At 36.8% G+C, this 144,179-nt stretch overlaps 3 protein-coding genes across 6 annotated transcripts; all 3 read left to right on the plus strand.

Annotated features, from left to right (window-relative positions):
• Positions 1–965: 965 nt before the first annotated feature.
• LOC124638754 (potassium voltage-gated channel protein Shaw-like) lies at positions 966–85,209 on the plus strand. 4 transcript variants are annotated; one of them, XR_006985402.1, is made up of 13 exons: positions 966–1,188; positions 38,561–38,608; positions 54,673–54,736; positions 64,637–64,787; positions 66,161–66,212; positions 66,867–67,077; positions 72,396–72,513; positions 76,189–76,383; positions 80,411–81,091; positions 81,232–81,367; positions 81,553–81,672; positions 82,514–82,790; positions 83,001–83,083. XR_006985402.1 is itself a non-coding variant. In XM_047175829.1 (13 exons), the coding sequence occupies exons 5-13, from the start codon at positions 66,185–66,187 to the stop codon at positions 83,417–83,419; spliced, it is 1,584 nt and encodes a 527-aa protein (XP_047031785.1). In that variant the 5' UTR covers positions 966–1,188; positions 38,561–38,608; positions 54,673–54,736; positions 64,637–64,787; positions 66,161–66,184; the 3' UTR covers positions 83,420–83,558. The 4 variants fall into 4 exon arrangements, 3 of the variants coding, with proteins under 3 accessions (XP_047031785.1, XP_047031783.1, XP_047031784.1); XM_047175829.1 differs by lacking the exon at positions 82,514–82,790 and adding an exon at positions 83,408–83,558; XM_047175827.1 differs by lacking the exons at positions 82,514–82,790; positions 83,001–83,083 and adding an exon at positions 83,408–85,209.
• On the plus strand, positions 11,633–12,247 carry LOC124638755 (the record flags this gene model as incomplete). Its single annotated transcript, XM_047175831.1, has 1 exon — positions 11,633–12,247. A coding segment is annotated over exon 1 (570 nt), but the record flags the coding sequence as incomplete, so codon positions are not given.
• Positions 85,210–120,715: 35,506 nt separating the features above from the next.
• LOC124639041 (insulin-related peptide 1-like) lies at positions 120,716–120,979 on the plus strand. The gene has a single exon (XM_047176255.1). The coding sequence runs from the start codon at positions 120,716–120,718 to the stop codon at positions 120,977–120,979; it is 264 nt and encodes an 87-aa protein (XP_047032211.1).
• The last annotated feature ends 23,200 nt before the right edge of the window (positions 120,980–144,179 follow it).

The following is a 144,179-nucleotide window of genomic DNA, read 5'->3' on the forward strand; positions in this document are numbered from 1 at the left end:
CAGAATGGAAATTTAAAATTGTCCTTTAATTTAATTTTCTTAGTAAAGAAAAAACTTCTTTAGTCTTGTGATTTCTTAAAACCAAAAATATTAAACAATAGTTTTTACCCTAACCTGCGTCGGAACGTGCGTAAACCATTCTTTTAGGAAAGTTTAACTGGGGCAATGGGTTGCCTTGCTTATTACACTGAACACGACACTGCCTTACGTGAAAACCACCCTACCTACAACACCCCCAAAAATAAAAGGGAAAACGCTATTATTTAAAATACGGCTGAAAGGTCGGTAAAAGAAAAAGTTTTTAAAGAAAAGAGTTTTTTTTTCTTCTTATAGCTTTTTGTTATATTTGGCTTTTGGTGAAATTGCTTGTATTGTGAGCTTATTTTATGAAATTGTCTGAATAGGCAATGTGGTAAAATTTTAATTAATTGTTAATGTTAAAAGTGTGGCTTAAGTTTACTCAATTTTTGATGTGACAGTTTATAATTACTCTACCAAAAACACAGATATAATCTGGCATCACAATATGAGTACAAATCACATGAATTTTCATATATTTGTACTACAACTATTATTCAGACTCATTTTCTTATCATTTAAAATATATATTTATTTTATTAACTTTCAGAAGCTTTATTGTCACTAATCACTGGTGTGTCACAGCAATTTCACTCTCGCCATTAACATAAACACTTGAAAACTGTTTCATATACAAACACATAGATATACTCAATTAAAATTCAAATGCATGTGGACATCGTTAGTGGAAGTGAGAAAGAAGACGTGCGAAGTCAGATCGCACCCTTTAATTTTGACAAAATTGATTTTGAACTCTAAGTTGTTTAGTAATAGGGTCTGTTTTTGGGTGTGATGTACAAAAGTTCAGTTCATTACAAAATGAAATGTAGGTATCGGGTGTAGGAACAACGACGCATGCGCGAATCAGACAGTCAGACGTTAGTGTGTAGACAGCCGCGGTGAGAAGCGCACGCCAGCGCCGCCTGCCGGCCGCATAGAAAACTAAATATGAAATTCGAAATTAAAGTGTACATAACATTGTGACAGCCTAGTGATAGTGTGGTGTGATTTTTTTCTTTTTAAGTGATTTTTTTACTGTATAAAAATATATGAATTTTTGATGTGCGTTTGGCAGTGCCGCATAGAGCCCACAGAACCTCCTAAACACAGGTTCGTAAATTAAATTACTTTGTTGCGTGTTCAAACTCAGAAATTGTAATGTAATATTTTTAAGTAATACTTTGTTCTGACTGTGGAGTCACACTGAGCTACTATATTTACTAATAATACAATTTTGTCGCGTTTTTGTCACGATACAGTTAAATGTACCTATAATTTATTTTTATTGCTCTTTCATTGTAGATTGTTAAGAGAAAATAATTGGGTTCATTGAAATTTTATGCTTGTAATTATTTTTATTTCATTATTATAGAAAAGTTCATTAGACCTGTAGAATAAGTGACTTCAGTTTCGGATAATGATGACTTGTTTTTTCAAGGACTTTTGAATGTGTGGAATTTATAATCTTCATAAATTTTCGAATATATTTATTAACTGGTTCTACTTACACATGCAGTAAAGCAGGAGCAAAGAGCTTTTCTCTTCAAGTTATAAACTACGTGAAAATCGATGAAAACCCATACTAGGAAAATCTTGGTCATCATTTCATAGCCGACTAAATCTCATAAAGCCGAAAAAGAAAAATATTATATTTCAAATATTTAAACTACGCTCAATACAAACTGTTATAAGTACATTCGTACCCAAATGTATTGATATGTATCAACGGACTATCAGCCTAAGAGTCTTATTGAGCACCTGTGTCAGACCTACATAATACTTTAAAAATAAATAATTTTTCATTTTTAACAGTAGGTACCAGTGTAGACTAAGCACTATACACATACATACATATAGCAGTATAAATTCTAAAGGGATGCTATATAAAGCTTGGGTCAGAATTAGATTCCAAATATAGATTACAATATTCACTGAGTTGATTGACAAGTTCAAAGGAAACGATACCTTGACTAATTATGTCTCAACTATCATGACAGCTTGATACACCTTCTGTAACCAACTTTCTAAAAAGAAGGAGCTAAGAGGTATATACCTATATTTTTCCTTTTGGGACAATATTCTCGCTGATTCCTTTTTCAATGACGAAACTGTAGCTCTGGGGTGGCAAATTTTGTAGAGCTTGGAAAGTCAGAAGCCGAAAAATCTGACAAACAGACTGAGTCTTTCTCATTTCTGTAAGAAGTTACCTTTGGAGTTACACCTACTCCCGTATTGATTCAAAATCTATCTAACATAATTTAGAAAGAAAACGACAAATGATCTGTGATTCATTTTTGGTGCTATTACTTTACAAAAGAGCGTACAAGTAAATATAAATGTACCAATACTTATTTTAGTATCCTTAAAATCAACTTACAACCAATACTTCACTATTAACAACTTTAGGCTTTCTTCGCGCACTTTAAGATTCTCTGCAATATCCTACATAAAATGTACAACACACGCTGACACATCTGTCCCAAAGAACATAGTAACACCATTTCACTCACAGTCATCCCTTTCTGTTTCAGAGTAGTGTTTGAAAGCCTTTGTGCCGCTTTTACAGTTGGTTTCATGATGTCATCAGAGAGATCTAGTCTTAAATGGACTTTCTGAGACTAACAGACAGAACCATTTGTAATGGTCATTTGTGAAGGCAGATAATGAATCTCTGAGCAATTTTGTAGTTTTAATTACTATTGTTAAGGTACGGATGATAGATTTGGTGAAGTAATTGGTTTGTTTTGGGAGTATATATTGCAAATTTAGTGGTTGTCAGTTAATATTGGTATAAAATAATCAAAAGGAGAGAAAAAGAAAATAAGACAGCTATAAGGCTAGAAACGATACGTATACGATATCAAAAGTTTTTACCATTAGTCTCCTTGCCACAACATAATACATATGGTTATCAACTGCATCTCATGCATAGAGAAATAACATTATTGATAGGAGTGCAGTAGCAGTAGTCACTAAAAATACGCATAATGTACAAGTAAAATGTGTAAAAGAAAAACTGAGAATAAAAACAGAAAACTTTCTAACAATTCCTTGAAATATCGAAATACTTTCCAAGAATTCAACAAGCGTACTTCGCGCAAGAGGAAAAAGAAGCACTTACATTACCAACTTTAAAAGCACGCTGATAAAAAAGTAGTTATTCTAATTCTAAATATATTAAAATAAGTTAAACCTGCATAAGTATAAGCGATGGCGTCAAAATATTGATGTCAAAAACGCTGCCAAGTTTCAGTTTACCGGAGCCAACAAAAGCTGAATACGAAATGCAGGTTCCAAATTTTAAACTTTAGCTGGTTCGGACAAGACAATTTTTATGATTTAAATCGACTGGAAAATCTGAGGTTCCGTTGCCAAGTCAAATATGAGGAATCATAAAACGGCTCTGATTTATTTTTAAAATAAATCAATGCTGATTTTAGATTCCACGTTCAATTTATGGAATTGTGGCGGCTGGATTGAGTCAATTGATTTAATGATGGCGTAAAGTGGTTTACGTTCTATTGGAGCATAACGAGCATAACAATGAAGAAACATAAAGACATAATAATAACAACGAGAATATTATATAAATAGTAGATGGAAGCATAAATATGCCATAAATATGCCATTAATCTCAAAACATTTGGTAAGCAAACATTACGGAAAATGCTTTGTCATGCCATACGTATACCTTGCTTAACAAAATTATAGTAGTAGTTGGATATAAAAAAGTGAATTGGATCAAGGATTTAAACAGTATTTAATTTAAAGAGAGTGGGAAGATATACAATTATGTAACAATTCTGTCAATTGATCCTTCATCACTCTATGGCGTGCCACAAGGAGTAATCCTGGGCCCTGTATTCATCTTCTATAACGACGGTAAATATTCTCATACAGCTTTAATTAATAGAATAATTTGGTCTTACAGCCGCTTTCTGATGCTGACAGCCCATTAATCAACAAGTTACCTTCTGTGAAAATATTTTGTATGTTCCTTTGTCAAAAATAAGGTACAATTTGATATTGATTGTTCCATTCGCTCTCATCAATCATTTATTTTGTGCTTTGTTTGTATTAATAGTATATTTTATATTTAATTTACTTTTACTAAAGTAACAAATATCTATCATGCATTTCAGCTATCAATTAATTAACGAACATTCATACATAGATACAGTGAAAAATAAGTTGTATAATATCTTTTAACTAAACACCTAAACATAAAGCGTAGATTTATACCGTCTTACCACAAAAACTTTTAAACGTCAGTTTATGCCTTGTCTAAAAAAATGTCAAATTCTGACGTTGACATATGGTTCATTTTGCAGCCAAAATTTTATTAGACAAGCGTAAAACAGGGTTTAAAGTTTTTGTAGTAAGGCCCTTAATGTTTAAAAATAAATATATTCATCCAGAATATACTCATCACACATTTCTGTTTATCAAAAAGTAATTAAAACGTCATCAGAAGATGAAGACCTGACACTAGACTAAACTTCAGTAATAACTGAAAATATATGCCAAGGTGCAAAATGCTATATTTTGAGATGCGTCTGTTTAGGCTAGCGCCAATCATAATAATTATAAGCGAAGAAAAGTTTTGGAATGAAGATGTTGACACAAATGTATATAGTCCACCTTTATTTGACCTTAAATACCCACAGATAATTTTGATATTTATATTTAATATCTTCTAATTTTGATATTTACCGATGTTAATTTATATTTTTGTATGCACTAATTTGCAGCTAGTCTGATTTTGATGAAAATAGGGTTGCTTGGGTAGGTACTTGCAAATAGGCAATCACTCCATCTAAAACACTGGTACTCTGCTGGGCTGGAAGCCGACTTCAAGATAGTTGGGAAAAGCCTAGGCAGATGAGATGATAAGATGGGTACATGATCTTTAACTAAAATGTTTTATATGGAAACCATACCGTTGATGGAATAATGAAATAGGCAGAAAGGAATGGAAGAGTTTGGCATGTAATGGTCTCCCAACAATTCAAAATTGAAAATTCAAAAATAGGGGTGTTCTAGCCAATCAGAATTTCATCAACCATAACGTGGTAACCTGAATGCCAGATATCTAGCTACGTCACAGCACACAATGGGTTTCCATTCAACGTGATAGCTTTTATATTCTTGTTTGTTGGGTGTGCCGGGCTGTGTAAACTGTAGTGTAGCTAGATTGTGGCAAGTTTGCAAAACGAATAAATTAATGTGGACTAAATATGTTTTGTTGGTGGGTTACGAAAATATGGGTGTAAGAATTTGGCACCTTTCTATGGTCTTGCAAAGGAGTTATGCTAGAGAACTATTGATTTTGCCATAGTTAATAGGTGCTAAAAAATTTTGGTAGAATTATTGGAAATTAAAGACAACGAAGAAAGCATTATAGAAAAAAATAAAATGCTTAATGGGCTGTAAATAATTGTTGTTTTGTTTATGACGTTTAATATTTTGGAAATAATGTGTAAAGGCTTTTATCTTCTGAAAAGTATTTTACCTTATGTTGTGGTCGACTTTCAATCTAGCTTGAAGCCGACTGCCTACCAGACCTCCTCAAAGCAGTTACAACGAGCATATTATCAACAAACATACCAAACCAAAAAAATATTGCCAAAAACTTGAACTTCACATACAACACTACATTCATACTTCATGCTTGACTTCAGTAGTTTGGGTATAAAGTAATAAATAACTATGCAACTAACGGGCAGTAGGCAACAAATTGCAGTTTTCATCTGTATGTTAGTTTATTAATTCGTAATGTCCAACTCGGTGTTTTTCTTTTCTTTTTTACTTTGGTGTTGCTCTATGTAAATCTGGATCGTTGCTTTTTATATATTCCTTATTTTTGGTATAATCTGTAAAAAGTATGAAAAGGTTTTCATTTTCAAAATGGTTGGCTATGATATAGGTTGCGTCGCTTAAAAATATTTTTAATTTGTTAATAAATTATAAAATTCTTTTTCATTGTTTTTTATTTCATTTTATTAGTACTTAGATTTATGAGAAAAAACAGAGAACTTAGAGAAACATGAAGCGATTTTTGTGCTCACGCTCTTAACCAATTATAAAAAAAACACAAAATAATACTATTATACATTATTTTCCTTTCACATTTACCGAACTAATTAATTAATTCAACCAAAAACCATACCACAAAGAGCAAACAAGATTTTAATTGGCTGTACCGCTATATAAACATTAATGATTCGATTCAAAACTGCATTTACTATATTTCCGTAACCTGATTTAAAATCGATCAATTTAACACGCGCGGGAATTCAAAGCTATGGTTAAAATTAAACTGTTCCTACTAAATATGAAACATCAAGCTAATTTTATAACCGATTACTTTGATTTATTGGTTTATTTTGGCAGTTAACGAGGTACAGTCAATGTTATAAGTGTTTGTTTTGAATTGAAGGGGATTTTACAAATAGAACAATACGTATAAATAGATTTATTGAACTTTACATGTTACAATTTGAGCAGCCTAATAAATCTTGCAAGAAGTACCGGTTTGCCCCTTTAACTGGTTGCTCTATAAGAAAGGTGTTCAGCTGCATTCATAAGACTGAAAGCCCACCCTAACATCGTTGGAAAAAGACTATGCAGATGATGATCAACAACAAATTACTAAAGTTTATATTGATGGATCCGCTATATGGAACCAAATTTTACTTCATGCAATGACAAAACTTCCCTTATAACCTTTATTTTTGGGGGGGGGCTTATTCTAAGTGACACTTAGTTAGGAAAACGTTAAGAGATTGTTGGTGAAAACGGGCATTAATGTCACATTCAAAATTTCTTAAAGATTACTAACACTGTTACCCCCAAGTTGCTTCTACATACACATACAGGCACCTATCTATTCACAAAGCTCATCGTGCTCAATACCAACATAGGCTGATCTCCATAGATTTATATTACGGCATATTGGGTCCCACATAAAACCTATGTGTTCGCTATGTGGGATATGGTTATATGGGGTTGTCACGCGACCCTCTTATATACCCACCTATTGATTCGCTTTTGTTTTTCTTTTATCACGATTTTACGTGGAACTAGTGATGCCTATCAGGGTCTATATAGGTTGAAAGTACTATATATTGTGTACTGGAATTTAGTAGGAATAATTAACCCATAATTAAATGCGCTATCGAGTATGCTTATGATAGTGTTTCAACGTTTTTATTGCATTTAATCGTTTTTGTAATTACAGTTGTGAAGAGTAATAATTGTGAACGGTTTTAAAATTATTGTTTTTTTTTTTAATAATAAAGCCATCAGAAAGTAATTTCTGAATCACACAGCACGTTAGATAGATGCGTCAAAACCATCTTACACGCAGAAAGCTAAAAAAAAGATCGATACATATCTCAACAATCACAAAAACAGTAAACAAATACACTGAAGCGTTAACAGTACAACCCATTACTAAAATAGAAAAAAGCCAACATTAAAAGAAATAAGTTTTCAATCTAAAGGGCGGGTACAAACGGAGCGGTCTCACGCAAGCAAATGTAGGTTGCGTACAAACGATAAGCATGCGACATTCAATCGGCATTCGAGGAAGACATACTTCAGGCGACTTAAAAATTCTAAACTCTTTAGACACGCGTCTGCGCGCGCAGTCTAAACTCGACACACATTTCTGAACGAGATAGTCGATGCATGGGACATGTATCTTACTTATAGATGTGAAAGAAGTCTTTATTATAACTTTGACTGGTTGTTTTCCGTGATTTCACTTGCATTTTAGGGGAGTTACTAAAGCATTCAGTCGTGGTGGGTTCTAAGATTGTACGTACTTTCTAAGTATATCTTAGACACGAATGGCTGATAAAAAAATGAAGGAAAACATCTTGAAGGAAACCTGGACTATAAAGTCTGAAATCGCCAACCTGCATTGAGCAAGCGTGGGGATTAATGCTCAAACATTCTCCGTGTGAGAGGAGGCCTGTGCCCAGCAGTGGGAGGATAAAAAGGCTGTACAGAACACTACTCTACAAAAAAACAGCATCAAATCTTAAACCCAACAGTAGAAAATTTACCTAATTTTACTTATGAAAATTGCGGAGATTTTTGTATATCTTTATAGAGCAGTAAACTGTGGCTCAGGGTCGTTCGTATGCGGCTAAATAATTAGTTATTTACGGTCCGTGCTTTTAAAAATAGATTAAGGCTGGTGGCACACTGGTGGCGAGGCGGAGTTTTTGCTACAAGCTTACTGAACGTCATTTGCACTTTGTTAAGTGCCTATTTTGAAAAAATTTTAATGGACTGTAGGCTTTTTTAACACGCTTGTATTAGCTTCACTTGTAACTATATATGATGAACCGATCTCTGAGTTCTGATGACAATACATGACTAGCTAAGAAACGTTACAAAAAGATTGTCTTTTCGTTTTTTTCAATATTCCTTTTTTTTTAAATTTGTTAATGGGCAGTTACCTTTTTAATGTAAGAATTTGGTTGTGAAAAGTGTGCTATTGTTTTTAAGGATTTTCCAAGCAAATAGCAGTTCAACGAAATAGTTTCATCAAGTTCAGGTAATTAAACTAAACAACGTTTAACAACATTAATTAAAAATTCAAATATAAGACGCAAAAATAAATAGTGTTATCAAAACTGATTTGGAATTCAACTAATTCTGTTTACACATGAATTATCAGAGGCCCTTCGAAATATCTCTGAAGCTCACCTGTTAAAACTGTACCTAGTCTGTCCGTCAGTCAATCAATCAGTCAGTCAGTCACTCGTATAACTTCACAGCTGTAAAGATGAACGCTTCGTTCCAGTGTATTTTGATCTTTATAAAGTGCAAATGTTTTTTCTTTTCAAAATTGTTGATTTCTGGATAGTGTTATTGCAGTAGAAATAATGTTTCTTTTATGTTTTTTATTAATGTTTACTTTAGAGTTTGTTTCTTGAAGATTTTGAACGCGATCTGATATTATGAGATAGGAAGTGTTATACGATCGAAGCGAAGAGAAGTCTTTGATACTCAAACGTTATTTACATTAAAAAATAAATACAAAGAAGTCTTAGGAAATTGAAAAAAAAAACATACAAACAAACACAAACGCAATGTACCTCTTTCTTTTTGGTTAATTAAAATACCATTAAAGAGTTTATTGAAAGTTTACAGTAACAATTACGTCTTTTGTAGTTTAAGTTGAAAGTCTACCCCAATTTTAAAGAAAGCTTTTTGGTATCATTTCGTTCAACTTATTAAATTGTCAAACACTGTGGTTACGCAAATCGAATGGCACTCGATTTACTTAAATCGTTCTGAACTTTTATTCAGATAACATAACGATGGTGAAACTTTGAAAAACTTCGTAATTCAAAGTATGGTTCTCAAGGGGAGATGGTCAGACTTTTTATGACGATATATTTTGTTTTTTCTATACATCACTTCTTGTGACTACTTAACAAGAAAGAGTAAATTTTGAGTAGAAAACAATAATTTATTACTAGTTTTCATTCACAAAGTTTTAGCCTTATCATCACCAAAAAAATTATCAGTAGCTCAAAATTCATATCACTGTACCCAAAAACTAATAAACCCAAGCCAGAAAGATTGATCCACGTATTCTTTCAGACATGCATCAGTTTTCATTCACCTTTGACATTCGAAAGCTTTTAGCTGTACATTTTAGTAGACAAAGGAGATTGTGTTTTATTTTGAGCTGGTTTTAGTCTCAAATTGTTTGTCATCCTGAGTTTGAAAACTCATTCAAGGTAGGGAAGGTACTCCACCGAGGGGGTCCCCACGTTGTCGTCGTGGTGGGGCTTGCGTGCCTCAATGATCCTGAAGCTCTGCCGGTAGAGATACTCATGCCGGAAAGGTTCAGGGGAGAGGCCAGACAAAGAGGGACCCAGGGAGGGGCCGCTCCTGACCAGTCGACGTTTGTGGACATGGCAAGGATGCGGCCATACCCGCGGAGGTGCAGGCGCACTAAAGCGGTGCTCGTTTGCTCTTCGTTCAACGAAGAGCAAACCTTTCGGCGGGTTTGCTGAGCCGGGATGGCTGGACAGCAGACGGAGGCATGTATAATGCCGCCGCCGAGGGCTTGGCTTGATCGCCCGGCCCAGAGGAAGGACACCTCTTAGATAAAAAACCACCCAATCCTAAGTTTTGGGAGCGCGGCGAGGGGATGAATGGCCGTGGGGGACACGGTCGTTAGCGCTCCCCCCTGTTGGGGCCAGCCGCCCCCAACAGTATGTAGGCTTGCCCCGGTATGAGGCCACTGCCGGGGTGGACGAACAGTTGCTCTCATGATCGTGGGAACTATATGGATTCTAACACAAATACAAACAAAAACAACAACGACGAACTAAGGGAGTGGGATGAGGACTCGGACTCCGAGTCCGCATCCAGCGATGGAGCGGCGGGAGACCTCAGGGTCCCCCAAAGTAAGAAGGACCACCGAGTCGATGCCTTCCTAAAGAGGAAGAAGGACGACTTGGGGTCTTCCTCCGGTGGCCGTGGGGCACCGGCCAAAAAGGCCGACCGGAGACCGGAGAAGGGGAGGGTCGCTGAGGCGCCCAAGGACAAGGGAGGAGCAGCTCAACAGAGCTCCTCCGAGGAGGACTCGGCGGCCGTCGGCTCTGACCAGGAGCGGAGGGCCAATTTCGCTAAGACGGTGGCGGCCGCGTTCAAGGGCGTGTCCCAAAAGCGCCTCAAGGCCAACAAACAAAGGGCGATCGACTCGGCCTCGGCCACAATCATTGCGGCAGCCGAAGCAAGCTTCGGCCAGGCTCCAAAGAGCGATCTGGCCAAGCTGAAAGAGGAAGTGGCTCGTCTCACGGCCGCCCTGAACTCGCTCCTGGAGGAAAACAGGAGTCTACGGGCGGACCTGAGAAAGATGAGAGAGCAGGAGGCCGAACGCAGCGGGACCACTTCGCAGCGGCCGCAGTCCTCCCCGGTGGAGAGCCAGGTCCTGGCCCTGGTTCGGCAGGAGATGGCGGCCTTCCAGGCCCGCTTCTCCGTCCTAGAGGGCAGGGTCCTACGGCCTCCCCTCGCGGCGCCGAAGCCCCCAGCGGCCCAAAGGGCCTCTTATGCGGCTGCGGCTGCAGCGGCACCCCCGCCCAGAAGGGGACCGCCGAGCAAGCCACCTGTGGCGGCGCCGAGCGGGCCGCCCAGGAAGGCGGCCGCCCAGCCAAAGACCAAGGCCGCAACAGCGGTCCAGGCGCAGAGGGCCCCGGTGCCGACATCAACACCGGTTCCGTCGTCGGCACCAGTGGCGAAACGCCCTCCGAAGCCGACACCGTCTGCGGCCCCTACCACTGCCACTGAGTCTGAGTGGCAGGTGGTGGGGGAAAAGAAAAAGAGACGGAGGGCGGCCAAAGCGGCCAAAAAAAAGGCCCAAAAACAGCGGCGCAGACAGCGAGCCGCCGCGGCGCAACTCCGCGCCCCCAAGACCGCGGCTGTAGTAGTCACACTACAGCCGGACGCGGTCAAAAGGGGCGTGTCGTACCGCGACGTGCTCGCCCAAGCAAAGGAGGCGGTGAACCTGCAGGAGCTGGGTATCACCTCCGGCCTCCGGCTCAGGGTGACCGCAACGGGCGCCCGAATGCTGGAGGTCCCAGGGGCGGCCAGTGGGCCCGCCGCGGACGCCCTAGCCGAGAGGCTTAGGGCGTCCATAAATGCGGATGATGCCCGAGTCTCCAGGCCCCACAAGTGCGCGGATCTGCGCATCATGGGCCTGGACGACTCAGTTACTGCGGAGGAGGTGGTGGCCGCCGTCGCTAGGACGGGTGGGTGTTCCGCCGACGAAGTTAAGGCGGGCACCATACGTCCCGACTTCAGGGGCACGTGCACCGTCACGGTGAGCTGCCCCGTGGCGGCGGCCAAGACCATAGTCGACGGCCGTAGGTTGCTGGTTGGTTGGGTGTCGGCACAGGTCAAGTTGCTGGACCCTAGACCCCTGAGGTGCTTCCGATGCCACGTCGGGCATCATGTAGGTGTTCGTTGCACCTCGGAGGTCGACCGCAGCGCCCTCTGCTTCCGCTGCGGTCAGCCCGGACACAAGGCCGTGGCTTGTAATGCCGCGCCGCACTGCATTGCATGCGCGGCTGCTGGCAAGCCGGCTGAACACCGGGCAGGGAGCAAATCCTGTGCCCCACCCGCCAAGACCAAGGGTAAGGGCAAGGGCCGGCCGTCCGTCGCCGCCACCGCCACCACCTCCGCAGTGGCCACCACTACAGCTCCTGCGGCCGCCGCCGCCTCCAACGCTGCCGCCGCTGTCGACGCCGCCATCGCCACTGCTGCTGTCGTCTCTGCGTCTGAAGAGGAGGAAGACGTGATGGAGTGCTAGCCTGGCTCCATTACGCTTCCTCCAGGCGAACATCAACCACTGCGCCCGTGCCCAGGATCTGTTGCTCCAAAGCATGGCGCAGTGGTCGATCAACATCGCCGTGGTCGCTGAGCCGTACTTTGTCCTTCCCAGGGATGACTGGGTTAAGGACCTTAGCGGCTCAGTGACCATCATATCGTCGGCCGCCGCTGGTACTCCTTCCCTCGAAGGGGTGAAGAGTGGAAGGGGTTGCGTCGCAGCACGGTTCGGGGAGATAGTCGTCGTGGGGGTGTACTTCTCCCCGAGCCGAACTCTCGCCGAGTTCCACAACTCCCTCCTGGAGTTGTCCGTCGTCGTCGGAAGTTATTCCCTCTCTGTGCTAGTGTTAGGGGACTTCAACGCCAAGAATTTGGCCTGGGGTTCCCGACGCACAGATGCACGGGGTAGGATGGTGGAGGACTGGGCGCTGGAAGCAGGCCTGGTCGTCCTCAATCGGGGTTCTGTCCCCACGTGTGTACGGATGCGGGGCGAGTCAGTGGTGGATATCTCGTTCGCCAGCCCCGCTCTGCTACCGCGTGTCTTTGACTGGCGCGTGGAGGAGGGGGTGGAGACCTACTCCGATCACCGGTACATCCGGTTTGACGTCTCCGCCCAGAACCCTAGCGCGCCGGTCCTGCAGACCCCGAGTGGTCCACGTTGGGCGCTGAGGCACCTTGACCGGGAGCTTCTCCTGGAAGCCTCAGTCGTGCAGGCCTGGGTGTCATCACCGGACAGGCCCGCCGACATCAACGACGAGGCGGAGTGGTTCCGGGAGACCATGTCCGAGATTTGTGACGTGGCCATGCCCCGAGTCCCGCCAGGACGCGCCCGACGCCAGGTGTACTGGTGGTCTTGCGAGATCGCGGCCCTTCGAGAGGCGTGCGTCGCTGCGAGGCACCTGTACACCAGACACCGCAGGCTGCGCATCCGCCCTCCGGATGCAGAAGCCAGGGAAGCAGAGCTGTACGAGGGTTACAGAGCTGCGAAGACCGCCCTCCAATTGGCCATCGTCCAGGCCAAGGAGGTGGCCAATGCGGAGCTGCTGGGGTCTCTGGACAGGGACCCGTGGGGGCGCCCGTACAAAATGGTGCGGGGCAAGCTCCGCCCATGGGCCCCCCCGCTGACCCAGAGTCTTCGGCCTCAGCTGGTGGAGGAGGTGGTGAGCGCTCTGTTCCCTTCGCGCGGGGAACACTCTCCCCCGCCCATGTCTCTGCAACCCGCGGTGTCAAGTACGGACCACACTTCCGACGACGACGATGTCCCCGAGGTGACTGGGGTGGACCTGAGAGTGGCGGTGGCTAGGCTGAAAGCCAAAAACACCGCCCCAGGGCCTGATGGCCTGCCTGGCAAGGCCTGGGTCCTGGCCCTTGAGGCTCTCGGGCCTCGACTTAGGGGGCTTCTCAGCGCATGTTTGGAGAGGGGCCAGTTCCCACTTCGTTGGAAGACAGGGAAACTGGTCCTCATACGGAAGCCGGGGCGCCCTGCGGACTCTCCGTCCGCATACCGGCCTATCGTGTTGCTCGACGAGGTGGGCAAGCTCTTTGAGCGAGTTGTCGCACACCGCCTCGTCGCGCACCTTGGGGGGATAGGGCCGGACCTTGCGGACCACCAGTTCGGTTTCCGCAAGGGGCGCTCAACGGTGGACGCCATCATGCGCGTGAGAGCTCTCACGACGGGGGATGCTGTGTCCCGGGGGGGGGTCGTCTTGGCGGTGTCTCTTGACATCGCCAACGCCTTCAACACCCTTCCCTGGAGTTGCATCAGGGAGGCACTCCGGTATCACCGGGTGCCGACCTACCTTCGTCGCGTGGTCGAGGCCTATCTGTCGGATAGGTCCATCATTTACCCTGGTCACAACGGGGAATGGAACCGGCGAGAGATGTCGTGCGGTGTTCCGCAGGGGTCGGTACTGGGGCCGCTCTTGTGGAACATCGGCTACGACTGGGTGCTGCGCGCCGACCTCCCTAGCGGCGTCAGCATGGTCTGCTACGCTGACGACACGCTGGTTCTGGCACAAGGGAGGTCGCACCAGGAGGCGGCCGACATAATGACGCGCGGGGTTGCGATAGTCATCGAGAGGATCCAGCTGCTGGGACTGGAGGTGGCCTTGCACAAATCCGAGGCCATGTGCTTTCATGGGCTTCGGAACGCGCCACCTTCAGGCTCCCAAGTCACGGTGGGGGGGGCTACCATCGGCGTCGAGAGGGCGATGAAGTACCTGGGACTCGTCCTCGACGGCCGGTGGAGCTTCGTCGAGCACTTCCGACGTTTGGGCCCCAAACTGGAGAAGGCAGGTGCTGCATTCAAGCGGCTCCTGCCCAACCTGGGAGGCCCAAACGCCCCCTGCCGTAAACTCTACGCGGGGGTCATGCGGTCCATGGCCCTTTACGGGGCCCCGGTATGGGCACGTTCGGCACGGCCGCGGGCTGTGCACTACCTGAACGTGCCCCAAAGGGTGATAGCCATTAGGCTAATCCGGGGGTACCGCACGATCTCCCGCGAAGCAGCTGGCCTACTCGCTGGACTGCCACCGTGGGATCTGGAGGCGAGGGTCTTCTTGCGCCTGTACGACTGGCGCGAGGAGGCTCAGCGCCGGGGAGAAACCCCGTTGCCGCGGCAAGTTGTCGCGCAGCGGGCGGAACTCCGGCGCGATCTCATGGTGGCCTGGAGGGAACGACTATCGCAACCCAGTGCAGGGCACGCCACCATCGTGGCGGTAAGTCCCCTCTTTGAGGAGTGGCTCGGGAGGAGTCACGGCGCCCTCACGTACCGCATGACGCAGGTCCTCACCGGACACGGTTGTTTCGGGAGGTACCTGCACCGCATCGGTCGTGAGGAGGCGCCCGGGTGTCACCATTGTGCGGACAGCCCCGAGGACACGGTGGACCACACAGTCCAGGTGTGCCCCGCATGGGAAGGGCACCGCCGGGTCCTCGTCGAGGCTTTGGGCGGCGGCGACCTCTCGCGTCCGGCCCTGGTTCAGGCCATGGTCCGGGGCGAGAGGGAATGGGATGCCGTCGCCTCCTTCTGCGAAGCGGTCATGCTCGAGAAGGAGGAGGCGGAACGCCAGAGAGTTCGCACCTCTCATCCCGGCCGCCGCGCTGGACCAGGTAGACACCATGGGCGCCGGGTGTCGCGAGATGACTCCCGGCCACCGTAGGCGTGGGTCTGTGGGCGGTGAGTTCGGGTGGCTCATCGTCCCTCTGTCTTCCTAGACGACAGACCCGTGTCGACGGCGCGCGTTGTTCCACGCGCTCCTCAAAGAGACGTCAGCAACCCCAGCGGGGCCCAGCAGGGCCAAGGCCTGCCGGGGCTGCGGGTTGTTCGAAAGAGATACCGCGGCCCTGGTACATAAAAGGCCTATGACGGAACACGACGATTTTAGTCAGTAAGAGTCTGACACTCCCTCACCGCTGCTAACCCACAGCGGGAGGGGTCATTTGATGATTTTACGTCGCTAAAAAAAAAAAAAAAAGGTAGGGAAGGTACATATAGATATAAAATTTTGACATAATGTTAACGATGCTGATAAAAAGAGCATAAGATTGAAACTAAAGATTGGGTTGGGGTAAGGTTGAAAAAGTTACATCTAGCACATCAAATTCTACCAAAAAATACAAATTGAAATTCCCTAACCTTAAATTCCGGTAAATATATATAAAACAAAAAAAAAACTGTAATAAAACTAAACTAACACTCTTCCCTACCAACCACGTTGGTTTACACAGAGCGGGTAAATATTTGTGTAACGGTATTATAAGATTACATGTGTAGGCCAGCCGCAAATTACAGCTAAGATTTTTTATGACCTTGGTTAGATATGTAAGCACGCGTAATTCAATTTGATTTTTCAATTTCAATATTTTATTGCACTCCATAAGTTTCATGAAGGTGTTACATTAGATATTTTAGTACATTATGGATTATGTTAGGGAAACCAGAAATCAGTAATCCTAATTGTAGATATAGTAGTCAAAATGTACCGTGGACTGATGGTATGGATTTTGACTACTATACAATTAGGATTACTGATTTTTCAAATTCAAATTTAGTCAAAAGTCCATGGTGCATTTTGACTAACTTCTGCGAAAGGTTTCAGTCGCGTCCCTTGGGGACTCTCCAAATAAAAAAATAGGCTAATGGCCTTTCTGAAAAAGTGGGCTATTTGACACTGCATTTTTCAAATCAGTCCAATAGTTCCTGACACAAACTCACACAAACTCTTCTGTTGTATAAGATTGGTTTACATTTTATAATACGCTTCTCCTCTTTTCACTTAACTGTAAAAAAATGCTCTGACAATTTACTCAACCACAAAAATGACCAGAAAATGAAAAACCAGCCATTCCGACGCAAGTTCACAGTAAAAGGAACTCGTTTTAATGAGAAACATCTCATGTTACCACCATGTTTGAATTAATTCCAGCTAGGACTTTTATTAAAACGCACTCCGTTCGCTAACTGTTAATCTGACCGTAGTTGTAATATTGCACTGTTGTAGTATTTTACACATATATACATATACTGGCTCTATTTATCTACTAGCTCTTGGCTAAGTAATAGCCACATGGTTCGATCAATCATAAGGTTAAGCAACGTTTGGTGCTATCGCTACACGGATGGGTGACCATCGAGTCATTACGAGTTCCTCCATGTTTCGGAACGCACCTTAAACCTATCATTTGTTGTGAGGAAGGTGATGAGCATGAATGTGGATGGATATAGTGCAAGGGAAAGACCAAAAAAACGATGGATGGATTGTCTGAAAGAAGACATAGCTAGAAAGAATGTTACTTATGAGATGTAGGCTGTCAGAAGAGTATGAAAGAAGAAGACTTACTGTGCCGACCCCAAAAAAGTGGAATAAGGGCAGGAGGATAATGATGCGGTCTTTGGTCGTAGTCAGAAGCCAGAAAGACTTACCTACCGTTTCTACAAATACTGAGTATTTTATTCAGTGACTTCTAAACTATTTTCTTACTACTATATCACCTTAAAGAGATAGGCAACAGACACTGTCTGTGCGGGCCATTAAATATTCGTTAGTACCACACTATTCGCTTACAAATACAAGATATTTTGAGATACCTAGGCGTTTGATGTTCACCTAGGTTTGGTATACTAATGGCAGTTACTTCATGTATTCTCGTGTGTCCTCTTTGACGTTGTTGAGAGGACGAACGAAAAAAAACAATTTGTTAGTTACCATATTTTTATTAATCTTTTTAACCTCGTCTCTCTTGACAATTAAACTGTTAATTGTTTAATATTAATTCTTTACGAATATACTTTTTATTTTTTTTAATAACTATGATAACTTTTTGTTTAATTTGCGACAAAGTTAAGTTCTACGCTAAAGCCAATCTTCAGTCATCTTCACAATACTACAAAGCCTTCTGCTGTCCATTGCCAAGGAGTCCTACTCCTCCAATGACCCATCCCGGTTTTAGGAAGTAATTTTAAAATAGCACTCAGCATCAAATTTCTTAGACGTGTTTACTTGAATAGCAACATCATCAAAAAATCAAAAAAGATAGGTAAGAGAAAAAATAAGTATCTACCTAAGCATTTTTTATTTTTCACTTTTTCCTTAGCTAATAGCCCTCGCCAGTGAAGCATTAAAATATTATATAATATATCCCCTAATTTTAACTCTGTATTTACGCAGACAATCCCTACGGGGATGGGGGATTGGGGATGAAAAACGCCGCTCAAATTATACACACTTCTTAGGCATTATCCCCCGAGTCTCAGGGGGATTAGAGGAACGCCGACGTGTACAGATTTACACACAGTTTTCATATTATTGACTCCTGTATTTTTTCAGTGGTTTCATATATTATGTTATGATGGCTTATGCGACTGGTTTATCTTGAAAACTGCAACTGTTTTAAATATCTACTAGATTCTACAAATATGTGTACCTATGTGATCGATTTTATTTTCTGTGGTGAAAAACATAGTTTTGTGCATAGGTACTATTAATTATCCCAAGTCAAAAGTAGCTATTAGCTACCTATAAGTAGAGTAAAATAAGTAATGTTCCCACATTTACAAGAAGCATAAACTCCTTGATTCATCTCAACTTTAATACCTAAAGACAATAATAACAGATTACCTCACCTTCTAGAATAAATCGTCCAATAAAGATTTAACAACTTTAATTAACTTAAGATAGACAAAATAGTTTCCTTTTCTAATAAATCGTACGAGAGGTAACTCACTCCAACGAATTTTGAACTTTACAAGCTTAGCTTAGAGTTGATATTTCGTAGTGATCACTCGAGTTGTCTAGAAAAGATGGATGGTCTAACAAAAAAGATTTTTTCTCGTTTAGTGTAGTTTCGGAGTAATATCGCCAAACAATATTGGCTTGATATTGTTTTATGAAGTTACGGCTTGACGTGAAATTCGATATTGTTTTGTTTCAGTTTTCTCCAAATCTTTTCTAGGCTTTTGGGTTTTATGGCGAAATTGTTTTGATTTGGATAAGGTTCATTGTAAGTCGTAAATTGAAGGGATCTTCAACGCTTTTATTATTGGCCTTTTTAGGGTTCCGTACCCAAAGGGTAAAACGGGACCCTATTGTTTTCGCTCCTCTGTCCGTCCGTCCGTCCGTCCGTCTGTCACCAGGCTGTATCTCATGAACCGTGATAGTTAGAGAGTTTAAATTTTCACAGATGATGTATTTCTGTTGCCACTTTAACAACAAATTAATACTGAAAACTAGAATAAAATAAATATTTCATACAAAAAACGTGATTTTTTGCTCAATTTTGGATGGTACGGAACGCTACGTGCGCGAGTCCGACTCGCACTTGGCCGGTTTTTTATCAATAACGCATGAAACGAGGCTAACTTTTGTTTCATAATGAAAGGACCATTATACCAAAAGTATGTATGTTAATTTGATCATTGAGAAGACGATAGCATATCTTTAAACTAATTAGATAGATTTTCTGTTTAATTTCAAACCGATCAAAAATCCCGACGTATACTGATGAAAATTACATAATGCTCAGTTCAGCCTAAAAGCTTGTAAAAACAAGGAAAACTTAACTAAATTGCCTACCATTACAGTCAATTTTATTCGCAAGAACATCACATCGTACTAAAATCATAATTTCATTGGTAAAATGAGAAAATGTTTTCATAGAAAAGTGCTCAACGTTCAAGTAAAATCAGGAAGAAAAGGAGTGTATTTTCTGGAAATTACATTTTCTTCAGATTTCTGAGAAAGTGTTACTCTTTTTTTCAGCAATGTAATTTTCGGAAACATTTTTCATATTTTTTTCTTGAAGGTGCTTAAAGAGCTGTGAAAGTAAAAATCAGCTTTAACGTTTGCTGTTTTACTTTCTTATAAGACTTATTCGCATCGATAGCTATTCCGTGAAATGAATTCACCTAAGTTCTCCAGTTATGTACCAGCTATTCCGTGAAGTGAGAATTCACCTAAGTTCTCCAGTTATGTACCATACTTACAAATAACTTGAGCTACTGATGGATTAATATAATACATTTTCATATCAGCCCAGAAATGAAAAAGATTCGCTCTGTGAGTTGTGATAAATCTGCATCTGTTAACTCTTTCCTTAGCTTCTTAATAAGTTCAACCATACCAAAACAAATTAGCCAAACAACCAAGACTATTTACAACATTATTATCCAGAGAAGCTTTTATAATGGATGTCCAGAATAGATCACTTCAGCATAATTTGCTGGCCCGAAGCGCCATCTATCAGCACTATTGTAATTAACATACAATGGCTTGCCCCGGCTTCGCATGACAGATTTGCCTTAATGTATCAGACAACGTAAACATATTACTCAATCAATTAGAACACTGAATAAACAATTGGATAGTAGACTACTGGTTTCTGGAGGACTAATTAGCAACTAGTTTGAGAAGGCAGTGATTTGGCAGCTATTTCGATATTTTAATAAGACATTAGAATATTACAGTATTTGAGACTTCCTACAAATCAATCTACCTATACACGACTTCTGCTTATAGATCATTTAGTTTTAAATGCTTATTGAATGTATTTATTAATGCAAAAGTAATCCTGTTTGTCTGTTTGTCGCATTTTGACGCCGAAACTCTTAAACGAATCTCAGATAGCCTAGCGCCTAAGAAAAGACAAGGCACTTTTTGACCGGGTGCGGAAAGTATGCAGCGCGCAACAGCCAGTTATGTAAGACTCATAATCAAAGAAAACAACAGTAAAAATAACACAAATTCCAACCCCAACACAAAACACAAGCACTCATAAAAAGCAATGAATATAACTACAAAAGATAACGCACATATCCTCAAAACAAAAGCTATGGATCACCTTCCTTAAGTTTATCTGATGGTGAACGTTCAAACATTAATAACGCGATATGAGGCCATATTGAGGGTAATACGAAAAAGATTATCGCTTCACGCCAGACCGTCTGATACTTACATCTAGTGGCCCAAGAGCCAGCGACCGCCAAACCTACGTTATTTTATAAAGGCTGAAACTTTGTATGTTCATCTACCTTACAGTGGGCGTGAACGATAGACTACTACGAAGTTTGACTGACGGTGGCTTTGGAAAATATTAAAAAAAGCTTTACCTAACTCAATGTTCTTTTTTGACAGGCGTAGTAGATTATATCAATATGGAGCACTTTTTCTATGACAGCCATTATTCGTTTCATACGAGAGAAAAGATATGAGCTAACCAGCAAACATACTTTGATGTTCTATTGTCTCCTGTACGAAATCAACGATTGTTGTCATATAAAAAGTCCGTATTGTTATTATCTTTAATATAGAATAAAACTTAACATAGATGAACACACAAAGTTTCAGCCTTTATAAAATAACCTAGGTCTGGCATTCGCTGGCTCTTTGCCTATAATGCTATTGACGATGAGAGCAACTTGGATAGATTCGACGATAATAGTATGATCCCCTTTGCTGCGAAAGTATTCAAGGATTGAGATCATGTTTACAAGATTTTGTAGTTAACATACTAATAGAAGGGTGGCGTTGAACATTTTCTTCTTTCAGCTCATGGGAACAAAATGCTGATTTTGTAGTGTTAGTTTCAGTATGTGCAAAATGGTTTCGAAGTCTGTATCACTTTCCATTTTGAATTTTCTTATTTATTTGGAAGTTTTAATCTTATACCGTTTGTTATGAACTTTACTGATCTACAACAACATACCTATCTATTATATTTTTTTGTCTGTAGAAAGTTTAGTTAGAATATTATCAGTAATTATTCAAGCACCATTTACTTCACATTTATATCTTTCCTATTTAGGACTCTATTCCATTTCAGATCTTTCACCGTATAAGATAAGCATACTTAAAGGTGGTTCTTTGTAAGCATACGATAGCTACTTACGCAGAACCTCAGGATATGTTAGAGAAACCTTGTCGTCTCTTTGCAGCTAAAATTCCAGCGACCGAAACCAGCAAAGATTGGAATACTAATGGTTTAGCTACGTTTTGGCTTCCAGACGAACCGAGATGCATAATGCATTCAAGCAAGGAACCAAGTGCTAAAATTTCCGATATCGATTTTTGAACATTTTCTTCCAGTTAACTTCCAAATAAAACATCGGATTTGTTGACTAACGATCAAATGGTTTCACAATGATTCCAAGCAGCAGTAAAACTGAAATATTAAAATGACAGCGAAAAATAACAAGGAATAAGCGAATTGAATATTAAATTTCCAATTACGGATTCGCACAACAGCCAACAAAGAAATTCTTATATCGGATGCCGTTTCAGGACATAATGGAGTATTTTAAAAGAGAATCAATTAAGGGATGTTAAAATGTACTTACGGATCTCTTTGATGGTATTTTATGGTTTTCCTGATAGATTAAAAGGTTCAATGTTAACGATTTAAAAGAGGAGTTTACGAGAAGATAAGCGAGATTTTGAAAAAATAATTGCACTTTATGTTTAGCTAACCTGAGTTATGAACGAGACAAAAAGGAAGGTTGACATGTATAAAATTATAAAACTTATACATATTGGATGTAATGAAGTACTGACTCAAAAAGGCTAGGCAGATGACGTCTTGCTGGGTGAAAAATATCAGAGAAATACAATAAAAAATACATAAACATATTGTTTATACAGTGTTGACCAATACCAATGTTGTAAATGATTTACAACTATGAATATTGTTCTCTCCAGGGAACAAAATTTATGACAGATCCTTATTTATATGATGACATTTAGGTTATCACCAACTCAGATAGTGCGTAACAATGAAAGGATAGATTAGATATAGCTCTGTAAGTGTTTTGACCTATACAACATTCCTTAATTGATTTTATAAATATCAATGGAGCATAAGCTCTGCACTTGTATTTTATGCTCTGATAAGAATAACTATTGCCTTGCGGAACTTTGATGGCACTTATAAAGAACAAAGTTACACATAATTTAATACTTTTTAAAGGTATTTTGTATTTTAAATGAAATTTTAGATTAAATAGGGGTATTTATTTCAAACTTGAAAACCAAACAAATACATAATACCTATTGAACACAGAAAGTATACCAAACCAAAGCTCTACTACCGGCAATTTCTCAATCAGCAGAAAGGTTAGATGCAATTTAATTATCTATGTTACAGATAGAACGAATGATATTAATAATGGTAACAATGACTTACATACTGACGAACATATGAACATCAATGATTTCGATAACCTGTCTGCACCAGACAGTCTGATTATTGACAGTATTAACTAACACATTGTTAATTCATGTTCTATTGAGCCAACAGTTGTCGAAGGCTTGGTAAACGCCCAAACCCACTTAAGATTCCCATGGGATACTTGGGCAGATCCGACTCGTAATTAGAAACCGCAGGAGAGATATATCCAATATATTGTGTAATTAATCTTACGAAGGTTTACGCAAACAAAATGAGATTTACTGTGGCTCTTGGGAAGGAAACGTTTTAGGAAGGATTATTGACCAATATTTGTATTGAATACAATATTTTACTGATAGGAAAAGGCTCGGGAGATGATGATGAGTTATCAATAATTTTTCCAACATATATTTGCAAGCTATAGTGTCTTGTCTGTCTGTATGACAAATCAGTGAGGATGATATGTGTTTTAAATATAAAAAGCCAACCGTGTTTCTTCTGGAACTTTCTGTAGCTAGTAGCCTCAGCAATGATTCCAGTAAATGTGATGAAGGCAAAAAAAAATTTCGACACAGATATGAACAAAAACTTTTCATAACATTAAAGGCTACAAAAGCAGAAAATACTAAAACGTTACAAAAGCAAAAACAGACACTGAAAACTTGTTTAATATCCTTCACAAAACTAAAATTCAAAAAGCAGTCACGCATAAAGAAACTAAAATTTTAACCGACGGTAATGTAGTAGTGTTCATTAATACAGTCAGACAGACAGTCGGACATGATCAAAGGGAAGCTGAAGGATAAGTTGAACATATTTACAAGTTGAAAGGGAACAGTAAGCTACCTGTCACGGAGAAGTATGTTGAGCAAGAGTTACCCGCATTTGAGGAGGATTAAGGATTTATACAAAGCGTAGGGTTGAAAATGTGGATTTTGAATTGTGATACTTTGTTGTTTTCTCTTAGAGGTAAAGGTTTTTTGGGAAAAAGGATTGGTGATGAAAAGATTATTGTCATGTTTTAGGGATGCTTTTTGTATCTTCGATTTCATACTTACTTTCCTCTGTACAGATTGATTCTTAGGTTTCGTATATTTTTATTGTTTACAACGGTTCCTTATTAGCCTTCATGTTGCCTATTGTTTTTCATATCAGTAGCTTCAGCATTAGTTACTTAGTCAATTTTCTTTTTCCTTCCTTTTTACCTAACCTAACCTAACATTTACGACCTAGATCCAATAAACGTGTTACCCACAATTCAACAACAAAAGGTTATAATGAATTAGCCGTTACTTTGTCACTGTCAGACGCAGATTGTGTTGACGGAGTACACATTAAGCCGGTTCACACTGCGAGTGCGTCTAAAACAACGCTCTAAATTAAACCACATGTTGTAGACATGGGTTTGTTGGGCCATGAGAAGAGCGGTGTGGAGCTTGCACTGCTGATTTATGTCTAAGAGTACCCGCACTCTAGAAACTTTTAGTCAGCCGATAGTTTGTTTGGGCTCATAAATCTGTGTGAAGATGAATGGTAGTACGCAAATTATAAAGAAGCTAGCACTTAGCCGGAATCAGACCGACTCAAAAGTTTGATTGAAATCACGATTTCAAAAAAAAAACTGTTTAGTCTGCCATAAGCATGTAGGCAAAAAGTGAGTGAAGGATTTTTTGCATAGATACCAATTCTTAGGACTGTCATGGTTATTTACGACGTGCGATCTTAAAAATGGAAACACGGATGGATTTTTTTCGTCAATCCGTCAATTTCGTCAATTCGTCGTCCTCGGCGCCGACTCTTAAACGGACGAATAATTTAGAAAGGACAAAAACGCGCTTAAAAAGCCACTAACACCAAGCCAGCGAACACGCATTACCAGTTAATTAAATTTACACTAAAATAGCAGCAATTTCCGTTTGCCGAGTAAACTAATGCAAAACCAATTAGGTAGCCAAATCAACTGCGTCCGAATACACTTACCTAATTAAACCGCATGTGACCACCACTGTCATAGTCTATAGTTGTATGCTAAAATATAGTACTGTTCGTCTGTCTGTCTTGTTGAAATTGAAGTAAATGAGACTGCTGCAGATTGTTACCATCATATTTTTGTCATATTTGGAAATGTTATATTTTAAGCCTTAGTTGCTTACAACATTACAACAACGCCAGCTAGAAGGATTAGAAAAAAATCTGGCACTGAAGCTTGTTAGGACTATATGCCTGTAAATGGAAGGTGCATTGCAGATTGCTTGTTGCTTGCATCTTCCCTAGCAATTATCAAAACTGTGTCTTCGTATCGGCAGCATCACATAAGGACAGCGTGAAGACTTATTTATTAGTTCTTTAATTTGTGGTGTTTTTATCCACATGGATACTTAAGAACCCATCAGCTTAGGCACCATTTTGTTTGCTTTATCTATAACGAGCACAAAAAGTAAAATATAAGGAGGTCAGCAAATCCCCAGGTCTTAATTAAAAAGAAGAAGAGTTTAACCAAACCTTTAAGACTTGGCCACACTACTGGCGGTTGTCCGTAGTATGAAGTGTTGTCACCCTACTCTAGGTGCATAGATTAAACCACACGGACAATGAACTAGCTTTGTGTTGGCCTTTATTGGTAGCCATACTAGAACGCTTCAAGCTTGATTTAAAGGCTAAGAGAGAATTGGTGGAACACGGCACGTGTAAGACAGGACTGCGTATAAACTATATCATAATAATTTATAGGAAAACATTAATTATTAACTAGACTATAAGAAGTAAGTATTCTTTTTCAAAAAGTGAACATTCAAAGAGTATATCTTGTGCAAGGTACTGATTGCTTGCCGATTTAAGCCTAAAAAAGGTTCAATTCAAACCCAATAAGAGTTGTGTTTTACTTCTAGATTATATTCTATTCCAAAACATAAAAATCTACTAGACTACAAAAGACATCGCCGAACCATTCTATAAATTTTCCGAGGCGTGTCCTAAATTATCTTTTAAAATTCCAAGGAACCTTAGAAAATCGTATCTTTTAGTGCTTTATAAAAAGGTCTGCTATCTTTTCTTTATAGAGGCCTGTTAGTCAAATGTTTTTCTTTTCTCTAGAGAAATACCTAATCTGAAAAATACACTCATTTTAATAATGTTTGTGAATAAGCTTCTAAGTACCTAGAAAGTGTTTGATCTGAAAAAAGGTTCTTTGTTATTCATATTTTTGAGAATGTTGAAAATAAGTTGAAAATAACTTAGTATTTACAATACATATAAAAAAAACTATCCTAATAAAACAAACAAACAAAAAAAATCACTACACTAAAACGCGTCAAAAAATTCGTCCCCATCGCTGTCGACTGGGAGCGTGCCCAAGGGGCTGGCAGCATTACCTCGTTGGATCGCCATGCTGATTCATTGTCCGAGGTAATAGCCAGCCTTTTGGTCACGAGAAGCGTTAACCAGCCGCCTAGAGAGATCTTTAAATAGAATGTGGGCATTCGCACTTAGAAATATGTGTCCTTACGTATAACATATTTTAATTGGTACACATTAGTTAGTGTAACTTTTTGGTCTAATGCTTACAAACATGAGATTTTAGTCCCTGGTCGGATTCCGCTTTTTTATTTATTTGTTTAATTTCCCAAGAGCATCACCTCTCTAGTTTGGGTGTTTAGAAGGACTACATTGGACTAAAAACCAAATGTGGTTTTAAGTAAAAGTTCTAAAGACTAAAATAAGTGGACTATTAATTATTTTATCATCAACCTTTTTTATTGACCCTTTGAAGGGCACAGGCCTTACCTTACACAGAAAATTAATGAGCTTTTATCTTACGCTTGTTGAAGAATGATTAGGTAGATTTTAACTTTAAAGTCCAGGTTTCCTTAAGATGTTTCCATCACCTTTACTCACGTCATTGGTGTCCAACATATAGATACTTAAAAGGTACATACGATAGCACATCAACCTACTTGAATCTGTTAAATTGCTTCAATAGATTTTCAACCTTATCACTATGGTGGAAGGTTAATGTTCGATTGGTAAAATTTGCCAGCTTCGGTTAGGTTGAGCTGCTGGCGCCTGTAGGTACATACCTCGTGAAAAATTTAACATTTATTGGTACTTACCTATCTTGTAATCAAAGTCAATGACAAATGCTGGTGACCACTAGAACACCAATATCATCATCATCCTCCGAACCTTTTTCCCAACTATGTTGGGGTTGGCTTCCAGTCTAACCAGATGCAGCTGAGTACCAGTGCTTTACAAGGAGCGACTGCCCTATCTGACCTCCTCAACCCAGTTACTCGGGCAACCCAATACCCCTTGGTTAGACTGGTGTCAGACTTACTGGCTTCTGACTACCCGTAACGAATGCCAAGGATGTTCAATGACAGCAATAGTTTCGTGAATAAAAATAAGGGTGTCATTGCTATATACCTTCGGTACAATTAACTCCAATATATAATGCGAATACAAAAGGTTTCAGAACCAATTGACCTAAAAACCTTCAGAAACCTCTTTGTTGTAAAATTATTTATCATTTGTCAGCTCAAATCTTTGATGGCGATGTCCTTTGAAATTATCTATTGTACCTACCAAAACTGGAATGAAAATGTTTTTGGTTTGTTCGTTAAAAACAAATGTGGGAGAAATAAAAGTCATGACTTCAGTCATTTGCTACAGGAATATGATGATTAGTTATGTTATTGATTTATGTGTATACTAGCCATCATCATCTCTTCCTTATCCATTTTTGTCTTTGCATGTGGTAGCATGTCTCCTCTCTCCATACTTCTTTTCCAGTCATATAGTTCTTCTTATGTACAATCTATCGTTTATTTGATTGTCTCCCACCTTCTCCCTAAATTAATTTTATATTATGACATGCTGTTCAATCTTTTCCCTTGAAAATATTAGACTTAAATATCTTCATTTAGCTTTATTATTACTATAACCATTGTCGTTCTAATATCGGCAATCATAGAAGAACATCATCATACTCCTGTCCCGATAACATTTTTTATTTGGGGTCGGCGCAACATGTTTCCTTCTTTCTGATACTACAAGTAACATTCCTTCTAGCCACGTCAATCATAAAAAATAAGAAGAAGTAAATTACAAAATGTTGCTCCACTGTCAGGAGCCAGCTGAAAATCAGTGCTGAGCTTGCATGCACAGCGTATACTGAGCTGAGTCTCCTGCTACACATCATTTTCTCCTTCTGTTTGTTGTCCTGTTAATGTAACGTATCTGTGTAGCAAATAATTGGTTTAAATGGTTTGAGAACAATAGTTTGAATCCGTAACCGTATTTTTGAACAGCATTGACTGCGTAAATTGGGTTAATCCGTCTATGGACATTAGCGGCAACTGTATTATTGTGATTATTGACGAAGTCCTCATTAATGTTGACAGTCTCAATAATTGGTGACAGCCTCGCTTTGGAGTTCAATTGTTCATATTTCCTATTGTTTAAAAGATGTGTATTATCATGAATGTAAAGCTTTATGTAGATCATGCTATTAGGGTAAGTGGTAAATTAATAGTGGTAGCTTAGGATATATCAATTCTAGTTTTATTCTTGTGTATGTTGACAGATAATGACACAATGTTAAAATTCTCGTTAAAAAACTGACCTAGCATCCTACTCCGCACACTCGGATGAAAGCATTTTTTTTTTATTTGAAACAACACATGACATGGATTAACACTTGTCCTTCTCATTTCTTTACAAATAGGACTACTTCAAATAATAACTTTGACACACATTATTCGTGATGTAATTTCCCACATTATAATAGTAGAACATGTGTAAAGAACAATAGATTTCACGTTCAATTGTTAACTTAATCTGGGTGTCAACTCAGAACCATTGACTTTGTTGAAGAGATTAACGGGATCGTTTATACTGAAGCATGTAGTCAAATATGTATGTCATAATCGTGGTAACAATGTCACGTTTATCATGTAATTTGTTAGTTTGCTACAGAATCTGCAATATTTTAAGCAAATTTTGTCGATTCTATTTTTTTTTTTTTTTTGGAATACGATATCTAGTAGGTGCCTACAATATTTACTAATAGATATTATTGAGTGAAAGAGTTTGTTTTGCTAGTACGCAAAATTCTAAGAAATTGCTGGTTTTATTTGAAAACATATTTCATACATTGATTGAGTTATACTTTAGGCTACTTTTATTTCAACCGGACAAACCACTGGCAGAAGTGTAATAAATCTCGCCATTATACTAACAAAAATAAGAAATCAAAAGTCTGTCTGCAATGCAGTACGTGTGAATCTACTTAAAAATATTAATTTCCACCAAAAGACTTTAATTTAGCATTGTAACACTAGAAAACTTCATTAAGCGCTTCATTATTTACCCCAACATATTGATTTTTAAAGTAATTCAACAGTTTTATACAGAACTTGTCCTCATTACTGAAAATCTCATTGTTCTGGACCGTACGTAATAATTGAAATCTCGTGAAACGTGCCCACAGAACACAGAAAATAATTATCGGCACAATAAAACGTAACAAACAAAGAACCTGATACATTCCGCTCTTCCACATCTCAAAGCCGAATTTCCAACAAACGCACCCACAAACAGAATTGAAACCTACGACTTACACTTTAAAGTTCATTTTCCCACGAACGGCTTGTTGATCCGATTATGTTTGATGAAAATCGTCGAAATCCGATTTTCCAGTCAGTTTCCCGCGTCCTACTCAAAGAAGACTTACATTCGCTTTAAATAAATATATATAGATGTAATAGTTTTAAAGTCATCCTATTGGAAAATTGAGCTTTTCCATTTTAGTAGATTACGACTGCCTTTGATGTCGTTTTTTTGCTAAATCTTCACTTAGTCCATTAAGCTTTCAGTGGCTTTTCAATATAGGCTAAAACAAATAAATAAATTATCCTACTAGTAGGAGTAGGTACTTTGTAATAAATAACCTATGATTGTTATTGCTAATTTCAACCAGCCTTGAACTTAATTGGATCTTTTATAACGCAATCAGAGTTAATAAAAAATAATTGTAAACACCAAAGTCTCGCCAATGGCTTCTTTTCGTGGTTTCTAGAAATGCCAGTAATGAGTGCAGTCACGGAATACGTTTATAGCTGGTTATTACTAATATGTTTGACTTACTTATGTGATAGAAGTAGAAATGAGTTTTATTTTCTATTCTAATAACACTGAATCGCTTCCCATGACCAAAAGGTTGGGTGTTTCTTTGGACAAAGGATAATAATTGCCGTCCAGCGTGGTAATACTTCTAGCCTCTTGGGCACACTCCCAGTCGTCATCAGAAGGATTTTTTGATAATTTTGATTGATTTAAAGCAAGCCAAGATCCATTGAAAATCATTATGTCTCGAGCTTTTTCCCAACTATGTTTTGATGGGCTTCCAGTCTCACCGAAAGCAGTTGAGTACGAGTGTTTTACAAGGAGCGACTGCCTAGTTACCCGAGCAACCCAATACCCCTAGATAAGGCTAGTTGTCAGACTTCGTGGCTTGTGACTGCCCGTAACGATTGGCAAAGATGTTAAATGACAGCCGGGATCTACAGTTGCAGATACCATATATCATCCATAGCAAAAACGTCCATATTTATATGTGGTCCAGTAGTAACATTTTTATAGTACATCTCATAAATAACTATTGAAATTTCCACAATGTAATATCCTAGATTGCCTTCGAAACTAGATTCTTGGAAAAAGGGTTCGCTTCGGCTGGATTTATTCATACGGATTTTTTGTATCTAAAAACGTTATCTGTTACTAACGGGGTCTGTATTATTCTGACTAGAACATTATAAATATTATGTTTACAGGAATAGAGTTAGTGAAATAGGTATAGCCTGTTTATATTGGAATTAAATAAGGTTTTCGAGATATTTCTGAACCACGTTTTTAGGGTTCCGTAGCCAAAATGGCAAAAACGGAACCCTTATAGTTTCGTCATGTCCGTCTGTCCGTCTGTCCGTCTGTCACAGCCGATTTACTCGGAAACTATAAGTACTACAGTGATGAAATTTGATGGGAATATGTGTTGTATGAACCGCTACAAAAATATGACACTAAATAGTAAAAAAAAGAATTGGGGGTGGGGCCCCCCATACATGTAACTGAGGGATGAAATTTTTTTTTTCGATGTACATACCCGTGTGGGGTATCAATGGAAAGGTCTTTTAAAATGATATAAAGTTTTCTAAAAAACATTTTTCTTAAAGTGAACGGTTTTTGAGATATCAGCTCTCAAAGTCGTAAAAAGTATGTCCCCCCCCCTCTATTTTTATAACTACGGGGTATAAAATTCTAAAAAAACTAGAGGTGATGCATGCTAATTAACTCTTTCAACGATTTTTGGTTTGATCAAAGTATCTCTTATAGTTTTTGAGATAGGTTGATTTAACTGTAATTTACGGAACCCTTCGTGCACGAGTCCGACTCGCACTTGGCCGGTTTTTTACATATCAGCCCTCATTTATGCAGTAATACTAGTATGTATTTGATTCGTTTACTGCACTGTAACAAACAAATTCTGAAAATATACGAACTCATACATCATCAGTTATCCTTTCCACTACATCAATGACTGTGCACATGACACCATATTGACCTCCAACAAAGCTTTCATACGACGTAAAATATTATTATCATCATGATATTTATTAGCACTTACCTGGTTTTACGCCAATGCTATAAAACTGACACGTACAGTCAGCATCAAAAGTAACCGAATAAATCAAAATTTTCAAAATTACTTAACACATATCATCGATAAGTTACTAGAGTATTAACCTACTTTTTTTTGAAAATTAGGATGTCAAGTAAATTGTGGCTTTCTACTGTTAAGAAAATTATGACCCTTAACTTTGTTAGGCACTTTTGAATTTTTTTTTTGTGTAGATACTTTTGATGCAGACCGTACTATAGTGTCTCTATACATAGTAACTTTAATATATTACAATATATTTACTGTTGTGCACGGATTTATAGATTTCATACCTTTACGATTTGTTAAGTTTATCTTACACTATCAGGTGCATGATAATATTTGGGTGTTCAAAATACGCTTTTATTACAAACCAGTATGGTATTGTTTTGACTATCATAACTTTAGTTGCAACGGTTTGTAATATGCGGGGAAAGTTATACATATTAACGTAAATGAAAAATAAGATTTTGATTATATTACAATTATGTACTTTGTCTTCTCTGTTTTCGTTCGTTATATTATTTAGTTGACATAAATTGCTGTTCATTCTTATTGACACTGTTAGGTAGCGTTCGATAGTTTAAAAAATTACATAATGCATTAATAAGTTAGGTCATCATTAACGTAGTAGTTTTAAAGGACAATGGGCACTTTGTATGGGATTTGGTACCCGCTCCAACAGTAACGTATGATATATCATTAGAAAGGTATTTACGTGAACAATAATAAAAACTATGGGGCTTGCCTCAATTAGCTGTCCGATCCGAGTAACGATAAAAATTAAATCGACATGGAAACAAGTATGTCATCCATATATGCAAATTCATTAAGAGGCATATGTCGTCAGTATAATAATTTTAAACTCAGTTAATAGACATCTTAAATTGTTTGAGATACACTCTATTATAATCTAAAGGTTGTAATAGTCTATGGAGTCATACTACGGAAACACAATCGTCATCTGATTTGACAAAAGTTCAAAACATTTCTGAAAACACAACTAATCATTTTAGTTACATACTATCTTTAAACATACTGGCTTCCATGTACCTACACATTATATGAAATAAAAAAAAAACCTGTTATTAAAACACGATAATCATTAAACATTAATTGATTGTAAATACTGAAAGACTTTCATCAAATACATAAGCTATATTCTGCGTGAACTTCAAAGGTTTGCACACCGACTTTTTTTAAAGCAGTGGGCAGGCAAACATTCTAAGAAGGCCAAATTCTTGTTTTTTTGTTACTTTACCAGTTTTTATTCAATACAGTTGGATTTAAGAACTACATCTACGTTGATGATTTATGAACATTATACATTCTATTAGACGATGTCACGCGAAATGGACAAGGAATTGGGACTAGTCGTCATAGTAAACATTTTTTGGCTTGCCAAGACCTACGCAATGGTACTAGAATCAACACTGTTGGACAGGGTACCAAAACGCCCATCGTCCTTTATCTGGGATTTTCCAAATGTACCTACCAGCAAATTACATTCGCTATTTTGCATAATTTTAGGTAACGAGTTAATCTATGTTAATGTTGTAATTATCATCCTTTGATCTACGTGGACTATATGTCTAGCTTTACTTTCATGTTATATGGTTACAGACTTTTCATTTTGAAATATTTTTTTCATATTTTCATTAATATAATTTTAATAAAAATATTGGGAAATTCAACCCAAAAAAAAACATAAAAGGCTAGGTCTAGACATACATATATGACGTAGGTGCTTTTTGCTTTTACAAAGAAACCACAGAAAGCTCTTTATTTGGTTCAACATTTTTTTTTCAAAAACCCTTCAAGTACCCACGCATTATATTTTTCATCGAACAATAGAAAACTGGTCTTTTCTGTGAATTTCTGAAGTAACACTTGAAAAATAACTGAAGTGTAGTCTTCTTGTAGAAAATAATGATATCATATTCAAAGATCTGAAGTTTCTGAGGGCCATAAAAAATGGACGTAGGTTTGGAGCCTTGAGACCTTTTTTGTAAAGTACAAAAAAAAGAGAAACCATCAAGAAAAGGTTTTGAAAATCATTGTAAGTGTTACCTAGGATATTTTTATGTCGCATTTTTACAATAGGTACGAGCCTGAGGCAATCGTCACGGATACCTAGTTAGAAGTAAAAAATTGTGATAAGACCAAATAGGCAATTGCTCTGACTGGACCCCAACACAGTTGGCAGAAAACTAGGCTAGAAATTCTTCTTTAAAGAGTTATTAAACACTGAATACAGAACTAAGAAATAACATACAAGGTGTTGATTTGCATTTGTGCCATAGCTCAGGAGGAGGACATACAATACGTAAATAATCGATTGGAATTACAGTAGATGGGAAATAACTAATATGTACTGCTTTTTTTGTCATTGTAATGTCGTGGTATTTCCGAAGTAATCCAATTTTATGAATGAAATTTATGAGTGATCGTTGCGTATGCTTTGTGTTTGAGTTTGTGTGAGGGTGCAGCACGGTTTTAACGCCAGTAACATACGCGCCAAGTTTAAATAAGGCTAGATGACATTTACGGAATTCCGAAAAAAAAAATTAAGAAAAAAAAATACGTACCAATTTTTTTATTGATTTGGGTCGAGAATCATTAGCATAATTACCTCCTTGAATATGGTACGGATGCAAATCAACAGCTTGTATTTTTTATCACTACAATATAATATCTTGTTATGACATTATATTTCGCAACATTTGGCATCTTTTTCGATACTTTTATCGAAGAAATAACTGTCGCACGGAAAACTTGGCAAAGTATCGGTTACCTTTTATTTCGACGTTAAATATAACACAGGGTTACTTTTTTTAAGACAAAAAAACGCTCATTGCTTTTTAATAACGTAAATCAAACGTCGTGCTCTGTAAGTTCACATAAAAAAACGCCTTAAGTAGTTATATCCTCATACACCATCTTTCACTTCAATTTGATAGACCAAAATCCCACTACAGATCAAAATCGAACTAAACAACATTAACACTTCAATCTCAGAAACCTTTGAGTAATACAAATAGAAGTAGATCAAAATGAGTATCAAGAGATTTCTATAAACACCTCGTATTCTATTACTGGTGGTAAGTTGGGCATCTGCATAGTGTTACGAACGGTATTTTGTTGAGTCATAATGTGAATGTGTAAGTGACTATTATTGGTCTGTCGATCTGAAAGGGAGCCAATATAGGGTGAGTTAATTTATGTCTCGCTTATTTTCGAATTTGTTCATAGTGGACTAGTTCAGAAATGTATGACTGGGCCTTGTCGTGTTGGTTGGTGAAGAAATTTGCCCCGAAAATTGACAGAGTTTGCGCAAACTAGTTTTCTGTACTACACAAACGGTATGCACCAGGTCCGCTATTCAATATGCGGTGCAATCAAAATATTTGCCACGGCTTCAATAACATAAAAACATTTTATTCCATGGACATATTTTTTACAAATTTAAAATAGGTACCTTAAATATAAAAAAGTCTATATTTTTATCAAACAATATAATCACGTAAAAAAGACAGGCACGTCATTATCCGTATCATCCCAAAAGGCCAATACACCTAATGGCAAACATTTTAATGTGAAAATACCCACAAAAGGAGATCGCTCCGAGCTTTGGGTCGATCTTTTTAAATAAAGCGGCTCATTTCGAGCAGACCTCACAATCCCCTCTGGTCAAGTATGGGATTGTTCAAACAAACCTACCTACCTGCATTTATTTATTCTTTCACTCCTACGTAGGCATCCTCGGCTGGACGCTAAAGTTTCGCGTCATCTTTGCTTAAAAAGAAACAGGTTAGCGGCGGACGGCTTACGATAGACATTTGATTGACTTGATGTTTTTTTTCAATTTTATGTACACCTATCATAAAAAAATCCTTAATACAACAACAACCTATGCCAACCTACATACAACAAACTATTTATGTACCTTTCGTAGTTGGTTACTAATAACAAAACACGAGAGTGTACCTATTCCTGAAAAAACAAGTACAAAGTTGAAATCCCAGTCGAGCCATTCTCATTTACTCCATTTCTATAGCAATCCTGCTGAAAAATAAAAAAAGATTTTGCCATCATAAAAACCTAATTTATGTACCCCCAGACCAAGAATCATGGATCTGATCTGAATTTCAAGTAGCTATTGGAATATTCTCTTATGCCCTTAATAAGAGACACTTAATCGAACGTCAATCATACACTCGGAGTTAGGAAAGATGAGCGGAGATTCCATAATGCAGGTAGGCCAGGCGCCTTCTTCTATGTCACGTTCGTACGGTGGACATGACCAAAACGATCAGTTATGAGCGAACTAAGTAGGCGTTCGGGTACTTTGAGACATCTGTCAGAGATTTTTGATATTACAAAAAATTATCGGGCTCAAAGAAGGCGTATAAACCCGAAAACAGTAACATTCCCCCGTTCACCCGCATTTCTGCGCGCTACTTTCTTAGGAGATTTTCCGTTATGACACCTCCGCTAGTCATTTTGTTCTCCATGATCATACATAACTCGATGATTCAAGGTAACCCTGGAATCTGCTCTTGACAGGTCATATTTGAACCCTCAAATGATTTAAGACCGAATAGATAGACGTCAATTATGTTTAATGAAGCATGTAAGGCATAAATGGAAATGGATTCGTAGCCGCAAAATAAAGAGGTTCTTTGCTAAGCCTTTTTATTTGACTCAAATACTTCTGCGACTAACAATAATTTAATCTACAAATGATTGTGATTTGGAAAGCACATAAAAATTGGATATACAAACATGCAAATTCAGAATCCCTTCCTTTTTGTAAAATCGGTGGAAAGTAGTTGACTCTCATCCTCCATCATTAACTTTTAAGTTTATTACAAGTCACGTCTCTCGCAAGGAGCGCTCTTAACTCTGAAGATACACCTTAAAAATGCATAATTACTTCTTAATTGACATCTCCCATTAACATCTCAAGAACCGCTTATCTAATAACAAAAAGCTTTTATCCTACAAACCCAATTATTATACTTAGAACCGCAACACAGTACTTATCTGCCCAACGCAAATAATTGGCGAAAGAGCAACATTCAAGTCGTATGTGCCGACCCTCATCAATCAAATGTCAACCTTGTGTTTAGAGAGACAGGGTGAAAAATGTGTTGTGTTCAGGTAGCCGACTGATTGGTATCGGGAATGCGTTAGACTCAATTATTTAGAGGTTTTTGGGGATAAATTTAGCGTGTTGTTTCTTTTTTTGTGTTTTGTTTGTAGGGGAATATGGACCTACCGCTACCAGTTACATTTTAGGATTTTCGTGTAGCTTATTGGCTATTTTTTTAAGTGAACTGGCTTGTGGCAACCAGAGGACAGATTATGGGGCATAGATATAGCTATATATTTTTTTTATATAATACTTTAATACAATTGCGTAACTTTAAGAACTTAGGTACTGCGAAAATCTTTTTTCGGGAATCAATTGTCTGTGTAATCCGGCTTACTTACTTTACGAAAGTCCGTTATTATAACCTTAAGTCATCTCCTAATGACGAACATACATCGCAAGAATTTCAAATTCTTACAATTTATTTTATTGTTCAAGTTTCAAATTCCAAGTGTATTGGAGAGACCCTTATCCTAATATTCCCATAAGAAATGAAAGGCAAACAATAGCTTTTGACATGGGAAGGTTAATATACGCAGAAATATGTCGAAAGAAAATGTATTTAAAGGAGGCGTTAAATATGAAGAAAGAATTCTACTTTCTAAAGAGTTCCGATGTGAAGTATAACTGTGGCTATTTATGTTCTATTCCAATGAGAAATTAGAACTTAAGTTAGCAAATAGATGATCCTGATGACTGGTAGACAACGCCTGCAACAAAATGAACGCGAGCAAGAAGTATTAAATAAATATAATATATAGATTTTGACTGGAAAGAAGATTACTTGTGAGATGACGTTAGGGAGGAAATTAGGAAGAAGAAAGTATGCTGCGCTGCTGACCCTTAAGAGCCTGAGGATGAAGACTGGTGATATAACAGTTATGAGACATATATTTACCTACTAATCCTACTGCCCCATAAACAGCTGGATTGCCAGTGTAGATTAAAATTATAAGACAACATATTATCGAGCAATGGTATTGGATTTCAAAACTCAAAATGAGAAACATTGTCAAAGAGAAAGATCCAATATAATTAAGTTTTAATCACAATATTAACCAATATTCCATTAAATATATAAAACAAAAACAAACAAACCTACAAACAATAATAATGTCTTCAATACCTATTGTGTTAGTCCAACAAAGAAATCGTAACTATCTCTGTCTGACAGCGAAAGTGAAAGCGAGATAGTATGTCGATACGGATCGCATTGTTGTCCGTGACGTCACAAGATGGCCGAAAACATTTCAATTTAAAGTTATATTAAAGTTGATGCTTTTAACTGTATTATATTTCGGTATTATGAAGTTTGTGTCTTTGTTTGCTGATGCTTTCCGGTTTTCTTTGAATTATTTTGGTTAAAATTTCTTAACGAGTGTTGTAAATTGTATTGTTTCTTCAGTACATTATATACCCAAGTGTATAAGGTACATAAATATGTTTTTCCAAAAAAAAACTACGTCAATTTTCACAAACACGATTTATTTTAGAAGCAAATTAATAAAGTTGTGTTTATAATTACTCGTTATGTACCTTTGAAATAATTATTTTTTATTTTACAGATAAGTAAATTTACTTTGTTTTGTTCACAGATAAAAAGACTTCACATATCATCGTGCTTTTGCGTCCTGGATTCTAGAGTAAGTAGTACAACCATTTTTTTATTACCGCCAATATTATCCTAACTTGTTATTTCTTAAACTGTGTCATAGATAACATAGAAGAATCTTTACCAAACTGCCAGCACTATAATCTGTAGTTTTATACCAAACAACCTCTTTAGTATTCTGAACGTGCCAGGAAACGGTAACCACAAAGCGAAAGCAACGTCGTGGGATATTCCTATTTCCTTTCTTCTAACTGACAATTAGAGTAGGGTATATATACGTGCTTATTTTGTTCTTAAGTTAAACGATTTTCTAGACAAATATTAAGGCTAGGAGTTTTTCACGTTTTAAGTCTTGTCATTGGCTAAGATTAAAAAGTGGCTGCTAAATACAGGCAACGAGAAAATACTAAGTCTCGCACACAACCATTCTTGAACCAATTTGAACAAAATCTTTTTTAACAATTTAGGCTTAATAATTTCTCAAAAAAAAGTCTTCTGATACAAAATATGGATTAAACATATCGTGGACGCTTTTATACAGTAGAAAGTGAAAAAAACTAAGGCCTAGGAAAGAAAAAGCAAAATTATACAGGTAAAAGTTGATCAGAAAAGCAACTTTCCTAAAAGTGCAATAACTACTGGTTTTACAACGAACGCATCTTCAACAAACCAAAAATAAACATATTTTCTAGAATACACCTAATAGATTTGCACCATTTCCCAAAAACAACATTCAACAAATATTTCCTTTATCCTATAAATATTTTCTCGACACAATATATCACGTAATAAATCTTTTACGTGATTCACGTCATTGTTGGTAAAGCCATCTGCCTTACGCTTTAATATACGTAGTAATAATAATAATCAGCTCACATTTACGGAATCTTTATTTTTATTGCCAAGAAAATTTCCTTTTTTTCTCGGTATCAGTGTTTTGCAAGGAGTGACTGCCTATCTGACCCTCCTCGACCCAGTTACTCGGGCAACCTAATACCCCTAAGACTGGTTTTCAGACTAACTAGCTTCTGACTACCCGTAACGACTGCCACAGATGTTCAAATGACAGCCGGGACTTACAGTTTATCGTGCCATCCAAAATATCTGATACGATATTATTTTCTTTCGTATATTTTTCAATCAATTGTAAAACAAAACTACCTATGATAAAAATACGCATTAAAACAACATCCAGTAATATTAAAATCCACAATATCTACGAAGGTCATCAAAATATTCTGCAAACACCGAGCCGTTGAAAAAACAAACAAACCGCCAACTTCCTAGTATACACCACAAACCCAAACATACATCAAAATTACTTCGTTTACATTTCAATAGCTAATAACTGAACTAAATATAATCTTCCTATATTTACACTAACAATCAATATCTTTACTATAGTTCGGCCATTCAGAGAATGCGTTCCTGACACGTCGCGATTGAACTGACGACGTAACTTTGCAATGGCGTTGCAGTTACGATAAAAATATTTTTGCTGGTTGTTTACCGTTTTAACAATTGAGGAGCATTAAAACAACATTATTATATCAATAATCAATGAATGTAGTTACGTCGTCAGTTCAATCGCGACGTGTCAGGAACGCATTCTCTGAATGGCCGAACTATAATACATATTATAAAGCTGTACATAGACTCGAGCTCGGTAATTTCAAGAATTATTACCAGTCTTATGAAAAAAAAAAAAAAAAAACAGTGTCACATAGCCCATTCATCGCAGAAGTATGTATGTAGCTAGTATACCAGTATAATTCCAACCAATTAGAGATCTTGCTTATTATATCAAAAGGCAGACCCAAGATTCCAAAAGAAATTATAATTGGGTAATTGTCTATCGCTGACCCAAATCTAATATTGCAAATATCTGTATTACCATTTACATATTGTGATCATATTATAGAAAATCTAGCTTCGTAATTGAAGCATCTATTCCTTCAATAAATCTTTGGTTTTGATCTGTATTCTCTCTGGGTACTAGATTTCCATGTTCTGGTTGAATATCAATAGTATCATTGTGATCTTGCAATATATCAAGCTCAGTGATTATACCAACGGCATTATCTGCCACTGCCCGTCTATTATAGTAGTTTATAAATCATTATATTTGCTGGTAATTTGGTTGGTAGAATATGGATTTATAACCTAATAAGAATATAGACGTTTTGATGAGAACTGTATTTTTATAGATATGTTACAAATATAATGGTATGTTACTATACATGATCATTTATTTCAATTATACCTTCATCGTCGTTGGGTCAGCTACTCTTCTTCTTCAATTCTATGCTATATCTGAAATCATTTATTTATATTTTATTTATTTAATTAAAATACTTTTTGTACATATACAACGGTGGACTTAACCCCCTATTATCTCATAATCTACACATTTTCCAGCCATATCATGCTTTCAGGCAATTCAACTATCGCTTCTTTAGTTGCTCCCCTTCCTCTAATTCAGACCTTCTAATTTATGCTCCAGATCATTGTTACTTTATGATTCTTATTCTTCATCAATAGTTTCATAATTAGACAAAGCAGTCAAGGTAGAAATAGCAAAAATGGCAACAATAGTTCCTTGAACCAGTTTAATACTCTCTACATCTAGATCTTACCTCATCTGTCCGTATTTTTAGTTCCCTATCCATTACAAGAGGAATATATCATATGCTGCTCATAAATTCAACAGCACAATACAACAATATTTTCTAAATTTACTACGCTGTGTAATTTCAGCATAATATTTACTTTAGAACTGAACTTTGTTTGTTCAACATTTCTTAATGGAAATGTATATGTCTGCTAAGAGATAAATCGATGTTCTAGACAAAGTATAATAAAAGTTTTTGTGAATAAAATAAAACAGTTATATTAATGGATATTACAGATTTAACAAATGGTGCAACATATTTTGTATTTGCTGGAGAATTACGAAATGGTCTGTTTTGATGACTAAATGTTCACTACAGATGATACTGTAATAGACATAGTTATTGGACTTAGGAATAGAATAATAGATATGATGATAATATCATGGAAATCGTGTTGCTAAGCTAACTTTTCATTCTTGTTGCTAAGCAACAAAATCGTTTCCATTTATACGATCATTTGTATTGTTATCTTTATAAGCCACTAAATCTAAATAACAATTATTTATAAACAATTAAAGTTCTGTGTCTCATCTTTCTTTCATCAAATTCTACTATCAATCACCTTCCATTTTTGCTCTTGATCTACATACTTATAAAGCGGATATTTTCTCAATGAATTAACCAGATACTGAAATAATCTGGTTTCATTGTTTGGCATTGAAACCACACGTGCTCACAATTTACCCTATTTTTATGTATCTTTCATTAGATACTTTATCTCCTGACGTTTTGAGTGCTCGAGCGTGTAAAATCGAAATTACCAGAAATACATTATTTTGTATAAATGATGGCTTGTAAAAGTCAACACCCACTATTTTAGTGATAAGTAAATGGGTTGTCATAATTTCAGAAATGTGTTATATTCCCAACACAGAGATATTTGAACGATGTTTGATGTTTGAACCTCCCCAGATCGAGGCAAAAGGTCAAAATAGAATAAATATACAGCCAAAGGCCAAAAGTGGTAGGTCAAATTTCATTTCAAAAAAGGTCTCTTAGTAGGACATTATACCTATTTCGCACTACGAATCCTACTGTAGCAACATATAAAAAAAATATCCGAACAAAAGAAGACTAAATAAAACTATGAAACAGAACATCTTAAAATGGTTGTTTACCATTTTTATATACATCAAATTGTACCACGAAGTAAACGTTCAGACTATCGTATAGTTCATGGAATGTAATAGAATTATATAGGAGATTCAGATTACCATGAAAAGGTGGTTTCCAAGAAGAACTCTTTTGATCTATCCCATAGCACGACTATGCCTAAATTGTAACTGGGCTGCTGGCTTATTAAAGTCAGTCGGTCTCCAGAATGAATAAAAGATGGTATTAGTCGATAAAAGGCAGTCGCTTCCTGTAAAACACTGGAACTCAGCTGCAACTGGACTGGACTGGCTTAGACAAGAAGCCGACCCTAACATAGTTGGAAAAATTCAGATGATGATGAGTCAGTATAAGTTTGACACTCCCTCTCGCTGCACCCACAGCTGGAGATGTTAGCCGCTGATTTCCAACCTCAAAAAAAAATTGTTACAGTGTACAGTTCGGCCCTGTTAGGACAAAACGCTGTAATCTGTAAAAGGTCAGTTTGAGAAAACTGATTTGTCATAATATTTACTCAATCTCAATAAAACATTTTATTATTGTATCTAATCAAGAAACCTATCAAAAATAAAAAAAAATGTTTTGTTACAACAGCATGTCATCATCATCATCATCATCAGCCTATCGCAGTCCACTGCTGGACATAGGCCTCTCCAAGTGCACGCCACTGAGATCGATTTTCAGCTTCTCGCATCCAGCTCCTGCCAGCCGTCTTGCGCAAGTCATCACTCCACCGTGCCTGAGGACGTCCTACACTACGTTTGCCGAGGCGTGGTCTCCACTCTAGAACTCGTTTACCCCAACGGTTATCGGTTCTTCGGCTAATATGGCCAGCCCACTGCCACTTCAGCTTGCTGATTCGGTGGGCTATGTCGATGACCTTGGTTCTCTGACGGATTACCTCATTTCTGATGCGATCCCTCAGAGAAATGCCGAGCATAGCCCTTTCCATAGCCCGCTGAGCGACTTTAAACTTGTGAACCAGCCGTACCGACAGTGTCCACGTTTCGGCTCCGTAAGTCATGACAGGTAGGACGCACTGATTGAAGACTTTTGTCTTTAGGCACTGTGGGATCGACGATGTTAGGACTCCACGTAGCTTCCCAAATGCAGCCCAACCCAACTGAATTCTCCTATTCACCTCGTCCTCAAAGTTGTTTCTACCTAACTGCAATGTCTGCCCGAGGTATACATATTTCCGAACAACTTCGAGAACGGCGCCGTGTATCGCAATCGGTTCCGGTAGAACATGTTCATTGAACATGACCTTGGTTTTGTCCAAGTTCATCCGTAGGCCGATGCGTAGAGAAGATTCAGCCAGGTCATTCAGCATCTGTTGTAGGTCCTGCAGCGTTTCCGCCATGATGACGATATCGTCAGCAAATCGCAAGTGAGAGATGTGTTCGCCATTGATGTTGATGCCGCGTCCTTTCCAGTTCAGCGTCTTGAACATATCCTCCATTGCATTAGTGAACAGTTTCGGGGAAATAACATCCCCTTGTCTCACTCCTCGATGCAACGGTATGGGCCTTGTTTGCTGATTCTGTACTTGGACGGACATTGTAGCAGCTTCGTAGAGACATCTCATCACTTGGATGTATCGCCAATCTACTTGACAACGCTGCAGGGACTCCAGAACAGACCAGATTTCAACCGAGTCAAAGGCCTTCTCATAGCATGTACCTAGCCAATATTCGCCTCTGTTGTGACATAACAATGTAAGCGTTAATTACTGCGTTTTGAAGAGATATACTTGTGTACTGTTTTATTGTTATCTGCATTAACTCATACCAAAACTAAAATTAAATGTATTTAAGATATTGTACAGATTAACAAAATGTACTCTTTCTAGCTTTTATTCATTTATGTAAGGTAAATTACCTATTTTTTATGAACAGCATAGGTTAACCTCTTCGGAACTCTACAATTTTAAAGCTGGTGTAATTCCAAGGGAAAACAGTTTTTAGTTCGCTTTTAAACAGCATAACTTCATTGTGGTCATGTACATGAGCTGTCGAGTTCTTTCGAGACCTTTTAAACGTCTCAACGTAATCATCTAAATCGTACAAGTTACCTGACTTGTTCATTTTGTTAGTTATGGCACCATGATCACTGTCATCAGACATCTAAGTATGGCCAGGCTTGAACCTTGTGCTGGCGCCGCTGTTTATTATTATTTTGACAAAACGCAGCAAACAAAGCTTGCAATGTTTTACCAAAATTCAAGATCGGGGGAGGCCTCACCCGCGCGAGCCGCGCGGCCGCTCTCCTATCTCGGTAAAACGCTGCAATCTTGAGTACAGCGTTTAGTAAAAACATTTCCTGCGAATATTAGGTTACCGTGAAGTGAAACATTGAGTTATTTTGGCAATGGGAACTGTTATTCAACAGTAGATTGAACCTGTATCAAGCTTACATCGTTTAGATTATGTTACGCTTTATTCCTATAAAACAATGTAACCCGGGTTGCAGCGTTTTGTCGTCACAAGGGTCGAGTTGTTGAATCATATCTTTGCAAAATAAGTGTGTGCTCATGTATCAAATGGACATTGATTTGTATGTGTATTTACTTAAGATCGTATCTTATTAGCTATCTGGCTGGCTGCCAGGACATGTAGTGTTTAACGGGCCGATAAGCGCCGGCCTATTAACTTCATTACTTATATTGTGTACTTTTGTAGGTAACATATTTTACGCTATATTATTACGTTATGCTTTTATGGTTATTCTATGTTATACATTAACTATGACCAAAAAAATTACTGAGCGTGCTACAAGGAACTTTGTTTTTCTCTGCTTATTTTTTCCAGCTAAATGACTAGGAAGCAGTAGAGAGTATTTTGACGATGCTGTCATATTGCAAAGCTGACGTGAAAAAAGTGCTTTGAATAAACAATTTGTGCGAAGTTTGCAACAGAAAAATAAGACACTTTAAGACTATTGATTCAATAGTGGGCTATGCAACACAACGGAAAAAAAATATTTTCTTACTGAATAGCACTATCCTACGCTTCCATTACAATCCTTCACCAATCACTCAAAAAAGCCTAGAAATAGATTTCTAATAATTTCTTCTCACAATTCTTTTAAATAAAATATGTAAATCATATCGGAGTATCCAACATAAACATTTATACACTATGAATATTTCATGCGTCCTTCAATGAGAAGTTTTCAATCTTTATATTGTAAACAGTGGAAAATTTTCATTGCTAGACATTATAATATAAGCTATGTATAAAAACGCTGATGGTTTAAGAGCAAACTAATCTATTGGATATCAAGGTTAAGCTAAAAGCAATCCAGCATGTCGATTCTATAAAATATCACAACTCACTTCGACATCACTCTCACTTCGACTTCGATCTAAAGGTAGAATTCCGTGGACGCGACAATAGTCAGGATTCCGGTTTCATGAAAATGTTTCATGGGGTATGATTATTTTTATTGAATAAATATAGGTACCACTTACATTTAGAAAATAAATTAAGTAACTTTTAGATTTGAATTCTAGATTATGAATGACGTGTTTTTATTATAGGTACTGCAAATCTTGACAAAGTTTTTACAATTTTACTAAGCGTTGGCCAATAAATTTATCGAACCACATTAAATTCAAATGCAGAGCTAGATCCCCTCGCTCTAAATATAAAATTAATGCTGGATACATAACTGTACATACATTGAATAAAATGTACGATTATAAAAAGAGGTAAAACTCAATAAGTAGGCATCTAATTATTTGAGTGGTATTTTGGTAAATTATGCTAATTAACCCAAAGCATGGAACCGTGAACTGATTGAAATTAGCCATCAAAGGGTTAATCCTAATTAGATTTCATCAAATTTCATTAAAACGAAATCAAACAGCCTGAAGCGTTGGTCATTTCAGTGAACGATGTAAATATACGAGTATGTATTATGTTTCATTAAAAACTGTGTACCACAATATTATTGATCATATTTTTCTCAATTTGCCAGTAATAGAATTTAATGAGGCTGATTTCTACAGAAAATCGTTTTCACTATAAAACGCTTAAATCAATTTTATTATACTAGTATTTTGTTTCAAAATAGATTATATTCCTAGGAAAACTGTTTTTAAGTTGGTGCAGAAGTAATAATTTAACATAAAATCTTCATAGACAACTGAAATAAATAAATAAAATAAAATTATTTATTACTTTACGTTGTACTTATTTTTTACGTAATGTTTTGCTTAATTCTAAAAAGTACTGATGTAAGATTTGTCTGAACTAGGTAAATTATAGTAATAGATCTAGTAGAATTAACAATAAATTGCAAACATTAACTTGCAAGGATCGCTGGCAAAGTAGCTTATAATCCGTATAGTATCCGAATCGGTTCAAACGTTTAAGAGCAGTACTACATACAGACACACTTTGCTTTCAAACTTCTAACACCCTTCTTTCTGCGTCGCGGATTAAAAACTAAATCCCACATCAAATAAAGGATACAAAGTACACATTACAAAACCTTTACCTGAATTCTCCAATGTTAAAACTAGAACAAAGTACTGAAGATTGTTCGGAAAAGGCGGGTCTTGGCTCCTGGCCAAGTTGGAAAGAAACCGCTCATCTCTCCTTACGAAGTAAGTCATTCGGAAGTGTTATGGGGTTCACTATCCACACATTATGGTGTTTGTTATGCTAATGTTAAACTTATGGTATTTATATTTACATAATGTTATGGGGGGTGTGTCGTTTAGAATAGAATAACTGTAGCATAAGTTCGGGACGATTTTGCTTTTTTGTATAATATTTGAATATTTCGAGTGGTTTTTAAGATATTTGGTCCAATATTAGATACAATTATAACAGTACGTGTAGGAAAAAATGCAACTGTCGATATTAGTGACTCGTTTGTCTGCGTCAGGATCTTACAAGAAATACTAACTCAATTTTGGTTAAACTTCACAATGTTTCAGCTTATACATCAGAATATTACACAAACAGACTGCTTGTAATTTTCTAGTAACACAGGGATAATCGCGGGGATACCGTCATACAGTCTACAACATATTTTTGTACAAATTATAGGTAAAACATTTTCCTCTACAATAAATCAACGAGTCATAATGTCCAATATATTCACCCATTCAACAGACATCATCGCCTCAATTACACATAAATAAATGCCATTTCTCGTAATATTTCAGCCATATTTATTACAACAGTTAAACGTTAAAACTTGACAACTTAAAATGGCGGTCCGCTGAAAGAGTGGCAACATTTATTTGAATTTACAATTAACGACTCAGTTTTCGCAGTGTTTACGTCAAAAGGAATTTAAATGGCGTTGATGTATCGTGTGTAATAAACTTTATTGAGCTTGAAAGTATTACCTATTATGTAGACTAGCCGTTTTCCAGCGGTTTCACCCGTATTCCGTTGGAACAACTGCCCGCAATGGGATAAAATTCCTAAATCCATATTATTCAGGAAGAGAGTATCTTTCCAACAGTGAAAGATTTTTTTTAAATCAGTTCAGCAGTTTCGGAGCCATTGAACAGCCTATAAATAAACAAAAAAAAAATCTGCTGTATTATATTAGTATGGGTGTATGTATTGGATGTATGTTCGCCTTTTATGCTGAAACTAGTGAAAAGATTTTGATTAAACTAGGCAGTAACATAGCTTAGTCGTGGTGGCCTAGTGGGTAAAGGACCAATCTCTCAAGTATGAGGGCGCGGGTTCGATCCCAGGTCAGGCAAGTACCAATGCAACTTTTCTAAGTCTGTATGTACTTTCTAAGTATATCTCAGACACCATTGGCTGTGTTTCGGATGGCACGTTAAACTGTAGGTCCCGGCTGTCATTGAACATCCTTGGCAGTCGTTACGGGTAGTCAGAAGCCAGTAAGTCTGACACCAGTCTAACCAAGGGGTATCGGGTTGCCCGGGTTGAGGAGGTCAGATAGGCAGTCGCTTCTTGTAAAGCACTGGTACTCAGCTGAATCCGGTTAGACTGGAAGCCGACCCCAACATGATTGGGAAAAAGGCTCGGAGGATATAGGCAGTAACATAGCTTATGTACCGAAATAACTTACCTGTAGGTAACTTTTATCCGGGTGTGGGAAGAAGTAGAGGGTGAAACCGCTTTCGGGTGCTTGCTTTTTATAAAGGTTGAAAGGTGTCAGACCAACAATGTGTATGAAGAGGTACCCATAATAACTCTTTTAGGGATAATACTCAAAATTCTATTACTTTCTTTTGAAAAAAGCTGGTAAGTAAAACATATTTGTAACAGAACAGAAAAAAACTCAACACAAAAAAAAAAACAATCTACCTACTGCGTCATTTTGTAACCATATCATTTATGAAATGACTTTCAAAAATAACATAAACGTAATAACAGTTATTTCACTAACGACTAGTTTTTAAATAACGTTACCAAATGTTAGCTTAGTTTTCGTATAGTCTAGCAGTTTTTGCTCGTAAAAAAGCATATTTGGCTCATTTTCAAACGAATTTTTATGCCACGTTTGCGGCCAAAACTTGGTAAATGCAGAGTTTAAAAAGTAAGGTTACTTTGCTGTTTTTATGAATACTGCAATATTATAGTTTGAAGGTGAATAAAGTTGCTACGTAAATACGTATGCAAATATAAGTTGTAATGTAAGGCAAGTTAAATTGGGACATCTTTGGCAGTCGTCACGGGCTGTCATAAGCCAGAAAATTTGGTTTTAAGAGGTCAAATAAGCAAGTACTCCTTGGAAAAAGCTTGGCAGATGGCATTCGCTTCTTCGTTTATCAGAAATGTATAGTGAAAACAGTTCCTGCTAAATTTCAATTTGTAACTAAGTGAGAATAGCACGAATGTATCAGTTAGTAGCAACATGCAATTTCGCTATTAGCATAAACAATGATTTCGTTAATCCAAACAAATTCAAGATTAAAATCGACAGCGGCCATATTTTTATTGCAAACTATTTATTGAATTTGTTAAACAAATATACGATCGGAATGTTCAATCGAAATTTCCTGTTATACAAATGGTTTTTAAACGTTATTGGACTGTTCTTGGATACGGCTATTGTTTCAGTTTTGTATATTTACTTGTCTTCAAGTGTAGACATCCCATTATCCATGGTATTAGCAGGTTTCCCCAAAAACTGAATAGCAGTCATTGTTACAATTATTATTCCACGTCAGAAGCCATTAGGTGGATTTGACAAGACTGTTATGCTTTGGACTGTTAGGTAAAAACCTGCAGCTCATTCGTTAAGAAGGAGATCCTATTATTTTAAAGGCATATAAAATGTTTGTGTTTTAAATAAAACCGCCTGTCATATTTTGCCAAAAAATTCAATATTCATTGTTTATTGTTAAGTATAAAATCACCATAGTGAATATCGACCCTGATAAAATCTTCAAAACCTACTTTTATGAATATTTTCTTTGTGCACAGAAGCATTGATATAAATTTCAAAAAGGTCAAGGTTAGATTCAGTCACCTTTACAGGCATCCAAGATACCCTTAGGTGCGTAGTCTTTAAACTTTCCAAGAGAATTTCAAAACTGCTGGAATTTTCAGGATATTGGTTACCGCTGAAATTCCTTCGTAAAATAATTTCATTATATTTTGTTAGACTTTAGAGCCCTGAGTATCAACTATGTTTTATTACTTTTAAATTGTAACAGGTTTATAATTTATAGGGTCACCGTTTTGCAATTTTAATTTTTGTAAGTTAATGGAACGTAATGGGGGCTGGCATCTTTTCAATTATAAGTGTATTAGTATAAATTATGAAATGATTGATTTTTGATGAAAACTTTATGTAGGTAGATATCAAATTTTGGCATCAAGATATTCCTGTAGCTATACAATACCTACTTAGCGAATTACTATTGGAACATAATATTATGCTTCATAAACTGTTCCGATCACAGTCAGACAGACTGTAAAATTATCGATCGAATATATTATGGTAACTACTACAATCTCATCAAGCCTACAAAATAACAAAGTAAACAAAAAAAAATCGAATCTCTAAAAATACGAAACAAAATGAAATCATAGTCGCGCACTCTGTCTAGTGGTCGGTTACCATGGCAACGGGCTATAAACAAACCTACTCGACTTGGTGAAGGTGAAGAGAATTACTTTCGCTCGATATACTGTTGTATTAGAGTTTTATAAACTACATTATTGATAAGAATAATCCTTACTTTATTCTTTTTTAATACATATTTTGGCCTTACCAAGAGGTATCGAGTTTCCCGGGTTATTAGGTTGTGGAGGTCCGAAAATCGGTCCCAGAGGTCCCGAGAAAAACCGGTTCAAATGTTAAACTTGAACAGTTACTTTATAAAGCCCAAGCCATTTGCCCAGTAGTGGGAATGGTTAGAATAGGTTCTTTACTTCACTCTTAAGACGGAATCCAAATATTTTTGAAATCGGTCCCAGAGGTCCCGAGAAAACCCGGTTCTAATGTCCAACTTGAACAGTCAGTTTATGAAGCCCAAGCCATTTGCCCAGTAGTGGGAATGATTAAAATAGGTTTTTTACTTCACTCTTAAGACGGAATCCAAATATTTTTGAAATCGGTCTCAGAGGTCCCGAGAAAAACCAGTTCTAATGTTAGCCAGCCATTGTTAGCAAGCCATTTTAAGCAGCCACAAACCTAACAACCTCTTTTCTTGAAATAACATTCAGATAGATAGTGGTTTCACTGTTAACAGGATAAAAAAAAAAAAAACAGAAATAGACGTTTAAAGGTAATTGTTGTTTCTCTTGTTTTTCAGTCTCTATCTACCGCAATCAGTCCTAAGTTCGAGTAGCGTCATGCAATTAATATCCTTAATGGCAATGGAAAAATCTTATCAAGACGAATAAAATAAGCTCAAACACGAGGTAGTAAATAGATACCGTTGAGGAGTTCCCTCGTCTCACTGTCGTCTCCATCGTCAGGTCAGGTCTTTTTTTTTTTTTTTTTTAGCGACGTAAAATCATCAAATGACCCCTCCCGCTGTGGGTTAGCAGCGGTGAGGGAGTGTCAGACTCTTACTGACTAAAATCGTCGTGTTCCGTCATAGGCCTTTTATGTACCAGGGCCGCGGTATCTCTTTCGAACAACCCGCAGCCCAGGTCAGGTCTTAACCTCCACAGTTTTGTGGTGTCGGAGACATATACCCGATTGACAAGTTTTTATTCGATATGTGCTTACAATTTCCGAGAGTTCCATAATGTTTTAAGGTTTCTATCACCAGACCCTGGACCCTGGAACTATTTGGAAAGTAAATCCTTTTAAACAATAAAATGATTGTTTAAATCGGTTGGTAAACAACGGAGTTATGCACGTACTTACGTAAAAAGAATACAAACGAACTGAGAAACTCCTCCATTTTTTGAAGTCGGTAAAAAAAAATCTCGTTCAATACCTCGTATTTGTCGATTAATATTAAATGCATTTCAATTAAGGTAATAAAAGTGGAATAGTTAAGAGTTCGTAAGCATATTTTTCGTAGTATTGAATAAGAGTCAAACCAGTTTTTCTCAGCACTCCTGGGATAGATTTCGAAATATTTCGGTCTGGGACCTATTATAAGCCTATGGAACATAATACACTATGCAGTTACTGTGGGCAACTCTTGAGCCCAACTTCCATACAAAGAATAGCATTGTCCTTTGATTATGAAGAATTTTCATAATATTATTTACAAAATGCCCCGTGATTTCACCCACGTCCCAAGAGAATGGTTTGACGCAACCACGTATAAAGTAGTTTAGGTCCTTCACTAGGCTATTTACCGAATCTCATTGTAATTGATTCAGTGGTTTCGTGAAATTGCGACAGAAGAACAGTTAATAACAATCGATTTAATTTTTATACACACAACATGAGAGTAATTAAAGTGATAAGGATTGAGGTTTAAGGTTAGATCAATTTTCCCATCTAAACTCAATTTTACACATATATTTTTGTCAGTAAAACATATTTAGGCTAATTATAACCCCACACAAAAAAAATACATCCTAAGTATAAACATACAGCATATTGTCATGGAGTGTCATCGACTCGAGACAGGCAAGGTCGGGGGGTATTTTTGGTGTTACAGCTAATTGCCTGGCTGTGGGAGATACTTAGGTGCAAGAATGAGGAGAAAAAGAACGTAGTTTTATGGGGAAGATGGTAATGAGTATGTTATACAAAAACGGACATTGAAAGAAGAAAGAAAGAAAGAAAACTTATTTATTGACACAAACCATACATACACATAGAAACAACAAAAAAACAAAATAAAAGAACAAAAGGTTGCGTCAAATAGGTCCAGTTCAGCATTATGCCAGACAGCTAGTGTCTGACGCTGGTTTTCAACTGGACCTATGCGGAGTTGCGGATGTCCATCGGTATGAACTGATTTATGCTCTATAGAAAAAAATAATAAAACTACTAAACTATGTACTATTTAAAAAAGAAAAAAAAAAGAAACGTAAATCATAATCAGAAGGATTAGTCACAAAAATTAAATAAAAATAAAAAGTGGAGGTAAACGTAAATAAATTCATACCGTGACTAATCGCAATCCTGAGGAAGCATCGCTCAGTGACGATTTGATTGAGTGATTGCTGAAAGTTTTGTTAATATTTTTGACAATAACACTTCGTCAGTCTGAACGTCTTTATAAATGTAAGTACTAAATGTAAAACATTTCAGCATTATCAAATGTAAAGTGTGTAGTGTGTTATGAATACGTGTAACCCCCAAATACCGAAACGTTACATAACTTGTGTCTTGCTAAAATCTCTCTGTAACAGCAATCATCATAAGTGTGACAACCGTTCCTTCGCAATACATAACGCTTTTACACACAATTTTAACACAAATCGTTGTAACATACCGACATCCTTAACATAAGCATCAAAAAGTTATAAACCATATAACTTTCGGCATTTGCCAAAAACTCGTCTCGCGAATGCAAACACTTTTCACATTCACTCCGTATAATATGTCCACGTCATATATAGCAGCTCGCCATTTGTGAGGTCAAGGTCATTCATTGTTTACCTACTTTATTTCCGACCTCTTTCGGACGTTTACTGTCAAATCTTTTTGACAAGCTGCTGTTTAATGAGTTGGAAATTTAGACGTTTTGAGTTATATTTTAGATCTATTATGGTTGATGTAACGCATAAAATTAAAACCGTATTACCTATAAAAACGAATGAAGCAGATCTTACCAAAACATATAGAAAAAAAATTAATATCAATTAAGTACTTCAAAGGACGATGGGCGTTTTGGTACCCTGTCCAACAGTGTTGATTCTAGTACCATTGCGTAGGTCTTGGCAAGCCAAAAAACGTTTACTATAACGACTAGTCCCAATTCCTTGTCCATTTCGCGTGACATCGACTAATAGAATGTATAATGTTCATAAATCATCAACGTAGATGTAGTTCTTAAATCCAACTGTATTGAATAAAAACTGGTAAAGTAACAAAAAAACAAGAATTTGGCCTTCTTAGAATGTTGGCCTGCCCACTGCTTTAAAAAAAGTCTGTGTGCAAACCTTTGCAGTTCACGCAGAATATAGCTTATGTATTTGATGAAAGTCTTTCAGTATTTACAATCAATTAATGTTTAATGATTATCGTGTTTTAATAACAGGTTTTTTTTTATTTCATATAATGTGTAGGTACATGGAAGCCAGTATGTTTAAAGATAGTATGTAACTAAAATGATTAGTTGTGTTTTCAGAAATGTTTTGAACTTTTGTCAAATCAGATGACGATTGTGTTTCCGTAGTATGACTCCATAGACTATTACAACCTTTAGATTATAATAGAGTGTATCTCAAACAATTTAAGATGTCTATTAACTGAGTTTAAAATTATTATACTGACGACATATGCCTCTTAATGAATTTGCATATATGGATGACATACTTGTTTCTATGTCGATTTAATTTTTATCGTTACTTGGATCGGACAGCTAATTGAGGCAAGCCCCATAGTTTTTATTATTCTTCACGTAAATACCTTTCTAATGATATATCATACGTTACTGTTGGAGCGGGTACCAAATCCCATACAAAGTGCCCATTGTCCTTTCTTAACTTACACTCAGTACACCTTAGAAAAACTATCGGGTGGTCTTGAACCGTTCAGTCATAGACATTCATTTAAACTATCACCATTGAGAACCTATTTTTAAACCACCTTCAACTAAAGTCATGGACTTCAATAAAACGCACCAACTACCCGTATCACTATGTAACGTCTTCAATGTTACTAAAATACTTTACGACTGTGACCTTGACCTTGACCTTTCTTTCTTTCTTTCCAGATTTGGTAATCCGCAACCCGGCGCGGGTTGGCAGTAAAACGGCGGTCAACGCCACGATAGATACGTAAGTATATAAGTATCTATGTAAAGGATTTGCCTAGACGCCTTGTATAACAATGTCTTACTGCGGATTTCAATAATGTATTGTCTACTGCAGATAGAATTTTGATGTCATCTTTATACAAGTAATAATGAATTCCTATCTGTTGTGAGTGAAACGAAAGAGAGTTGGTTTGCATGCGCTAATCTCAAGAATTATAGCACATTTATCGAGGAAGTTAGTTATTCATTTATAGAGGTTAGTTCCCACGCATCACTGGTGAAACAACAGGCGGAAGTTAGTCATATATAAAAACAAATAAAGTGGATATCTCTACATTAAGCAAAGCAATAGAGTTTTCCATCAGTAGGCCATACAATCTACTTCTATTTTCCGAATATAATAATCATTTCTCGAAAGCACAATAAAATAAAGCCCCATAATATTTTCATCTCAAAAAGCAATTATCCAAGTTTCATTTAAACTTAAAGGTACTATAAAAAGACAAAGATAAACTCGTAAACAGATTTGTAAAAGGTACTTGGAGTAATTTTTATAATCCATTTAGTTTAGACTTTGAGTTAAACGTAACTTTCTCGTAAAATATTTGAGCAAACTCTTTGAATTATCTCGCTGTAACGTTTTGGGGCGCTTTTGTAAAATACGAGTTAATTGCTTTAAGAAGGTTTTTATTGGGCTTTTGTTAATTAATTTATTTTAATCTAAATACTGATGAGTTTTTTAGTTTATGTTCACCTTTATTTGTGCTTAAACTTGAGCAATATTATATCAGCTTCGTTAGACTGTACAGAGAATATTTAAGTTAAATTATTACATCTACATATGTATAGTGTATAACTCCGTGGATGGGTGACCATCTTGAAAAGTTTCCTCGGCTTTCGAAAGGCATGGTAAACCAGTGCAGTCCACCATCTTGTCTTACCAACGATATCAGTTTGGATACGTTACTGGGTTGTGGAGGAGAGATAGCCAGTCGCTCCACGTTAAAGCCCGGCTTCCATCGCGAGCGGAACGGACCCATTAATGACTTCTTTAAACTCGCAAACGCAAACTGCATACTTGTATTTCCACCAACAAATAGTCCGACGAAAAGAGCCGAGCGTGTAGAAAGAGTAGAAATGAGCTCGCTCAGTTCTAGGAAGCGGAGCGGAGTACTTACGGACTCCGCTCAACTCGCAATTACAATTTACATAGTAGCGTTTCCACACAGAAAGTGGTGAGCGGGGCGGATTGAGCGAGTAAAAAGAAATTGAAAAGAGTCCGCTGCGCAAGGCCTGCCCCGACTAGTTCAGAACGGACTCGCTCTCTGTCTGCCTACATTCTCCTTTTAATTTTACGATCTTGAATATGCTGGCACAGCCAAAATCTTCTTTTAGCGCGTTTTTTTCTTTAAATAAGATAAAACAATACGTGCTTGTTTTTTCTGTATACATAATCACTATCATCGCTCGATTCCGTGTCACTCGATAACATCGCAACAACACGACCACACACACAACCAGCTCAAAACTTCAACTGAACTCGTTCTCTGTGGAAATTATCTACTCGTTTTTCATTTCCCATTTTCCGTTCAGCTCAGTCCGCCCATTTCTCTATCTCAGTTTCATTTTGCAGTGGAAATCAAATGACCAACTCTTCGTTGTTGGAAACGCAAACCTCTTTCATTACAAAAGAGTCCGTTCCGCCTAACCATTTTTCGCACATTACCCTTTCGCAGTGGAAACCGGGCTTAAACACTAGTACTCAGCTGCAACTGATCAGACTGAAAACCGACCGAACCTAGTTCAGGGTCGGCCAGGCAAAGGCAGATTTATTATAAAACTGTAGATAAATACTATTATTACTTACATTAAGATATACCTGAGGGTTGCTTTTATAGACAGTAAGTTACCTATTAATCCAAAAACAAAATAGCAAACCCATTATAAATTGCGTGCTGCGATCGCTAAAGATTATGTTCCTAGATAAGCGTATAGTATAGATCAAACAACGGTATAGACAGGACAGTTAACGACTGCTATAATTAGTGGCTTTCGTAACTGGCACCGGTATTCTGATAGTTCTGTATTTTGTGTATTTTAGGTAGTTTGTGGTAAAATTATAAAAGGGTTAAATAATAGTGAAAATGTTGCCTATGCGGCACACGGTTTGGTATAATCAGGTATAATTGATAGCACTTTGGATTTAATGCGGCTGTTTATCGACATTACTCTAAAATTTCTCTCTCAGGCATTTTAGTCTTTAAAAATTAATTTTGGATGTCTTGTTTTCGAAAACCTTTCTAAAAGGTCCATTTAAACACACAAATCATACATTGCAAAAAGTAAAAAACATTCAGTCGAACAGGTCATTAACCCCAATCTAATTAATTATTTCAACTTTTATACCATAACTCCGCCACAAAAAAAAACAACCATTATTGACCCATCGCTATCAAAACTATCTTTTTCGTCATTATTTACATTTTCATTCGTCATGCGATTCCTAACGTCAATGAAACATGTCAATTACCTAACCTATATGGATACGAAGCGTCCAATGCCCCGTTTACCAAGGCCACTGCAGTAGTAACCTGACAAAAGGTACGCCATTGCGTATTTTTAGCTAAAAAATCTAGACTAAAAATACGGAGAGCCTAGAAACAAAATATGACGGTCTCGAATCACTAGAGAGCTATTTTATTCTTCACATTTTTTTGAACATCTGCTAGATTTTTGATTACATACAGTGACGAATTTGGAGCGTACAAGAGTTAGTTGGTTATAATTATGATAGCATTGTGTTGGTAGGTTTCTTAATATTTCACAGAAACATTAGGTCAGTGATTCACTGTTTTGACCTTATTCTATATTATTTCCGCCTATCGGCTTATGTTTGATCCTCCGTAGGAAATAAGCTTCTTTAAAATAAATATCCAAAATTTAAGACATAGGTTTCGCTAGGTCCTAAGCGTGACAAGCCATACTCTTCAATGTCCCTCAAATCCTACCAAATGTGATTAACAAATGGTAATTCTAAATATTTATATATCGTCATTCTAATAAGGATATTTGTCTACACTTCTATATCAAACCGCTTCGTTCTTTGAAATATTCTGCTGATTCTTCACTTTATATATTATTTGATTTTCCTTTGAAACACCTGCCTAGTGCATCCCTGTCAGCAACATTCGTGTAAGCAAAAATAAAAATATTAATATATTTCCCCTGGCCGCTATTTGTGACACTCGACCCCTTTTGCGATAGGAAATTGTGATTGTTTTTATATTATGTTAGGAAGTGTTTTGTTTTATGTAACTTGTAGTTTCTGTGAGTAACAAGTGGTATGTTTTTTTGCGGTGCGGTATTGTTGCGTTTGTCGTCAGGTGCACGGACGTGCGCGCTTTTTGTATGGTTTGAAAAAGAAATCCCTAAGGTATATTGCTTAAGAAATCACTTATTTACTGATAAGTGAAACAGCGTGCTATTATAGTTCGGCCATTCAGAGAATGCGTTCCTGACACGTCGCGATTGAACTGACGACGTAACTTTGCAATGGCGTTGCAGTTACGATAAAAATATTTTTGCTGGTTGTTTACCGTTTTAACAATTGAGGAGCATTAAAACAACATTATTATATCAATAATCAATGAATGTAGTTACGTCGTCAGTTCAATCGCGACGTGTCAGGAACGCATTCTCTGAATGGCCGAACTATAAAAAGAAACAATTTAAATGAAAAATATTTAATACGCGGTCGGATGCGCGATAGGATGTCGGTTAAAATGATCCGAAAACTATTCTGTGAACTGAAAATGCAACCAAAAAGAATTTGGAAATTCAACTTAGCTTAAAAGAAATTACTTTGCTTCAAACAAATACGAAAAACAGGAGGTACACTTTCTAAAAATATACATATTTTCTTGAACATTTTCAGTGATCATTAAATAAAATAATTTCATACAACCAACAAGTAAGTAGGTAATTTTGTGAAAAAGGGCGCGCATCACATTTCTCAAGGGGAGAAAAGTAGGGCAAAATTCTGTAATGCTGAGTACAATGAACTTTTTTAACAAAGACCAAATATTATAATAGGTTTCGAATGGAAAATGTGTTTTTTTCACTCTTGTTAATAAGCTTGAAAATGTCTCGTACAATGTGGGTAGAAATTTTAATTAAATTGGTCGTGATAATTGGCAATCGTATTTATATTACTTTCTGTATCGTATATTTCGGTAAAATAAAAACACCTTTTTGTCTATTTATTTATTGCAAACATTTCTGACTACTAATGATGTAGTTAAATTATCATGATGCTTGAAGGTGACCAAAACCACACACAGTAACTAGTTTACATTTAAATAAAACGTGAATAAAATACCGCATGTCTCATACAATTATTCATTGCATTGGATTCCACAGTATTGAATAAATATAATAGGTTTTGCTCATGAATATTTCATAGTCTCAATTTCTTTGGGGTCTGGTACAAATATCTTTTTCGTAGATATTTTTCATACAAAACATTCTTTGGTGAGCTACAAAATGCCAAAAAATGTACATTGCTATTTTGCTTATGATAACATGGGCTCTAGAATTTATTTTATATTTTTTGTAAGTAAACCATCTATGTTCATGCCAATCTATTTTTTCTATGAGGTAGATAGTTTACTAAAAACATAGATATTATTGAGTTTTATGCTGTATTTTGACTTGTAACTGAGTGTTCAATACAAATGTGAAGAATATTATGGTTCCTTTTATTTACTGCCCCGTTTGGCGCAGTGCTATGCATGGGATCCTGTTTAATTCCTGGGTTGGGCTAAAATTACTTTTTGGATTTTAAAAACTTTCACAAAGCAGCCCAGAGACTGGAAGTTGGCGGTGTTACCTACACCCCCGTGTGGTAGGCATATAAAGCCAAACTCGTGAATGCTGCTCAGTAGCAGTCGTTGAAATAACCCTGCAGCTCACTCGAGAAGGAAAAAAAATACCAATAAATCATGAGTACATTACCTTTTTAATAACCAGTACATTTAGAAATTAGAAGGTATTTTTGAACTGGGAAAAACGTCCTTATCCATCTTTACAAACGAATAATAATATTCATTTAAAATATTAACAAATTGTAAGTACCAACCGCGGTACCACTTCGAAACTCTCTCTCATCTCTGAGTGACATTAAATTATGCGCATATTGGGAAAAATAAATAACTAAGTAAGACCCTCATAATTGAGTGGGGTCACCTGGGGTCATCTGAGGTCACTTAGATTTGACAAGTTGCACGGGTTTAGGAAGGCATGTCACTGGGCCACGGCTGACATTTGAAAGTCTTCGGCAGCCATTGCGGGTAGTTAGAAGCCTGAAAGTTTCCAGTCTTACCAACCAAAGGGTACTTGATTGCCCGGGTGACTGGGTAGTGGAGGTTGTTATATGCAGAATGGTTAGTCAGAAAGCCGACGCCAACATAAAACTTTCTTACTTTTGTTATAACACTTTCTGCACTTCTTGGATCTACTAAACCAATTTTGAAAATTATTTTACAAACTAGCTGACCCCGCGAACTTCGTATCTGTTAAACCTTCCCTGGACGTCTACAAACATTTTAAAACCAAAATCAGCTCAATCGGCCCAGCCGTTCTCGAGTTTTAATCAGACTAACGAACAACAATTCATTTTTATTTATATAGATTAAAAGCTATGTTATTTTATAGTATCACAGTCTTCTTTTATCCTGTTTGTAGGCAAGTAGCTTCCAGAGAAAACAGTTAAACTACGGGAGACATATAGTACATAATAGCTACCTATGTCCATTACAAAACCGCGTTGCTAAGTAACAGTATTTTTTCGCCCCTCCAACTTATGACCTTAATTTTTGTGTCTATTATCATTGACCTGGAAAAAGTATTACGAAGCTTCTTGTGGGTACAGTGAACCTTAAATTAGGGGCAAGCCTTTGTTTTTTATTATTTAGTACTTTGAAAAATATGTTGTGAAATGATAACTTTGGTTTTGTGTTGAGTATGACCTCCAATTTCGTGTATTTTCGTTTCAAAAAATTTAATAATACCTACCTCATTCTTCACCCATCCATTGGCTGACCGCAACAAAAAGTACCATCATTTACTGTGGTCATTACATACATATTTACTCTGTAATCCGAATCACTTTGACGTCATACAACCCGACCACATCACAGCTTTTACATCGCTATAAATACGTGAAAAACCACAAAATGGATGGTCGAAATTATCGAATAAAAAATTGATTGCTTCGTAAATTATTACCACAAATCAAATCTTGAAATTACCATATCGACACCCGATCCTGTCGTTAAACAGTTTTTTCCTGTCAAGGCTTTCAGATGAATGATTAATGATAGCTAAATTCATTATTGGCTCAAACTTGGGGCCTGTCTATCAATCAGAACGGCTAATGCTGTGTCCTTTTTTTCTGACTAATTTACATTTGATAGCTGGTTAGTGAATGTTAAAGTTTGTGGGTTTGTTCGACTGGTTGCAATGGATTTGGGGTGTATTTCGAGTTTTTCGAAGTTTGTTTTGTCTTGCACTTTCTAAAAAAATACTTATACCTATGTAATGGTAGTAAACCCACAAATATGTATTTTTAAAATCAAATAAATAAACTATTTAAGCAACAAAATATAATCATTACATCAAACAATCAACCCTTGAAATAGACGTAAACTTTTTTGAACTGTTGGTTAATAAAACGATTCGCATTTTCGACAAACATATTACTTTCCACCCTTCGTCTGAAAATTCCAACGAGTGAACACGCTTGGCATTTCCTGTGACGTCATCACGCATCAAAAAAATGCCAAAAAATAAAGGATACACTCTCTTTTTTAACGTCGGTAATACGTAATTTCTCTTTTTCAACATCGGGAACGTATATATGTTTAATCGAGCATGCTTCGAGTAATATTGTTTTGCTGATTCTAAGAAGGGCATACATTTTGAGCGTTTGTTTGTAAATACAGTTGAATATTTTTATATCATTCCGAACTTTTAGGGGAAAGCCTTCACGAATACCTATATTAATAATTTTAAGTTACTGCAATTTTATGAAGCCCTAGCTTAACCAGCTGTTATTTTCCTATTTTTTATACCTTCATAAATATTATAATCAAAATGTAGTGTACCTTTGCAAATTCATCACCAAATCACAAATCCTTTTAAACACGGTTTTACACACAGAACCTAAAAAAAATAAATATATGTATTCAACAAGGATATACTTAAACACACACATGAGCAAACACATATAGAGCTTATACACACACATGGAATCCGACCAGTATTTAGCCAGGTGGAACTCAACCAACTTTGTTGCCGGCTCGTTGCTTTCTAAAGCTTCCGAGAAAATTACTTTTTTTGGGTTCCACACTTCAAAAGGAAAAACTGAACCCTTTTTAGAATCACTTTGCTGTCGATCAGTCGGCTTGGTGAAACTTTTTTTCGAGTACGTTCGTGGTATTTTAAGTAGGTGTCTATTGATCAAGTACTTTGATCTAGGGTCTTTCAGAAAACCAAGCTCATTATTAAAAGCAAAACAAACTCTTCAGCTTCCAATTATTAGTAGAGATAGTACTCACGTAAACCAAAATAATGAAATATGGCCAGATATAGTATCAACGAAGCAGCTTTAAAATTATTCGCAAGTTCATTGCCGCTTTAATATCGACTATCATTTATGCAATCATAAAAAAAACTCCTACCAATATACGAAATACGGAACCAACTTTCTCACTTTCTATCTAACCTTCATTCTTTCTACCTGACGCAAGTTATCAAAGGCATCGGGTTTATAAAACAGCTTTTCATTATCCGATCTCTTATCGACAGTCGAGGGTCCTTATTGACGAGCCCTGACACTGAAGTTGAGGGGACTGATGGCTTATTTCAGAGGATTTTAATAAGGTGCTAATAGGGATTTTGTGGTCCCAAGTGATTAAGGATTGAGTGAGTTTGACTGATTTATGTAGATAAAGCTTTTGAAGAAAAATAGGTCTTTTCTTTGTAATATTCTGTTACAGCATAGATTTTTTTCTTATTGAATTTTGACTATTATAGAAAGTTACATCTGCTTTTAAATAAGTAATTGAAATTGAAATAGGTAAATCGGCCTACTTCGAGGGAGATACTTACTTAGAACTTCGAAGAAGGGAATAACTACAGCTAATGGAAAATGTATAAAACTATAAAAGATCCTAAAAAAAGCTAATTTGAAGAAAATTAGGCCTTGACACGCAAACAAATTATCACAACTCAATTCTTAAATTTTCTAATTCCACCCCCAAATAACTACCAATTTTCTCTAGACTTCGGTTTTACCAAATAAAAAAAACAATCAAACTCCCCTAACAAAACGATTAAACAAGTTATAATTGAAAACGTTAACCCTATCAGCGAGTAATCTTAGGGTCTTTGGGACCGGCCCACTTGTCAAACTAACTTAATCAAACTGTCCTTGGGTATAAAAAACCCGGTTCTTTTGTATTTTTTGCGAAACACGAGGGGGTTCAAAAATCATCTGGGTTTTGGTGGTGAATAGACCTCGGATCTCTAGAGCCCTGCTAATTTATCTGTACCCGTATTTTGGATCTCGTAAAAGTTTGAAGGGTACTCGTAATTTTTGCTTGGTTAATTTAAGGGTAGTCTTTTCACAATACGTGTATGTCTGCCTGTCCATGATACAATACAACGTGTGGTCTAAAATGTTACTAAAATCAGATTTTTACAGGAAGTTTCAATTTCATAAATATTCTAAAATTACATATTAAAAAGATGTTAAGTAATATTCTCTTTGTCTACAAAATTCTTCATTGTCCTTATATACAATCGATGCCATCGTTAGTAGAACTGTATATTTCTCTAATGGTAGTAACTTGCGCAATTCTTCAATAAACATTTTCCACTTCTATGCTCTTCAATTCAACAATTCCTAGCCCACCGTCCTTCAAAAAGTAGCCGAAAAACTTGAACAAGCCGCCCACAGCCTACATACTGTATAATCAATACCACTGAAATAAAATCGACCTGTGTAACGGGGTCGCTTCAGGGTCGAGTTTCGTCGAATACGATACTCTTTGTAACAGCTCTAATGTAAAATTGTAATCAACTCGTCTGCTGTTGTTATCTAATGGAATTATTTCAAGTGTTTTCAAATGTTTTTTTTTTTTTGTAAGCCTTTTTTTTGGAGTTGGATGGCTTAATACAATTTTGTTACGGGAAAATGTATTTCACAATTTTTGTAGCATACGTGGAAACACTTGTGTTTCTAAGTTATTTTTAGGCGTATGTGTGGGAAAGCTTTTGGTAGATAGATAGTAGGAAGGTAGATAATATATTTGAGGTTTGATTTTGCGGCTGCGTATTGCGTTTATCTAATTGCCAAAACACGTTTCCATTCGAAAATTGAAAATTATTTATATAAATAAATGTTAGGGTATAATAAGGATTTGACATTTTATTTCATGCTTGATTTTTATGCTATAAGTTAAGAATAGGTTTTAGTTGGATATAATACTCATACATTTAAGTTATTTATGCTGTACTAGCTTCCGCCAGCGGCTTCGCCCGCGTGGTGTATTGATAAAAAGTAGCCTATGTGGTAATCCAGGGTATCACCTATCTACATACCAAATTTCAATCAAATCGGTTGAGCCGTTTTTGCGTGATTGAATAACAAACATACATCCATACATTCTCACAAACTTTCACATTTATAATATAAGTAGGATAAATAATGGTGGAATGCCCTGGACACCTACAATCCTGATTGGTGGAAAAAGATTGAGTGGCATAGAGACAAAATGGGCAGAGCCACGAGAGTGGGAAAGCTCGGAAAACAAAAAGAACCTGTATATTTCATCTTTTAACACTATATATTTGTCCTCAGGATTCCCTCACCGCGAGATGCCGCCGCCGGGGATATTTAGCGAGCTAGAAGACGACTACATAGAGGTGATGTCGAGGAGAGGACAGAGTCGGTCACCATAGCCCATACTGACTGTTCTGTACACGAGACCAGAGGGGAGGATTTGTCGCCAGTGAGTATACATCATCGTGTCAGCCTATAGCCTCCACAGCTGAAGGTAGGCCTACCTTCCCTCCCCTAGTGAGCGCCAGCCCCGGTTTTGGGCACCCTGCATCCATTCACTTTCAAATCGTCGGTTAAATGTATAGAGTAGATATAACATAACCAAAATATATAACGCAAGACTAAGAAGCTCTTACACTCCTCACTTATTTCAACGCATGTGTGATGTAATAAAGCGCAACAGGCGCAATGACAATAGGCTGTGTCTACATAGTGCTAAAACAACCCTAATGACCAAAAGTTTGCTCTGCATGGCCCCAAAAATATATAATAAATTACCACAAAACATAAAAGAATATGACTTGACCACATTTAAACGAGCACTTAGAGCCCTCTTGGTCAAACAATGTTACTACACCGTTAATGATCTTTTAAATGACAATAACTTAGAAACACCTTGACATACGCACTGTTCTCCTAGTATTCTTATGTTTTAAATTTCTAGTTATGTGATGTGAATATTTTTATTTTTCTATCGTAACTTTGACATTGTTAATAATTTTGTTTGTTAAAAATGCATTTTATTTGATTTTGTTGATACATGAAAATTAATGTAAGTATGACATACTGATATTACATTCATACGCCTTCTGAGGCAGATTTTGGTGGACCTAGTTTTATTAAAATTGTGAACATCTTTAATACCCAAAATGTATATGAATAAATAAATTGATTTGATTGATTTGATTTGATTACACAGTTGAGGAATCTGTAAAACCGATAAAAAAGAAAACTGTTAATGAGAAAAGGATCAAAAACATTTTATGTGTTGTAAGTTGTACAAAAAACTAAAATATAGATTAGCCCTTTATTCTTTAAAACAATGTAGAGTACTCAAAACAAGGAGGGTAAAAAAATCTCTGCAGTATAACAACGTGAGAAGAAAAATGACAAGGAACTATAACAATAACAGCTGTTGCCGTTACAAAAATAAAACTTTTCATCAATAAAGGCTAGCTTTTCCACGCGAAGAGAGAAAAAATCTCCAGCGCAGCAAATATCCTTTTTATCAAACATAGTTCTGGCTACAAAAACCCTTAATCGTCCTTTATGAAACCGAAACCGAAGCCTCAACGAAAATGAGAGAAAAAACATATTGTTAGCCAGCAATATTTTTTCCTAACAAAACTATTATTGGCACATCAGCCACATAAACAGATTTCCCCAAGATTTTCTTGCTCAAAGAAAATAAGACGAATGATTTTTCCACATAATTGAGTATGGACGAAAGCCAAAAGGCGATACAGATTATTTCGGCAGTAAAAATATTATTTTCCTATTCAGTTATCTGGTCAATTAGAGCTATTATTTATTTATTTTCAGGAGATATAATATATCGTTTCCACAATGTGGATCCATCGGGTGCCAAGTAATAGTAAGGAAGAACGCTTTGTGGATTTATTGTTGCTTTATAGCTACAATCTGTGTTGTATTTTGTGTTAAATATTTGGGCAAATATTGGCCTATAAAAGGCCAGTTCTCTGATCCAATTTTTTCTTGTAAGCTGCTTTGCTTCGTCATATGCAGCAACTTTTGTTCAAAGAAAGTACAATTAAAATTGATGTCTGACTAAATCGATAATACCTATTATTGTTGTCATTGTAACAATCAATGTTGTCAGTAAAAGTGATAAATGCTTACTAATATATTTCTACTAATAAATTCTAGTACTTTTGAAAATTGTTCTCGGTACAAAAAACGAAAAATGAAATCGAATGAAATCGTAGCGAAAATATTGTTGCAGCTATTTTTGGAATTCTAGCGAGTAACTAAAATGGCACAGCTATGTGAAGTTGAACAATATGATTGCATAAAATATAAACTATGCTCAATTAAGTTTCACTTTCCCAAAAACATCCATGCTGTGAACAGGCAGGACCTTTTGGAGACTCTTCACAAAACTGGCACCCAAACTGGGCCACCCACTTTTGTCATCAAACTTCAAAAAATCTCTATCCTTACCATGTCATGTTTCTGATACTCTCAACTTCACCTAAAAAACCCTACTAACCACTAAATTCTCCACCAGAAATGAATCTCCTAAACATGGACGCGGAGAACCGCGTGGTCCTCAACGTGGGAGGGATTCGCCACGAGACGTACAAGGCGACGCTGAAGAAGATTCCGGCGACGCGGCTGTCGCGCCTGACGGAGGCGCTCGCCAACTACGACCCCGTGCTCAACGAGTACTTCTTCGATAGGCATCCTGGAGTCTTCGCGCAGGTTTTGAACTATTACAGGTAAGTGATTTTCTTCTCCTGTTAAAAGTCAGTAGCAACCGCGTCCCCTGAGAACTACTACGCGCATTTAGATGAAAGCAGATTACAGTTTTCCTCGTTACAACTGTTACTATATAAGGTGCTTTAATATTACCTGTCAGGACTTGAATGGGGAGTAGTATTGCGTTTATAGATAACAATAGTAAAGATAAATAATTGATTAGGTATTTGTCATATTTTTTTTCATACAAAAAAAAATACGTATAAATTTGACTTAATTTATTAGTTTAAAACCATCCAGTAGAGTTGCGCGTTGCCACTCTTGCAGAACAGATAGAAAGAGATAGCAGTTGCTTTCATTGACAAAGCGACACTACGCGCGTAATTTGTGAACCACGTTATGCATAGTAGAGCTAATGTTAATTTAACTTGTTTAATGTCTGAAATTGAATTGACTGTTCCGGGGAACGCTTCACTACTGTAATCTATAAACGCAATACTACCCCCCATTCAAGTCCTGGCAGGTAATATTAAAGCACCTTATATGTCTTCAAATTGGACTATACATAATAAACATAGTTGTTCCTAAAATTAAGGCATTCGAACTAAAAAAACTCTTCAGCTTTATAATAAATGTGTGTTTAATAATGTGTGTTGTGTGTGATATTAAATGTGTGTTTTTGAGAATGTAAGAAAAAGAATAAGTGCATCAAACTAAAAAAAAAATACAAAGTCCAAAAGTTCTTATTCTAATGAAAATACGCTTTAAACATTATACGTAGCTCAGTTTCTTTAATTAAACCATAATAAGCCTAATACAGAATATTATACAAAAAGAAACGTGACCTATAATTTTCCAAAAGAAACAAAAAATTACGTCTTTTTCGACCCAAAAAGCTGTGACAATACTTATTATCCCTATTTTATTTTAGGTGGAGGGTAGGCTATAAGATTTCTGGGCGTGATATATACAATCGTTTCATAGCATTGACATTTCAGAACAAAAGAGATGTTTTGTATAAATGTCTGACATTCTCGCAGCTCTATATTTAGATGTCGACAGTGTTTCGGCAAATTGCGAGCTAGGTGTTTGTATTATCTACTAGAAAATATAAGGGGATTTCTTCGGATTGATTAGCTATTTAAATAGGTCATTTGAATTTAAATGTAAAATTGTGATCTAACTACTATTTTGGGTGATTGCATCAGAATTATAATTGCATAAGTTGATACAGAATGCTATGCAATAGCTTTACCGCGGCAGTCCCCGAGTGCCACACGTATTTTTTCATGTGTCTCCAATTTCCATTAGAGTTATAATTTATCGGAAATATTATTATGATCCGTATCTGAATTTTTCTCCACAATATTCTAAACTCCCCAAAATGTATACTGCATATCCGAAAAATCTTCTATATTCTGTTTCTACTAGTTTTTGAGACTACACATTGGTTGCGGTAAACCTAACCTTGGGTCTAAGGTCCAAAATATTCCTGAAAGCCACAGGGGACGAGGACAGTGACCACAGAATTTTGGGAAACCTGCGGTTTAGCGAACATTCGCAGCGGTACCAAAGGCATGATATATGAATTTTTCCGTAACACATTTCGTAGAGGCTACAAGGATGGTTGTGGTTATGTTAGTGAAAAAGAAAATGGCCGACATTTTGTTAGTAAAGTTCTTGATAAGACTTTTTTGAAATATGGTGTGATATTGAGTTTTGTAATATACGATTTGGTAAGTTTAATGATTATTTAATTCCGATAACCATAAAAAATACAAAAAACCTCCTTTTTGGGAAGTCGGTTAAAAATTGGGCAAAGTTAAAGAAAAAAAGATTTTTGACAATCTAGGAACTAATATTTTGCCTACGTTTCTGATTTAGTACCACCTATTACCATAAGGAGCTTAAATACCATAACTCCATGGACATAAATCAATGGGAACTAAACATAAACTTACATTAATCAATCTAAGCCTTAGTAAAGGGTTTGTCCCCAAAATAATCAGGAATTTCTCAAAGTTCCCCAAACTTCGGTCTTTATCAATGAAATTAATTTCAGCTGTAAATATATACTGGAGTACCTTGTTTATTTTTGGAATTTGGAAACCTTAAAGAAATCTGGTTTGGAAGAAATAAAACTGAATTTTAATCCTATCATTTAAATAAACTCTTGAAAATTACGCAAAAAATTTGCTAACCAATATCAGAAGTTCGTAAAATTAATTTAAATTGTCTTATCAAGTCTGCAAATAAAATTGATTGAGCCTAAATACTACACATCATTATGAAAAAATAGCACACTGAAGTTTTCGCTGATAATACACAATCACAATTTGATTTGAACTTTATTCCCATCAGCACAAGCTCAAAAATGCAACTTCACCAAGTACCTCAAGTGCACCCTCTTAGAAATCATAAGTATGAGCCGAGTCACGAAGCAAAATATCATTTAAGTTCATCTGGACAGCAGGAAATGGAATCTACGTTCAGTGAACAAACAGACAGCATGTCAGAACTACAGTTCTGAACTAACACTAACAGTCAAGCGTGAAGTTAGAATTTAAATCCAATTTTCTATGTTGATTCAGCTCTAAATATTGCTAGTTCTAATGCAATTTGTGGGAGTCCAATCAATTTTAATGGACTATTGAAACATTTGTTCGTAGTTCAGAATAATCAATTGTTATTCTGAAGTTATTGAATTTCAATATTCCAATTTTAAAGCTCACTATACTAATTTTTTTTTTAACTCATATTCTTCATTTTTTAATGGCTGTTTCAACAAATGAGTTAAAAATGGATTTCAGAATTAGAAATTGGAATTCTTTTATTATTCTAAATTCAATTTACATTTAAATCACTCGAATTCAAATCTCTGGTCTATTTACAAATCTCTAAAGTGAAAAGAGCGTAAAAATAATTGGTGCGCCCAAACTCGAACGTTCGAATCTAACTATATACAGAGTATATTATACATATACTCGACATTACATAAGAATACTTTCAGGAATATTTTATCGCGTAAAAGGGTGGTTTTATAAGAAAATTTATTGGCGAAACTCGTTACTGTAACTGAAGGAATAAATATAAAACCGAAGCTTCCATGTAGCTTGTATCAAAGGGAAGAATTGAAATATTGAACTGTGATTACTTTTCGTAGTAACATTATATTTTATCGTCTCTTTGACGTGATTGGCTGTAAATACTTGAAGGTAATGCGCATATATTTTTTATTGAATGTTTGATGGATTCATATTTGAAATTCTATTTTCAGAATCATGTTTTTTTTTGTAAGTGGATTTATAAATGGCTTATGTTTAACTGATCACCAGATATAGTAACAAATAGCAGACAAAAATAGTAAATGATCACCAAAATGAAACTCGCATTTTAATGTAAAACTATAACCAAAGTTTTAACACTTTGCTATCCTATTTAAGTGAAATTACTCCAAAATAAATCATGCGTAAGCCAAAAATAGTAAATGATCACCAAAATTAGACCACCATTTTAAAGTAAGATTATAACCAAAGTTTTTAAATTCTGCTATCCTATTTAAGCAAAATGAGTCCAAATAAATCATTGTTATCCCAAAAGTAGTAAATGATCACCAAAAGTAGTAAATGATCATCAAAATTATACCAGCGTTTTAATATAAAATGATAATCAAAGTTTTTACATCTTGCTATCCTGTTTAAGTAAACTGACTCCAAAAAAATAAGTTCGGCCTGATACAATAAATTTTATAACATTATGGGGACCCTTTTCCTGCACTAGGGTGGAAAATTGTCTATTGCATGCCTCTAAACAGTGCGATAAGAGTGTGTTTTCGAGGGAGTGTATTGAGAAACACATTCTTCTTCTTCTTTCTCCTGCCCTGTTCCCAATTTTACTTGGGGTCGGCGCAATATGTCATTTTCTTCCATTTTCCCCTGTCACTTACACTCACGCATGCATTGCAAGCCGGACACATAACTTAATATAGCATCATAATACTTTATTTGGTAATAAGCCTACATTTTATGGCAATCACAGTGACTTATTTAGGCAAAAATAATACATTAATTTGGTCGTCAAGAGTTGGTGATCATTTACTAAATTTGGTGGTCGAATACAATTTAAAGTGAAGTCGTGACTAAAATAGCTGGTACTATTACATTTTTAGACTTTATTTTTCTGGTGTTCAGTAGATATTTCTGGTTACAAAACTAAGGGTATCAAAGCATTTTATGGTGGTCATTATATTTGTTCCCTTTATAAATTGCCCAACTTATCGTGAGATTGCCCTTTTTATGTTGACTTGTAAATATAATTTCAGCAATAAACCAGTGTAAGTGTGTGTTACTATGATTGAGCAAATGTATATTTTATAGCTCAGAACAGGTAAATTCAAAATTAACTAGACCTGGCCATCACATTTCGTATCTCATCACACTAAAATAAAACCGTAGAGGTTTCTACATGTGCATTTTTATTACTTTTTCACACAAAAATACAATGCAGATTTAAATAAAAATTCGCAGTAATAAAGCTTATGCATCAAAAAAACTTTACCCGAATACGGGAACCAGTGAGCCAGTATCTCGGATAACAGCCACGCATAAAAATATATTCCTTTCTACACAAAACAACATTCCACGAATCGGATTATCCCATCCAAATTAAATAGTACAAAATATTCATCCATCACCCAAAAAGGAACATTATGTACAGTAGACTGCATATCAGTGGTAACTGTCATGCACCTTAACTCAATAGTAATAAGTACGATTTTCCCATAAAACTGTTACCACTGACCTGAAGTTGACTGTACATAACCTTTTACGAACAATCCTTTTGTTATTGAAATCTATGGAAATCGGATACCCTCGTAATTGTGCTAGTGGAATAACATTTTTCCGTCAGTCCGTATGTTTGCCGTCTTTAACCAAATGGCTGGTTATTTTCTGCCTCGCTTGTATTTATATGCCTGTTGATCTAGGAGTGTAAAAATAACGGATGGCTGGAGATATATTTTGGAGGAAAAAGCCTGTGGCTTTAGCTATTTCGTCTATGTATATTTTGTTATATGCTATGCTAATATTATAAAGCTAAAGAGTAACAAATCTAGAGAGCGCTTATCTCAGGAGTCCTGGTCCGATTTGATCCAGATACCCTTATGTGGAAGTCTATAGGCTATATTTTACACTTGTGTGCGGTATAATAATTATAGTACAGACTGTACAAAGAGCGTATCTCGCGCGTTCTCTGGCCTAGAAATGGCCAGTTACCATTTCTTCTTAAGCAGTCTGTATGTTTTTGTGATTCCATCAGTCTAGCAATCTCCTTGTTGCAGAACCGGCAAGCTCCATTACCCTACGGACGTGTGCGGACCGCTGTTCGAGGAGGAGCTGGAGTTCTGGGGTCTGGACGCCAACCAGGTGGAACCCTGCTGCTGGATGACATACACCCAGGTGAGGAGTACACTCTTGAAGAAGTTTCAAGGGCTTTTAGTATAGCAATGAGGCACAAGATTCAAGCTGGGCTTAGTTTGTGGCTCAACGTCAACTATCACAATGTATGGTTACTTTTTTTGTCAATAAACATTTTTCTACGACTAAAGATCATGATAGGAGTGTTACCAGCTCCAAAAATGTATGAAAGTAGGACAAATATCCTTGTTCAGAGCCTCGATTTATTGTCTCGCGAAAGTAACGCAACATATCTTTCCTAACATTTTAGGTGTTTTTATCCCGGAATATTTAAAAACGCTTAAAAGCCGAACTTTAAGCTTTTCAAAAAACTCCCTAGTCAATGTAATTTTAATTCATGAATATGCTAACTAGATCTCAATGGAAATCCTAGAAAAAGCTCAAACTAATATTCCAAGTAAAATTAAGAGCTAATCTTCATTTATAGATGACTTTGGAAACAATCACGATCTTTCAAGGGTTTTATTAGATCCATTTCTATTAGACCAATTTATATAATTTTATTAAGTTTTAAGACTTCTCCAATGTTTTCACATGACTTTCTTTAGCTGTAGTTTTTACCAATCATAAACTCATTCTTATTATTATTGATGTTTCATGTAAAATCTTAATTATTGTAGCCTAAGCGTGTAAATAAAGCTTCTTTGCCAATCAAACTGAATTTCCGTGCTCTACAGAATGTGCCTCCGTATGTGCTCTACAGATCAACCACATAGCTGATCTTCTTAGAGATGAGAGTTACCAAGACAAGGCCTGGATGCCATTTAAAAAATCTTTCACCGATTATCTTTTTATCATTCTTGGTCCTAAAAAATCTAAATCTCCTCTTGGTCCTAAAAAATCTAAGAGAAATTGATGCTTGGTAATATAAAAATTACCAAGCATCAATTTCTCATCTAAATCTTCTTTAACTCCTATCATAGTTTGTCGTCACATGTTTTGATATGAACTACATACGGAAAGTTTCCTCGTTTGCTCAGATTTCGCGACATGTCCGTACATACAAACTGGAGCGAATAACTTACAGTTTGAGCAGCTAGGATAGGAAAACATGCTGTTGAAGTCTTGAAAAGTTTCGTAGAATACTTCTTTCTGTGTAAGATGCTTGAAGAATACCTTTCTTCAAATAATGATGATGCATTGGCAACATTTGTTTATAGTTCTAGTTAAATAACTTTACCACTTCAGTGTTGACTATTGGTAATTTCACGATAGTTCGAACAAAATACTACTGCTCATAAGCGAGGCATAAAAGCGTCTGATTTCAGTGGTTAAATGTTATTTTCGGAGATAATTTTAATTGTGATTTTTAGCCGGTTAGAAAAAGAAGTAGGTTTTCGATTCAAAAAATATCGTAAGAAAGATGTAGATAGTTTTCTTCACTTCTAATGAAGATTAAATGTTATTAAACCTTTATTTTATGTGATTGGTTATTTGAATAACGTAGAGCCGAGTGAAAACTAAAAGTCTTTGAAATAAACCGATTACTAGAAATCTTCAAAATAAACAGGCATTATGTAATGAAATCACTGCTTTATAGATTCGAATAATTTTTAAAAACCTTGATTTTGTACACTTTCCTGTAAAACAGATTGCACCAACATTTGCAGATACATCACATTCAAAATTCAACCTTATTATGATACTCACTAAGTACCAAAATGCAATAACCATACTATACACAGCACACTTGAACTATCCGTCACGTTTGAACCACCAAGTTTTCCTCATTCACGTGGATTTAAGAACTTGTCCGCATTTTAATGCCGTGCCGTGTTCAGCCAAGTTTGTAGTTTTATGTATATTTGTCATAGGAGTTGGAAAAAAAGCTACATAGTAAAATGGATCTGGTTTTTATTAAGGCTTATGTCACGGAGGTAGCTATAAGTTTATGGGGGGTGATTCAAATTAGGTTTGTTGAAATGTTAGAGCTCAAATAAACTATAATACACTTCACACAAACTTAAGAAGTTTAGATAAACCATATTATTACTAAAAGTAACTATCTATCGTGCTTTCACGCCGAAACTATTGAACCGGGCTTAAATGGAAATGACACCCAGATAGTTTAAGGCAAAAATACAGTGGCTTGTTTTAATCCGGGTGCGACAAGCAGTGTAGCAGGGCACGAGTGAAACCGCCGAAATTAAGAGAGTCAAAAAAACGTAGTCAAAAAAACATGATGCACTCAACAAACCATCATAAAACGACCCTATAACAATAAAACCCCCTAAACAAACCTTTCCACTTTCCCCTAAATTTTACACTACAGTGCAAACACACGGAGCATTACGAGTGTGCAGTTTATTCTGCAGTGCAGTGTACGTGACGTATATGTTAGCATGTCGTTCGGACGTGAAGCGCTGGTGAAATGGCTTCGGCAAATAAATGTTCATCTTGTTTTCTCTTCGTGTATGAATATATCTAGATTTGTTTGGTTTTTGGCTTGTTTGTGTAAGGTTTATTTTGGTAAGCTTTACCTTTCGTGTTTGCTGAAATCCTTGAATATTTCTATCCAGTTTAACTCGATGGAAATATTTTTATTTTGAGACATAGCAAGTTTAGAAATGTTTAGATTAACGGTATGGACGTTTAGATTGAGTCTAGAACAAGATTGTAACTTAAAGGTCTTTGGTTTTATTCATATTAATTTATATATTTACTTTCAAGCAGATTAAAAGTAAATACATAAATTATGATCAAGAAATACCTCCGATATGATTATCAACTAGGGTTAGCAATGTTCCATAACCGTAAACATCAAAAATGCAAAACATTATTCTTGATGCCTCTCTGGCCAACCGAAAACAGAAAATAATATATTCCAATTACATTCCCAGAGCAATGGGTTTCAGGCCCAATGATTGTGGGTCCGATATTTCCTATTATTTCGACCACTGGCCCGATATGAAATATTTTTGCGGTCCTACCCTCATATTTTATATCGCGCGCAATCGAAACCTTTGTCCAATTAATTCTGTTTTCAACTTAAATGCGAAATTAAAATCGGATCGGTCGCGGCTTCTGATATTATTTTTAATGTATTATTTCTGCTTGAAAGCCTTCAATTTGTCTGTTTAATGAATTAATGGGTCGTAGTTACGCTATTACTTTTTTTTGGCGCAATTATTTTGTATCTTTTTTTTTATCGACGTTAAAAATCATCAAATGACCCCTCCCGCTGTGGGTTAGCAGCGGTGAGGGAGTGTCAGAATCTTACTGACTAAAAACCGTCGTGTTCCGTCGTGGGCCTTTTATGTACCAGGGCCGCGGTATCTCTTTCGAACAACCCGCAGATTTTGTATCTTCAAGCAGAAATAAATGCAGTCACAAGGCAGATCTTAAGTTTAATGAGAAGAATGGTACATTACGATTTTTTATTGTCTCGAGACTTATGAAATTCAATAAAAGATAATGGAAATTAAAGATAGGAATATTTTACGAAGCAGTTCGAAGTTTGGAAATTAGTGACCCTGATCTTACTTCGGTTGATCGGATTGCTATCCTATCGGGCAATGTTAAGTATAGAGCGCATATTCTGTCTGCCTAAATGCTTTATAATTATGTCCTGCACAACTGATATTTCCTCGGGTTTTAGCCGCTGTGGCTGAAAGGATGATCCTAAAGTTATAACAAAATATTTATGTTTTCTCCCAGCATCGAGACACCCAAGAAACTCTAGCCGTCCTCGACCGGCTGGACCTCGACACGGAGAAGCCGACTGATGAGGAGGTAGCTCGCAAGTTCGGCTTCGAGGAAGACTACATGAAGGGCACGGTGTCGTGGTGGCAGCACCTCAAGCCACAGATGTGGTCGCTCTTTGATGAGCCCTACAGTTCTAATGCTGCGAAGGTAACTGAAGATTTTTAACTATACTATATTATATTATATTTTAGGAGGACTTTTTTGTTATGTTCTTTATTCACGGCCTAGAAACTACTGAAGATACACTATTTCTGGTACATGCCACATTTTATGCGGGTACGGAAAGTATGAAATCGCGAGAACACACATAGAATACTTGGTACAGTGAAAGTATATGTTTTTATGTAAGGATAGTAGATTTGTAAAAGTTATAGGTAATTTCAGTAATACTTCTAAAAAAAAGTTTTAAACTAGCGGATCATTTCACTACTTCTGTAGAAGATCACTAATTATAGCGCGTATTTTAAAATCGAATAACAATAATTATTTTGCTGATCCTATTAAAAACACCAATTTAAATATTAACAAATTCAAATTAAATTCAAAACATCTGGCCAACAGTTTAAAACAAAAGTGCTACTTAAAATACTTTAAATGCCAAAATGTAATCTTTTGACTTTATGAAGTGTAAAATATTGTGCAGTATTACACCGAGCTCCTCCAGAGGCCTGTTTTAATTCAAATTTATGCTAATCTTTAATATATTCTAATTTAGACATTTCAGGGTTGTAGCACCGAACCTGCAAAAATGTATCATTGTTTTTTTTACTTTAATTTGCAACAAAATGTCCTTTTTTGTGACATGTAGGTAGTTCAGACGGATTTTTTTTACCATATAGTAAAAATACATAATCTTAAAAATCCTATTTTTTTTAACAAAGGATGATGGGCAATTTTGTATGAACCCTGGCCTGATAACCAATAAAGTTCTAATGTATATTATATTATTGCTTATACCCTACAGTTACTGAAATAAAACAGTTCATGTCAAGAATCGATCGGAAATAAGTACAGTCGGGCAGAAAAGAGTTATACCTTTTGCACCTATTTTTTTTAGTTAAAATAAAATCTATAGTAGAAAAATTCATTGTATGATGTATTTTCGTCAACTTATCACTTATTGAAATAAGCCTAGGGTACACTATCAATAAAAATCGGTCTTAACTAGGCATAATTGTTTTAATAGCAAAACAAAACATTAAAACTTTTACTTCTACCACCGTATACTATTTCCATTATTGGAGATAGCATTTCCTCGTTCTGCGGCACCAGGATAGTCGGCCCTGGGTTGTCGAATTATTAGAAAAGTAGCGACCCACCCCAGCTTCGCGCGGGAAAACGGTATTTCCTCACTATTTAACTGATGTTATTACACATACAAACCTTCCTCTTCAGTCACTCTATCTTTGAATATAATAATATATTATACCTAACCTAACCTAAACTCCTAGCTTTGTCCACATGGATGATACAAATGGGGCGAAATAGCCGCGAAACGCTTCGAGAAAAGGATGGTACGGCTGTGCCCGCTTGGCTCAGACTTGACTGGGGCACTGTTGTGCCCCCAGATATTAAAAAACCGTATCAAAATCCGTTGCGTAGTTTGGAAGAGTTAAGCTTTCAAAGGGACATAGGGATAAAATGACTGAAAAAGCGACTTTGTTTTATACTATTTAGTGATACACAAATAGTAGATAACCAAACGGGTGGTCAGGACCGCAAGGATACATGAGGGGTTCACTCAGTAGAATAAAGTTATTTAAGTTGTTTGTCAGCTTTCACAGAGCTCTCATCATATGGCACATCAGGCTTGTTAGCCAGGACAGTGGACAGTCATTGGTGATGATAAATTGATGCCAGCACACCTCCAATTCCACAGGATTGTATTTCAAAGCAAGATGTATTATCCTGGCCATTAGATGATGTCTGTGCAATTGCTTAACTGAGCTGATTTGAAAAATCTTTCAGTGGTGGAAAAGCTACTTACGTTATTTTTAATAAGAAGATAGGGTTTCTTTATATAACATACGTGCCAAAGTGGTTTAATTCCATAGGCAGTCGTAGGCAGCAGGTAACAGGACTGATATCTTTTTACCCCTGTGGTTAAAAATGTTCCAACCATAACAAAAATTGAAGTTAATGAATTGAAGGAACATCGGAATACGTACACCTTACTTTGTGAATACTGTTATTTTTTTTTAATGGACACATGCACCTTCTGTTCACTTCCTGACTGATATTGACAATAATATAATGCACTGCTCCCAAACTAAATGTAGTGGTTAAAATCCATAGCTGTCCTACGCTATCACGTCTCATATCTTCGTTCTCCGGTGGTTTACAATTTTGCCCATAATAAAAAATGAAGCTTAGGATATAAGCTATCATTTGATATACAAACCGTTTTCATTGGTTATGCCGGTTAGATTCACCAGAACGGCGAAATACGTACACCATACGTTGTAAATACTACCTGCTAATTTTTTATTTTTTTCAATAAAATTGGAAAATATGAGCACAGACACCTTCTGTGACTCGTACTGACAATTATTGACAATAATAATGCACTTAAACATCCGTTCCATACAAAATATGTAGTGTTTCAAGCCCATATGCTATCCTATGCTATCAAGTGTCATATCTTCGTTCTCCGGTGGCTTACAATGTTTTGCCCATAATAAAAAATGAAGCTTAGGGTATAAGCTATCATTTGATATATAAACGGTTTTCATTGGTTTTGCCGGTTAGACTCACCAGAACGGCGAATTACGTACACTATACGTTGTAAATACTATTTTTTTTTTTTTTTTTTTTTTTTTTTTTTTTTTTTTTTTTTTTTTTTTTTTATTATACTTTTTGCACACATTTTACAAAAAAAACAATGTACAAAGGCGGACTTAACGCCTTAGGCGTTCTCTACCAGTCAACCTTTAGGTGGAGGAGAAATTTCATGGCAGGTGCACTAAATATGATAATACTACCTGCTAAATAATCTTTTTTTTTTCAATAAAATTGGAAAATATGGGTACAGACACCTTCTGTGACTCATTCTGATAATTATTGTCAATAATAATGCACTTAAACATCCCTCCCATACACAATGAAGTGGTTCAAGTCCATGGGCTGTCCTATGCTATCAGGTGTTGAATCTTCGTTCTCCGGTGGTTTACAATGTTTTGCCCATAATAAAAAATGAAGCTTAGGGTATAAGCTATCATTTGATATGCGAATGGTTTTTATTGGATATACCGGCCAATTTTACCCATCATCCTTTGACAACTAACTTGAAATTGCCAATACTTTGAGCAAGCATAGTGATTAAAAATATTTCCTTCTCGGGAAAAGTAAAAAGACTGTTGAATGATGATTATAGTCGGTCTCATCGACAAATTATTGGATATTTCATTAAATATTGGACATCGCAGCCAGCAACGTTGGCGTCCGAAACTTCATTAAAAAACTTAATTTGCAGTCCGATAACCAAATTGCTTACGTTAAAACTTGGTTCCAACGAAGTTTATGCTGAAATTCGGTTGAAACCGGTAAAGTACAACCATTAATCGTAATTGATACCAATTTTCCGAAAACATGGTAGTATTTTATGAACGTACATAATGTATAAGGTGTAGCACAAAATATATTAGCAGGTATATTTTGGTTCTTAAAAGAAATGATGCTCAAAATACCAAAATTCAAAAAGTCTACAAAATTACTTATGTTTTAATATTCACCAGCACCAAGTCAGTTATTTCTAGACAATCATGAAGTCCAAAATATACTGTCATTACCATACTCATTACTGAAGAACAAGCTTCACTGTACTTGTTTTTTTCCTCAGACAACCTTTTTAACGTTTGCGCAAAACTCCGCTCTGTATAAATACTATCATTTAGCTTGTTAACCGTTCGTGTTTCAGTAAATAAAAGCACCCTTAATTCCTGCAATAAAGGCCCTGTATTTACTTTAATTATTTTTTACATAACAATGTAAACGCAGTCATTTTTATGTCCCGCTGAAGGGTAAAAGTCTGCTGTTGCTTTAATTTGTACAAAGTTGATCTCTCTCAATTCGCTACCGGAATTAATATGACTAGTTAATCGCGTGGCAAGAGCTAGTAACTCTTATATTTTTAAGACTTGTGGATTATAAGAATAACAGGATTTTTTTATTTCAGATCATCGGCGTCATATCAGTGTTCTTCATATGCGTATCAATAATATCGTTCTGTCTAAAAACTCACCCGGACATGAGAGTGCCAGTGATTAGAAACTATACAGTGACGACAGCCAACCAATCGCAAGGTTGGGCGTTGGACAAAGTGCAAACAAACGCCCATATAGCCTTCTTCTATATAGAATGTGTGTGCAACGCGTGGTTTACCTTAGAAATCCTCGTTCGTTTCATCTCGTCACCCAACAAGTGTGAATTCGTCAAATCTTCCGTCAATATCATCGATTATATCGCCACAATGAGCTTCTACATCGACCTCATCCTGCAGAAGTACGCGTCTCACGTCGAGAACGCGGACATTTTGGAGTTCTTCTCCATCATCAGGATTATGAGGCTGTTCAAACTCACGAGACACTCCTCGGGTCTCAAAATTTTGATTCAGACCTTCAGGGCGTCGGCGAAGGAGCTGACTCTTCTAGTGTTCTTCCTTGTACTGGGTATTGTGATATTCGCGAGCCTGGTGTACTACGCGGAGAGGATACAGACGAATCCTCACAACGACTTCAACAGCATACCTCTGGGGCTGTGGTGGGCGCTGGTCACGATGACCACTGTTGGGTATGGTGATATGGCGCCGAAGACCTATGTTGGCATGTTTGTCGGTGCGCTCTGCGCGTTGGCAGGCGTAAGTATGAGCAACAAAAAATCTTCCGCTTTTTAACTGCATAATACCGCCACGATTAACAAACATGTTTTTAGCTGTGTAAAAATTAAAATGGAAACTTACCAAAAGTTTAAGTTTAATAAAAAACCTTTCTGTAACAGGTGCTAACGATAGCTCTTCCGGTGCCCGTCATAGTATCCAACTTCGCCATGTACTACTCGCACACACAAGCGAGAGCCAAACTACCCAAGAAGAGGCGAAGAGTCATCAACGTTGAGCCTACTAGGCCACCCATGCGTAAGTTTTCCAAAAATCCTTATATTTGTTGAGCAAACCTACCCTCGAAAACCTGTCAAATCTCTGATAGATCATTAGCACCAAAACATGATCATGGTAAAATCATAGCCACTATGCACAAGTTATATGATAAAGTTGTAGCATTAATTCATCTCGATGATGTTAAAGTGAAAATTGGTATCCAGGTGCCCCAGTACCAGGTGCTCCTAACCCCCTAGCACCAGGCATGGGTCCTCAGGTAGTGAACCGCAGAATGAATGCCATCAAAACGAACCATCCTAAAGACATGATAGGCCCTAATATGGGTAAGTAATATGATAAACCACTATATTAATCTATGTCACAAAATTTTGAAGCTGTGGGTAATATTAATGTACAGTAAAATTCTAATGATGATAATCACAATACAAATCTGCATGATAATAAAAATAATTAATTCTTTGATAATCCTGAATCTAATACTAGAAATAAAATATATCAACTAAACTTATTCATAGCTTCACAATCTCACTGTAAACACTTAAAACTGTGGAATAAACAGCCATAGCCTAACTGTACAATATTCTTCAAAATTTTCTCGGAAGGCAGATGTTACTATGACAGTAGGCCTTTGTAATCCACTTGTAGTTTTAAGCACTATAAATGTTTTAATTCACGATGTAGAGCCAGAATTTGATGGACATAATAACAAATTGGCGTTTTTCACTGAAATAGATGAACAGATCACATTCACTGGTGAAATTGAACATGAAAGATACACCATACAATTGGTAACTTACAAACTAACTGGACTAATTGAGCATAATCCTGCGTTTGATTTAGATGTGGCTAAAATTAATTATCAATGACTTTGATGATACTATGAATAGTACTCAGAAATTATAAAACTTTTTTATATAAATAAACAGTTTTACATTCGCGAAATGTTCTCAAAACTTTCCTTAAACATTTGGATCAACATGAAAATTTCAAAGAATTTAAACAAGATCACAATCCCTAAATTACTGAACAAAGCAGAATCTGTAAATAAATTAGGCGCGTTCGTCGCCCTGCGTTACAAAGTCATTGATAATGAATTTGGTAATATAAATTCTAATAACCTAGTCACGTGACTAACAGTAGCTTATGCAATGTAATCCTCCACAGATGGTGATCGTAGCGAGCTAGAGGCTATGATCCAAACGACACCAAACAACTGCAAAAGAAAAAATTTAAACATGCTTTAGAAAGCATCACACAACGCCGTTGGAACCGAACGGGCTTTCTATATCGCCTGCACACTCGGATTTAGCTTACAGGAATGCTAATATATCTTTAGTCACTAATCAATCATTACCATTGTCATTATCATGTTTGCACATGGCAGTATCTACAAGCAGCACTGGATCCACCGTCTAGGTCCCTTTGCTTCGAGGGGATGAAGGTTCGGGAATTTGTATATCTGTGTTTGTACCCCCGAACTCTTGCTTTGCTTCCAAAATTGGTGTTGTCGTAGATATATTATGAGTTTTAAATAATTTTCTAATGGTTATTTCATTTTGCATTATCCGTGAATGCTTGTTTGATCGATTATTATGAATAAACATCGTTGATCCCTTATGTTCTAGATAGTGATGTTTCAGTGTTTTTTCAGGCAACAACCACACACCTCTACCACCATTAAATAGTCAAAACAAAACAACAAACGAAGTACCAAACTCACAGCCCGTCACATCGGTACACTTTTAGTGATTACACTAATATTCTACACTAACACAGTGTCATATTTGTGCTTTTTAAATTGTACAACTAATGTTCGTGTTTTCCTAGCACTAGTTTTGTCTTGTGAAAGTCTGTCAATGTAAAATTTCGTTCTTATATTCTTTTCTCTAATCTATATCTCGTTTTCCTTATATTGATTACAATTCATTTACCAAAACAAAAAATATTTATCCCGGATAAATGAGCATGCATCTGCATGATTGTTAAATTAACCTTCTTAACCATTTGTGTATGACTAGTCAAAGACATGATAATAATTGTTCATTTTATTTCCTACAGTTGCAACTTTGATGCCGGGAATGGACCTATCGGTCACGACTCGCCTCTCACCCAGCCCCCAAGGGATGAGCCCTGCGCTCGCCATTGCCATACCAATGATGAAATCCGTGAACATAGTACCCGCACAATGTTTCGACAATATGGCCTATCATAGCGAAAAATCAGAAGATCAGGAGAATGATGACAACAAAGAAAACAGTAAATCGTGCAGCCGTCAGGAGTCTGTTGAGAGTGATAACACCGTCAGAGTTATGAACTTCAAGAATGATATATTCAGAGACAAAGGTAATGAAGAGAGGACGGATGCTCGTACGCCACTGTTGAGGGATCATAAGATTGAGTCATTGGATGAAACGAAATTAAGGGACAATAAGACGGAGAAAAGGAAATCGTCTGCTTCGACATAACATTATTGATATATATTGACCAATAGTGCTAAGAATGTTTTTAAAAGTCGCTTGCTATAAAGAATAAAAGATAAAGGAAATTCATTCTTTTAGTAAAGAATGTCTAAGAGAATGAACCAAGAAGGAAAGATTTGTCAGTGTCATCATCCGGAAGCGAAAAACCAGAAAAGTTAAGGATAGAAAATGGCAAGCCCAAAAGAATAATGATATTACAAAAGTATTCTAATTGGAAGACTTAAAATACGATTAAAATAGACAAACTAGTCGGTGTCAGTTTATAATAGTTGCATAAAAGCCTTTTTTGAAAGCAGTTACGATTCTATATAAAATTGATATAAATAATCATGATATAGTCTTTTATTCGTAAGTGCATTCAGGGCCGTGATAGACGTAAGATAGCTAAGTGTTTACAGCACTTATTAACATTTTATAACACATACGTATTTAGAATAGCTGCTATCACAATCTAGTAAAAAATAATTGTAAGCCAACGACCAGTATAGACAGGCCCATTTTATCTTTCTCCTACATAAGCAAAGTGTTGACCTCGAGCCTCTAGTTATACTGGTCGCGTAGTCATCGTTAATGACCAGAAAATTCGTAATCATAGTGAAGTATGTTTACTGTCCATTAGTGAGAGAGGTGGAGCTTGTTTAGGTCTAATAAATACAAATATTAAACTTGATTTCCTCAACAAGCAAAGTTTCCGTTTTATATAAACAAGAACATGAAACTACAGCACAATCCCTTATATTGTTTACTCCAATTTTGGGTGATTAACTATCTGTATTACGTAAAACTATTTTCGAAATAAATGTTCATTCTATATTCAGTTCAGAATCAAATCGAGCTTCACCTCTTCCAAATAAGCTAACAATAATTTTATTGTAAATACTAGTAGCGTTAATAATTTTGTATCTTTAACAGTTAATAATAATCACTAGACAACACATATCATTGGCACTTTCTTTCATTCTTGGTGTTATATACCTGTTTTACATGTATATAGATAAATATAAATAGCATAAATTATTAATAAGCGTAGATAGTGTTAAAGAAATTATTTAACTTAACAAAAAATACAGTAACACAGCTGATAATTTCTTTGGCGTTTTGAAAATACAAATGAATACTAAGCTCGACGCTCAAGAAAACTTGAGAGTGCTATCATAGAAAACAGCGTTTATACAAAGTTAGCCCTTTCATTGCGACTTGTTAAAGATGAATAACGGTGTAATCATAGCCACGATGAAATAAAATGAAGACTTGCCATTATATCTGACCTCGTTTCTTGGTCTGAAAATACGTTGGTTGGAGCAATTCCACCGAGGCCTAATACAGGCTTTCTCACTTTTTGTTATTGAGTCTAAAGATATGCGTATTCACACGACTACTGGGAAAAAGAGCTGTATACAAAATAGCAATGAAGGGGTACAACGCGTAGAAAATGTAAAGTGGGCTTCTTTTGTTTATATGTTGCTTAGCAACGATTGAGAATTTTTTCCTTAAAATAAATTGAAAGTCATGTCTAAATTCGGGGACCCTTACCGTCTTACCACAAAAACTTTTAAATGTCAGTTTATGTCTTGTCTAAAAAAATGACAAATTATGATGTTGACATACGGTTCATTTTGCAGACAAAATTTTATTAGACAAGTGTAAAACAGGGGTTAAAGTTTTTGTAGTAAGGCCATTGATGTTTTATAAAATAAATAAAATAATGTGTGGGTTTTATATATATCATGTGTCAAGATTCGTAAAGTACAAGCAGTTTTTACTCAATTAACGTTATTGAAGAACTCGTTATACAGAACTCGGGGAAGAACTAATAGGTCATCTACATACAAGAAAACAGCGCTGTAGCTATACTTAACTATATATCAACTCCCATAAAGAAACTATATCTGAAAATATTTTTTGAAATAATCTCGTAACAGTTTGGTGTTTGAAATACTCCATCTAGTAACAAATACCTGTATACTGTATACTGTAAGTGACAATTTCATTGATCCAGTAGAAACTGCTTGTAACCATCTATGCAATCTTGACACGAAAATCGGTACCATATCGAAATTATCAATTATTTAATTTTCATTTCATTTTACTTGTACTAACAAACATTAACGCATACAAATCTATTTAACGCATCAAATGCATTTTAATGTTACCTAGATAGCACAACGTTTTGTTTAAAAAAATGTATTTTGTAATTTAAGACGAAAAGTTTGGCTATAAAGTTATGTAATTTATTTTCCTTTTCATTTTGTTTACTAACCTGCTGGCTTACTTCTGACATCATTTGATTACTACAATTACTTAAATTACAGGTACCAGCTTAGTATGATATTCGAATAAACATCAATTTAACTATAATCTGTTTGACGCAAATAACAATAACATTTCGTCTAAAAATAAGCCAATTACAATTGAATTCCAAGTGGATCGAGATCGTGAAAGAAGTACATCTGAAAATAAACATAAAATAACAATCTCAAATTAAAACATTTATTCGCGCAGCATTACAAAGTAACTTAATTTTCCTGGAACTTGACTTTAACAAATCTATACAAAAGTAGCCAACAATAGACTAGAACAAAAGAGGGTGTTATCATAGTGTGAGAAGGTTCCAAGTACTGTTTATACACACGTACAAAGTAACTGTGTCGGTAGCCGACAACCCTATTTGGAAATAATTTATGACCTCGCCCTGACCTAACAAGGCTACAGTTTGTGGGTATTCATCATCAGAGCTGTTAAAATTCATATAAATTGCCCGCCGGTCCTAAGCTGGGGTTTGATGGGACGTGACGTGGTTTGCAAAATCATGTGCTCCAAAATTAATGTGTGACAAGTATGTTAATTATTGTCCTTGTTTTCGGATTATTTTGTTAACACTGGCCATTTTTAGGGCTTATCCACTGGCTTATGGTGGTTCTTTACTGCAAATTAAGACGTTATTTTTGAACCCTTCTTGTACATATCTCGTCTTCATTATATTCATGTCAACCAGTCCTTATTTATACAGCTGTTTCCAGTGATGCATTTACTAGTAAGTTCTACTGAACTTATACTTACTAAAGTAAAAAATAATAATAATATTTGGAGCATGCCACAAAACAGTTCTTTAACATTCAAGTGTCATAAATCTTCTTCACCGTCTTTCCGCTTCAGAAATAGTTTCCATTTTGAGGCCATCTTGAAAGTTATAATTTGTACCACACGCAAGCTGCACATAAAATTGCTTTTGAAATAAACTGGTGGAAAATTTGATTTTCAGCCAAATAAGTTTTGCAATTGGCCTCATAGTGCCACAATACCTGGTGTTGGCAACCCCGCGGTTTTAACATCGCATTGTAATTAAAACTAATATAATTAAGTTTGTAAAGTTGGCTAACTGATTGGCGCGTTGAAAGTTTAAATCAAAATAGGTTAATTGGTTATAAAGGCAACCATTTACTAAAACATACTGAAATAAGTCCTTAGAGTACAAATACGGAATTACAAACCGAGAAAAGCACAACTCTGAAAATTGCGACGTGAATTGCTACTGTACAGTTTTCTTTGACAATACATTGTCTAGTTCACAAATTAATATCTACGTTATTCGTTAAAAATACGAACATAACTTCTAAAAGACGTGATACGAACCTGTCCCTAACTTGCACGAGGTGTTGCGGTACATCTCTTGGAAGCGATATAGCATCGCAATTCTGTGATACTCTTTCGATCAGTCTAAGTCACCAAGAACTTTCCATAATACCTTGTCACCACTCTATTTTATAACTCTTTTTTAACCTCTTAACATGGAAGCAACATCTGTTTTACCGCTCTATTTAAAAGTCAAACGGTATTTACAGGCGTACTATCGCGATCAATATCTCCATATAGAAGAAAAATGAGCCATTACACATTGTTTATTGCAGACCCGAGCTTTCACGATCTCGTCCAATCGAGGAACGTGCCATGAAATGGTTTTGCCATTACCGCAGAACGCAGACTAAACAGTCGGCCGACAGTTGATGCGAACATCGCCAAAAAAAATTGATTCCGATTAAAGTTTTCAGTCAGTCTGATTGTCGGCTTATAATACCTGACCATTGTTATGTGGGTAATAACTACCATTCATCTTCATATTAATTCATGAGCTGAAAAAACTATCGGCCGACCAAAAGTTTATAGTGTGCACTCTTACCACTCACTTTGGAAATGAAACATGATAAATTGTACTACCATCCTTTCTCGCTAAGGAACTATGACGAATTTAACATTTCATGGTGTATATTCTTTCTCTAAGTTGGTTTTAAGCACGTAGCGCATAGCTTTATTATTTCCTTCTACTTTATGCTAAATATATATGTAAATAAATTTCTTAAAGCGGATTTTGAGGACCACGGACATAAAGTTTTGTACTTAATTCTTTAAGCCTACTCGAAGTAGCTGTACTTACTTTCATTTGGGTCTTGTTAAAATAAGTTTGAGTTTTGCACTTAAAAATTAAGTGGAATTGTGAGACGAAAATGGTATCATTATGTTTTTAATACTATCGTGATTATAACCAAAGGAAAATGTTTGATAAATCCAAAATTATGTAAACTCAAGCGTTATTTTTGTTAACCCTTTAAATTCTCTTAAGAGAATAAAACATATTCAGTCCAAATGTTTTTTTACTAAATAAGAACTTGTAAAATTCAACGCCTTTATCTAATATCGTAATACTGAAAACCTTCAAAAGGTTTCAAAATATTTTAAAAAATAACACGAACACAGGATTTTTTTCGAATAAGCTGTAAAATCAATAAACGTAAATTACATACATCTGCTGTTTTATAATTTCCATTTTGTAAATTACTGATGGTATACCAATAACGTTTTCCAATTAACACACAGTGTTAGCCACCGTGTCACTTTGTGTGAAGATTCTGAAGGAACTTACGACACGGTGACACACTGTGTCTGAAATGGAACACTCACGAGCAATGACGTAGTTGTAAGGCTTTCACAGTGAGTAAACAGGGCTTTGATGTTATTATATAGCGTTCTATATATACATATACAATTTTGAACAATACGAAAACAAATTATTTGAAAAAAATGTTCATTAAACATGTGAAATTATATTGTTGTTTTATTTCATATTTTCCTAACATTTTTTAGTAATATTATTTACCAAATATGTAACAGGATGTCTCTTCTCTTTGCATAGTATATTAGTTAATCTACCTTGTGCAAAATTAGTAAAATAAGTCAATAATACTTAGCAAGCAACCATACAATCACTTATTATCTATTTATTGGGGATCGAAACAATATATTCTTCTTCCATACTTCTCTGTCTGACTTCATATCAAAAAAGCCAGTCTTTCCAAATTAACTAAAAATGTTTTATCAATTTCTTTCCTTCAGGTAAACCTATGAAGGTAGGGGTCACCATAAACAAATTTAATACTGCCATAAAGCGACTATTAAGGTGAATATTGGACTAGATAGGAGTGACCCTAATAGTTTATACTGTTACAAGCCGATACAATTTGAATATTTCATGCACGTTCGATAAGGGGTCATGGAAGGGATCGTTTTTGAAATTAGTTAAGAATAAGGTATTAATAGATACTGTTTTTGAAGTGATAATTTATCGACATTGAAATAATTTCAAGTCTTAATTATTAAGACTTGATATTGGCTGAATGATACGGTAGTGCAAAAATAAGGTAAGATTTGGAGTCAACTACATAGTATGTTTCTGAAAGCTTTTTGTGTTAGCTAAGAGAAGGTAATAAACAAACAGTGGAAAAATAAATTAAATCATTAAAAGCAGAAAAAATCCCTTTATAATCAAGATATCTCAGATTACAAGATAGTTACCAAGAGGTAGCGTCTTATGGACTGTCGGCTATCAACCCTTGCTCAGAGGATATAGTCGCACCATCTGTCGGTAATAACCTTTCTTAGATGAGCTGGGTACATCTATAGGTAGGGTTGTCCAATTCTTAGACTCATGTAAGAAGTTTCTTTGGTGCACGTTTACAAATATATAACAATCCTCATGAAATACCTATATATATTTTTTTTTAATTTATAGAAAACAAGGCTGTCTAATTATTTTTTTATTTATGGATAGACAGACTGCGAACCAACCTTAATGCACCGCTCACAGACCCGCGAATCATATACCTAGTTCATATTTTTTTAGCTTGGATCGTACAATATTTTTTTATCTCTTGAAATCCTGAACACCAACCCTACAGTAGAACTCGACCAGCCATCACAACCTGAACAGTGTTCAAATGAACCGGTACCATAACGGACCGTTAAATAGAATGATATAACCATTCAGTGTATAACTAACGGTTAGTGACCAAATAATAGACGTTTAACTGCTGAAAGGGATTAAGGAAACTGCAGTTTATTAAGATGGGCTGCTGGAGGATTAAGACGTAATTGTGATAGTCATAACTGTAAGGTATGGGGGGAAATTTAAGGCTGTATGTTTTTATAACTTTGTGTTTACAGAGTGTAGGTAAGTACCTATACATGATGGAGATACATAGAAAAGTGGACTAACAAAGAGTTAATATAAAAATAAAAGTAGAAATAAAATAAAATGATCAGCATGTATTTTTCAGGCAAAATGGTTGTGCTGTAAAAGCATATCAGCTCGTAACCAGCTTACAATAATAAAAAATATAGTGCCTGTATATAAAGCCTTTAAAAGCACATGCAAACCGAGCCTTTCAACACCACACAATTAAGTAGAATATTTTGAAAATATTAAAAAGGTCAATAACATAAAAGATACTCAAAAATTAATTGAACTATGAGTTACAGTCTACAAATCGTAGTTAGGTTTATGGAAAATAAACTGAATGAAAACGGCTAATGCCACGTTTATACCGGTGATAAAACGCAAACGGTGTTAAAAGACTATCATTCTATTAGATATACAGCGAGCCATTTTTATCGTTTTACAACGCTGGCCCAGTTTTATGCACCTTCCTGTACCTATAGCTATATGATCTAGTGTATAACTGGTTTGTATCATCTGCCTTGCCTTTTACTTACTATAATATAGGAAGAGTGAGTGCACCTGTGTCTGCGCGAGCTCGCGGACTATAATGTTGTCACGTTTAGCGTGTGGACGGTTTAGATTTTAAATTAAACCCCACATTGTGAACATAAAAATTTATTTCCAAGGTCGCGATTCGAATGCCCGTCAGCAAAATTAATTTTGTTATATGGAGGTAAAGCGCGCTAGCACTGTCCTGGCTTCACGTGGAGAGATGTCCGGTGATGACGCTCAGCCGAGGAGGCGCTTCAGGGTGGACGACCCGCAGATGGTGATGCAGTATGGTAGAGGGTAATCGGTGCACGGTGCCTCTCGGTGCCTGTCGACGTTCGGCCAACGGATCAGCCGTGGCCCGGAATTTAAGCCGAACTTTGAACCCGAACTTTGGACCCTGGAATTTACATCCATTCAAATAAATGTCCATTTCTGATTGTCCTCCTCTGACTGTGTTTGCCGCGGAAGCAGGAAGCAGAAGCTCAGTGCGCTTAAGGCGAATGTGTGCAAATTCACAGTCAGAATCGGAGTTTACAGAGAACAGCTGAAATGTAATTTTTATATAAAATGTATAAAACATATAAAAAATAAGATGCAGGGATAAGCAAATGAAAAGAATAACCCTGACTGCTTATGATGATGAAAAAGGCTACAAATGATGCGACAATGTGCAAAGCAAGAAAAGACGAAATCTGCAAGTCATTTGCCAACCGTCACCCAATAGGTGGGTGGTAGCAATTACACGAATTGTTCAACACTTACCCAATACGGGGAGATGCACTGATTCTACAATATAGAGAATAAGTTAAACGAAGTTTGAAAAAATATGTTTTCAAAATTATAAAATAAAACCGTTAAGACCACGATTAACGTCACGCACTAAGGACTGGCAAAAGTGAGTACTTGTAAGGAGCGCGTGAACGTGTGTCTTCCGTGATGATATTTTAAAAATGGTCGGTTCGCTAATGCAGCTAACGAAACTCACGGAACACGCCCGTGAATGAGTAGCGAACGAATCCGATTTGCATTGGTACAGCAGTCCAGGTAAAAGAATCGAAACCATATCACAATGACGTGAAGTCGAATTTGGCTCAACTTGCCGTTGCACCGATACAGATAATGACTACGTACTGTTTGTTTTTTAAGTTTTAACTAAGTTACAATTTTTTTATTTCTAGACCCAAGTTGTTATAATAAATATGAATTTGAAAATACGTTAATCAGTTTAGTAAAAGAAATAAATAATACTTAATTAACGAAAAAAATAATTGTACGCGTTTCTAAACGCAACCGTAGGTAGACATTACATTAATTTATTTATTTTTCTACCCACCTTATATTAATATTTTGATTAAAAACAAAAGGCAAGTATTTTAAAACGTTGACATTAACGTACAACGTTACAATACCCCCGCGCACAGTCAAGGATTTTGTTATTTCTCTAAAAAAAATGACAAAATCCGCATGTTCTCGAACTATGTTGCTAAACTATTTGTTTATTCTTCCAAAATACACTCATTCATACATCTCTCAAACACACTCCAGCAGCAGTTACTCTTAGTATCTATTAAAATAACTGACGCACAATTGCATACTATTATAAGTGCCAGTATTCTTATTTACTTGACACTTTACAAATAGAAGTTCCAAGTGAAGGTGGAAAAGTAAGCGAGAGGGAACTAAAATAATAAATAAATTAAGATAAAAGATAACTTGAAGAAAAAAATACTGAATAGTTAAAATTGATGAACAAAAAATATTATCTATTGCCGACAAATAATTTTAAGTCTTTTATGTGCCAAGATCCTAAGTTTTTACCTGACATGTCCTGCAGCACATAAACTAAGGGAGACTTCTTTTCAATTATTTTAGCTTTAATAAATTTCGGTGCTAACTTTTTCGAAAACCGATTTGCCTTATCACTTAAAAAGTAAGCGCGCTTCATGACTATGTCTCCAACGTTAAATTCGGCAAACTTGCGTCTCAAATTATAATGTGAAGTGTTCTTTACATGGGCTTGCCATAATCTAGACTGCACAGTATCAAAGGTACTGGCCAAACAACCAAGGTTTTCTGCGTATATATCACGTGGCAAAAAGAGTATTTCATTGCCGAGGTCATTATTAATATAGTGAGACCCGCAAGAAACTAGTTCACGGCCGAAAACTAAAAATGATGGCGTAAAACCTGTGGCTTCGTTTACAGAGTTGTTGATGGCAAACTGTACTTCGGGAATAAATAAGTCCCATGATCTGTGGTCATCATTTACGTATGTGGATAAACAAGTTATAATAGTTCTATTATACCTTTCTACTAAATTTACCTGAGGGGTGTATTTAGGTGTAAAGTAAATGTTCGGTATTCTATATTTTTTAAATAAGGCATCAGTCACCTTCCCAGTAAACTGTGTACCATTATCCATTAATACAGTTTGAGGTATGCCGTGCACTAAAAATACTGACTCTTCTAAAATTTTTGTAACTATTTCGGCAGTTGCTCTTTTAATTGGGAAAATCGAACAAAATTTTGAAAAACAACAAGTTATAACTAATATGTAGCTATTCTGCTTTCTTGTAGTAGGAAGAGGTCCCATTAGATCTATAGAGATCATTTGAAATGGTCGTGAACATTGTTTAGGACGACCCATTTCTCCTAAATGCTGATGATTCTGGGCTTTGTAGGCTAAGCACTTATCACAAGTACTAACAAATTTAACAACGTCCTTATACATCCCTGGCCAGTAATAACGTAACGCAAGACGGCGGTAAGTTTTAAAAATGCCCATATGTCCTGCTTTAGGCTCGGAATGATTTTCGTGAATTATGGGCTCGCGAAATTCAGTAGGAACGACCTGCTTCCACGAGAATTCAGAAGTCATTTCATGCTTATTTTTAGAAAGCCGGAACAGTTTATTATTTTTAATAATAAAGTTTGCAAATTTTGAAGGGTCATTTAGGCAACCGTGGTAAATACTTTTGTACCAAGGGTCTTTAGTGTCCACATAAGTGGAAGAACCAATGGCACTAACTGGTACGCTCCTAGACAAAGCGTCGGGAATGACGTTGTCTACACCACGTCGGTGCTTAATAACAAAGTTAAAGGCTGATAAACGTACGCCCCATCGTGCCAGTCGACCAGTAGGGTTACTTAATGACAAGAACCATTTGAGCGCACTGTGGTCGGTATAGACAGTAAACTGTTGTCCGTTTTCAATATAGCAACGCCAATGCTCAAGAGCGGTAATGACAGCTAACGTTTCGCGCTCGGTTATGCTGTAGTTCTTCTCGGCAGCAGTCAATGACTTACTCATGTAGGCAATTGGATGTTCCTTGCCATCTATTGACTGAGTAAGCATTGCGCCGACACCGTAACTACTAGCATCCGTATGTACTTCAAACGGCTTAGAGTAATCTGGACATGAAAGTACGGGGGCAGAAACTAAACACTCCTTAAGTTTTTGGAATGCAGAGTCAGCTTCTGGAGTCCATTTGAAGGGAGGAGTGCCCTTTTTGGAGGAAGTCAACTTATTTAAGGGCCCCGCTATAGTGCTGAAGTTCGGAACGAAACGTCTGTACCATGTGGCAGTACCAAGAAAACGTTTGAGGTCCTTCCGACTTTTAGGCGTCGGATAATTGAGTATAGCCTCAACCTTGGCTGGATCTGTACGTAGCCCAGTGCTATCGACCACGTAACCGAGGTATTTGAGCTGTGACCTGAAGAAATTGCACTTTTCGAGGTTAACAGTTAAGTTAGCCTGTTTCAACTTGTCTAAAACGCGCAAAAGTAGTGTCATGTGACTATTGAAGTCTTCAGAAATGATGATGACGTCATCCAAATAAGCGAAGACTTTTAGGCCAAACTCGGAAAACAAAAGGTCAACGAGTCTCTGCTGAGTAGCCGGTGCATTTGTCAAGCCAAAAGCAGTACGCTTGAAACAAAAGGTGCCCCTGCCAGGAACGTAAAACGCTGTCTTCTCACGGTCTTCAGCAGCGATAGGTATTTGCCAGAAAGCCTTGGATAGGTCTAAACTTGATAAATAGCGCGCGTCTCGTAAGTTGTCTAAAATCTCCGATATGTAAGGGAGATTATAGGCATCGCGCTTAGTCACCGAATTAAGTTTGCGACTATCAAGGCAAAACCGAGGCTGGCCGTTCTTTTTATTTACGATCAGAACAGGAGATGACCATGCGCTCTCGCAAGGCTCGATTACGTCGAGTGAAAGCATTTCATCCACCTGTTCAATCAAAATACGCTGCTTCTCCGGTGACAGTCGGTAGTACCGTTGACGAATCGGTGCTGCGTTACCCGTCTCAATGCGGTGCTGGATAAGACTCGTTACGCCCAAACCTTTGCGATGAAAAGAAATGTCTTCGAACTGTTTGATGACACTATCCGCCAGTTTCTTTTGTGCCTCATCAAGATTAGTATAGCCTTGTATGAAGGAATGTTGAGGAGTATCTAATGAGCAATTAATGTCATTAAACATTGTAACGCTACCAGTATATTTTGGACATATCTTAAATTTACGCCAAAAATCTATGCCTAAAATCAGGTTCCTTTTAATATCGGGAATGACATGTGCCTTCAAAATGTGAAATTGATTCTCGAATTTTATTGGTAAATTAATATAACCTAAACTATTTAAATTTTGACCTCCTGCTGCCGTTACTGTAATGCAATCGTTTTCAATAAGTGGCAAGCCATAATCTTTAAGTATGTTATGAGCACTGTTGCCTATAATGGTTACCGCGGAACCGGAATCTAGAAGACCCGAGACGGTAAGATCGTTAATCAGAACAGATACATAAGGCCTATCATCACAGTCTCCTTTATCCTCGAGAACCGTGTAGATGTTATACGATTTAAAAAATAACCCACGTTGGGCGCCAATGTCACGTTTAGCGTGTGGACGGTTTAGATTTTAAATTAAACCCCACATTGTGAACATAAAAATTTATTTCCAAGGTCGCGATTCGAATGCCCGTCAGCAAAATTAATTTTGTTATATGGAGGTAAAGCGCGCTAGCACTGTCCTGGCTTCACGTGGAGAGATGTCCGGTGATGACGCTCAGCCGAGGAGGCGCTTCAGGGTGGACGACCCGCAGATGGTGATGCAGTATGGTAGAGGGTAATCGGTGCACGGTGCCTCTCGGTGCCTGTCGACGTTCGGCCAACGGATCAGCCGTGGCCCGGAATTTAAGCCGAACTTTGAACCCGAACTTTGGACCCTGGAATTTACATCCATTCAAATAAATGTCCATTTCTGATTGTCCTCCTCTGACTGTGTTTGCCGCGGAAGCAGGAAGCAGAAGCTCAGTGCGCTTAAGGCGAATGTGTGCAAATTCACAGTCAGAATCGGAGTTTACAGAGAACAGCTGAAATGTAATTTTTATATAAAATGTATAAAACATATAAAAAATAAGATGCAGGGATAAGCAAATGAAAAGAATAACCCTGACTGCTTATGATGATGAAAAAGGCTACAAATGATGCGACAATGTGCAAAGCAAGAAAAGACGAAATCTGCAAGTCATTTGCCAACCGTCACCCAATAGGTGGGTGGTAGCAATTACACGAATTGTTCAACACTTACCCAATACGGGGAGATGCACTGATTCTACAATATAGAGAATAAGTTAAACGAAGTTTGAAAAAATATGTTTTCAAAATTATAAAATAAAACCGTTAAGACCACGATTAACGTCACGCACTAAGGACTGGCAAAAGTGAGTACTTGTAAGGAGCGCGTGAACGTGTGTCTTCCGTGATGATATTTTAAAAATGGTCGGTTCGCTAATGCAGCTAACGAAACTCACGGAACACGCCCGTGAATGAGTAGCGAACGAATCCGATTTGCATTGGTACAGCAGTCCAGGTAAAAGAATCGAAACCATATCACAATGACGTGAAGTCGAATTTGGCTCAACTTGCCGTTGCACCGATACAGATAATGACTACGTACTGTTTGTTTTTTAAGTTTTAACTAAGTTACAATTTTTTTATTTCTAGACCCAAGTTGTTATAATAAATATGAATTTGAAAATACGTTAATCAGTTTAGTAAAAGAAATAAATAATACTTAATTAACGAAAAAAATAATTGTACGCGTTTCTAAACGCAACCGTAGGTAGACATTACATTAATTTATTTATTTTTCTACCCACCTTATATTAATATTTTGATTAAAACCAAAAGGCAAGTATTTTAAAACGTTGACATTAACGTACAACGTTACAATGTCCTGCGCAGTTAGCTAATCTCCTTACATGAGAACAGCCGCCGCAGCCGATAATCGGCTAGGAGGACATCATCATCATTACTATAAACTTATTAGTAGATTGTCTGTCCATTTCCTATTAATAATAATGATCCCAGACGAATACTCAAACTCGACGGATTAAAGGGCGCTTGCGTAGGCACAGGTGGACTGTCTCTTCACTCACTTTCATAGCCCGATAGGACAGCAATCCAACAGGACCGGAATGAGATCAAGTGCAATACCTGTACTCATTAATTGTAAAGTATGATGTTTAAACCCTCTGTAGTCTATGTGAATCTAATAGAGAGACCCTACCGAAATCACCACTTCAAAAATCACCAAACAAAATCCCATACAGCAGTAACGTTTAAAGTAGAATTCTCTCAGAAATCAGTTTAAGATGAAAGTGAATTATCTTGAAATCCTCAGCCTCAGCTTCTTCAGTAAGATTATCTGTACAGGCTTACCACACGAAAGCTTCCGTTCACCGCGAGCTGTGTGTTATAATAACGTTGAACAATATTATTTTTATGAAGAGATCAAGCGTGAACAAGTGTGAGCATCAAGGATTTTTGGATGTGCTATAAATCCTTGAAATATAACGTGGGTTCAATAAAAGTTATTCTATGCCAATATAAGAAATGTTCTTTTTCTAAAGCGTTATGTTTAACAAAATAGTTCACACCAAAATTACGATAGTTAAATTGACTTCAAAATGATACATATGTATGTGGGTGCTTATAATAAAACGTAACGCGGATACCAAAGAAACATGCAATATTTCATACCTCTACTAACACTCCGATACTAGTGTTTTTTAAACTATTAAATCCTCATGTAATAGAAAACATCACGCATTCAAAAGCCTACGAGGATTAAAAAGCATTTTTCATCACTCCAATCATATTGCAACTATTTTCACGGAACCACGAATCATATCGTAAACCATAATTTATATAACAGCTGGTCCCTAAAAGCATTCGTTAAAAATCCCGGGATCAAAGAGAAAAAAACAATATAAATCGAACATAGTGCTGTTATTTAATACAGAATCCCGGGAATGCAGAAATAACGGGAATGGAATAATTAATGCGCTCTTGTTTACATTTATTTCGCGTTTGCTATTGGTATTCATTTTTTTTTAACGTTATAGTGAAAATATTTGCTGAAACGTACCTTTGAATACTTTAATAGTTATTGGTGTTTTGATGATTTGATTAATAGAAAAACTTTGTTTCCGAGAGCTCGATAAACTGTAGGTCCCGTCTGTTATTTGAACACATTTGGCAGTCTTTAGTCAGCAAAAGCCAGTGAGTCTGACAACCAGTCTTACCTAAGGGTATCGGGTTGCCCGGGTAACTTGGTTGAGGAAGTCAGATAGGCAGTCGGCCCTTGTAAAGCATTGGTACTCAGCTAGGTTAGACTGGCAGCAAAAGGCTCGGCATATGATGTGTCTCTAAAAGCCAATTTCTGGACTGTGTATTACCGCCATTAAAAATAAATACCTACAATATTATACGACATGAAATATGAATGTGAACACAAAGAGAATGTTTAAGTATTTACTTGACGTTGATTCTCAATTCAGTAAATTGGCTGGCATTCGAGTAAATATTGGTAATATGAAATAATTTGTTAAACAGAATAATTGAATAAAATGCGTTTTTTTCGTTCGTTCGTTTTTCATTCGGAAAACCTTTTCTTCCTTTTTCCCCTTTTCCATAATAAAACTTTTCGTAAACACAGAGTGGTGGAACAAATTACACGTTTACAAGATATCGATAAACCGTGAGAAACAGGTCATGAGGAACAAACAAACATAACTGTTAATTATCATTTGTAGTTTCTATAAGGCTTATTAGCGGGTCCTGATGCTGCAACCTATGTTGGAAACATATTCACTTAAAGGACTGGACTCGTAAAGGAAAAAAGAGTACAAAAATCTAGCGGTAATTATGCATATACGGAAAGACACAAACACATACATTTGCATCGCGTGAAAAAGGGCGATATGCTGTACTTAAAATTAATTATTAACATGTTTTATATACCTTAAAAAGCATATAAATATTTCAAGTTTGACGGCATAGACAAAGTCGCGATTAAAATCTAACATTCAACAATTATGTATTAATGATAAAATAGCCAATAAAGATTAATAAAACTTTAACTTTCAATATCCTATGAATAAACACTAAAAATCAAAGTTACCAAACTAACTTATAATCAAATAAAGATGTCAGAATTTTCATTCATCTCATTTCATCATAACTTTGTCTAAGTAAATAAAAACGTAAGATTTAACCCCGCAACGGGATCGCGGAGACCCCAACCCATCAGTCACTTGGCTACAACTTTCTTGGGGCACTTTCTACCCTGCTACATAGTTAATGAGTTTTTAATCAATGTGGGTATAACTTTGTAGCTTTTGGTACGTATTTGAAACAACTCTCTTGAACGATTAGAAGGAGAAAAGTTTTATATTGTAATATATACAGATATTTATATTAACACAAACCTAAAACTAATAATAAAATTAAAAGGTAGGTACGCAAAAGGCAAGAAGCGTTTGATGGAAAAATTAAAATGATGGAACTCCTGATAGTAAAAAAAACTTAATCTTATCTTCTGCTTAGGCTTTTTCCAAGTAAGTTCTACATATACTGGGAAATGGGGATAAACAATGATGATTACCTTCTTATAAAGACGTCTGTAACTGATGGCCATAAATAGACAATTTCCATTAAAATAACTATCTGTTATATTCTAATAACCGGTTCGACCTTTTGATATCGATGTTAATCAGTGCTTGGGTTCTAGAGGTCATTGACCTATGTTTAATATTAATATTTGAGACAGATCCAATCTTGTTGGAATAAACAAGAGTGATTGGGATAAAGCTGGGTAGGACTTAATTTCTTCCTAAAGTTGCAAATGAATAAGTACTTATTAGTAAGAAATCCTAGCTTAATACTGTACCTAAATGCAGGAATTAGTTCCTGGACACTATATCTCCACTAATTCCTGCATATCATCCTGTATAGTATATATATATATATATACAATATTCATAAATTCTGTATGGCGGGTTATTTACTTTGACAAATTGACTACATTAAAAATTTTAGTCAAACGATATGACGTGACAGCAACCATGAAAATCATAATTTTCTGAAAAAATAGACGTAAGAAAAATAAAAATAAAAAGGGAAATTGATCAACCCATGTCATTATTAAAAGGTTTTTGATTGATGATCATTCATTTACATGAAACTGAATTTATAAGATCAACATTGCCAAAATAAATATCATGATAGATCGGTTACCTACTTACTTTTAGGTTTTTACGAAAAAGGACCACATTTTTTGCAAAGGAGCAGATAAAATAACTTGATAGGTATTTATAAAAAGGGTTACTAGGGACCCTTTTGATATATAGGGCTACCCAATATTCAGATAACTTACACATTTAAGATGATAGACCCAAGAAAGATGGTTTTAAATAAAAACTAGTCTAAGTTCGTAAGTAAGTAGTAGTCATTCGAATACAAAGCCTCGATTTTGAGATCGAGTTGTGCTCTTTATGGGCTAATTGCTGGATTTTTGAGCTCCTAAGTTAATATAAAAAGAAGACTGACACGACTCCAATGGTTAGTTGGACGGTCCAACCAACCTTAACCGAATACTTTCTTCTAAAGATTATTTCAGAGAGACTTTAACTACTACTTATGTAGTTTCGGTGTTTCTTCTCATGGCAGTTAGTTAGAACTTATATACTTTTAAAGTAAATTGACTGTATGCTTGTAATCATCACATAAATATATATACATCATGTAAGCACCTATACCATATAAAATAATGTTTCTATCCTCTACAAGAGTATAATTGTTGATATTGCAAGAAGCCGGAACAAGCTTGTTCGTGTCGAGTGCACTCCACTTGTAGCTGAGTACAATAATTAATGTAGCGTGGAGAGTCCTTCAAATACTGCAAATACCTATGAATATGCCACACAATCGTAAAGTACCACCATTATCATCTTCATCTGCCTAGCCATTTCTCTGCAACATCTTCCTACACATACATATTTTTATTTGGGGTCGGCGCTGAACGATCGTCTTTTTCTTCCATGCTTCTCTGTCCAACATCATCTCATAAATAACATTCTCTCCAGTCATATCGTCCTGTATCCCTACATACCTGGACCTATATTGAGGTGGCAAATCATAGGATGATCCTCAATATAGGTGTATCGGAAAAGAGTGTCAGACTTCCTCAACCTTTGTTGCGTTTGTAACCGTTTATGTACCAGTATCGCGGTAACTCAGAACGCACCTGCGATACAAAAGCGATAATTACAAGCCATCAAGTATGTCTTACTATAAATTGAATAGCCTTAATTAATTCTAAAATGGCTTCGCTGAGCGGATTAAGTGCCTAATTCTTGTTTGATGATACGAATAAAGAGGCTATTGTCTTGATTGTCGAGAAAGCCGTGAAGGGCGTTTTGCTAATAAATTGTGCTTTAGAGGTAATTTCTCTCTCTACACAGGTTTTTGAGGGCCATTGAAAAAAGTAATTTTGCCAAGATACCGTGAATTGGAAAGCGATTATATAGTCTTAAAATTAAGCAATTGGTCCCGTTTGACATTTGTAGATCTTTGCCATTTGTTACGCTAAGCTGGTGATCAGTCTTGTCGAGTAACGTATTTTTTGGAGATAAAGTCTTAAGAATTAGGTTTAATTTATAGTTTAAAGTGTTTGATTGCTTATTACAAATTGGTGATTTTAGTCGCATGAATTCTCATTGGGTACCTATTATTTAGACTCAGATTATAATCTCTTTATTTTCCTCCATCAAAATCTATCGAGCCTTCTTGAAATGGCTTAATTATGTGCAGTGTAATATTACAACGTGTATCAGTATTTGAACATCTAAATGAAAAAAAAGGTGGGCTTGAGTATCTGTTTGTGAATAATATTCACTCAGGACACAGGGAAAAACTCGTGACATTCCATGTTTTTTACTCCTGTTTTTTCATGTATTGTTTTACAATGCCTTTTGCACCGCTCAAAAATACTTGGAATCAGAACCGACACCTGCCTGAGCAATACTTTTTATTCATATAAAAAGAAAACTTGACCCAAAGCATCCAATTCTTTGACCTTTCTAAGAGGGTGAGCACAAAGCCAGGTGTTTCTTTATAACCGACCATAATAATCCCACATTGTATTTGTAGTCAAACAACCATAACAATGGATTCTCCTTCAACCACTCGTTTTAATAGTTCAGCTCCACTACATACTTCACAGCGAACACCCATTTTGTTAAGAGTTCAAAGATAAGCCTCTCGAATGGATCACGATATACTTCACACCCCACACAACTTCGAACCCTACTCCATCGATTTTAAGTTCAAAATTCTTTGCGTTATACATTGTGAAACCTTTCCATCAGTAAAGGTGAGTTGCCAAGGGAATTAGGACTCTATACTGTTGGAATAAGGTCGGTGTGTTGGTGATTATGGTATGCTGTAGGAGTTGGCAGGCGGAAGGATTTGCAACTTTTTCATGGAAGTATGGATCGAGGACGGCAATGTTCCCGTTATCTGACATGTGTTGCTGTCGATATACAATATTTTTCTTTTGAAAATAAATACTTAATATTAATGGATATTTTAAAGCATAAATGGTATTTATACCTACTATGTGTCTGACTCATGGCTTCATCCGCGTCTTTTAAAGAAAAATATATTTCAAACATCTGCATTTAGCTAGGTGTATGCAATCAGGTGTTTTAAACTCATAAAACAAACTCACACCACTCCTTTGCTTATTTAAAGAACCATCTATACTAAAAGTCCCTCAAACTGGAATTAGCACTTCAGAAACATTACAACTCCATAATCTTCCGTCTAGGGTCAGATAACAATCAGAAAGACATAAAAAGAACGATAGACATTTTAAAATCTAATAAAAAGAGACTATTTAGCTTTCTAAGCGAAATTGTTGGACTTTTATCATGAAAATAAAAGACAGTTAATTTCAATCGTTTTGTAGTCAACCGCTTTTGGTTAAATAAACTTTATTCTTAAGTTATGCAAGATAAATATATACATATATATACATGGTATTATACTGAAAATTTTTTGAATATTTTCTCTGGTCGTTGCTACGTCAAACTGACAGATTGTGGCCGACATTTGGGACGGAAAAATAATCTCCCGAATACCACACGAGCTTCATAATTATCTGGCATTTCCCTCAAGGTTCCCTGCAAACAAATAAAGTCGTCAAGTTTTTCAGGAAAAATCACTCGCGCTTCGCGCTCGTTATTTTTTAACCTGAAAAACTTGACTCCTTCATTTGTTTGCAACGAACCTATCGGAAAATACCCGATAATTTTGAAGCTCTTGTGGTATTATAAGTGATAATTAACATAAAAATATGTAGTGATACAGATACTTTAAACAATAATGACGCGATTTTTAAAATTGGTTCACCAACTCATAGAAGTATAGAATACACGAAAGATTTATAACTAAAAGAAAATAAACCTTGGCAAACTCGACCGCAATATAACGAACTGTACAGATTCATTAAAACCCACCCTGTATGTAGCACGTTTGACAAGAAAACAACTGGAATGGAGCCAGCTATTGTCCAGACACACTTACTGGAAACGGTACAACGATCAAACTTTAAACTGAAGTTAGTAAGGAAGAAATTGATAAAGTAGATCCAGTTCGCACGATTTCTAATAAATCAGTTTCTCACCGTAATCTTCCATTTTTACCGATCTTCTAAATACCGATTCTAATAATTTTAATTTTTTCAACAGTCACAGTTGTAAATAAGATATAGGTACATACATGGTTGAATAATGAATATCGGAAAAGGCCAAAATAGTATTTCAATAACGAGACTAGAAAAGGACAAAGACTACATTTTAGCCTAGTGCGTTCAGTACAAGTCCTTACTTAACGTTACTTCTAGTGGAACTGAAAAGAGCAGCTAGTTACCAAAATTACTAAAGTTACATTCCATTCAAAATAAAAGTACAAAGGCAAAATATTGCCAGCAATATAAACAACAAAGAACTTCTGAAACTTCCAGCATTACTAAAAACAGATTCTGAAACTAGGACCAAAACATTTGTTATACCCCGCAGAAATAAGAAGAGAGAAACCTTTTCTTTTCGCAAAAATAAAAGGGTTGTGTACTAAACAAATAGGGCTGTAACCAACTGATTTGAGAAGGTCATTAATTTGTGTTAATTTGTCTCAGGTCTGGGTGATTTTGTGTGTTTTTTGGGAACTGTGACACACACAAATGTGTATTTCTTATGGTCTATTCGTTCGAGCAAGTAGTGTCAAATAAACAGTGTGAGAATATTTCTAAAAATGTCCGTAACATTGCAACTTTTGTATGGACTGATAGGTTTTTTATTATTTAAATCATGATATGTCACGAATCTAGTAAAACCAGAATAAGTAGCATCTACGCAAAGATCTTTTTAAAAAAATATTCACGCCATTCCGAAGAAAAATGGTATCATACTAAAAAGGCACCAAACTTTTGAGATAATCATAACTTCGCTCCCATTGGACCGAAGAAGAAAAATATTCGGGTTTCAGTGTTGTTCTCAAAAATAACTTAATATTACCTTAGAAACCTGTCTGACTTTACGTCTACTTTGATATGTTTTATGGTTTTAGTTCAGAATAATTTTATTTATATTTTTAACGTGTGATGTTTCGTGTGTGTTATTCGTGAAGTTTTTATCTGAGATAATGATGAGAAATGATAAAGTAACTATTGATTGAGGAGGTTAAAAACAGTCGGTCTATGTTAAACACTAAAACATTTCCATCTAGTTAGACTGAAAGCCGATCCAAACATAGTTGGGAAATAAGTAGGCAAATGGCATATAAACTACCACCTTACCACAACCATACATAACATCATTGGATCAAATCAATTAATTCAGTTACTATCTAAATCAAATGTCAATGTTCCTATTGATATAGCATATGAAAGGAATATAAGAAATGGGAATAATGGGAATTGGACACAAAAAGTAAGTATGTTATAAGATAACGCTCAAAAATTCTCTAAAAAGTGGGACCAAAGACTTATTGCGTACTGTATCACGTTTGAACGAAAATATGTCCAAAAATCGGTGACCATTTATCAGCGACGAGGGCAAAGAACATTGACAAATTGTGTCCGGAAGACAGCTCCGGACACGGCTGTCCGGGAAAACAGCCTGCTTAAAACTTTTGATGAGTGGCTCTCGATATGGTAAAGCTTTCGGTATTGTAATGTATTGTTCGGTTGGGTCAGGCTGAGAATATTTTTTGCAGTTACTGCCAATAAACTTGTTAGATGTGGCTTACCATTGAATGTCAAGAAGAACACATTTTTGTTGGCTTTTTAAGGAGTATAAGCTAATAAAGTTTGACTTCTGCGCACCCAAGTCTAAGGATCTTGATTTCAAAACATAAAAAGTCATTTATCAAATAATATCGGATATCAGTATTTTTGGAGGTAAAACACATTATCCTACGTGTTTTTGCTGTGGAAAATAAATGGTGAAACAAACTACTTTTAACTGCAACTAAGTATTCTGTTCATCTAGCTTAGAATAAATTTCTTCTTACTTTACACCAACACAAACTAACTTCATAACATCCAAACGAAGTAGCTACACAAGTCCAAATAAAGCAAAACCTTATTAAAATAATTAAGAACTAAGTAAGTAGTTCATTAACAGTCTCTGCGGAGTAGTAAACTGGGAACTGGGTACATTTTTGCAATGAACTGGGAATTGGATTTACCTGCAGCTGAACTTGTCTGTCGCAAAACTAATCGCGTTGCTCACCATCTACGAACATCTCCTTGCCAATTACTAACTTTATTTTCTTTTTGTAGCTTGTTTAATCAAAACGTAGGAATAATTTTATGTTAACTGACTGTATTTCAGACTGCAACTAGCAACGGTGCGTTTAAATGGCATGAGTATTCACTCATTGCTCTATCAAATTCAAATGGTTATTCTAGTAGTCATTTGAAATCCTCTAACAATTGCAGCAATGTTGATGAAATGTTTTTATCGTCATCATCAGCTCACATCAGTTCACAGCTGGAGAAAGTCACTGTGAAATTAATCTTCAGCACTTACCATAGGGTAAAATAGTGGACAAAAGCGTGTCTATTATAAATAAAAAATATACAGTTTTCTAGCGACGCAAGCAATTACATAACGTAGATACGTTTTTACTTATGTATTTCCCCTATCCTGCCATATGTAAGTGTTAACATGAACATTATCGCCATACGTTCCCCCATACTCCTCCATTTGTACACCCACATACTGGTATCTTGGTATGACGCCGATAACACACAAATATAAGTGTTTGCTGTTACGCCGTACTGCCTGATTGAAACATCACGAGCTTGTAGTGTTCAGTGATTTAGGGAAAATCCTTACATCTACGAATATGAGAGTATAAGCAATTCTTATAATACATAGATCTATCTTAGGGAATACATTTTTAGAGTGTTCAGCATATTCCATATCTGTGTATAAGTCTCTTTTTGTCGACCTTGATGGCGACTTTTTCCGGTTTTTTCTATCATCAACTTTTATGAACAAAATAATTTGGATCTCAGAATGTGACTGACCAATTAGTCAGTGGTATAATCATCGGTTATATAATATTATAAGATACCTTTTTATCAATATTTTTCTTTACCACTCTATCCAATCTTAATTACCACACCAATTTACTGATTACAGCAAGATAAAACTACAGAATTAACCACCAGAACGCAAGACGCGCTCGGTAAAAGGGAATCGTTGTTCGCGTTAATTATATTTAGAGCTATCAAACGCAAAGCTTTTAATGCCTTGATTTTTTCCTCTCTAGGGATATGAAATGTAGATACTAGCTTTTAACAGAACATAACAAAAGGAAGGTTTTAGAATACAACGTGCAATGCGTAAAATGTACTATAGAAACATATTTTCGCAATAATCATCATCACATCAGCCAATTGCCATACGCTACTGAACATAAGCCTTTGCCAATTAGTGTATTATCTCAAAAACGATATGGCCGGAAAACATATCATTGTAAAATAATATCAGATGGATGAGAATGAAAGAAGACATGCTGTACTGGGCACATTAGGTCAGGATAAAAAATATGATCGATATTTGAGAAATCCTTCCAAAACAGCTTTTAATCAAAGCCACATTTTCCACAGCAATAAATCCACAGTAATAATTAATATTGACAATAGCATGAATGCATCGCGCCATCACAGCGCGGGTCAGTGAATCTGCGACCGCGTCACACCACGATGTCCAATTGTTAATGCAGCTGACTGACCGACATTTAGAGGAATTCTAAATACTATGTATTAGTCTGGTATAGAATAACTCTCTAAACCTTTATCTATTTATAGCAGTTACAGCTGTAATAAGGGGGTTTTCCAAAAATGTCCATTTCACTATTTTACATAGTGACACGATTATTTGGTGCAAGAGAAAGATCTTTGATTTTCCATACCCTTAACAATAAAGATTAGCTTTACGCCTCGTTACCGATTTTTGTAAGAAACTTTACAAAACTGGGGTCTGAAAATGGGTGGAACTAGCTATACTTCGGATAGCACCTATCAGACCTGCTCCTGAATTCTCCAGTCATGTAGTTATGGTAATCAAATTTTAAACCTTCCTCTAAACGCAAATAGATGACGCGACTAAAACAAGCATCTCCATAAAACTGCAAGTAACACGAAAATGTAATCATAAGCCGAAACTGCGCACACACAGGGTCCGCTAATAAATTATCATAACAACGCCATCCGTCTTCGTAATCTAATTTGCACGTAAATTGTGTTCCCAGACATAAACGGCTACCTAAATACGTATTCAACCGTTGGCCAAAACTGGGAATTATTTGACACAAAAACAAATTCTGTTTTAATATTTTTAAATGAGACATAACTGTTCTGTCTTGCTCTCGCGAAACTACAGAAACGATTGCAATAAAATTAGAGACACAGATACTTTAGAGCCTGCAAAAGGCCATCGGCTATTTATTATCCGGTTGCGGGAATTTCCATTAGGAAAATGTGAGCACTGTGCAGCGTGTGGAAAAGTTAAAATTCCTCACATTTTGCCAAATCCTTACAAAAATCCTCCTCACATATTCCTTACAATAAAGATTCGACTATTTACTCAGCTGTGGGAAATTGCAAGAATTGCAACAGTTCCGATATCACCCAAGTTCGCACGTTAACGCGATCGTATCTATCGCCAGTAGCTTTGGAAGTGAACAACATTGTTGTACCAAGTGTACAAATAGCAACTCTAGTGATCCTTGTGAACTTCTTAACTCTGTTTCAAGATCTAACGTTTGTTGTTTGGAAGTAATTCTATCAATATTGTGCTGCAAGCCAGGTACTATGGTTATTGTGAAACATGTGAGCATACAAAATGCACTTGAACCTTATCTAAGCCTTATCCACATTAATAATGTGATTAAACTCAATCTATTTGTTAGAAATCGCGAATGTCAGGATCTACTGGAACAATTTGAAAAAATGTAAGGTTGCTTTCGAAGCGTTACAATTGAATGAAGTGTAATATACTTTACTTATTTACACCTCTAATAAATACAGGATTAAACCTGACCTAGGACATAGGAGACTTTTTATCCAGGTGCGCAGATAAAGTGATTTAGATCCCACATCCAAGCAGCAAGTGTGATTATATGCTTAACATGAAACTCTAACCTTACGATATAAACTATAGCACAATACATTTAGACATTGCAAAAACGCAGTGAATCAGAAAAAACCAGCGTCAACTTGAATTGTCGAAAAATCTCAGCCATTCAACAAGTACTATCCATCCCTATCCCAATATCCCTTACCTAATCCCGTCTCCCACAAACAGCCAGTGCAAACGAGGGGATGTAAACCGGAGTCCTACCAGCAATCACTCACTCTGTTTACACTTACATCTGCTGGTATCAGTTACGCTGGCGTGCGCGCAACTGGTGTTTGTGTTGCGTAGATTAAGGCGAGATTGTAAATAATTACACGACAAATACACTATATAGTAGGATGTACTACAGATGTACTAGGAATTCCACATGTACTGAGTCAACTACTGCTAGCACATGGATAAACAGTACCGTCTGTCTCTTCTCAGACACTCAGAAGTCAGAAAGTATGACAACCAGTAAAGCCTGTTTGCTCTTGATAACGACCACAGTGGTATCGAGTTGGATGCTCAGGTTGAGGAAGTTATAAAGGCAGTCGCACCATATAAGACACTGGTACACAGCTGCATGCGGTCGGACTGGAAGTCAAGCGCAACATACTTAGAAAAAGACTAGGTAGATAATGCGACAATTTGTCACATAATGCCAAAACATAATAGTCAAAATACTTCCCTCCACCAGACACAAGTTTGATAGTATCCATACTCACTACCAAAACTTAGCATCCCAGAATAATCTTACGCTTGATTCAGTAATCTAGGTGAGCAAGTGAACTGAATGGCAGCCATGACAGTAATAATTAAAGGCAACTCGTGTCTCATACATCGTCTAGGGACGCGGCTCACTGTTCCATTCTACTGGGGAATTAGCGGGAAATTGGTAGTAGTTAGCTGAGCAAAGTGATGGGTCAAGTTTGGGGTGGCAGCGATTAATGTTTGATTGGTTGGAAGACAATTGTAAGTGTTATTATAGCGTTTGACATTGTAATAATATAAAGTGACTTCTAAACCCGGATAAAAAATAGGATTTCTTCACAATCAATCTCAGCATCAATTTTGGCCAAGCTTTCATCTAAACCGGATCAACCGTTTCTGCTCGTACACGGTATACAATTTTAGAGAAACGATTGCTCAGATGAAGTATCATTGCTCGTATCAACACTTTAATACGTGTCCTTCTATTTTTATTAAAATATATTGTCAAAACAGTTTGACATAGAGTTTTATGCAAGAATGAGTTTGCCTAAAGAAATAGACCGAAAACGGGATTAAAAATAGGAGATGTTGTGATTAATAGATACCCACTTATGACTTACACCACCCACCAAACAGCATAGTGCGAGATAATTATCGAGGAAAATAGAAAAAGTAAGTGGTTTACCCGTAGCTAATAGAAAAGTGCGCGGATTGCCACAAATGCGGATAATAATTACATTCTGCTTGTACCCGGATAATTTGTTATAACCAGATTACTGCCTGATATCACATATTCAATGGTAAATAAGAAAACATGTGAGAGCGACCCAGAGCAACCTTTGTTTAAGCGTAGTATTAAGCAGAAAAACATAACACTCTTTCTGGCACAGTCAGACTAATAATATAACTTAAGAATCGATCTAAAGTGTGGTATGTGTAGAAATAGTGGAGAATACATACTCACCCAATATCATTGAAAAGGAGTTCGTGACGTTAGAAGGGGGAACATTTTGAAAATTTACATTCCTTTTACCCATATTTCTAGGACAAACGTGAAACAGCTACAATCAGTTAGGATCAAACATGAAACAATCACAGAAATAGCACCACGTTCTACTAAAACTACAAGCAAAAATCACAAACAAAAACTGCAACTTGGTCTCAAAGTGCAATCGCGTGAGAAAGTCGTTACAAAAACAAAAGGAAACAAGCAAGAAGAAAAACTCTGTTTGAGTCTCGAAGCTGAGACTTTCCAATTCACTCGATATCTTAGTCCCAGCGGTCAGATTGCTTCTGTATGAGGTAGAATATAAGTTTATTTTTACGCTGTGCTAAAACTTTTACGGCTGCCCTTAAGCTGAGGTAAATTGGGATTTTTGTGGCATTTGTTAATGTTCAAGTAGTTTATGTCAATCGTGATTTTAACGCCTGTTACATTTTGATTGAGTTATAATGCTTGGTTGAGCATTAAGTGGAAACTATGGATTTTTATGATGTATGTAGTTGTGCATTTTGATTAAGTAACATATGGCAGATGTTTGAGTAGGTATGGTTAAACATTTAAGGTACTTAACAGAAAAGTAACTTGACCAATATTGTAAAGCTGAAGAATTGTTTGAAAGCGCTAATCTCGGGAGCTACTAGACTGATATGAAAAATTGTATCAATATTTAAGGCAATATAGGCCTTTCATCCGGTTAAGCGAAGAAATTGCCACAGCATGTGGACGGAGTGGCGGAAGGGTGGTAACTTTTTGGAGGTATTAAATAAAAAACAATGAATGATGTTTTGAAATCCCAACATAGACTATAACTTAAACTTTATCCCTACATTTGAAATAAAACCATTACAATTGCTGAACAACAGAAAACTCAGGTTGTCACACAAGATTATCGCACAACAGAACACATTTCATATATTTGACGACACAAGTGCTACACGAGCGGGAACTGCATCGAAAGACAATGTGCAATCGGCTAAAAGGATTGCTGCACTCTGAACAATATGTAGGATGTAGTGTGATCTATTTCTGCAGGTGCTGGATGAAATGTATTAGATCTTTGTAGATATTGCATCATGAAGCGTCATTCGTCATGATAAAGGTACTTGGAAATAGAGTTACTTCTGTAAGTATTAGGGCAGTAAGAAATAGTAGCCTAGGAGGCTTTATGTATACAGACTGACTAATTAAGGAATTGGCTGAGGTTCAAATCTTGAAAGTAAGCTGTTCAATGTACATTTGCTTGTGACCCACTAATTAAGCGTGTCTTCCGAAACATAGAGGAAAGTAGAACTCACCGCGACAAGCGCTGCTTGCTCGCTTACATCTGGCTTGCGCTGCTTGCCAGATGTTATTTTTACCTTATGGTAGTGGAACCAAGTGTTCCAATAATGTATGTTGGCATTTTGACAAGACTCCTTACATGTGAACAGTTTCAAAAGCTAAACAAAAACTCACTCAGTTTGCATTCAAAAATAATTGCGACATTAAACTTGCAAAAAACCCCATAACACTCAAAGGTAAGGAACCCCAATGATAAGCTCCCCATATAAAGAGATGGCTTCCATAAAATTTCAGTGCTATTACAAACTGATAGCTACAACCCATATCTCCATACTGAAACGATAATATTACAATGGCGCATTGAAATTCTCACTTATGAAGCTTGAATGACCACAATCTTCCTTGTTATGGAGTAAGAATTTTCTGAAAGTGCGCTTAGATAGAGATAAACTAATTTATATAAGAACAAGCTGTCCCCGAATTAATTTCCGCAACCGGTGAAAAAGAAGCCTAAGTCCTTTCTAGTCTGGATTATCATCTAGAACAGTGGCTCTTTCCTCAAAAGGCCATTCCAAACCGCGTACATGGTGACACTCCCATATAATATTATTCAATTTATAACATGACTATGAACCTTGAGTTTGTTTCGGCGTCTCTTCCCAGGGATCAGTCAGTTAGGAAATGCCGACCCCAGCGTTCTTAAAATGACGTGTAAAAGTGATGTAATTAAATATCCAACTTGCAAAATAAACGATTTCATTTCATTTCATTTCATTACACAAACATTTTATGGGTTCAGTAGTTTGGCCTGAACACCGGACAATCAGACACCGAATTGAAATAATAATTCTAATATGGACAATACATAACATACAGACGGACAAAACAAGAGAAAAAAACTCAAGAATTGGCTCATCACATTTTCTGTAACTGTTTTTGTTCTCGATTGTGGCGCCTTATATTTAGGCTAAATGGAAGCTATCGTCATAACGTTTATCAGTATTTGCAAATACTCACTAAGTATAACGCCTAAACCTTCTTTAGCTATTTATTTTAATATAGCTTCCACAATACGACGGCATTCAATGATCAGTTGTAGGGAGGGTCCGATATTACGCTATCGATATTCGATAAATCGTATCAACATCGATAAGGAGTCGTTGTCGAGTTGTTCGTGGAACGATGCGTGTCGATCTAGGGCGAGGATTGTTTATTTTTATTGTTATCGATAAGCAACGTAGGGATAGAAATAGAAAATAGAACAAACATCAAAGTGGTGTTTTTATTGCAACTCTGCAATCGTGAACGAACGTGATGTTTAAGAATCTTTTCATGGGGATACACTTTACAAGGATACACTTTTCCGTAACTTTGTACGTTTAATGTTGAAAGTATGCTCGAATTAAATATACTATTTGTCTCATTTCTTAGGTCCGTGGATGAATAAAAAATTACTATGAGTACGAATGAACTAATAGACTTTAACCTTTTAAATGTTCTCTTATCCACCTCTACCGAGCTTCTGATGTTTTGATAGCGCATTGGTATTAAATAATTATTATTGTATTGAAACAAAGTAAATTAAATTCGCTTATCGACAGCACCCCGTGCCTAACTCACGATTGCTTTGATAACGACTCGCCGCGGGCCCAGATGTTAGCACTCAACTCGGATAATTTGTATCGACTGAGCAAACATCGACAGTACGCACAACACTAATTTATTTAACATTCTAGATACTCCTTACGCAACTCTACCTACCGTTGAGGTTTATTTTAAGAACTAGGCTTAAGACTGAGGCTTATTATAGTGCATATATAACTACCTCAATTTTCAGATCTTTCAGACTATTGGTGAATGTCACATTGCTACGACAGAAAGGCTTAGCCAAGACTTGAAGTTACGTAACGTTCGAGTATTTCTAGCTAAATTAGAATTCTAATTATACACAAATCTCAAACAAAGCTTAATTATCTCCAATCAGGACACTTTAATAAACGCGTCACGCTACTGTCTGTGCACTCATTAAACTTCTACCCTAGTTGGTACATACTGACACTAGTTGAGACAAAGGTTGATTGCAGCACGATTCACCTCGCTTGTCACGCTCCTGCCCACAATACAGGTTAGCAGGAATCTCATCACGCTGATGACACAAAGCGTGTTTGTTGCGTGTAGATGCAGTTTGTCACCTACGTTGCTTTAGAAGCTGAGTAAATGTACTTCGGTTTGGGTACTTTGATGTCTGAAAATGTTGGTGTTCTGTACGTGTAGATGAGATAAAAATCAGTAGAGTCTACCTAGGTAACGACCTATCCCGGCTCCGCTTGGAGTACCTTAACCATTGAGTCTATAATATGTACATAAAGATATGTATTATAGACAAAATGGTTAAGAATTTTATAATAAATAGAGAAGTGATATGGCCCGGAGGTCCATATTTCGACCACAGCATGTTTGCTAAAAGTGTTAAGTAACAATAGAATTAGTACTTAAGATCAGTAGTATCATTTGTTATACTCGTCTTTTAAATTAATCTCGGCCTGGAAAAATACCCTGAGGCAACCTTAAAAAAGTCTGAAATTGCCAATCTTTCTTGAACAATCCTCGTGATTAATGAGTTCCGGCGGATTAGTTACGTTACCTAAAAATAGGCATTGCTGTTTTTAGAAGATCTATTTGGCTTCTTTTCTTTATTTCTAAATTATATTTAATAATAGATTAGGTATAAAAGCCATAATGACCTGTGCATTGATTGCAATTTTGAATATCAAGGAGTATTAAACTTCAAACCCAAGTAGGGTAATAAGTAATTTGACATCTTCTTAAAAAATTAATAGTTGTTTAGATTTAATCTTAATTCTTGATAGAATCTAAAAATCTAACTATCTAGTTTTTTTTAATGTAGATTAGATTGGATATGTAGATAATGTAGAATACTTATGTGTGTGCAAATAGGATATATTATTCACTTATGTAAAAAAAATATATCAAAATCTAACTTGACGCACATTAGACTTAGGCATAACACATTTTTTTTAACTTTTTTTTTAGGTTTGACTAGTACTTTACATACTCTGATATTAATCCACTAATTTATTTTAGCAGTAGCCTGGAAGATTGCCAAAATGCAGATTTGTAAACACTAGCTCTATATAGATTTAGGTAGTTGTAAATTAGAACGTAGAAGGTACTCCCTTGTACCAACTTGTTAGACAATTAATTGTAATTGTTTGGCAAGCAGTTCCATAGATTAAATGTGACATTTTAATAGAATTATATCTTTAAAGTTATCTTCAAACCTCAATTTGAAAAAAAAAAACAATACAAACTAAAACAAAATTCTTGTTACAATTAGGTACAACTTACAAATTAATTAATTTAAAAACGGAATCCTATGAAAGAACGGCAACGTCGCTATTTATTATGACCTAATTATTCGTCAGTTTTTCGAATAATCCAATGCATGCAGCGTTGCCATTTTTACTTTTTATGGAGTTGTGTATAGTTACATCATAATATTTATGAAACCTTCGCATGTGAGTGCGTTCGAAATTCGAAGAATGCTTTTTAAATTTTGATTTTTTTTTTTGTTATGTGCCAGAGTATAAAATGAAAGCTGAGGATATAAGCCGCTTTTCGTAACGTGTTAATTAAGAGTTTTTATTCAACTTTTCAAACAAAAGCAGCCAGTTACTGTTTAAGCAGAGAGGGAGATTTACGAATATAAATCACACTTATTATATTATATAAGGTTTTTTTTCAACATGTGCGCTTTTTGTGTTAGTGAACCGATTTAAAATTAATTTCACGGCTTAGAACTACACTATATTCAGGTGGCATGGGCTTATCCGAGTACGGGACGTAGATACCAAGCGACGCAGGTGAAACCGCGGGGAAACAGCTAGTTAAACGTATTTCAGAAGCAGTTATAGGTAGATGAAATACAGTTTAGGTATAGTCGCAAAACATTAATGAAAATGTAAGGCGGTCCTAGTCATTATATTGTCTGGGCTTTTTCCAGCAAACCTGCCCACGAAAATTACATAAGAAAAGTACTATAGGTATAATATTTCACAGAGCCCAAAATCTCTTCATCCCGTCTAATAAAGAGAGATGTACAAACAGACAAACACTATTAACTTATATTTGGACGATTTCGTCTTTATAAGTGAAAGAAGCTGTCCTGGGTTTTATTAATGTTCTCATCTTTTTTAGGGGTCCGTAAGAACGTCAATAAATATTTACAGTTCTAGACAAAAAAAGGCGTTGCTGAAGTAGACTTAGAAATGTTTTTTGTAAGTAATGCTAGTAGAAAATATAGGCAACTAAGTATACAACAGATGATCGGATGGCACATTATATTTTACAATTATGAATGGGTCGCAATTTAATGTGCCTTCTGAAAAACAGAGGCGGAGAAGACTGACGGCTTCAAACGATGATTAAGTCCAATCTTATTAGCCACGAGTTCCTCATACAAGTCAAAAACTATTTGATTAAATAACTTGCTTAGGTATAAAAACAAGTTGTTTCTTGAACAAGTGATTGCACTTTGCATGGCAGCTTAGCGCCAGGAGTTGCCAACTCATTATGACTACAAGTGCTGAAGGAAAAACTTCTTAACAACTACCCTCCTAAATTAGTTCTGCACTTCTTGTTATGGTAGTTAAAAATTCCTTGTAATACAACGAAATTATGCAAGAATTAAAAATACGGAGTAAGAAAATTTGCCTGGTGCCAAGAGTTTTTAGTTTTATAGGTAAAAAATAAGAAAAGTTTAGTATTAATGTAAGCAACTTTGTAAAGTTGATGTCCATATGTGGGTAGGTACTATATTTAAATAAATATATATTTCCATCATTATTGTCCCTGAACAATCAATCATCATCGTCACCTCAGCCATAGGATTTTTTTTATTTTTGTATGACAATGGAGGATAGGATAGAGGATAGGGAGGAGGTTGGGAATAAATAAAATGTCAAAAAGCCTGTTCACTTATTGTTTTTACTAAAAACGTGAGTACAACATGAAAAGGGAATGGTTTAATGTCAAAACAATTTGTTGGCAATTACATTTCATCTTAGAGCATATAACCAACCGGAAACACCATTGCTGTGCCTTCCTCTCTGCCAAAAAAGTATAACTGTATATAGGTATGTATTTTTGTGCGCGATTAATGTCACGTTTAGCTCAAAGGATTATGATGCGGTTGTCAGCATATTTAAAGAAGTAGGAGAAGATTTTAGGCCTAGTTTATTGAAGCCATTTTCTTTCTTTTTTCGGATAGTTATGTGTGCTCATATTGGTTCTAGTTGGTTATATGCTCTAAGTATTTCACAATTACAAAGGTCGTTGACATTCACAAACAATAATGATTGTGACAAATTCTAATGGGGCAGGTGCTTTGGACCGAATTGTGTAGCTTTTATCATCCTTCTCCTTTTATCGAATGAAAAATAAAATTGTCTGTTACTTAGGAAAGTAGCTACAACAGATGCTTTCAATTTAACTGTAAGTGGATGTAATTTCGATATGAGAGTATAATTTATACCTAAGATGGTTTAGGTGATGAATTGTAGTTTTGCTTTAATTAAACTAGATTTTCTGGCGATCGCAAAGAAAATAAGCTGTGCCTATGTACTATGTTTTCTATCTTTCTTCTTTTCTGTATTATGTGTGTCTATCTGTGTACATGAATTATGAAATAAATAAAATGAAGGCCCTCGACAATGTGGTTTAATTTTATTAAAAAAAAATGTTTGAATGGATACCCCCTAAAAATAGTCTGCATAATATAAGTATGTATAAAATAAATATATAGTATATAAAATAAATAATAAAATAAAATATTCTTGGAAATTATTAAAATAAACATTTCTTTCATAACAGTAAGAAATAACACAAATCTAATCTTGCTTTACCAATCCACTTAACAGAGAGCTCGAACAAATAAATACATACCTATTATTTTTACATATTATAATTACAACGAGGTCATAATTAACGTGGCATATTGGTTGAAACCACATCGAACCCTCAACGCCGCTCGGTTTAAAATCCCAGCGATGCATACATTTGATAGGCATTAAATAGCACGCACCTATAGTAATTAACCTATTTACTTGCTCTTGTTTAATTTTACGGGAAAACAAACATTTTGGTCAGCAAATACGGGTATATAACAATATTCATTAATTATTGAAAAAATAGAATTCGATTGTTTGAGGAGTTTTAATGTGAAATTGTGTTAGAAATACATTTACATAATTTTTCTAAAATAAGTCAGAATTAATTACTTATGATTTCCTAGATCAATTGGTATGTTAGGATGTAAAATAATACTAGTAGGTACTAGCATCTATCCTAGTTTCTGCCGACTTTTCCAAATTTGTATTGCGCTCGTCATCCATTTATTGCGAGTTCTATCCTAAAAAATCTTCTGAAAATTCCAGCCTAAACAGTCCAATTCACCTGATTTTACCTCAAAACTAGCCAATAAAATATTCCTTATAATTTGATTTATTCAAGCGAAGATACTAAACCTATTCGATTTTATGTTACCTTAATGATTAATGCGCAGTTTTTATCGCACTAGGGATTTCCAGCCAGTCGGTAGGGCAATAAAATTAATGCTATATGTGCGCCTACCGTTATGTAGGGGCGATGTTTTGTGGGTCAGTAAGGTACTACTTATGCTTAGGGATAATCCCCAAGGGGGTGGAACGGGTGTATGTAGGTGTACTACTTTTTGGGTACCTTCGAAGTGGTTCTTGAATAATTGTTGCGGTTTAAATTGACGCGTTTTTGTGGGTGAGGTTTTTGTTACGGCTGTGTGAGTTTGGGGTTTATTTCAGCACATATTGTTTTGTGAGATTACTTATCAGTTTGTTAAAAATTGCTGAAATTATAAGTGATTATAATTATCCTATTTGAGCTGCTGTTGTATTGCGTTTTATTTCCAAAAAATTTAGTAGAAAAAAAATAAACGAATGTTTTAACCTAATCTTTCTCCCTTTTAGAAAAAGACTCGTGATTATGAAATTATTCTGTTTAAATACTGTTGGCCAACATTTCTACACCAAAGTTATATTTTCTGTACGGAACCTTTTCTAAGACAAGTTTCTTCGTGACCATTTTGTTTTATTGCGATATAAAGCCTCGGAAGTAGGGTAGGAGAGTGCAAATATTAATCAATCAGCTTCGTACCAGTCTAGAAATTAATTAAGCACAATATTTAATTAGGAAAACTCTTGCTATGTTGACTGAAGAAATACAACGTTTAAATTATATCGTGAGCACTGAAGATATCATTTTATAGAGCTTGGGTACTAACGTTTAATGAAATTGTGATAACTGCTAGAATTTTGTAAAATAGAAGAAAGTACAAATGTCTACAAACATACATAGTTGAAAAGAACAGGACTAAGCAGATAACTGACTCCATGTACTCATTTGATGTAGTGGGTCTAAATATGAAAAATAATTTCAGAGTAACTAAAAATGAAATAAAAAACGTAGCTATAAATAAAAACATTTATTCAAATACACATTTTCCTCATTTATAAAAATCAACATTAGCAGTCCAGGTCATCATCTAGCAGTAGGAAAGCAACTCATCGACCGAGCATGGCTTATCACAGCACTCGTCAGCTGGCCCACGCTTGCCGCGCATGCCAGCCAGAGAATTCGTGCCAAGCTGTGGCATCCACCAGCCAGCATCCCGCTTAGACTCTGCTCCCCAGCACAGCATGGCAACAGCTCTTGAGAACCGTCTCCCGCAATAGAAGTTGGTTCCCTCTTGAGCGGCGCAACACGCCATAACAGCCACAATGAGAACCAAGACCATGTAGAACTTCATAATGCTGTTAGAAGATCAGGTACTCTTCAGGTACTGGTTGAAGCGTTGGAAGTTGACTGTGGTCTTCCCTATCTTTCCTCACCTTTTATACTCCTCCTTCATCAATATTCAGAGACTAATGAGCATGTTTTAAGGTGTTTATTGTTTACCATGTATGTCGTCTTGATTTTACGTCTGAATACACCCTGTTGGATGTGGGTGACTAGATGTTACCTTGAATCTGATGAGGTTAAATTATAACGTATTTTTGTATTGCTGCCATGGTCTTAAGCGGACAATCTCGCAGGAAGGTATGCCAAACTGGAGAAGAACATAAGCATCTATCTATTATGTGCAAACCTATGTGGTATTGAACTGAAATAAGTGTTTTCGCCCAATTGCCAGTAGGAATATTTCTTTTGCAGCCGTTTTGGTTTATATGTTTTTTGCATCATGGCTCAAACACCGCATTTTTTTGTAAATGGTAGAATTTACATGGTACATAATGGTACATAGTGGTACACAATGGTAAAACAACAATATTCCAAAAGTACTGTAAGTTCTACATAACTGTTTCCCTTAACTAGGATCAGCTTTCAGTCTAACTAGTGGTTGTTGAGACGATCCAATAACCGAGTGCTAAAAAATGATAAGACTGTCAAAGATACAGAAGTCTGACGAAATCAAGTGCTTAACGACCGATCCTAAAAGCTTTTTTAATATTGGTCACTTATTGTCAAAAACTTAGCTTAACTTCGATCTAATGACCAAAACGATTGTTACTTAGCCAGAAACTTAGCACCAAATTCAGGCGATAATGTAATTAGTCCACATCCTACACGATTACAAACCCATAATACTATTTGCATATTAATCAGTTTTCCCAGTATAAAAGCTCCTGTTTACTCAGAAGCATCACATTCAACCTCCATCGCTTACAAGTATCAAAACTGCTTCAAGTCACCATGAAGGTCTATTTCGTCTTTGCTCTCATCATGGCCTGTGTGGCCTGTTACGCAGCCCAGGAAAGTACCAACTTCTACTGCGGTAGACAGCTGTCCAGGGCTCTGGCTGTGGTCTGCTGGGGAGCAGAGTCCAAGCGGGATGCCGGCTGGTGGCTGCCCCAGCATGGTGGTCACGCGCTGGCTGGCGTGCGCGGCAAACGCGGCCCTGTGGATGAGTGCTGCGAAAAGTCCTGTTCTGTCAGCGAATTGATGAGCTACTGTTAATTCATGATTTTGGCTACCAATGTTGATTAAATATATTGCGCTTTGAAATGAAATGGTGTATTTCTTTTTTATTGGTTTTGTGTTTTTGAATTACGCAACGTTCTATTGTAAATGTATAATTATAATTTTCATATTTATTTATTTAACAGTTTATGTACACACACAGAATACAGACAAGAAGAAAAATAAAACAGATAGTACAAAGGCACAGCTTTTTTCATAAGAAATCTCTTCCAGCTGGCCCGTTATGAGAGAGTTAGAATAGAAAGAATCATAATTATTTGAGAACTCTTTTCCTCCTTAACATGGGGTACATTTCTTCTGATATTTAATTTTATATGGTCTACAAACTTTTATTGTCATTTCTTAAAGAAGTCAGGCGTCCGATATTGAAACTAAACTGAAAAACTAATGTACAATAATGCAACATCAAAACCTATAGAGCCCAAAGTTCGAAACCAACCCTACGTATATGTATACCACCTACCCGGTGCGTGAATGAGAGATAATCGCAAGGGTTGGTCTCCCCGGCTAGTGAGGCACGAGGAGCATTCACACTCCGCCGGGCAACTGTGACGCACGAAGTTGATACCAGGGGTAGCTTACCTAACGTGGCGAATTTACCTAATGTGGGATAGGTTATATTTTGAAAAAAATGAAATTTGCGTAACTTACGTGTCTATACCGGGTGCGTGAATGAGAGATAATAGTAGAGTCAGTACTTATTAATTCTAAAACTATTGAAGAAACAGATATTACTTATTGTACACTAGCTGAAAATATGAGTCTTACTTTACAGTATTCTCAGATTTATCATTCAAGAAACCAACTCAAATCGAAATGCAGAAGTATTAGCATAGAAATCGATGAGCACATCGGAATACTACTCCTCCCTTCTTTCATATTCTGCCATCGTCAGGTCGTCGGTCTGTCCGTAAATATATTCGTTAAATATTCACAAGCTAGTTCAAAACCTGATTGAAAGTCCCCAACTTTGCGGCAACTTATAAAAAATGCAAGCAACGACGCGGGAGCGAAACTAGTTAGCATCCAGTATTATCCACTACATTATTTTATGAAACTATAACTTGTTGTGTTACGATTATAAATTGGTTACTATGTGGCTAATTGGAAATTAAATAATAGTAACGCATTTCCAAGTAGCTAGGTAGGTACTTAAATCATCATTCTATACTCTATACTCTGCAAAAACTCCTTAAAACGCTACTCAAACTTCTAAAAACCAAAACAATAACGAGATTTCATTAAAGTAACCCTTTCAACCTTAATAAGAACAACAACCAATAAAACACCAAACACAAGTAATAAAATCCTTAATTAAACGCCTTAAAGCATAGTTCAAAAGCCTACTCTGCCGCGTCGGCCATTTTAAATCCAAGACGGAGGTCCAATGAAGATGGCGCAGCGACAATCTTTCACAATGGCGGGAATTTCCAATAAAGCGCTAATGAAATAACCCACAGCCTCACGACTCACTCCTGGGATGAATCTGTGAGAATACTTTCATAACTATATGCGGACAATCAATGAGAATGGGATTGGGTTAAGTTCATTAGATTTTAGTTTGGAGTTAAAATTGCAGTTTGGGAAATGTGTGGCTAAATATATGCTATATTGCAATTTTATTTTAATGAACTAGTTTGTCTACCACAGATACACATTTCTTTTTATGACTTGTGGAGGTCAGATAGGCAGTCTCTCCAAGTGAAACAACGGTAGGCACTCAGCTGCATCCAGTTAGACTGAAAGAGAACCACGCAGATGATGAGTCTCAGCCACATATATATTTGGAACCTATAATATAATTGGATTATATATATGAATAATATAATTGGAACCTCTAAAAGATACATTTATTTACCTCTGTCCACAAGCCCAATTAATAACATTAATTTCCGTCATTTAGACCAATAACAGAGTACATTCCAAACAATACCACTAACAAATGAACAGCTCCAAATGTCAGTTTATCTACATAAGTGGCTGTGTCACCCGGATGAGTCCAGTGTCACCCGCGACTAAATTGTGACCCACAACTTAGATTGAGCGCGATGACTAACAACTTTCACAATGAACTTATTCTAACGGAAAAGTTTGTGTCATCGTGGTTTTTCTGTTTTGGTAGTTTTTCTTTGTATTACTGTGGGGTACCGTTATATTATTTGCCAAGTTTTATAATTCGTCTATATACTGATATTTTAAAGCTGAGTTTTTTATATGAACGCTCTTATCTCAGGGAATACTGGATCGATTTAAAAGAAAGACAGTGTTTGCTTCCAAATAGCTTTACTACTCATTATCCTGGTGCACAGACGAGTTCCTAAGGAACGCGGGTGAAACTGCTCTGTTGGATATTAGGTATAACGTACAATTGTACATCAGAATAATTTGGGATCAGTGGTAAAGAGCAAGGGCAGACGAAAATAGCTCTTTGATTATGCATACGGAATCCATCGGTTCCGCTTCCATTCAGATACGTTTGCAGAAGGTTGTTGTCAGAAATGCAGAAGGCTTCGTGTCAGATGGAACTAAGGTCTCATTAGCATTTCCAGTTGGTTAAGAGTGAGGCTTTTGATGTTTTAATAACCTCTTCTGGATAAACTTCGAACCGTCATAACAATCAGTACCAGGAACACTAACTAACTGCCTCGTTGGTCTAGCTGTCGCAAGTGCGGCTGCTGAGCACGAAGTCTCGGGTTCGATTCCCGAGTCGGGCCGAAATCGCTTTGTGGGTTTTAGAAGACTTTCACAAAGCAGCCCGGAGCCTGGAAGCTGGTGATTGATTCACCCGTGCATCGGAGAGCACGTAAATGTCGGTCCTGCGCTTGATCTCTCTCCGGTCGTGTCGGATTACCGTCCCATCGGGCTATGAGAGTTAAGGAATAGTGAGTGCACCTGTGTCTGCGCAAATGCTCGTGCACTATAATATGTCCTGCGTAGTTGGCTAATCTCCTTACATGAGAACAGCCGCCGTAGCCGATAATCGGCTAGGAGGACATCATCATCATCACTCACCAGGAACAGCTTCAATATTTCAAACAAGGAAAATACATATCCTACTTTTACATCGAACTGTAAAAATAAAACGCAACAGCTACGCCACCTACACAAACACAAAAACTCAATTTGAATCTCAAAAACAGATCTACAATTTCTAACATTTATCTCAACAATTCTAACGCTAGGATATCCCGCGTACAATCTACCATTATTCCATTATCCCTATTTCCTGAATGTGAAATAAAAGAAAACCTCTCGCAGATAGGTATGTGGTACATAACTAGTACATATGTGTAGGTAGGTATATAGGAGTAACTTCAGCAGAACAACGTCATATTCATAAAAGAATATATCCGCGGCAGGGGACTGAGACTGTGGAAGGATTGAGACTGGTCACATTGTAAGCGGGTAGCAGTAGTTAATCAGTTATTTATGAATTCACAAAGAATTTATTTGTCATTGGCCATTGACCATTCGTCTTTGGTCATTCGTCATTGATCATCCATTCGTCATTAATAATTCATCATCGGTCATTCGTCACCGTTCATTCATCATCGGTCTATCGTCATCAGTCATTCGTCATTGTCTATTCTTAATTGGTCATTCGTTCATACGAAAAAAATACAATATCAAAACAGCCTTCCCGCTTACACTGCTACCAATCTTTATAACAAACATGACCTACGTTGTACAGTCGCGCACAACGTCCGATGAGATTAGTGCCTCAGCGTGCAACAACACGTGTCGGACGACTTCTGTCGGCAGCATACACGTCCGCGCGAATATGCAGTAGAAAACTGTAAGACGTTGCCTGCTTAGAAAATCTATTCAGTATGATGCAGGGAGAAAATGTTAGAAAGGGGTAATGGGTACTGGATAATACATATTTGTTGAAAAATTTTCATTGACAATTCAAGCAATGGAAAATGTTATAAGTCTTTATAAGTATAGGGGTTTGTATTAGTTGGGTTCAGAATCTCGATTTGTAAAATATATAAACAGTATTGTTGGCATTTTACTGAGGTTTTATGTGACTATATACCTACAGAGAATTTTTTTTTAGGAATAAGGTTCTATTACAACAATAGTAATAATAACGAACTCTTTATTAAATGGTATACGTATACTGAACAACAAATTACATAAAAATAAACAAAAAATCTGAAAATACTCCGTCACACACTCCGTCGTACCGTGACAAATCTGTAATGACAGCTTGAAATAGGACCGAACGCATTTCTCCCGCACACAGATAAATAGAAATACATCTAGTACTTGTCTGGAAAAGATTGCAGTGGCCTGGAAGACCAATGCTCATGTTTTTTAAAAGGCATTTCACAAGTATAGCCACAATAACAAAAACCGTCTGCAAAAATCATTAACAGAAAACTTATAACATGATTCTAGAAGTCCCCGATCCCCAAAAACACTCGTTCCATTGCCTTTTTTTTTCAATTGATTTTCAGTTAGCTATAACTCTTATATAGTTACATTTACCTTTGATTACCCATGCCTGATGTTATGCTACGCTATTTTTATTTACCTTCATATTTTTCTCGGAACTCCTACCAAAACGCGGATACAAAATATTTTTACATAAAATTTTTACCCGAAAATAACAAAATACCCTTTGGCCAAAAAATCTCCAATTTAGAAACATACGCTCGTACCGTTACTGCGAAGTGGCTCTATTTCAACGACCCTCGAATAAAGACTGGCATTTTTTAAAACTTGTTATAAAACAAATGTATGGTAAAATATTTTGGATATTTTTATATTCTAGTTTTCCCAGAAGGATTTAAAACTAGCTTTTGCCAACGGGGTAGCGGTGGGTTGCAGTAGCAACCGTGACAGTATATGTAATATTCATTGTTGTCCATCCGTACCTTACGTCTTACGTCATCTTTAGCACATATAAGTATCTACCTATATTTTTTTTTCACCTTTTATTGCATAAGTAGTTGTATGTTTATTGCCAAAAAAACACTTATCTTACCAGTAGGTTATAGTTTCTGCAGCCATATCATCTTCCACACAATCCATCTACCATTTCTTTGATCACTGCACACACACTCCTCATCAATTTACTACTAAACAAATCGAATACTTCTCTCCAATTCCACAGACTTCTCCATAAATCCGTCACTAGTAGCCAAAGTAATCAGAGACCAGCTCTCAAAGGCCTTTCAGCTTTCTGGGCAGTCGATGTAGCCACCTGTTACGGCACAGCCGGACCGTGACGAACGGATTAATGTCTCTGCCAAAACTATGAGCTCCTGGTAGGTAATTGGCCCTTTGGTAGGCTAAGGCTAGTTAACAGTTCTCGGCAAATAACTCTGCCACTACAAAGATTATCTGCATGCTACAATTCAAAGTAGATTGAAAAATGTGTGTGTATTTGCGTAATGGCATTGAACCTAATGTGCCTTCTCTTGCTGTGCACTAACAGGGTGCGTAATTGTACTAAGCTTTAAGCCTCTTCAACATCTTTTTTAAGTTTATGTAATGCAAATAAATATAGGTATGAATTTGAATATGAAAATGCCTTGCTCAACAGTTGAGTTGAAGCCATTTGGCTTTAAAATCTCGCCCAAAGCAAAACCATTTGAACTGTTCATTCATTTAGAAAAAAGTATAAACTTCAGAACAATATATTTGGCGCGTATTATGACGACACGTAGCGAGTTCAGGATTACTCACACACGTCTGAGTTATGAGACGAACGACGTAGAAATATTATGAGAAATTGTACGACTCGTTTTTCGTGTGTTTTTTTGTACAGACTTCATTTCTTTAGCTAGGTTTTAAAAAGTGCGTTTGTGGGAATTAAATTATCTTTCTCTATACAATTATTGTCAAGCTGTAGAGTTTGATTGCTAGAAATTGTTATATTTCACATGACTGTGAAAGTTCACACTAAATTAGCACAGGTAAGCAAACAATTTAGATGAAACCATACCTAGACACAAGTGTGACTCTGGAGGCGTTTAAAGATCCAGTCCTTAGAACGCGGATAAAACCAGAGCTAAAAAGCTAGTTTTAAAAAAACCCTAAACAAATAAAACAGAGTGTCATATTCAACTGATGTCAAACCGGAGATCTTACCCGGATAGTAAGTTTGGTAATCGGATCACGGACAAAGTAATCGTATTGGAACGGATTACAATGACCGGTGGAACACGTCCAATCGTCGTTTTAGGACATAAGTATGATATTGTTATAGACTTATTTGAAGTTTTTTTGTGCTATATCGCTCGTAAGATGCTTACAAATGGGTTTTGAGATCCTTTCATATGTTGTTATGGAAATTTTGACACGTATTTTTGATATTACATAGTTATTTTTGGACGAATATGAGATAGGTTTACAATGTGAGGTTATATTATGATGGATAGCGTATTTATAAAATGGACATTGAATATGTAATAGGAATGTATTCCAGAATTTCTTACTTGTAATTATAATACCTCACTTATTACATGAACCTGTGAACAGCAATATTTTCTGAATAGTCTTTTTTTAATAAAAATGTTGCTTCGACTGATGTAGCGATAGCAAATTAATATACTTAAAGTCTGTTAATCATTTTTTTTTCATATTTATGACCAAGCTTCCATCAGTGAGTCCTGGTAGGGTATTCTAACACTGAAATAATGTTTCAAATCAGCCCCTTGATTCCTAAGATAAACGCGTTTAAACATACTCATTCTTCAGCTTTATAGGTAATATTACCTAAGTTTAGATAGTTATACCTAAGGTTAGAAGTTAGTACAAAAAACCGATTGAATTTAAAGCTGAAATATGAATTAGACAAAAACACAATTTAAAATCGTATGAAATATGGAAGTTTCCTTGCGTTTAATAGAAAATCGTTGGATTAAAAAAGATAGAAAAATGTGCTCGCAAACAGCTGGTTTCTTCATTTTTCACCTGAAGTAACAACTTAAAGGATTTAAGAGGCTTACTATAAGATATATTCGTCGTTTGTTGAATAATTTATTTGCGTAATTAATATCAAGTTTTAATAATTTTGTAGAAAGAAAAATTGAGCTTCTTATGGAGAAATATGTGTGTATACTTCTGAACTTAAAAAAAAAAAACTAGACACGTTGTTAATTTAGATTCGACTGACGAAAATCATAATTTTAAAATTACATACGCAGCCTTTATGTAATCGGGTCTAACTATCTACCCACTGTCTGTATGCTTGCCAACCTGGTTTGTTTTGGAGATCCTTCAATGCCCGAGGGGTGAAAAAGGGACGATAAAATTTGTATAGGATAACAAATTTGTATTCAACACATAAGTTTGTGTAGACGAAAATACACCTAGAATAAACAGACGCCAGCAATTTTACTTCGTAAAACGGGGATTACTTTTAGTTTTTTACCAAAGCTACCATAAAATGACTACTGGTAGATATATGAATCTGGTAGGTGTGTGATTCTGGAAATATATAGGTAATAGTCATCATCTCCCGAGCCTTTTAGTTATTTAATAGTAATAAAGTTTAGCTACGCAATGGCTGATAAAAAAAAAGGTGAAGGAAAACATCTTGAGGAAAGCTGGACTATATAGTCTGAAATCACCAACCCGCATTGAGCAAGCGTGGTGATTAATGCTCAATCCTTCTCCGTGTGAGAGGAGGCCTGTGCCCAGCAGTGGGACGATAAAAAGGCTGTAACAGTACAGTACAGTTAACTACGTAATAGTAATAGACAACAATTTAACTATAAAAATTGGTTCAGTTAAAAATCAAAATGAGAATTGTAAGGTAAAATCTACACTTTTTGTATGTCAACAAACAAAAGACAGCACATAAAACTGAATTATGTATAAAAATCCACAAAAAAGTAACTTTTTGCCTATCGGTACTGTCAACGTGGCATCGTACATACAACGCTCAGAACGCGGTTACGCCCGACACGTACAACCAGACTAGACTGCACGAGTACATGCCAGGTAGAAGTTTGTTATGCTATACAGCTTGCATCTCAATAATAATATTTTCATTAAAAGGGTGCTAGTTAAAGATAACGCGTGAAATGAAAACAGTACCTATAATATTTTTCCACAACAAACTCTATTTCTAAAACAATAGTAGGTAATGTGGATAATCAGACATTGGAGTGACCAGTCCTATAAAGTTAATCTAAACATCACCCTTATTTTTCCCTTACTGTAAAAATCATCAAGGCAAGTTATTACAATACATTAACACCGCACATTAGCAACACATTCTGCAGACACCCCTAGCACTAAATACAAACAAGCCAACGTGAGCCAATATCAAAAAAAGTTTAAAAATAAGCAATGGCCCGTGAACCGTATAAATGCGCGGCGCCAACTCATAAAAACTTCAAAGTACTCAATGAACAAAGAAAAACATCTTGACAAACTCTCGAAGCAAGTTATTCCTTCTAAAAATTACTTTTCGAATATAATTTTTACTGAAACGAGAAGTCAAACGCGTTTTAAAAAGCATAGCAATTGTATTCAATAGGGTTTAAACTTTATGCTCTGGCTACGAAAATCCATAGAGTTTATCTTTGTTTTTTTTTCAGCTGTATTTTCTTTGGCATGATCTTATGAAACCTGTCTTTATAAAATAAAAGAATACGAACAAGTGAGTCAAAATTGTGGATTAGTTCATAAGATTTTTTAATCGATTATCTGGACTCTAAAGTCAATAAGGATATCATCGTAACCAAATCTGCCCATTTAATGCTTACCCAATAACATGTTATAAAATATATATAATAATTGCTTCTCGTCAATGATGGCTTTTGCATCTCGACAGGCTTTTACAGATACAAATTAAAGAAAAATTGAACTTCTAAGTCGACTCCACCCCACTTCCCGTCACTGGAAGTTAGTAAAAAGTAAACTCCAGCGGTGGTTGATTTTTTGTTCATTTTGCGGAGAGCCCACGGCGGTGCTGTACTTATCAAGATATCGCTGAATATCGGGTAGCTCGTGATCTTTCCAACGTCGTTTATATTCACAGATGTAGGTGTATTCAGGAATAATGTGAGAGGAAGGTAAAGTTGTAAAAATCAATCCTCAATTTTCTGAGTAAGATTTTGCAAATTGGGCAATTCGAGAAATAATTCATTGTAAACTTCTTGTGTATTCTGTTGCTGCAATTCGAAAATGAAGCCAAAATGCCTTCTTTTGAGCATGGTCTACTCCTCTACTCTCAAATTGAAATTAGTCATAATCAAACCAGCAACTTTGTTACAGTGTCTCAAAGAAACATACAGGCAGTAATTACCATACTGGGAATAATTATCAGTAACATTAAGGTTAAGGCGACGAATTGGTCAACAATAATTCTATAACCGGCACGCGCATCTAAGGCGCCAAAAGGGGTCGGAGCGTCTGAGCGGGGCGAGGATACGCGCGCTAGCTTATAACTAAAAGTCGTAAGCGACAAAATGGTTTTGTAATTTTATTATTTTGAAATGATAATTTGATAAAAATTCCTTCTACAATTTTAAAGAGTATGTATATACTCAACTACTAAAAAAGTTAAGAGGCTTAAATCGGTCCCGTTTGCCCATAATATGTGAATCTCTTTTTAAAAAGAGGTATGTTTGATATATTTTTCTCTGTTATAAAAGTTACCTAATCATGTTTTGACGTCTAACAAAATAAGGTTTATATCTTGAACTTTCAGGCAACCAAGTTGTATTTTGATCCGTTTTGTATTTACTGAGATAAATTGAGATCCTTGGCGCCAAAAATTCCAATTCGTCCTCTTAAAAACAAAACTTACTAACTTCAATAGACACCTAGTTAATAAATCGTACTAATAAACTACATTTCAGCATAGTACCTCCGAATTCCCAACTCCAATTCCTATTAGTGCAGATTAGTGCAATACCAGGGTGCAAAGTGCATCTGTAGTCATAAATCTGCACTGCACTGAGCAAGCACGAATTTGTCAAACTGCAGCGATGCAACGGTTTGAGAATTTATCTGCTAATTGGGATCTACACACTGCTTTGGCAATTAGTAGATCAACATTGATAAATTCAGTTTATTTGAAGGAAGACGAAAGCTTTCTTTCACCACTATACAGTATTCGCTACAGCCTTTTTATCGTCCCACTGCTAGGCACAGGCCTTCTCTCACATGGAGAAGGATACAACATTCATTTTGCGAAAATATCTACATGCAAATGCACTCCCACGTAATGTCGTATTTTTAGAATATATGCTTTTATATAATTCCGCATTTCTACAGTCAAATAATAAACTTTAGCTTTATAGTTTAAATATGGTCATAACTACCATAAGATGAGATGCAGTTAAGTCAAAAAGATAACAAGGCACAATTAAAAAACATATGACTTTATAATTATTAATCAAGACACAGCAATTATTTAGCAAAATTGCCATTTTTTTTTTACCGACGTCAAAAATCATCAAATGACCCCTCCCGCTGTGGGTTAGCAGCGGTGAGGGAGTGTCAGACTCTTACTGACTAAAAACCGTCGTGTTCCGTCGTAGGCCTTTTATGTACCAGGGCCGCGGTATCTCTTTCGATCAACCCGCAGCCCCGGCAGGCCTTGGCCCTGCTGGGCCCCGCTGGGGTTGCTGACATCTCTTTGAGGAGCGCGTGGAACAACGCGCGCCGTCGACACGGGTCTGTCGTCTAAGCAGACAGAGGGACGATGAGCCACCCGAACTTACCGCCCACAGACCCACGCCTACGGTGGCCGGGAGTCATCTCGCGACACCCGGCGCCCATGGTGTCTACCTGGTCCAGCGCGGCGGCCGGGATGAGAGGTGCGAACTCTCTGGCATGCATGACCGCTTCGCAGAAGGAGGCGACGGCATCCCATTCCCTCTCGCCCCGGACCATGGCCTGAACCAGGGCCGGATGCGAGAGGTCGCCGCCGCCCAAAGCCAAAATTGCCATCCAGTTAACAAATAGTGTACTAGAGTGGCTATTCTTTATTGTTGAACAACCACTTAGTTACATGGCATGACTATTTTAAACAGTTAGTTGCATCATTTACATATGTATAGTAGACATCATTTCTGACACACCAAAGTTGAAATTCCTAAATCTGATTGACGATTAGAATCCGACATTTCAAATGCGTAACTACAAAACAAAACCCAAGTAAATAATATCTATACACTTTTAACGTATGTATATTTGAAATTGTGTAAAACAGAACCACATAATGGTATTCCATTCGCGGCTGTCTCTTATCGTACACAATTTATCACTTTAGCGCGCACCCCGACAATATGTTACATTTTAAACTACGTGTTACTCTGTACATACCTACATCATTATCTGATGGTTCTAGAATCTTTAGCGATCTATGAATAAAGTTTTTTTTATATATTAGAAGCAGAGGTAGAAATGATTTACGTTATTTTTGTGTTGACTAAGCAAAAAAAGTGTAAAGGAACCCTTTCAATGTTGCAATATGTGTTCATAAGTTTTTCCGTGACTTTTATTCACCTTACGAAAAAAGGGGTTTCTAGTCTTGACTTTAGAAATTAAGAACAAATCATTGTTTGGACTTTTACAATCAATACCTGAATTTAAGCAAAATCAATGAGTAAGACATTCTACTTTTCAAGCCATATAAAAGTTATTGTACTTTACTCAAGCCAAATGATACAAAATCATGTTCCAAAAACACCACATAGTGACACAGATCTCCTGCAATTTTCTTCAAGAAAGTAATACTTTTTACAGTAAACTAGACGAGCTGTTTCAGGTCAGCTTGCAACCCCAACGCCATCTGTTGGCGCTTACACTATAAATTGCACAATAGGTACATATCGACACCTTGGCTTTGCAATTTTGAACTTTATGTGAGTGGCAGAAAGTGTGATTTGGTTTGACGGGGTGTGTGATAATTTTCGCTGGTAGTAAACCTCTTACTAGATTGTGTTGAGGGTAGATTGGATGCGTCAAAGTGTTCAGTGTCAGTCTGTTTAATGTAGTAAGCTGTTTTGCAAATCTTTCGTATCAAATACTAGTAGTTAATTGATAAATTGATTCTGCATATACATAGTCACACAGAAAACTTGCGCTAAATAATAAGTACTTCCGATTTATCTTTATGTCTGTTTGTAAAATGTGCAACTAGATGGTAATATAAATGAAAAAAATCTAATTTTTAACTTACCAAAAAGAAGGAGATTGTCAATTCGCCATGATTTTTTTTTTTCACTTACTTTTCAGTTACCTGTTACCAAGTGAGTATAAGGGGCATAACCCCATAACTGCCTCCTACCTCACTGTCACACAGCTCAAACAGTTGTTAAGCTGTGTCCCGGGTTAACGTGGCTATAACCCGGCCATATTGTCCGCTGCACTGACGGGTTACACCGCGACAATAACTTACAATGTAACTCTTATTACTTCAAGGGATAGTTCATGAAGCGAGTGGATGGGGTTGTGAGTCGATTTGAAGGAAATTCTGTAAGGTGTATAAAAATATGTTAGCTGTTCAAATGAAAATGACTACAATGATGCTTTAGTTTACCTATGTAAAAAAACCGGCCAAGTGCGAGTCGGACTCGCGCACCGAGGGTTCCGTACAAATCCTGTATAGATAAAAAGTGAGTCTCGCGCCAACCGTTCAGTTTAGAACGATCATAGTTATGGTAATTTCGTGAGAGTTAAAATAGTTAATATTTTTTATTTTATAATATAACTAAAATAGTAGGCCAGTACCTTGTAAAAGTTCTTTTATTAAAGTTATTTATATACAACATTTTATAGTCATCATTCAGAAATCTGATTAAAAATAAGTAATTATGTCATAAAAAGGTCATTGGGCATATCTGACCCGCTTTGTAAAAAGTGGCGGACATGAACCAAAGTAGTTTTAAATCGTGGAGAATAGTATAACGTTTTTTTGAATATAAATATTTTATTAAAATTCCATGGAGACGAATGTCCAGGATCGTTTGAAAAATATAAAAGACAAGCAGTTTCAGAGGATTGTACAGGTTGCAATGCTAGTTTTTATTGTTAAAGACTTTTCATAAAGAAGGAAGATGCCAATTCGGATGACCAGGATCTGATGAGGATCTGGAAGCCCTGAGAAATCGAGGGCAACTCTTGAACATTGTAGGCACGCATCGAGTCAAAACCAGACATGTGAGTGTATTTTTGAGGGTACTGGTAAACAGTGAAGGTTTGGAGCTGATTTGATTATGGAGACTACAGAGAGTCGAGGGAACTCCTGAACGGTATGTTGCAACTACCACGTGTTTGGGCTTATTTTATTCGTATTGGCGAAGACTTTCCACATAGATAGGTTTGACTGCCATTGTGGGATCGATAGCGAAGATCAGATATAGTTATGGGAACTCCTTTACAATTTATAACATAACCTTGTGTTGGAGCTTATTTTATTTTAGGTGATGAGAATTCACTACTAATGGGATCTTTTATTTTTGAGGGATTAATCACCTAACGAGCCCCAGTTTCGAAACTGCCTGACGACTTGTAACTGTCGAATTGTAACAACGACTGCTAGAGAGTAGGATTCGGGGCTGCTGGCTTTACGTTTCTAGGGCCTTGACAAAAGTGTAATTCTGTCCCTTTCTTTGTTTTATAAAGTCGGCTTTATTTTATTTTGTAGCATTTTACAAACAAATCCAACTTCAAACATATAAAAAAGCAACAAGTAAACAAAAGCAAGAAAGAAATTAGAAAGATGTTAGGTGCATCGGTCTAGAAGTCGGTGTCTAGAGGATTCATCTATATTTATTTAACCACCGAGATCTAGACCGATGCATATAAACAGTTTTCTTGTTGTTTTTAGAAGTTGTTTTTTTTTGTAAAAAGTTTTTATTTTTAACTTTTGTGAAAAGTTCTCGTCAATACGAATAATATAAGCCCAAACACGACGTAACTAAAACATACCGTTGAGGAGTTCTCTCGACTTTCTCACGTCTCCATCACCAGGTAAGCTCTAAACCTTCACTGTTTGATAGTATCATCAGACATACATCTGAGAATCAAGTTTTAATCCTATGCATGCCTACAATTTCTGATAGTTGCCCTCGATTTCTAAGGATTTCCATCATCAGATCCTGACCTGATGACAATGGAAATAAACGGCGGGTATACTCTTTCACTACAAAGAAATGATTTCTCAAATCCGTCAAACTTGTTCGTTTAAATTCCCCATTGAAATGAGGAAAATATTTACACCTGATTTTCTCTAGATTCCCATGGTTCACATTGATGCGACTAATGCCATAGTAAATCAGAGCCTTTATCATTATACTGTGCTATATTTCGTTCGTATCCGCCGTGGGTTTGGTTTCCATACTAAGGTGCCCAATGACCTTTGAATGATTTAAAATTTTTCACAGTTTAGAGGCAATTATATTTAAGAAGTGTTTGATATGAATTTCAACTTTAATATCTCTACGCGTTCATGTGAAAAAGAGTAGGTAGTAAGTTTATAATTATTAAAAAAATGTTTTATGTCATGTAAGCAAAAATAATGTTTTAATATTTTATGTAACTTCAAATTCATCATTTTCGCAATTTTTCCTTTATCTGTACTATATAACGTTGCTTCGTGCCGAATTTCAAGATTCTGAGTTCACGGGAAGTACCTTGTAGGTTTTGATTCCCTAGCGTGTGACGGAAATTCGTCTAAGGTGTCGGTATAACTGCTGTATCTTTTGATCGCGTTAACTTAGAAGTTAGATTTTTTCACTGCCTAAAAGGACAATAGACCTAGGTATTTGGTATAAATTTCAATTTGATACCTTTATTCGTTCGTGAGAAATAAGGTATAAGTTTCATTTTATTAAAATTTTTTTTTTTATATTATATAACTAAAAAAATGAGATTTTCGAAATTTTTCCTATATTTGCATTATATGACAATACTTCATGCCAAATTTCAAGACTCTGAGATTACGGGAAGTATCCTGTAGGTTTTGATTCCTTTGCGAGTGTCGAAAATTTGTTGAAAATATCGACATAATCGGCTGTATCTTTTGATTGGCTTGGCTTAGAAGTTTGATATTTTCACAGCTTAAAGGGACAATAGACCTGAGTATTTCATGTGAATTTCAGTTTGATACGTCCACGCGTTCTTGAGATAAAGGGTCTTGACAGACAGACAGACAGACAGACAGACAGACAGACGGACAACAAAGTGATCCTATAAGGGTTCCGTTTTTTCCTTTTGAGGTACGGAACCCTAAAAAATGATTTAAGTCATATGTAATAAGCAAAGCATATCATTTGTGGAATATCTTACTTCAGCGCCAAAAAATGTATGTAATAACTGTGTCATATTTAAATCCTTCACTTTTTAACTCTTAACAGTTCGAAGTCCAATTAGGCCCCTCTTTAATTATTGCTGTAGGTACCTACTTACGTAAATTTCAATCCGGACCAGAAACTGGTCGGTAATAACACTTGTAGATCCTTGACAGTCGACCTGATTTGATTGCAATTTGGTACGTGACTGTACATCGAGTGGGCTTGTGTCAAAAGCCACTATATAATTATTCATATTTACAATCAAAATGCCACAGTCATGGGAATACCTCCAAAAAATCTTGTAAAGCCGCCACAACATTTGTGGGTAAACAGACCCTAAGGTGCGAACAGTTCTGTACGAATAAAATAAGCCTTCTACTTTTTTTTTGTATGTAAAAGTAATCGACCACGCGTACCCTTTAAATATAGACCAACAAAGATAACAAAAGAAAACTTAATTTTGTCCCTCCGTCATTGTCCCTAATAATTCTGCGCAAAGTTCTAACCCAAGTCTGAAGGTCGTACATATCAAACAAAGAAACGTCAGAAGTTCCCAAAAACAGCATTAACAATAAATACTGACATCGAAGTAAGCGCCTAGATTAGTCTTCTAACTTGTTACAACTTTTATTGTTACCTAAACGTCCGAACTTTGCCGAAATTTGCCGAAGTTACCCGAATATTGGGGAATTTCGTTAGGGTTCACACAAACTTGGGTCGCCGAGTGTACTTAGCAACCGATGTTTATATTTGCTTCACTGTTTAGTTTCGTAGTTAAGGACTAGATATATTGAGGTTAGTGTTTTTCCTTGGGAAACTGTGTGGAAAACTGTATACTCGATTTATGGTTACGTAATTTGTAGACAGCAGTTACTAAGGGATTTATCACCAGACATTTAATTAAAGTCTACAGAATATGAAAATAAAAATCTTACACATTCTACGTTTTGACAAAAGTGCCACCAGATAAAACATTTTAAATGCATAAATACACACAATCCAAAAAATCCTCACTAACCCTTCATTCAAACGTACTGATATGCAAAAGAAAAATGTCTATAGTCCCTTAGGCTAATGTACTTTTAGTACTTATAGGTAGATAAGTATATAGAAAAATCTTTTCCCCATAGACAGGAAATTCCTTTCCAAAAACTAGACTTTTTCAAAAGTGTTTGGGAAGCTACTCTTCGGTAGTTTTTTATTCATTTCGTTCAGCTAACTGTGTTCGCTGGACCATCGAACGTAGCCCAAAGGTAGGAAAAAGTCCGCACTCGGAAATTCGGAAAAGCCGATAAATTGGAAGTACCATTCTTTTTCATATGGAAACGAAAAACTGTAGCAATTTTGACACGATGAATATTTTTCGAAATTTTACATGAGTTACGTGGAAAAGAATTAAATTCTTGTGTGCAATATTCGAAGTTCTGTCTGACACGGTTTTATTATAACTCTTGTGATTCTCTGTCCAGAGATTTCATGTATTTCATCTAAGTCTGTTCAGACATTCTACCACAACAACATTACAAGCAAACTTAGTTACAGCATCAGTAAACAGGACAGGAATCAAATAGTTTCAAACATAACATACAAGTAAATGCGCGGAATGCAGTATTTGTCCCACGATTGCGTTTATACAAACACACAAACAGAGATGTAGAACCAAATATTTACACCACACCCGAAACAAACCAGCGAAACCTATTTGCCTGTAGCATTGAGCATCGTTCGTAGCTTAAAGAATGTAAAATACCTCTTCTTCTCTCAGTTTTATTTAAAACGTTAAACATGTTCAGACCATATAAAATATAACGCAAAAGTGCACTAACTAAAACAGCGCATACTAATACTGTTTAATTTTTCTAGGAAATAACAAAATACTTCGGTCAACTACAAACCTCAAAACTAACCTTTTCCAATTATGTTAGATTCGGCTCCCAGTGTTACAGGATGCAGCTCAGAACTAGTGTTTTACATAGAAAGACAGCCTATCTCATTATATATTCATTATAGTATATTTCATTTTTTTCATCTATCCTACACAACCCAGTAACCCAAACAACCCAATAGTAAAGTAGTAGTAAAATACTAAATGTAATTAAACATACGGATCAAGATACATGTGTGCAATGTACACAAAACATTAATCTACTTCAACGTAACCACTGTCCAGTTCATTTGAACTTTAACTTACGTCGGACAGAGATCAAGTAAGTGGCTTTACTTACGTGGCTTGCATGTCAAAATGTTTTGCGAACAAACACAAGCCAAGCCACTGCAAATGGACCACAACGTCGGTTCTAAGTAAAAACTTAAAGTGAGGAAAAAGATAAAAGCTGAAAAGGAACCTTTATACCTATGTATACCTTTCTCTTTAACTTTAAAAGGTTCTAATCACATGAAAAAGGGTTAATTGACGGCGACACTTTTATAGACTTTCTGTCAACAGAAATAAAAAAAAAATGTATTGTACTCGCTTAAAAAAGCAAATAGAGGTAGGTAACGGAGGTTTTTGCCCAAAATGCAAATATATTCAAGAAAAGTCTGGTGGTACATCCTACTTCCTACTAATATTATAAATGTGAAAGTTTGTAAGAACGTATGGATGTATGTTTGTTATTCTTTCACGCATAAACGGCTGGACCGATTTCTTTGAAATTTGGTATGTAGATAAGTGAGACCTTGGATTAACACATAGGCTACTTTTTATCAACACACCACGCGGGCGAAGCCGCTGGCGAAAGCTAGTAAAAAATAATTTCATCCAAATCTATATTATAAACAACAGTTAAACCTAAACAATGAACTATAATTCTCCTCTTAAACAAACAAGGAGAACCGCCAATCAAGATAAACGGGTCAGTCCTAAATAATCTTAGCGATACAGTAATTACCATTTTGCTGAGTTAAAGTGAAATAACAACAATTAATCAATCAAAAGCCTAGCCGTATCGTTGAAGGAGGCAGCTGTTTAAAGATGAATTGTTTCGGGAAGACGTTGTGTTTTCATTAATTTTGGGTAAACGATACAATGTAGGTGGTTTCAGAAGGCTCACTTAAACAAAAGAGTGATAAGATATTTATTATAGAAATATGTGCAAAGTGTACATATTGACAGACACTTGAATGTTAAAATAATACATAATGGTTTATGTGGAAAAAAATATATATTTATTTGTCTTTCTTCTCTACGTATCTATTACATTTATTTCTCTGATTAAATTATATTCAATCAGATTAATATTTTTATTCCAGTTGACCTTGACCTTGAAACAAACGGACCTTCTGTTCTTCGCTATGAAGGTCTCATGCCCTACATCTTTATCCAAATGTGTCCACATTTTGCGGGCATATTAATCGACCTTTGTTTAAAATCTTTTGCAAAAGGATTTTAGCTGACTTTTGGCCATATGGGGTTTTAGAACGAAGGTCATTTGGAAGGTTTCATTAGTAAGGGTTTCTATTTAAATGGGTTGTTAGTGTTTCAGCTAATGTTTTGTAATTAATTTTATTATAGTAGTGGGAATGAAATAAAATATAGTGTCCTGTCTTAAAGAGAGAAAATATTAAAAACAAATTACTATCATGATACTTGAGTCTAGCCATGCTACAACAAATGAATATGTCGGCGTCAGGATCCGACATCGTTAAATAAAACAAAGGGGTTCTCACACAATCACTTGGTTTATTCCAATTAACACAATATTAGTCACTACAATTATTTATCACAAATTTGTGGGAGGTGTGCACTCGGCAACGGTCGGCGAACGAATGACCCGAGTCGTGCGCGCGCGCCGCTTTATATAAGGTCCACCGTTGACAGATCGACAGGACTCCGCTTCTGACTCTCGTCGTGTACGGACGTGTCGCTCTGCGCTCGCCCGTTTACGACTTTTGTCTTTGTTACGCCCGACGTAACGCTCACCGTAGTCGCTCTGCCGACTACAAATATATCAATCCAAAGCTGCTTTTTTCAAAGCGGCGGACGATTATCCTGTTTCTAAAACGTTTGTGTCAAGTAAATTCAGTTGACCCCTTCTGGGTAAAAGCCACAGTTTCGTGGTTCTCGGTTGAAACCATACGGTGCCAACGAAGCCGAGAGGGTGTTGACCCAATCACACCCGCCGAACCCCTTCAGGGCAAGGCAGTCAATTGGACGGGAGCTCGGATTTCGGCCTTGGGGGATCTCCTAGTCGTGCCTTGCATCTGGTTTGCTTTCACAGCTACACACCTGGTGTCGGTTGGGTATCTCTATACCCTTCGCACTAGACTGGCTAGGGCCCGTTCGCACAATAAGACTGGCGAACGGTTTACAAGCTTAGGGCTCACCAATAGGTACTCACCTCCCTGCCTATACCCGGCAGGGAGGGTTACACATCCCCGGGCCCATCCACCCGGGGAGATAGGAAATAGGTCTTAGGTTTTTATAATTAGGCCCCCATCTCTTTTAGCTCGGTAGCCCTCTTCCCTCACGGGAAAATGACTACCGAAGTCTATAAATTCTTCTTCGAGGTCCTCCTCAAGGACCAAGACATTGTCGCCAAATATGGCGACATGATCAACAACCTTGATATCAAGGACCCGCGCCTCGCGCGCTATTGTATTATCACCGATAACGGCTCAACAAAGGAGGCCGGCGCAGCTGTGTCGCGCCCCATTGTTGAGCCTATAATCGTCTCTTCGGGGAAAACCGCCGCATTAGCGGAAACGGTAATCCCCAATACAATGGTCGATGCCCAGCTGCACTCGACCATTGTTCCTAATCCCATTGTCTCACAGACAATGGAAATAACTCAGGCGAGTGCACCTGCGTCAAACGTCGACGCCGAATGCATGGACACCTCGTCCTCCCGCTCTGCCTCACCCGTCCCAGAGGATGCTCAACCCTCCGAGCCCTCTGACTCCTCTTCCTCCGACGACGACTTCACCGTCGTACAGGGAGGTAAGAGGAAAAAGAACAAAAACAACGACAAGGCGCGCAAGACCATCGCCCTTGTCGCATCTCCTCTCCCTAGCCCGCCCGCTGTGTCTACAGCATCCCCCGCCCCGTCACCCTCGACCTCGCAGGTCGCTTCCTCCCAAGGTGCCGCTAAGTCCAAAAGCGCACCAAAAAACAAACCTCCGCCGCCTGTATACTTACAGGACAAGGCAAAATGGACCGAAGTGTCCAAGCTGTGTGTTGATCGTAAGATCAACTACAGATCGGCCTCCAATACCGGCAACGGTATAAAAATCGTCCTCCCTACGTCAGACGACTATAGGGAGATAACTAAAGCGCTAAGAGCGAGGAACATTTCGTTCCACACATACTCCCTCCCCGAGGAAAAACCTCTCCGGGTCGTCATTACCCGTATTCCGAAGGAAATCCCTTCGGATGACATTTTAAGTGACCTTAAGTCACAAAACATCCCTGCGACGCAAGTCCATAGGATGCACCGCGCCCGCAGCGGCCACGCCTTCGACATGGTGCTCGTAGTATGCGAGCCGTGTCCTTCTAAAATCCACCCGATTTTTAACATCAAATCGGTATGTAATTTAACCGGCATCTCAATCGAGAAGCCAAATAGATCTGGCATTGTATCCCAATGCCACCGTTGCCAACTGTGGGGTCACTCACAGCGCAACTGTTTCGCCCAGCCTAGGTGCGTGAAATGCCTAGGCCAACACGGCACCTCCGACTGCCCGCGACCCAAGGACCGCACTCTGTGCACCGAGCCTCCGAGCTGTGTACTCTGCGGCGCCTCAGGTCATCCCGCCAACTACCGCGGCTGCCCAAAGGCCCCAAAAACGTCTCCCAAGCTGGCCAAGCGTGCAAACGCCCGCCAGCTAAGGGAAAGCCCATCAGCGAGGCTACCTACCGCTCAACTTCCCGAGCGTCTCAGCCCACAACGGCCCTCCCCATGGAACCCTCTCAACCATCAGAGAGCCTTTCCAACCCCGAGGCCAACTCAGCACCAGCCAACTCCCGCCCCGGTGAATAATCCCACCGCGGCGCCCGCGAGCTTACCTCGCGTCCCTCCCGTCCTTCCCTCCGCGCCCTCCGCGCCCTCCGCGGCTCCTATAGCCGCCAAGCCCGCGCAAGCGCAAGCGATCGCGCCCTCTTCTAGCCCAGTATCAGCGCTCAGTTCTATGAACGTTATACTGAGCACGTTCAGTGTATTCACGAGCGACAGAGCTCAACAACTTTCGAGGGAGATAGTCGCCAGCAATGGCGACCTTATCAAACTCTACTCCGTTATGCAGGAGTATTCAGACGTCGCCCAGGCAGTTCAAAACCTGCCTCACTTTAGGAAATAGAAATGGATAATACATCCAAAATTAAACCCCATTCCCTTAGGCTTAGCTATTATAATGCCAACGGTATTCTCGGCCAACGCGACGAGATTTCCGCCTTCCTACAATCCCATAAGATAGACATTCTTCTCGTACAAGAGACCTTCCTAAAGCCGCGTGTACGCGGCCCTAATATAGCTAACTATAAGTTAATTAGAAATGACAGGATCACACGCCACAAAGGCGGCACGCTTATCTATTATAAAAGATCGCTACATTGTGTAGAGATCACTCCCCCCGACTTAAGCTGCATTGAAGCCTCAATCTGTCGACTAGCCATGTCCCAGCACCAGTCGATCACTCTCGTATCGGCCTACTGCCCTCCCACGTCCTCATCCTTTCAGTCCTACGACCCGATCCTTTTCACGAACGATCTCAGAGCCTTACTAGGCCTGAGCGACTCTGTAATAATAGCAGGCGATCTAAACGCCAAACATCCCGCCTGGAATAGCAACACTACTTCTCCAAGAGGCAGGTTGCTATTCAATCAGTGTGAATCCCTCAACTTCGATGTCATCGCTCCGATGCATCCCACTCACTTTCCTAATATAGTCGACCACCTTCCCGACGTTCTCGATGTAGCGCTCCTCAAGAACGTAAACTTACGTTTACATTCGATCGAGGTACTACACGAGCTCACCTCCGACCACAGACCGGTTCTTGTGGAACTAGCCTCGCGCTCAGGCCCACTCGACCCGGATCGCCCTCCTCCCACCCAGATTGTCACGGACTGGAGAATGCTAAGCGAAAGCTTAAAATCCTCCTCCGCCCAGTTAGAATCAATTCCCGATGAAATCAACTCAGTCGCTGACATGACGGGCGCGATCGGCTCGTTCACCGAGCACGTACAATCCACCGTGGACAAGTGTTCACGTAGAGTTGAAGCGACGAGCTTTCATCGCTTCAAGCTCCCGGATGACGTGCGTGCTCTGGTGACCGAGAAGAACGCGGCTGTCCGTGCCTACAGTACTTTTCCCTGCGACGCTAACAAGTCTCACATGCGTAACTTACAGCGTGCTGTAAAGGAACGCCTTGCTGAGATGCGTCAAACGCGCTGGGACAAGACGCTGAGCGAACTCGAGCCGACTCATCAAGCCTTCTGGCAGCTTCAAAGGAAACTCAAATCCGATGAAGTAGCTTCCACCCCGCCGATCAAACGCCCCGACAATTCCCTCGCCTTCGAGGACGATGAAAAAGCGGAATGTCTGGCCGACAGCCTCGAGGCTCAATGCTCGCCTAGTACCCAACCGGTCGACCCGGCTCACCTACTAAAGGTCGAAGCCGAGGTCGAGCGCAGATCCTCCCTAACACCGCAAGAAGACCCCGACGATCCCTTGCCTCCCGTCACTCCAGACGAAGTGGCAGAGATCATCAAACGTCTCAAACCCCGTAAAGCTCCGGGCCCAGATAGAATAACCAATAAAGTTTTCAAAATCCTACCCGCTTCCCTCGTAATGCTCTTGACCGCGATCTTCAATTGCGCCATGACCCATAACCTGTTCCCACAGGCATGGAAAGAGGCAACCGTAATCGGTATTCCCAAACCCGGTAAACCAAAATCAGACCCGTCCAGC

This window comes from Helicoverpa zea, chromosome 18 (genome assembly GCF_022581195.2).
Source record: "Helicoverpa zea isolate HzStark_Cry1AcR chromosome 18, ilHelZeax1.1, whole genome shotgun sequence".
NCBI lineage: Eukaryota > Metazoa > Arthropoda > Insecta > Lepidoptera > Noctuidae > Helicoverpa > Helicoverpa zea.

What these genes read in the sequence shown, in the direction of transcription:
- LOC124639041 (XM_047176255.1), top strand. Translation starts at nt 120,716, where the DNA reads ATGAAGGTCTATTTCGTCTTTGCTCTCATCATGGCCTGTGTGGCCTGT.
- LOC124638754 (XM_047175827.1), top strand. Translation starts at nt 66,185, where the DNA reads ATGTGGATCCATCGGGTGCCAAGTAATA. An exon ending in CCATCGGGTGCCAAGTAATA is followed by an intron (nt 66,213 to 66,866) that starts GTAAGGAAGAAC and finishes ATTCTCCACCAG; the next exon opens with AAATGAATCTCCTAAACATG. An exon ending in ACAGTTCTAATGCTGCGAAG is followed by an intron (nt 76,384 to 80,410) that starts GTAACTGAAGAT and finishes TTTTTATTTCAG; the next exon opens with ATCATCGGCGTCATATCAGT.